Source organism: Pinus tabuliformis, chromosome 6 (genome assembly GCF_031772625.1).
Source record: "Pinus tabuliformis cultivar Carrire ecotype Pingquan chromosome 6, CPIR1, whole genome shotgun sequence".
In the NCBI taxonomy this organism is placed as follows: domain Eukaryota; kingdom Viridiplantae; phylum Streptophyta; class Pinopsida; order Pinales; family Pinaceae; genus Pinus; species Pinus tabuliformis.
Genome location: NC_142292.1, coordinates 1504353890 through 1504498068, shown reverse-complemented (window position 1 = coordinate 1504498068; position 144179 = coordinate 1504353890). Strand labels below are relative to the sequence as shown.

Below are 144179 nucleotides of genomic sequence, written 5' to 3'. Positions count from 1 at the left end.
TATCAATCCTTTTTGAAATCCGCGCTTTTAGCTTTATCGCAATCGGCCATCGGGGGAAAGCTTAACTTGTTATATTGGTTCCTTTCAGAATCCCCGATTGCCAATAGCGATATCGCCAATTCGCATCGAGAGTATTAATTGAGGGCTTTGAAAAGCATGCATGGTACATCTCCGATCGCCGATAGCGATATCGCATCGCATCGGAGCAAAAGGGGCTTTTGTTATGATAACTCGTCATTGCCGATATCCGATAGCCTTTTGTGCATTGTCGCGTCGGAGAAAATCAATGGGTCTTTTAAGTCATGCCTCCCTTGTCATTGCGATATGCGATCTTGCGATCGCTTTATCGCAATGATAAAATATTACTCATTTATATGTTATAAGACCGATTAATTGGTTTATCAAAAAGTTTTTATAATGTTTTTATTTTGCTTCGTACCTTTTTGAATAATAATAAGTTGATACCAATTTAAATAAAAAGGGACCCATTTCATATTATAGTTTTGAGAATAAAATTTGTATGAAATGGGGGGGTTGTTGTAGAGCACAACAATTGGCGATTCGCTGGAAGAAACAGTTATCTCTGAAAAGTACTGAAATACTTAAACTTTCTCTAAATAGGAATCTCATCAAAGAGGAAAATTCTAATATAACTAGGTATATATGCATTCCAAATAAAATAAAACTATATTTGCTAATTTCCTCTCTTGTTTAAAATTAGATACATTCTAAGTTTTAAATTGGCCTCTATTGGTTGATAATGATAAAACAGAAAACCTTTCCAAATCAGCTTTTAGAATTGACTCGTCTGTCATAGGTAGACCCTCTGCTGCCAGCAAACGTTCACAGTTTCGATAGGGATACCTTTTAACCATATTACTGGCCATTATCCCATCCACTTCAGAGTATAATTAACATAATGAATTCAAAACATGCTTTCATATTTTGTATTTCTTTTACTTTTCCGTTATTTTGTAAGATAAAAAGTCATTGTCCTGGTTTGGTGGCTAGCTGAGTGACAATGCCATTCACTAGTAGTAATCTAACCGAACAAGCTGGCTCGTGATGAGACCCCTTGTCTTATAATAAGCCATTACCCTGTTTTGGTATGCAGTGTTGGTAATGTCGGTTAAACTATTTCCCGATGATCATGGTAAGCAGGCTTGTAATAAGACCTCTTATCTTTTATATCAAATATTTTAGAATTACACTCTAAGTAATTACAAACTTCGATGAATGGGATGGACAATTTTCTCCTTAAGAGAGAATGGATGACAAGGTAAGAGTTGAAGATGCTGAAATTGGATTAGTTTCTGTTTTGATATTGATAACCTTTTTTGTGACCAATTTGAAAACATAAAATGATTTACAATACTTCTAAATTTTGAGAAGAGTTCACAAAAATTGAAATGCGGTTTCAGAATGCAATTATACCTAGTTTCCTAGAAATTATCCCTTTTGTCTAAGGCTTCTATTATTTTAAAAGCAAATATCAACACTACTTCTTTGAGAAACTTTTTCATACAGCAAAGGTCAATGGAAGATACCTTACAACTTTATTTCCTAATGATCCTACAAACTACAAATCAAACTAAAAAGGAGAAGGGGTTACCTCCTCAATTGAAGAATTTCTTTAAGATAAGGCCATTAACAGGGAGAGAATCTCTCAAACCTGATAAATCTTGTAATATGAAGGTCGAATGGCCTATCTTCTCGCAGATCTGAAATGGCCCAAGCCACATTTTCTGGAACTTGGTGTGTTTTCCTTTATCCTCATGGGCTTTGTCCCATTTCAGAACTAAATCACCGACTTGAAACTGTTTTGAATCGGATGAAGTTAAATCAAAGGATGACTTGATAATTTGTTGATGTTTTGCATGAATAATCTTGGCTTTTTCTCTTTCCTCTTCTAATTTTAGGATTTGATCATGTCTAAGTTGAATAGAAGAAGAAGGGCTTTCCTCAATAAACTGAACTAGGGCTAGAGAAGGAAGGACAATATTTGTTGGTAGTACTGCTTCTTTTCCATACACAAGATTGAATGGGGAAGAACCTATGGAAGCTTTCTGTGTTATCCTATCAGCCCATAGTGCAAATATTAAAGATCTATGCCAGTTTTTATGATTCTGTTTGATAGTTCACTTAATAATCTTAATTAGATTTTAATTGGTAGATTCTGCTAAATCGTTATCTTGGGGATAGTAATTAGCAGAATATTTCAATTTAAATCCTCTTTTAATAGCGAAATCAAACATAGCATTGCCTGAGAAATAATATGCATTATCAAAAACAAGAGCATTTGGGACACCAAACCTGGTAATGATGAATTGATCTATGAATTCTATAATTACCTCAGAACTTGTTGTCTTTAACAGAATTGCTTCAACCCACTTAGAAAAATAATCCGTGGCAGTAAGGATATACTTATGCTGTTTGGAAGAATGTGGAGTGATTTCTCCAATGATGTCCAATCCCCATTGCTCAAATGGTTGTTCAATGTTGACTGGTAGCAAAGGGAAAGCTGGCTTTCTTTGTCTTCCACTAGAAGTTTGACAACTTCGGCATTTCATTACATATTCATGAGCATCTCTAAACAGGGTGGGCCAATAATATCCAGCATGAATGATTTTGTGGGCTGTTGTGTCAGCTCCAAAATGTCCTCCTGCTGGTCCATCATGTAATTCCTGCAAAACCTTTTGTGCTTCAGGTTTTTCTAGGCATCTTAATAAGATTGAATCATAATTTTTCCTAAAAAGTACATCATCAACAATTGTGAAATTTCTTGCTTTCAATCTAATGGCCCTCTTGCTTTTATAAGACAGGTTAGGGGGTGCATATCCATTTTTCAAATAAAAGATCAAGTCTGCATATTGTGATTCAGAATCAATAATACTTATCTGATTGATTTCTTCGAAATGTTTTGTATCACCTGGTTGTTGAATGTTGGATGCTCCTGCCAATAACCTGCAAAAACCTTGGCCTCTAACAATCTTTGCTGGCTTGATTTCCAAGTCATATTCTTGAAGTGTTGTAACCCAGTTTGCCCTTTTTTCACCTAATTCCCTTTGGATTAATAGTTGCCTTACTGCAGAGAAAGGAACTATGACTTTTGTATGGGCTTTTAAAAGGAAGGGTCTGTAATGTTTGACAGCTTTATATACAGCAAAGGCTTGTTTTTCTACTTCGGAGTAATTCAGTTCGGCACCCTGCAAGTTTGAACTATAGAATGAAATGGGTGCTTCCAAGTTGTGATCATTAATCTGAGTGAGTACTGCTGCATAAGACAAATCGGATGCGATAGTATACAATGTGAAATGATTAGAAAAATTAGGAGTATTTAAAGCGGGGGCATTAATTATTGATTGTTTGATTAAATCAAACGCTTCCTTTTCTGCTGATCCCCATCTAAAAACTGAATTTTTCTTAATCATAGTTTGTAGTGGCAAAATGATGTGAGAAAAGTCTGGAACAAATCTTTTAACAAAATTGATTTGGCCTAAAAATGACTGCATGGATTTTTTATTATGAGGAAAAGGGATTTCAGAGATCTCTTTGATCCTACTCGGATCAATATAAATGCCATCTTTGGAGACAATAAAGCCCAAAAGCTTTCCTTGGTCAAGAGCAAAGAAGGATTTTTTAGGATTGAGTGAAATACCGTACCTTCTGCAGCGTTGAAAGATTTGGTTCAAATCATGCAAATGATTGGTTCTCTTTTTAGAAAATACAGTAATATCGTCTAAGTAGACAACTATTGTTTTATTGATCAATCCTTTGAAAGCTCTATCCATCGCTCTTTGGAACGTGGCTCCTGCATTGATCAGTCCAAAAGGCATCTTCTGATAAGCATAAGTTCCCCACTTTGTCCTGAATGTAGTTTTAAGTCTGTCATCAGGATGAACCAAAACTTGGTTGTATCCTGAAAAACCATCTAAAAAGGACATCAATTCAGAGCTTGCTATTGAATGGAGTATATGCTCCATAGTAGGTAATTGGAAATTGTCTTTTAGGCTTGCCTTATTCAGATTTCTGAAATATATACAAATCCTGATATCGCCATTTTTCTTCCTAACAGGCACCATATTGGAGACCCAGTTCGAGTGTCGAACGGGAAAAATAATCTTGGCCTTTAAGAGTTTATTAAGTTCAGTTTTAATTTGACTCTCTAGGTTCGGATGTATTTTCCTGAGCTTTTGTTGAACTGGTTTTTGTTCTGCGAGCATTGGAATAGTATGCTGGATGATAGATGTATCATACGTCTTTAAATCATCATACTTCCAAGCGAAGACATGTTTATTCTTTCTTAATAGTCTAATGAATGCCTTTTTTTCTTCCAGAGAAAGTCCTAATCCTAGATTAATGTTTTGAGGATTTTGTTCAGTGCCAAGATTAATCAACTCAAACCTCAAGGTGGAACTGTGGAGCTTTGTATTGATCACAGGTTTAAATCTGTCTTTAATGTCATAAAGATCCTCCAGTTTCACCACAGGCTTCGGTATTGAGTTTTCTTCATGCTTTTCTCTCATCTGAAGATCATGATCGCTCTCCTCTATAACCTGATCATCATAGGATTTTTCAGAAGTCAGGAATTGTAAAATGTCTTCATCGTGATTGAAAACTCTTCAATTAGTGACATTATCAGGAATTGACAGCCTAAAAAGCAATTCTACTGAAAATCTATCTGGGCTATAATCTTTGGAAGGTAGGAGTTTGGAAGCAACATTGGCTAGCAAGTCGGCTGCCGAATTTTGAGACCTGGGAATGGAAGAGATATTGAATGCTAAAAAGTGCGAGGTGAGTTCTTGCACCAGCGATTGATAATGCTTGAGGTGATTTGAAAGACAATGAATCGTATTTCTCACCTGTTTGACAATAATTTCAGAATCGCCGAATACTTTCAAATATTGCACTTTAAGGCCAATTGCTTTGTACAGTCCTTGGACTAAGGCTTCATACTCGGCTGTGTTGTTTGTGCATTCAAATTCTAACCTACAGGACAGCATTGTTTTTTCTCCTTGCGGACTAACCAAGATACATCCTGCTCCCGAGCCTTCATTAGATTTAGAGCCATCAAAATATAAAGACCAAAATAAAGAATTCTCTACAATTGTATTTACAGTTTTCTCAGTATCACCAAAACATCTTGACCTATCTGTTTATGAATTATTTTCGATCTGAGATGAAAAATTGTTTACTGAGAAAGGAGATGGTTGGGCTGTGAAGTTGCCAAAGAATTATTCCAACGAATAATTCCCTAAGATATGGTTGGGCTGTGAAGTTGCCAAAGAATTATTAAATGCTATGGGTTGATTTTCCTGTTCGAACTCTGTGACAGTGTGGGTCATGTGTTTTTCCCGATTGATTTTTATTTGATTTGGCTTTCCATTGTAGGGTAGCCACATATGGGACCAATTGGTAGAAATATACCCATGGAGCTTTTCGAACCAATCCCTACTTAAGATTAAACCATAAAATTCAGGTATATCGGCGATTAGGATATCAATTCTTTGAACTACTCGTGGATCGGCCGATAACCTGATTGTTACAGAGTTGATTTCTCCTACAACCTGTACCTTAGTTCTATCTAGCTGTACAATGTGAATTGCAGATTTCTGGGGTTCAATGTTCAGTTTGGAACAAACCGAAGCTGGCATTATATTTGAGGATGCCCCTGAATCAATCAAACAATTGTGCAGATTACGATTATAAATCTCATAGGTTAATAGGAAAGGAGGAGTATGGGAATTGGATCTGTCTCCAATCAGAATCGTATCAGTAGCTTCGATCCTGCTAGAAGGTGGTTGTCCTGAATCATTTGCAGCTTTAGCACTGGGAAGAGGTGAGGAAGGAACAACATTCAATTCTTTGAGAAGCAATTTCTGCTGATGTTTTAGTTTACTAAGTTCAAACATAGTAATGTTTGCCTTAGTTTTCTTCATATCATCAACGATATTGTAATCCATTGAATCGGATACTACTAATGTTTTAGATGTTGAGGGCATATTTGAGGTTGAAGGTTGGTTTTGGGAAACCGTTGCAGCTGGATTCCTTGTGGATACCTTTTCCTTTGTTTTTGTGGCACCTGCACTTCTTTTCTTTGAAGTTGCCTGGATGGGTTCAGGGGCACCTTTACTCCTAGTAGTGACAGGAAAAGCTTCTTCTTCATTTTCTGTATCGGAGTTAGGTAGTATGAAATCCCACGTTCCATGGCATTCAACAACTTCCTCTTCATCGTCAATTGGTGAGATTGTTTCCTCTTCTTCTTCTTCAGGGTCTGAATCTGCATTAGATATAACATTCGGTGGTTTTGATTCAGTTTTCTTGAAAGTTCTAAAAGGCCTTTTAGTTGAGGCTTCTGCTACTTGCTTTTTGATTTCAACCATTTCATTTGACAAAGTCTTAAGGACCTTTTGCGGACCTTCCATATCGTAGGGATCTTTTGGGGTTCTCTTCTTTGAATCATCTTTAAAAGAAACTTTTTTGGCTTTTCTATCTTCTAGAGTAGCTTTCTTCTCTAGATCATTAATATGTTTTTCCACAGCAAGTGCTTCTTTCATGTTTTCAGCTAAAGTTGGTTTTACAGCCCTGTCTACAAAAATAGTTATATTGGCAGGTAGGGCAGTTATATACCATTCGCTTCTGATTTGTTCACTTGGTTTGGAGGCCGTTGGGATTTTATTCAAGAGTTTATTGAATCACGCATTGAATTCTTTAATTGGTTCCCTATGCTCTATCCTAAGATTGGAGAGATCATTTATTAATGTGGCTAAAGATCTGTCATCTCCATACTTAGTGAGAAACTGTTCTTGGCAAGTGGTCCAACTGGTAATGGAACCAGATGGCAAGGAAAAATACCAGGATCTTGCTGATCCTTGCAAAGTATAAGGGAAGAGCCTAAATACAACATCTTCCTCAGATACTCCTTTGAGATTAACTGATAACATGAAGTTATTAATATGTTCCTCAGCTTGTGTTCCATAATCTGGGTTAAACTTGGTAGCCATTTTTCAGGAGCATCAGGTAATGCATGTAATGGTGCAGGCATATTGACCGCACTAGGCCTGGTCCATGGATCTGCCATTGTAACACCAGTAGTGGATGATACTACTGTTGAAATTCCAGATGTTTGGGAAGGAATTGATATTGAGGATTGCGCAGGTTGAGATGTTGAAGTTCCTAATCCCTGATGAACAACAATGTGTAATGAAGGGGTGGATGGTTGACTTCGCACAGGGGAAGATGAGATGGAGGATGTGGATGAAAGTGTTTCACTGTCAGATCCTTCAGTATTCTTCTTGGCCCTTTTCCTTTTAGGTAAAGGGAACTCAGTGGGTTCAATACCAAGCTTTCCGCTCTGAAGTCTAGTGAGGGGATGAGGTAAATTGAAATGCGAAGTCTCACTGTTTTGAGATACTTCAGATTTCTGTGGTGTTATCGAGAAACCTTGAAGTTTCTGGATGAGTAACTGAACTTCAGGGGACTCGGGACTTAATCGTTCTGGAGTATTGTGGGTGAGGGCAGTGGTAGTTGATTCCTCTTCTTCTTGCTTGGATATTGGAGAACCAGCATGCAATTGGGAAGTACGAGGTGATGTGGAGGGAGAGTTACTCTGAGAATGGTCTATAGATTTGGATTTGCTCGCCATTCATAGTTTAGGCCCTCCTTCTAGCGCCAAAAATGATGATGCCCCGAAAATCATTGTATCAACATTGGGGGATAACCACCCGGTCCAGACCTTAATACAACTCCTTTTCCGTTTGGAATGGTGGCTCCGACTGGATATAATGGGACCAGTTTCCCAATAATGAATAAAAGGGGATGGATGAGTGATTGATTTCTAATAAATGATAATGAATGGATGACCTAATCTATCAGCGAAAATATAAATAACTATTCTCTCCCGGGAGACTTCTATTCTTTGAAGTGCAACGTTTGATAATCTCTGTTCATTGATAGGCATGTAGATGACTCTAAGCAATAAACATAGATATTCCTTTACTTAATGATTACTTTGTTAAAATAGTTGAACAAATTGATTAACACATTGTTACACCTATCTTTTTATATTACCGATACATGTATGATTAAAAGGAAAGCATGTTGTAAACATCCAGTAGTGGAAAGTATAAATAATGATGTTAAAACACATGCATATATCTGATAATAGCAAGAGCGATCAAACAACAATTCACATAAAAGGAATGAACTCAGACATAGATAATAGTACCATATGAGTTGCAAATCACTCCCAATATCAATCGCTATTTGGATTCCTTCTTTCGACGCAGAAACACTTTTAAACAAAGGCAGTGGTGCACATTCACATAAAAGCTTCGTTATCAAAATCAGAATAATTGGCCCAGTCTTTATAAAAGAATATGCCTGAAGTACAGTAGTGCAACTTCAGGTTTAAGTCATATACAAAAACTTACGACCCTTTCTAAATACATGAAAGGGTCTATAAATACTTAATTAAAACTAACTAACTATGAAACTAAAATCCTATTTAATTGGTACAACTTGATTCTGAATATCTTCCTCACGGCAATCTGGCAGTCAGTAGCATGATTCATCACTTAGGATGTTTTCCTTTAGACCTTAGCTGGCATATTGCAAGCATTGGTTCCACTTCTGGTGGTCGGTTGAGATGAGAATTGAGTTGGGCAGCATAGGTGGCATCTTGTATATCGGGAATGATACACCCGATTGCATCTGTGAGGCACTTGAGGGCGGCTCTCTGGCTGTATGGTTTGACTAAGAACAACCAATAGGTGTCCCATGTCAAACTGTTAATTCCTGCGATTAATCTCCCATTTTTCTCCAGCTCTGGATAACATGACTGCTCCAATGTTTTAGCCGATGTCAATTTACCTGGGGTACATTGAGAAATCATGTTAGATAAGTAGAGAGTATCATTAATCAATTCAACCAAATTACTTGTGGTTAATTTGCATCTTGAAACTGCTCTCTCTTCTTTCATTAACTGGGACTGCCATTCCGTAAATAATATCTCTTTATGCGATTCTAGGATTTTTGGCAAATTAGCTGCCTGTCCCTCAACAATGTCTTGCCACTCAAGAAAATTAGTCAAGGTCTCATCGGCCTGCTCCAAGTCTGTTTTAGCATCAGCCGATTTATCACCTATTGATGCTGTTAAGTCACATAAAGGTTCTGCTTGGGTGATTTGTTGACATAACAGCTTTATCTGTGTCACTAATGTCTTATTTATCTGTAATGCCTCTGCTCTGAATTCAGCTGGCTGTGGAAGATTCTTGGTTTTCTCTATTTGGGCTGATAGTTGAGCAATTTGCTCATCTTTCGACTTCAGCATTTGTTCATTCATTTCTTTTAGTTGTGCCAATGCTTCGGACAGCTCTTTCTGCTTTTGAACTGCACTGGAATCAATTCTCTGTTTCTCTTCCTGCAATTGTTTATTCAATTGATTATTTATTTGTTGCTGTGTAAACAATTGTCATTCTGCTTGTTCTGCCTTCTGCTGTGCCTCAGATAGTTGTGCTTGTAGCAAAAAGATTTCCTGGTCTTTTCCTTTTAATAGATTACTCACCTCTGATGCCTGGGTTTCCTCTTGCTCTTTTGCATGCACTTCCTCCTACTCTTTTGATGTAGCAGGAGGTTCCTTAGTGAGTCGCTGCTCAGGTTCGCTTGATTCTGTCATTGGGGTCGTTGCTAACAGATTTAGAGGCAAAGTTCACAACCTCTATTCTCTAAGTCTGTTAAATTCAACTAACTCGTCATCCTTATATTCCATTCTGGCCAGCGATTCAACTTGGGATATTGACTCGGCTGAGGAGAACAGGTCATCGAACATATCTTCTTTATGATCAAATTTAGTTAATTTTGCCTGTTCAAGTGCATTATAGGCGACTTTTTTTTTATCAAATCGCCTATTAGGAAGAGTTGCTAGACTTAGTGCCTTAATTTTATCAGCTTCTTTCTCTGCATGTTTAAAGTCATGCAAAGCGTAGACACCTCATCTTAGAGGAAAAGGAGGCCAAACCTGCTTCTTTTTACTCCTCAGAGTCTCTGTAACTCCTTCGGATGTAATCTGATAGGCTACCTCCTTGGCTAACAGTTTATCAGGTATGTACAAAGGGAGGACATGAGGTTTGGCTTGGCTGCTGAAAACTCTTACATAGGTGAATTTTTCTTCTCCGAACCATCTTCCTATGGATGTCAAGTCAACCCCTGATTGGTAAGAAATCTTAGGAGCAGGTTTATCAAAAATAGAATAGTGAATGGGTAAAATCAAACTGTTGCAAACTTGATATAAATGGTGCTTATAGTGTGCTTTCCATAACTTTTGATGGTATATATGAATGGGCATGGGGTCTTGTGGAGTCCATCTCCATCCAAGCACAGGAAATTCAGAATTAAAACACAGGGTGTCCAAGATATAGGCACTATAGTAGAATGGGGGAATAAACCTTTCAGTAATGCGGGATTTGCTTCTAAACTCAAGGACTGCGGTTGCTAGCTTATCAGACAGTATAGTTGCCCAATCCATTATTTCACTATTACATGCTGCCTCCATCAAAGGAACCATTTCTATAGTGAAGTTTGTGGAATCATGCAACCCCCACAATCTACACATCATTATCCCGGCATAACAATAAGGAGAACACAAAGAATCAACAGAGTACTTACCCGAAGACTCATGCTTGTGTTTTGTTGGGTTTTGCCTCCAATCTCGAATGGGTTCAGATTCAATTTCGTTCTCATTTCTGAATTTCTCCAAGAACGCCTTGTTGTACTTCTTCTCCGGTACAGGCAAATGGTACATTTTCCTCAAATCATTAGGTTGAAATGAACCGAAGATTCTCCCATCCATGGTGCAAAATGTTTTGTTCGTGATTGGGATTTCTTCAATTGCCCACCTCATTACATCTGTATAATGGAGAATTTGTTCCCGTGCTGCTATCCGATGAAGGAAAGAGTCGGCTAAATCCTTTAGAGTAGCGTCAGATTTCCAAGTCATATCTGTTGTGGCTTGCACTGCTGTTACCTCGGGTCCTTCGGCCTCAATTAAATTATAGGTGCTTTGCCAAGTAGTTTTTCCGAGTCCTAGGCATGTAGTGTCGGATATCAGTCCTTTTCTTTTTGTTCCTAGATCGGTGGTGGATTGTCCTGTGGCTGGCGAAGCGGAAGCTGTTGCGGTCTTCTTAGACTTCTTCCCCATTCTGCTTCAATTTACTGCTTCTGAAGAGCTCTGCACAGGAGTGAAAATGAACGTAATGCGGAGAATTGGTGGGTCAAACCAAATATGAACGAGATATATTAATCAATGCATGATGGAGGATTAACTTAAGGTGGCCGCGGATACAATCTGTGAAGAGATTTTAGACTGACTATCTCATTAAATGGCCATTTAAACCTTTTAATCCTTTAAATGCTCATCATATTGTTTATTGGCCGAATTATTCATTCAAGCATGGCTTTGATGTTTTGGCGGTTGAGCATAAGTGAATCGCTATCGGGAAGATAAGGCCTTTAATACTAATTAACCGTAATATCCCGGCTTTATCAATCCTTTTTGAAATCCGCGCTTTTAGCTTTATTGCAATCGGCCATCGGGGGAAAGCTTAAGTTGTTATATTGGTTCCTTTCGAAATCCCCGATTGCCGATAGCGATATCGCCAATTCGCATCGGGAGTATTAACTGAGGGCTTTGAAAAGCATGCATGGTACATCTCTGATCGCCGATAGCGATATCGCATCGCATCGGAGAAAAAGGGGCTTTTGTTATGATAGCTTGTCATTACCGATATCCGATAACCTTTTGTGCATTGTCGCGTCGGAGAAAATCAATGGGTCTTTTAAGTCATGCCTCCCTTGTCATTGCGATATGCGATCTTGCGATCGCTTTATCGCAATGATAAAAGATTACTCATTTATATGTTATAAGACCGATTAATTGGTTTATCAAAAAGGTTTTATAATGTTTTCATTTTGCTTCGGACCTTTTTGAATAATAATAAGTTGATACCAATTTAAATAAAAAGGGACCCATTTCATATTATAGTTTTGTGAATAAAATTTGTATGAAATGGGGGGGTCGTTGTAGAGCACAACAGTAAGGTGCAGTAAATGGTCGAAAGGCAGCACTACCATAGGTAAAGCCATCACCTTTGAGAATCAATTGAAGCAAAATGTCTTCAACTGATCTCATCGTTATAGGAGATTATCTATGCTCAAATCTAGATAAGTCAAAGTGTTGACTTCTGTTGTAAATGTACTATCTCTCTCTCTCTTTCTCTGCTGAACTTTGAAGAACATAAAAGAAGAATTGATCAAGGGTTTCCCCACACATTGTGGGGTTTGTCCCTAGCTAGCACCACATATTTTGTCCTCTTGTCTTGGCTTGTCTTCTGCGATTTATGTTTATGTTCTATCTGTAGTTTACTTTAATGCTAATGTGATTGCTAATCTGGAAAAGGTATTGAGCTAAATAGGAAAATTGAAATAAATTGCTCTAAGCATAGAACATACCTAAAATTTAACAGAAATTCATCAAATACATGTCAATTTTCAACACTCAGCGAGGGAGGAATTTCTTTTTGATACAAGGATCTTTCTAATCTCTGCTTTGGACTAATGAAAAATAATCATCATAGGGGAGATACATCCATCACCTTATACACACTTGAGGGGATCCACTTTTCAACACATGACAAGGATCTCGCACATCCAAGGCTCATCATTGTTGGGGGGGATCCACTTGTCAACACATTACAAGGATCTCACTCATCTAAGGCTCATCATTGCTTGGGGGGCTCCACTTGTCAACACATGACAAGGATCTCGCACATCCAACGTTTATCATCCATGACCCCCCTCTCTAGAAAGGGTCACAGCTGTCATTCCAAGTTTCCCTAAAAAAACCAAGAACTTTCTTTTCGCAAAGGCTTGGTAAGAATATCAATGATCTGGTCATCAGTCACTATAGGATGAATTATCACTGCTCCTCTTTGTACCATACCCTGAATATAGTGATATTTGGTCTCAATGTGTTTGCACTTGTCATAGAACACAAGATTTTCAGCAAGTCGAATCCCACTCTTATTGTCACAGTAAATTATTGTAGTATCCAATCCCTTAGCCATACTGCCTCGCAACTAGCCATGCTAGCAGTAATATATTATGCTTCAGTCGTGCTAAGGGCAATGGAATTTTTCTTTCTGCTCATCCAAGATATCATGGCAGATCCTAAGTTGAATTAGTACCCTAATGTGCTCTTTCTTTCAGTAGATGTACCAGCCCAATCAACATCAGACTATTCATGTAGCCTTACATCTTCGGCGATATATCTAAATCCAAGATTAATGGTCCTGTTGTCCTTTGAGATAACTCTAGGTCAATTAGTTATGCAAAAGCATCTATAATGTTTTGTTGTTTTAAATGATTGGATGACCAATGAACAACTTTATAAACATGTGTTTCAAACTTAGATAGAATTCCAAGTAAAATAAAAGGTTGTTCTTTAACTACACGTAGTTAATTTGATTTTAATGGGTGGAAAAGTAGAGCATGAAGAAGTATAATTGTTTTAATATTCAAACTGATTGCTTAACCATTTATAAGAAGAAATTAAGAAAACAATGTTTACTTAATCAACAAAATATAATTAAATTGTTACAGAGATTTGATGTAATTTATATTTAAAGATGAACATACAATAACAAATAGTTTTGTAAATTATTCTCTTATTTAAAATCACAACTTCATAGAGGATTCAAAATGAGACTGAAACTTAGTTAAATTTTGAATCGGATAACTGCAAAAGAATTAATTTATATGAAGAAAACATAATGAATAAACAAGATGAAATACAACTCACTGAGAAACAGACCATATGAGGTAAATCTAGAATCTTTTATTATTCCAAAAAAAATGCTCCAACTTAGTACAAATCTGCTTGATAGCTTGTTCAAGGGTTCAACCCATAATAACTCAAAGGAGGAGTTATTTATACAAAATTTTGCAAAAGATCTACAATCTGTTTGGAATAGCATACCAAAATAGTACAAAATTACAAAAATAGATCAATATAATAGGAACCGAGAAATTGTTGAAGAGGTGGCTCTATCCTTTGGGAATTTGTTGATGATCTGGCCTGAAAATACTGATGAGTTGTCATGCTGTTAGAATCAGAAATTACTAAATTGTTTCACACAATTGATCCCATCTTTCTTCACTTGGGATTTCCACATTCACCATCTTTCTAAATGTTTCATCCACTTCTGTATATCTCTTGAAATTTGACTTTGTGAGAAACAAATGTTTAATTTCATGCATGATGGTTAAATCAAACTCCAAGGCTTCTAGAAAGGCCTTCCCTGTTATCTTCCCTTTGACTCCTGCAAATTTAGTTTTGTCCATTGTAATAGCATACAATTCCTTGCGATAATCCTCTAATTTGATCAATTTATCATTCAGACCTACCAATCCTGGTGGCCCTTTCTCATTCAAGATATTAAACTTTGAATGAAATCTTTTGACAATAATATGCAAAGTTTGACATTTAGTTTTTAATTGGTTGATCAAATTCTTCTTTTGTAATACCTTCTTAATCTCTAAGATGGTAGATGTTTTGTCAGAGATGTTTATTTCTTCTAATTCTTCTCTGCTTTTTGAATTTAAAACTTTGATCATATTTGTGGCTTCTGCTGGCTTGGTCTTCAAGGCTGCTTTTTGTTCTTTTATCACTGCTCTGCATCTGATGATGAGTTCTTGCTGCTCAAAAATAATTTATATGGATGGTCATACATCTGTCATGGATTGGCTGATTTTTGTCCATATATTTTCCTTGGCATAGGCCAAAGTATCTGCCATTAGGGATTCACTCTCCAACTTCTGGATCTTGAGTTCCAATCTGTGGGACTTCTACATTTCCTGCATATACAAAGTATCATTTTTTACTTTCTGCATTTTAACTTTTGGAATTTTGTAGTAACTTCTTCTTTTCCTGTTTTTGTATGGCCAATTCTTGTGATAATCATGTTGGATCAGCTATTGTTGATGATGAACTAGGCTTTGTACCTACAACTACTATTAGGACAGTTGTGATTGGAACCATAGCAAGTTGTGTTGCTTCCTTCTCCTTTAGTAATTCTTCAATCTTCTCTTCCATTTTCTTCAGCTGCATATTTTGCTCAATGATAAACTTGAGCATGTCCTCCTTTTGTTGTTCATTCTATGCTATATCCTTTTTTAGAGGATCCTCTGTCGAAGGTAGCTTCAATTGTTTATTCAATGCAGCAATGTCTGCATCTTTCTTTTTGAGGAGTAGCTCTGCATCTTTCACATCTTTGGGATCATTTCCCACTTTAATTAAAAAATCCTCCAATGCTTTTATTTTGTTATCTTTATCTAAAGAAGAAACCTTTTCTAACTTAAGCTGAGACTGAACATTGGATAGGGCAGTCCTAAGTTTAGAAAGAGACATAGCTGTAGTAGTCATAGTGGAAAATAACATCTCACCAGTCTGTCTGTGCATATCCATTTGGTCAATTGGATGAATTTGACTGGTATCAAATGAAAAGACAGTCTTTTTATAATCTGATGGAGACTTAGGAAATGGAATTTGGGCTTGTAAGAAATCCATTTGCATTCTGCCTTTCTCACTGTCAAAAGCAGAAAGAAGCCTATGCTGGGAGGTTGAAGTTTGTTTCCAGAACTGGTTGTACACATTGGACTTCAAAGTCTCATTCTTCTGTTTAATCTCAAGGAACCTTGAAAATATATTCTGATCATCTAAAGAACTGGTTCCTGTGGACTGAATGATTTCTAGAGGCTCTCTAGAAGGTGAAGTTGTAGGAGGAGTGTTTGGAACACTGGTTGTGGGAGGAGTGGTTGAAACACTAACTCCTGTTGATGTAGAAATTTCTGAATCTCCTAGATCAATTATAACTAGTTGAGTTTCTTTTGTTGAAGTAACCAAGCCAACCTTTGGCTTCTTCTGTTGAAAAATAAATCCTTTCATAATCTCCTCAGTAGATGAAGACTCTTCTCTCACCCTTTTCTGTTGCTTGCTCTAAGCAACTGGAGTTTGTTCAATGGGGGTGGATACAGCCTGTTCATCTACTTCTTGAAGTGTCCCATCAACCCATTGCTCTTGATTCATGATTTTTTCTATTTCTGGTCTTGGATTATGATTATAAGGAGTCATTTTTATATCAACTCTCAAAGAATAAATAATACCAAAAGTATCATAAGACCAGGTGAAGTTGGGCTGGAAATTCACCTTCTTTAACAATATATCTGCCTCAACACTAGTTGATCTGTTGTTGCAAATGAATAATCCAATCTGTGCTTTAATCTTGAATTGAGATTTCCTTTTGCCTGACACAAAGTGTAAGTCATCCATGTTGATCATCTGCCTAATATATTCCAGAGAAAATATTCTCATAGGAACATATTTGGGCAACTTATATGGTGCAAGCTCACAACCATATACCCTTATCTCTGTGTAATTCTGGTATAAATACTAATCACCAGTTTTAGTCTGCTCACTTAAGTGTAAAATCCTTTTAATTTCATCTCCAATCCTTGGCTCTGTCTGACTATTGAGGAGTTGTGCCACTAGATGTATGAATGTATCTACAAATTCTGAAAATGAGGAGGTGGTAGAAGTTGTCCTAACTATTTATGTCCAGTGAATCACTGATTGATTCACTCCTTGTTGATCCTGCTTGTTGAGCTTGATAGGCAAAAGATCACCCTGCTGAAAAAGAAACATGTGGACAATTACAGAGTTGTAACTGAACACTCCTTGTACAGTAAAATTCATGAATTGTTCATGTATATTATCAGCCAAGAATTGGTTGTAATTATACATGAATGCTGGTTGCTGATCTTTGTTAAAGATGGAAAGGAAACCAAGGATAGTCTCATCAACAGACTGGTCATTTGGATATCCTAATAAGTAGGAAAGTAGAGAAATAAAATGTCTAGAGGCTTCAGAAACATGGAAGACGAGTAGGGAGGATTTATTTTCGGTAATTTTGCATCCTCGGGTAAAACGATTTCAAAAATTTGGGCTCTTTGTGGAAAGGTTAACTTATGGTATAGATCCATAAGTGTTGCTAGTGAAAAATGGTTGAGAGAGTCTAATTGAGGGATTAGGAGAATCTGGTTTATGGTTTCAGCAGAGATGGTGATTAGAATGTCTCCATTCTGAGCCACCACTGCTCTTTTTACAGGGTCATATTTGGCTTGACACCAGGTAATGAGGTCAGGGAACTCATGTGTTTTTGGGAAACTAAAGAAAGGTAATAGAGATTCCCAAAATCTGATTGGGTCTTGCTTATCTAGGTAATTCTGTTTGAGCCATAAGTGCAATTCATAGAAATCGAACTCACACTTGGCTTCTGCAATTTTGAACAGTGAGTCTACAAGAGGAACATGGTCAAGGTCAAGTTGGGTTGGAGTAGCAGTGCTTTCCTATGCACTCTGGTTTTTAGCTTTTCCTTTTGGGGCCATGCTAGCAGACAGGAGGAAGAACAGTTCTGGTAACAGATCGATGGAATAGAAAAAGGGTCCTGCAGAAATTGTTTACCTGCAAATAATAGAAAAGAGTCAGAGAAAGTGACAAAGAGGCGGGTATGGGTTTATTTATAACATGTCGGGAAGGGCTAATGGTTTTATTCATGACTGTAGCGGTTTTAATGCACAGGAGCGGAGCTACAACGAGTGAATATAAACGGGTATGACAGCAAGGCAGCGAGCTCGTGAGATGGAAACAGATAGGATGAGTGGGCAACAAGTATGTGAGGTGGCGGCATGGGATAGGTTAGGGGATAATGGTCGAGGCGCGGGATGAAATATCGTTGGCGGAAGGAAACCACGAGCGGTTTGTGGGGGGGAGAACGGGGGGTATGAGTGGTTTACGGTTTTGATCGGGGGGGTACGGAGTAATACGGTGGTGACACGTAGGGTTGGGGTGTCCGCCATTGAAATCACTTTGCGGACCGCCCCCCCCCCCCCACCCCTCCCCGGTCGCATTAACGAGAAACAGTCGAGGGGGCTGCGAAGTCTCTCCTCGTCGTTGATCCGGGCGAGACCTTTTGTTCGTTAGCAACTTTGGCCCAAACAATATATATGCGCTATATAACATAAATTTTAATGTCAAAGGTTTATAACCAAAAATTAATCCCGATTAAGGAAATTAATCATTAATTAACAAAATTTAACATTTTTCTAATGTGGCACATTTAAATGAGAAACCCTTGCATTTATTTTCTATTTGAAATTGAAGCCTTTATTTATTTTTTCTTTCCTAACATTTTTATTTTTCATTCTTTTCCATCCATATCCTAACTTAACATTTTGAATTTATTTTTGACTAATATACTAACTTATCAAAACCAAATAATGTTACAACAGGTCCCATGGAGGTACCTCAAAGCATACTTTGCAGAAACCCAGTGTGCATGAGCAGGGTTAATCATGTATTAACTTAGAGTATTGACTGCAAAGCATATATCTGGTCTAGTGTTCACTAAGAACATCAGTGCCCCAATCAATTCATGGTACTCAGAAGGATTAGCGAAATCAGGTCCTGCAGTTTTACCAAAAAGCTTCTTGAAATTCATTTCCATTGGAGTATTCATGGACTCACTCAGTGATGCCAAACCTTTCTAGTAGTTTGACAACATATTTTCCTTGAGAAAGGAAAATCTCACCAGATTTCTGCCATACTTCTAGGCCCAAAAAGTAGTGCATCAAACCAAGATCTTTCATTTCAAATTCAGAAGTTAACTCCCTCTTACACTGGAGAATAAGAGGTTCACTACCAATCAAAAATAAATCATCAACATACAATACCAAAATCAAAGGCATACCTTGGATTGTCTTAAAGTAAAGATTTGGATCTGCATTGCTTCTGGTAAAACCAAGCTTCATCAAGAAGCTATCTATGTGAGCATACCAATCTCTTGGAGCTTGCTTCAAACCATAGAGGGATTTCTTCAGCCTACACACATGATTTGTTGGATCATGTACTTCAAAGCCTTGTGGTTGCTCCACAAATACTTCTTATTTAAGGAAGCCAGGTAGAAAAGCAGTCTTCACATCCATTTGGTGAAGGAACCACCCTTGGCTAGTAGCTAGAGCTACAATAGATCAGATTATGGTGTAATGGGAAACATGTGCAAAAATATTGTCAGAGTTTATTCCCTCTTTTTGAGAGAAACCTCTAGCCACAAATCTAGCTTTATATTTTTCAATATTGCCATCAACACCATGTTTAATTTTATAAAACCATTTAGAAGATACAACATACTTACCTTGGGGCCTTGGAACCACTTCCCATACATCATTATGAATGATAGATTCATATTCTTCAGTCATTGTATCTTTCCACACTTGGGCCTTTATAGCTTCCTCAAAAGTGCACAGTTCATTTTGAATAATGTTGCTCATGGCTTCGACATATCCTTGGAATCGGCACAGTTTCTTGTTTTCTCTGAGAGTTCCTTTGGGGGCAGCGTGTTTATCAACATCTTGAAGAGTGTCATGAAGCCATAAAGGTCTCCTTTTAGAGGGAGGATCACATGGTGGAAGACCAAAAGGATCCATGGGCTTCATGGGTTCATCAACAAGATCAGTTTTAGCTTCAAGATCTTCTTGTACTTCAAATACATCATCTTGACTATCAACATCAGAAGGAGGAGGAGTGTATCTTACTTTTCCAAGCGTTGCATCTTCATCAAATGTTACATCTCTCCTAAATTCTATATTTCTTTGACTGGGTACATATATTATGTAAGCTTTAGAATTTTCACAATAAACAACAAATGTACCTTTTTTACATGAAGCTTCCAACTTGTTCCTTTTTTCTTTTGGAACATGGAAGTAGACAGGACAACCAATGATCCTCAAGTACCCAACTTCGGGCTTCTCGCCAATGAAGACTTCTTCATGAGTCTTTTTGTTTCGGGAAAAGTAAGGAGATATATTTTGGGCATTGACAGTTGTGTTCCCAGCTTCTCCCCATAGAAACTTTGGCAAATTCTGATCATGCAACATAGCTTTGACCGCTTCCAAGATAGTTATATTCTTTCTCTTGGCCACACCATTTTGTTCTAGGTTATATGGTACATTGGTCTCTTTTATGATTCTAACTTCTTTGCAGAAGTCAATGGAAACAATGGAAGTGAACTCTCGGCATTGTCAGATCTGAAAATTTTGATCTGCTTTCCAGTTTGTTTTTCTACTAAAGCTTTATAATCTTTGAACATGTTAAAAGTTTGACTTTTATTTTTCAGAAAATAAATCCATGTTTTGCAATAAAAATCATCCACAAAGATAATATAATACAAGTAACCACCAAGAGAAGTTATAAGCATTATTCCACATAAATCAGAATGTACAAGATGGAATATCTTACTGGTTCTAATTTTGCTTGACAGAAATGGTCCCATTCACTTGATTTCTGCCCTTGTTTCCTTGGAAAATGCCATCATGATCATATTTGATCTCTGACATTTGGGAAACCATCTTTCTCACATGTGGTAATGCTTTGTAGTGCAAGTGTGTGAACCTTCGATGCCAATGTTCACTTTGATTATTGATGTCATGGATTAATGCATGAATAGGTCTTCCATTGATTTTGTATAGACCTTTACATCTAGATCTCAAAGTGAGGGCATTTCTTATGATGGATCTCGATGAAAAAGTGAGAACTTTACCATTTATGAAAGCAAATTTCATTTCTTTATCTTCTAAAGCTGATATGGACACAAGATTATTCTTTAAACCAAGTACACATAAAACATATTCAAAATTCAAAATTCTACCTTTGATCCAAATAGAAAGAAATAGAACCAGAGCCCCTTATGGGATATTTAGAGTTATCTCCAAGAATGATCTTCAAATGTGTCTCCCTCTCAACCAGATTAGAGAGTACTTGTTTGTAACCAGTAAAGTTCCTTGAAGCGCCACTATCAACTAACCATCTATCACAAGAATTTGCAGGAGATGAACTAGAAATAACAGAAACAAGAAAGTACTACGATTGAGTCTCAGCTTCGTTATTATCATATCTTTGGTTCCTTGAGGAACGATAGTTTCTTCAACCAACAGAAGGAGCTTCTCTTCTTCTTCTGTAATCAATTTTTTTGGAGTGATTGTTAAAGTTGGATTTTGATGCTCTTTTGTTTTCTGAATAGTCATGAGCATAGTGGTCATGCTTGCGACGGTTGTAGCACTGGACTTTTGATAAGTCTCTAGTCCATTGAGAGGAGTTGTTGGGAGTAGACTTTTGTGAATAATGCATTCCTCTTCTTCCTTTCTTTTTCTTGCCTTGTACAACAAAGACAGTATTTTCTCCATCCTCATGCTTGGGAATTCTCCCTCTTGAAATCATTTGGGCTTCTTCTTCTTCACCGCACTTTCCCAGGAGCTCATCAAATGTAGAAAACTTGTCATTATTATTGTTGGTAGTAATAAAAGTTTCCCAAGAAGGAAGGCCTCCAAGCATAATCAAAGCAAGTTCTTTATTGGAAACAACTTCACCAGAAGTTGACAGTTGATCTTTGATTTTCAATATCCTCATGAAGTACGCTTGAATGGTTTCTCCTCTATTCATCTTAACATCCTTGAGTTGATTCTTCAGAGCAAGAATTTGAATCAAGTTGTTCACTTGATGCATTCCAATCAGCATGGCATACAATTCTTTGGATTTCTTCAAATTGGAAACATAAGTGATGAAGTGGTCTCCAAGAGAGTCAAGGATAATCTTTTTAGCCTTGACTTTTCCTTTCTTGTATCTGGCCTTGATAGCAGCATTGGAGTTTTCAGCTGGTTTTGCTACCTCTCCTTCAACATACTCTAGAACATCATGTTCCTCAAGAGTAATATCCAATCTGGCCTTCCAAGGTAAGAAGTTTGAAGCATCAGCCAATTTCACTTCATTCTTAAAGTAGGAGGAAGACATCTTTATCTGCTCAAAATTTCAGCAACAAATAGAAAGGGATAGCAAGACATATTTCAGTTGTAAATGAGATATTTCAGTAGTAAAATGGAAGAAACTTTCAGCAAAAAATGATTAGTAAGTAGAAGGAACAACAAGAGATTTTTCAGCAAAAAGAGAGTTGCAAATGGAGCTGACAACAAGTTATATTTCAGCAGAAAGAGAGTTGCAAATGGAGCAGACAACAAGCTATATTTCAACAGAAAGAGAGCTGCAAATTGAGTAGACAACAAGCTATATTTCAGCAGAAAAGAAGTTGCAAATGGCTTAGCGGAAAGCAAATTATATTTCAGCATAATAGAAGCTATAGATAGAGTGGACAACAAGCTATATTTCAGCAAAAAAAAATAGAGTAAACAACAAGCTATATTTCAACAAAAACTGAGCTATAAATGGAGTGGAAAGCAAGAGATATTCCAGCAAAAAGAGAATTGGAAATGAAGGTGACAACAAGAGATATTTCAGCAGAAAAAGAGTTGTAAATGGAGTTTATTGTCTTGAGCTTGTCTTCACCAAAGCTCTGATACCATGTTGAAATTTTGATATTCTATGTTGTTACAATCACTTAAATCCATAACTTCTTTATGTTGCAAAATATGTTAAGTAATTATAGATTGAACATAAACCATATGCACAATGGAAGACAGTCAAAAACTCAATGAGACACAAATAAGTTAGGTCAATGACCAGGGAAAAACCCACAAAGGGAAAACCCAACCAGATTCTTCTTTTATTAGAAATCAATTGGTCAACAGACATACAAAGTACAATAAGAGAATGAAGAAGTTCACTCAAATCTAAAGAATATCTCTGATAGCAGTAGCTGATGCAAACATTGAATCACTTTGGCTCTCCACGATTTGCTCTTGCTCTTCAAGACTCTCTCTCTCTCTCTCTCTCTCTCTCTCTCTTTAGACTCTCAAACTCCCTCTTCCTCAAGTTGAAATTCTCCTTTAACAAGCACAAGTAAGTGTGTCAAGTGGGGATGCGAGACACAAATATATAAGAAGAGCAAGGAGGTTGAATTCGTGAGGGAGTAACTCCTATGCCTTGAGGAGGAGTTACATATGCCAAAATAAGAGGGTAACTTATGCCATAAAGGAGAGGAATGTAACTTATGCATTTAGGAGAAAAGTGTAACTTATTCATTAAAAAGGTGTAAGAGGAATCTTTTTATGATGAGTCAGTAAAGTGTGTGAGAGAGTGTAAGAGGTGAGTAAGAACATTAAACAGAGAGAGGAATGAATCCACTAAGAGAGAGAGAGAGAGAGAGAAAGTAACATATGCATTAATTGAGGGGAGTTACATATGAATGATTGAGAGACTTGAATTTATTTTAATAATAATATAATAATATCATAAAGAGGATAATAGTAATAATAATAATATTGAGGATTAAGTTTAAAATTAAACAATTGAGATTGATTAAGGACAAGTTACGTGATTTTCCATCATATATAGGACAATTTACGCGATTTTCCATCGTATATATATGATTACGAATTTATGGAAAGTGATTTACTATTTTTGGAATGTCATGGTTGCAAAGATAAATATGACTTTCTATTTTCAGAAAGTCACTTTAGGAAGGTCGGAAATGAAATTCCATTCAAGTAAATTCATCCCATAGCTATCAATTTTCAACAATTACAAAATCATGATTATGAAGACCAAACCTAGCTACAATTTGAATAGTGCAAAAATAAAAAATAGCAATGAAGAAACTGAACACATAAGGAGTAAAGAAGAAAAACATAACTTCGATTAGGCCCAAGATTGTCACTCCAAAGGCTTGGGATTTTTTTGATGGAGTCAAAAGTCATGTCATGGATTTTTGTTGAGCAAGAGTAGCATTCACCTAAATAACCATCATTCCTTCCTTGTTAGCTTGGGGCTAGGGCCTCAATCTAATAATAAAGTAGAATTAATTAGGCTTTGGCTCATCAATGATTTTGCCATATCTAGGCATGTTAAGTGCCTTCAAATCTTTTGGTGATTTTCGGGTGTTTATTGATTGGTTCTTAGGGAATGACACGTTACATAGTTTGGCCCTAAATCCTTGGCAACAAAGAATTCACCAAATACAAGATTTTTTGAGGAGTTGGGGGTATCACATATCCATAGGGAACACAACATTGATGCGGATAAAGTATCTAAGTAAGCACTACTCCAGTGTATTAAACTTTTAGTGATAACAAAAAAGGTTGTTGATGCCCTTGGGGTGAATGCCCACAACATTTTCCTGAATTGATGCCTTTGTAATCATTAAGATCTTTAATGTTTTTATGTTTGATTGCTTTTGTTCTATTTGGAAAGAAAATTTTGGGAGGATATAATTAAACAGTAATATGTACACTTTGATTTCATTGAAATAACAAGTATGATATTTTTTTCCATGGGAAAAAACATTTGCCCACTAGAAATTAGGTCTGTCAGTCCAACCTCATAATTATCAGATTCTTGCGCATGTCTTGGACCCAACTCCTCTACGTGGGCTATTCTTGGCCCAACAACTTGATGTCCCATGTTTTCTCTCCAATGGTTGCTCAACCTTACACTAGCTTTGTGACTATTCTCGGTGATATCCTCTACCACTTCCCTCACCTCTATTCATAAATTAGATGTGTCGATTAACAAGTTGGATCCCTCGCATTGATTAGCAACTCTCTTCTCAAGTGAAATTGCGGCCTGTTCAAACTATTTATGGTGTTACTCTCCTCACATCTTGGCCCCTACGTCAACCAGTATTGGTTGTTGTCGACCCTTTTGGTTGGTCGTTGGCCCATTTACCTCAACCTATGTGCATACAGATGGTCGTTGGCCCATTTACCTCAACCTATGTGCATACAGCCTTCAAGGCTCAAACGGTCATTCCTTTGTTGCTACTCTGCTCATTGGTTGTCTTGAATGTGCCCCGCAATTATCCTGGATTCCCTATTTCTCCTCCGCATTGTTTGGCGCCTGACCCGCAACAACCCCGCCACAATCCTCAGCACACACAGCATTTGCAGGCAGTGCCTAGACTTCTAGTTGTTGGCTACCTGGCTGGTAGCAAGGCCTGACACCCTATCAACCCTATTTGTTGCCCCCTTTTATTTAATTTTTTTTACTTTCATCCACTATGCAGGCCTGTTCTAGCCACTTCTTTTTTAGCTTTTGCGCAAAAAGAATTGTCCTTCATGTGCTCGTTGGCCATACCTAGCCTCTCGATGCTTGTATGAACCTAGTACTTGATGATTCTAAGATTGGCTTTCTCAGAGTTTACACCCTAGTATCATGTTAATTTTTAAGCCCAATAGCCTAACAATTTAATTCCTAGAAAATTATCTTAGATCTATTGAACAAAAGCACAATTAGAATCTTAACATAAATAAAAATATATAGTGGAAGCATAACCCATCTCAATCACACATTACACAAAAAATTTATGCCCAATCAAACAATTATTCATAAAAAATAACTTTAGAACCTATTAGGGCTTCTTTACTAAAAAAATGGTCCATTGAGGGAAGTACATACAACAAGAACCTGGATCTAATTCAATTGATCTAACCATAGTTGGCTAATTTCAATCTCCCTTGTTTCCCCTAGCCTTTGTTTTATAAGCTTGAGTTATGCCCGAATCGCTAACCTTAATCTCCAAAGTGATCGATGGTTGAGATTAGATCTCAACATCACTTGAGATCGATAGTTGAAATTACATCTAATTCACTAATGCAAAAACCTTTGCATTTCATTAGATTAACTCACTTTATCTTATAAAAACAAACTACTTTAACAACAAAAAGTAATTTGCTAAGGTTAAGGGTCTTTTAGACTACTTTTGCATGCCTAAACACTTAGGACTGTGCAAAAGTACCTACCCAAGCTATAAACATCAACATTATAGTCAACCTATGAAATATTTGAGCTTTGATAAGGAAGGTGAACATGTGAGTCATGCATTTGATAAATACTTGTATTAAAAACTACATCTCAGTTATTAACCATGCCATGTGTACCTCAAAATAATGGTCTTCCTTAAAAGGAAGAATAGGACATTGGTTGAGATGGTTTCATGAATGCCTTGGGACATGCATTGTTAGAAAACTTTTGTGCATAAAACTTATTGAAATTACATTCTAAATAAGATTCCCACCAAGGGCATGTGGAACATGACACCACTTGAGAGATGGAGAGGGAGAAAACCCAAAATTTGGAAATTTCAATGCCTTTAGATGCATAGTTTGGGCTCATATCCTAGAGGAAAAGTGAAAGGCATTGCGCCCCAAGAGTCATCCATGCATCATGATGGGTTACATCTAAAGGGTCCAAGGCTTATTGATATTATTCAAAAATATATTATTTATGAGAAGCTTTCAAGTTCTACTCTTATTTCATCTCCTTCTTGTGTTATTCCCTTGATACCATCAAGTTCAAGTATAGATTTAGAGGAGATATTAGAGACCCATTATGTTCAATTTTGGATGATGAATTTGAGCATGTCCATGGTGATAGTGCAACAAAGACTTCTTCCATGGGGGAGGCTCTCCCTCTAAGTGAGCTACAAAAATTGTTGAGGTTGTTAATGTAGATGTGGGTGGCATCAATAAATCCAATGGCACCCATAGTGAAAAACAACATGCAAATTTTGCACTAATGATTAAGGTGATGGATGCATTAGATCCTCAAGCATATGAGGATGCTCATGGTAAGGTAGAATGGGAGAACATTGTGGTTGAATAAATACAACGCTTTGATGAACATTACTTATGAGTTGCTCCATTGTCTAAAATGGAAGTATGGGTAAAATGCAAACAGGTCTACACCACCAAGTTCATTTCAAAGGGGGTGTTATAAGAGATACAAGGCTTGCTTGATAATAATGGCATTCGCATAATAGGAAGATATCAACTACATTGAAACATTTTCTGTGGAGACCAAAATGAATTCTAATTGGATAGTTCTCTCCTGCTCTCAATTTTGGTTTGGAAGTTCAACAAATGACTGTAAATGTGAGTCTATCCGTTGAGTAGTCATATTACAAGTAGTCATTTTGAAATTTATTCTATATTACTAACTCTTTCATGTCTAGGATTTTGAATCTTACAAATTCTTGTTAGGGTGATTAATCATTAGATTGAATCTACCTTCATTATATTATCATTGTCATCTTTCTTATGAAACCCTAACCTTTAGAGTTCATTGTAAAACCCTAGTCTCTTGATGCCAAGGGTATGACATAAAACCTTAGGGTTTGTACAATAAAATTCTCCCTACTTAGAGTATGTTAAAAATCATGTTAAAATCCTAGTCCTCTTAGGGTTGTCAATAAAGATCCAATGATCTATTCTTGTAATATTTAGGGTTTTGGAATTATTATGGCAAAATCCTAGTCTTTTAGGGTTTGTTATTATTTTAGATAGAGGAAGAATGCCCTGTTATAGAGTTTTATGAACCCAACATTTCGGACTACCAAGTGAGTCCATCATCAGGGGATACTTCAATAGATATTCTGAAGATATTAATGATGTATCCATGAGTTGTACTTAAAGAGTATATATTGGTTGTGAAAGAAATAATAGAAGAAATTTAGTCAGCCATTATTTGATCAGTTTGTTAATTATTTATATTTGTTTGTTTATTTATTTGTTTATTTTTTTAATTATTTACTATTTAATTAATTAATTTAATTTTGTTTAATTAATTAATTATTTATTTATTATTTATTTTATTTTTCAATGGCTTCTTTGATTTTCCTTTTAAGATAGTGGTCTTCTTTACTAACTAGTTTGACTTCTTCCATGCAGATGTAATGAAAGGAAGAGTGAACATGTTCTGCTAAGGCTGATTTTGAGGTCCTCTTTCTTCTTAAGTCGGCAGTGTGTTCTTTAATTCTGATGTTGAGAGACCTACCCGTTTCACCTATGTATTCCTTTCCGCATGAGCAAGGAATAACATAAACCCCTTTTTGAAGGTTAGGGTTTATGGGATCTTTCACTGAGTTGAATAATTGTCTGATGTTGTTGGTAGGGGTGAAGGCTACATTAATGTTGTGTTTATTAAGAATTTTAGTAATTTTATCAGTGATGCCTTTTATGTACGGAAGGGAGACCTTAGGAGATGATAAATTTTGCCCCTTGATATCATTTTTATTCTTGTTTATAGATAGGTGCATGGCTTTCTTAATGGTATTCCTATTATAACCATTTAATTCAAACACTTTGTGAAGATGGTTAAGTTCATCCTTTAAATGGTTAGGATCAGATATTTTGGCCGCCCTAGTGGTTAAGGTCCTTATGATGCCAATCTTCTGTTTCGGGTGGTGATGAAAATTTGCATGTAGATATCGTTCTATATGGGTTTTCTTTCTATAGACTTGGAAACCAAGTGACCCTTCTTTTTTAGTTAAAAGGATATCCAGAAAGGGAAGTTGGTTGTTATTTTCAATTTCAATGGTGAATTTTATATGGTCAGAGAGGCTATTTAAGTGATTGAGGAATAGGTCAAGTTTTTCTTTACCATGACTCCACTTGGAAAATATGTCATCGACATACCTTTTCCATTCTTCCGGCGTGTATGGGAATGACTTAAGAGCTTTCTATTCAAAGTCCTCCATAAAGATGTTAGCAACTATGGGGGATAGAGGAGAGCCCATAGCCACACCATGGGTTTGCTCATAAATTTTACCTTTGAAATTGAAGTAAGAGGATTTTAAGCAAAGCTCCAGAAGATCCATAGTTTCTTTATTAGTAATGTTACTCATGATATTAATAGCTTCATCAACAGGAATCATAATATAAAAAGATACAATATCAAAGCTAACCATGAGATCCTTCTCCTTCATTTCTATGTTATTAATCCACTGAACAAAAGAAGAGGAGTCTTTAATATAAGAAGGGGTTTTACCCTACAGGGGTCTAAGTTTGTTGTTATTGTCCTAATAATAAATTGAAACCTTAGATCTTTTTGATAAGTCAGGGTTTGTTGCTAATGAGTCAAAACCCTAGATTTTTAGGGTTTGGTGAATTAGGGATTATCAACAAAACTCTTGTATTAACTAATATGAGGTCCTAATAATGAATCCCTAGGTGTGTATTCTTCTGCATAATCGAAACCCTAGCTTTATTAAAAGTATTGTATATCTAACCTTGATTATTGATGTTTTGAGTTAGGTCTAGGGTATAGAACAAAACCCTAGTAGAAATTGATACTCTAGAGCATGATGATATTGTTTTGTTGATAAAATCTAGGGTTTGCACCAAACCCTAGTAAAGTCTAACATGAAAAAGTATATTGTTGAAACCCTAGGTGTATAGTACTATGATTGATTGACTTGATATGGTTACTGATAGTTAAGAAGATGAAGTCTAGGGCTTATGAAAAAACCCTAGCAAGAAGTGGAAGTCTAATATGAAAAAGATGTCTTGTCGATTATGAACCTCACTAGGTTTAGGTATTTAATAGTTTTGATGCTTCCATTGTAATGATATGATATAGTTAACTTCATGCTTTTGTATATTTGTTTTTGGTTGTACTTGCTATTAAAGTCTTGCAGGTACATAATCTTCAAAGATGTTGAAGATGTTTGTAACTAAAGATGACTTGATAAATTATATTGGTAAGCATGATGTAGGAAGTTATGATGATCAAGATGAACTTGATTTCATAAGGAGGAATGAAGCCATGAAAGATTCTCCGATGTTATAAAAAGAGTAAGTGGTTGATCTCCCTAAGTTGAGAGGGACCCTGGATAAAAGAGAGAGTATATCTCCCCAGTTGAGAGGGAGGGCATACTATGATAGTCATGATAAACACCTTAAAGAAAGAATGAAATTAGAAAATGAATAAAAGTACTACAAATAGATTTGCAATGTATTATGGATGTCTTGGTGTTGCTGAAGAAATAAAAGAGAAAAGCTTATGAATAGTTGAATATGAAAAATATAAGTGGCATCAGGGTGATTGACCTCGAAGGTTTGCGTTTACGTGTATATATTTGAAAGTTTATTACTGATTGGGGTTGTGTTTATACAAGTAAATCTCTCCACGAAAAGGATGAACACCTTGGAAGCACGCTTGGACAAATGGAAATATATATGTGGTTTAGTTTATAGGGAGAGATGAAACATCTAATGGCAAGATGCTTGGGAGGACATTTGGTCGACATACATGTTGATGTCTAGATCTCGAAGAGGGAGGGTGGCATTTATCATGGTGATCTGACCTTGGATACGCACCTAGATCCCTAGGTTGATGGTTAGCAAGTAAGCTTAATGGTACCTAAAGTGGTTGAAAGCTTGAGTCCATCTTTAGTCCCACCCAGATAGAATACCCTGGTCAGGTATCTAGTCTGTAGCACTTAGTGTGCTAGAACTCTTCGTAGTTCATATCATTTTGAGATCTTCCATGTATCTCTATGTAATTATGAATACCTCCCTAGTCAAGAGGGAGCGTTGAATAATGTAACTAGTGTCGGTATTCATAATTGTACTTAAATCACGATGTAATATATTTGTCAAAAGAATTTTTTATTATTATTAAATTGACTTATTAAAGCAGATTTCATGCTTAGGTTAACGCTCATAGGTCAAGCCTCCATTACAAGCTTCTAGGATTTTTGTTTAAGTCAAAGTCAAATTTACTATGTAAGAATCTCTTCTTGGGTTCATGGTGTCAAAGATAAAAATCTATTTTGTCATGTCAAACCTCCTCCATCAAGTCACCTTGCAAGTCAGCCTCCAAATTGATCCTCTACAAGTAAGCTTCCATAAATTATTCATGTCGACTCATTTATAGTCATAAACAACTATAAATACCCAGATGAACTCAACCCCAACTGAAGCAAAAAAGTTCAGATATATTTCAGAGCAATGAAGTAAAGAAGTTCAGATTATAGGACAGCGAAGTAAGGATGATTCACAAGATCGAAGTAATGGGTGATTGCAGGGCCAGAAGTTATTGCAGACCGAGATATGACTACAGGACTATTATGATCACAGAACTGAAATAAGGTATGACTACAAAGTGTTATGACCGAGAAGAGAATGAGGTATGACTACAGGACTGAAGTATGATATGACTGCAGAACTAAAGCATGATGTGTCACTTATAAACAAGGTTGACTTGATGGATGGAAGGTTTCCTTGGTCTAGGTAATAAGGGTCTTGGTCATCTCAACTTGATTTGAATCTACTAAAGGAAGAGTTCTTGATTAGATTTTCCCCTACCTAAGGGTTTTGCCCTAGCAGTGTGCCTACATCTTGTGTCCTCTTTTGTTTATTGATTGGCATTAGTCTTGATGATAAGAACAAGATAATTGGAAGAACTAATAATTAAATATCACAAGATAATGTCATAATAAGATAAATCAATTAAAGTAGAACACTAAGTTGCCTCTCTAACGGATTTCAAAACACTATCCACCACTAAGGGTGAGTATAAAAGAGCAATGAATACAGTGACAAAAGTAGTTTGAATCCACAGCTTGATGGATGAGCCACCTAGATCATACTCTAACATGGCAGCACCAAAGGATATTTAAGATCATGTATACTACCTTAGGTTGTTAGTATAGTAAGGTGTATATCCCTCAAATATACAAGGATAAATGATCAAGGTGTTGATACCTTCATTAAACTACTAAAATGGGCCTAGCTTGTCCAACTCCTAGATAATACTCTAACATGGCAGCACCAAAGGATATTTAAGATCATGTATACTACCTTAGGTTGTTAGTATAGTAAGTTGTGTATCCCTCAAATATACAAGGATACATGATCAAGGTGCTTACCTTCACAAAACTACTAAAATGGGCCTAGCTTGTCAAACTCTAGTGTATGCTGCGACTACAAGGAGTTGTCATTAAGAGGCCGTCTAGTGGTAATGCCACCTCCCCAATATCTATAAATCATGTGTAAAATCATGTATAAGTGAGAATGTTAGAGTATGTGCAAATATTAGGTTATGTATAAATCCGACTTATATAATGAATAGTTTCCCAAATAAAAAATCATTAGGAAAAGTCTGCCCTTTATAAAAGGTCATGTCTAAATGATGAATATGTGTGTAAACTGAGGGAAAAACATTTAGAATTAACACCGCTCACCAATTATTGAATATGTTGTGTGTCTTTCTCTCGTTTACTTGTGTTCTATGATTGATCATGGAACCTATGATTAAATTCCATTGATTGCGTTTCAAGATAAATATTTTGAAATTAGAGAAGCGCAGAACACCAAGGAGTACATGAATACATATTAGAACATAATTTATACGTGCACGTAACAGAATAGCTGACTCGAACATGTGTTTGGTATACTAACTCATCACAAGTTCAGCAGCTGCACTCATGGCTCTACAACCTCCCCTCTCAAGTAGAGCGAGAGCAAGTTCAGGCTCATGCCACCATCTCAAACCTATCGCCAGTTTTCTCAGAGTCTCTAAATTAACATCAGAAATCCAGTTGGGGGCACAAGTAATCATCATTGAGAGAAAGCCTATTACATATGCTTTCCATGTCGCATGTTCACATCCAAGAGAAAACTTTTGCTGTAATGCACTTGCCAGAAACCCCATATGATAATTAATCATTTGTGCTCGTTTCTTAGAAAGAGACGAGGCATTCATGCCCCAAGCACAAGCTCCACAAAGAATGGAAAAATGTGCTATTGCATAGCCTTCAAGAATAGAAACAGTCCTCTCACTTTTGGGCTTGGTTCCACTTCCAGATAGAAACCAAGTTGGTAAAGTTTCTTGATATAGGATTTGAACCAACCCTGATCCACCTGTGACACACAGTAAGGATGCTCCCAAAGTAGATGCCTGTTTAACTTTAGCCATGACAACTGCCAGTGACAATTGACGAGATTTCAAACGATGTGCAGATTTCCCTGTTTGACCACAATGTTCATCTGTTTCCATGGTAGACAAGTCTCTTGCCACTCCAACCACAAGAGATAGAATTTCTTCAGGTAAAAACATTATGTCATAGATTGCTCTGTAAGTGCGCAGGTAAAGGAAGCCTGGCGCCACAGGCGACATACCACCAGGAGCCAAATGTGAACGGAAACCATGACCAAGTAGTGCTCCCACCCCACCATGAACTGTCAGCTTTGACATCAAAGAGTTTGAAGAACCAAGAGCAGCGGCAAAACAACTCTTCAGAAGCTGAACAACAGCATGTCTATCTTGCTTGAACACAGTGCGTGAGCTAAAAAAGACAATATAATCATGCCACCTGCGTACTTTTTGAGCCCAAAGTGCTGCAACAATGGGTGTACTGGGCCATGGACTTCCACCTGCAGTACTTTCCAATGCTGGTCCAGCAACGCCATGAAGATACTCTGCTGATTTGTCCAGCTTGAATGTTATTGTGAGGCTCACTAGTGCTGCTAAAGGTAAAGGAAGAGTTGCTGGTGCATTTCCACCTACTGAAAAATGCCATTCAGGAAAATTCAAAACACAATTTATAACAGACTAAACCAGGCTATAGTTTATAACTTCATACAACCAAAACACAGTTAAAGGTAATGATCTCACAAAGTCAAAAATGGAAATGGCATACCTGTGAGACTTGGTATATGAACACCAGTAGCAGCCAGGACCTCTTTTATCTGATTTTCAATATTGTGAAGATTTGCTGCAGGACTTGGCCAGTCCGTTCCATTCATTGATGCAGGTTTCCAAACACCACGAGTGACTTCTGCAGTGAAGTAGCTGACAATGATTGCAAGGGAAGCGGGAAGAAAATCCACAAGGTCTCTGAGTCCTGCACAATCAAATGTATCAACAATGTCTTTTAGTGCTTTGCAAAAGGCCTATTCCCTTCATAATTTTTTGTCGTGCAACATCATCTTTCATCTTACATTCATTTTTATATGCAGTGAAAATGCAAAAGAAAATGAGTTCACATTTATTGTTGATTACCATTGACAAACCTATGAACACAAGTTGGATGACAATGTTATCATAACATGTAAAAGATTTGATGTCTCCTTTCATACATAGAGGTTCCTTGATGGAAAAGCAGAATACTACAGTCAATGAAGGGCATGTCGCATTCCAGTTTAGCATTCACAAGGCATATGCCAAAGTCCAAAAGGTGTGTTTGATCCCAACAGAAAAACTAGAAACACATATCAATGCACAAAGCAGAAACATGTTCCAACATAACTGAAGGATGGGTATGGAACTCGAGTCCAGATGATGACATCTTAAATGCAAAAGTGCTCTACAGTCTCAGTCATCACATTCAACAACTTCGGAGCTTCGGCATAACAGCAATTTAACCCATGGAACGAGAATAATCAACGAAGCAGAGGCTTTTTAGGCCATCTAGGAAGAAAACTTATAGCACAATAATCCAAATACCTACACCATAGGCCTGGAATTAAGAGAAAATCTTGATTGGGAAATTCAACAAGTTCAGTGAACACTTTTTCATCAATTTTAACTAATGCCAACTAATCCTTACAGTAGCACTCTACCTTATGTCTTGGCCAATAAATAAAATAAAGGACCACCTCTCTTCTTACTAAGTGCCTAAGCCAACTGATCAAGATTGAAAATCCAAAATCCAAAATCTAATCTCAAAATGCTGAAACATATTGAAGTTAAATTGTAATTTAAGGTGCACCAGAAGGATAGCTCCGCTGTGGAATCCCTACCACAAGTAGCATTGAATGTCCTTCCTTGTATTACATGAGATACAACAGAGATGAAAGAAATTATTTTTATTTACCTAATCTTAGCAATGTGGACTTTCAAGGCATGTACAAGTACATGCTTAAGTTCTCGAGGACATTTCTTGTTTTCTCCTGCCTAGCTTGAGGCTTAAAACTATATTCCCTAGAGAAGTGGTGGGTAACAGCATCCTCAGGAAGATGCTTCCAAAAATTTAAAAAGGCCAAAACCAAACATCAACAGAAGCAAGTTGACCGTTAAAAAAGTGGCAAAAAAATAGAACTCCAATCTCTAGCTCGACAAAGATATAAAATTACATGTCTATTTGCTTGAAAGTGGAAGACACTTCCTAATTAGTAATAAATCAGTGTAGATCCATCTTAAACCTATATGTATCAAGCACTGAGAGCGATCAAATTTCTTGAAGTGTAATTTTTTTAATCATCTCATTCCATGTTATTAGTTCCTTCATATTTAATGAGAAAGAAGTTATAACTTGAGAAATTTGATCCCTCTTGGTGCTTGATAGATCTGGATTTAAGATGGACCTATGCTAGTTTACTTCTTTTAGATGTTGTCATATACATATGTCATTATTTATTTTTTTGTTCTTATTCATTTTTTTTTATCATGTAATATTACGCGACAACATCTCCCCCATACTGGGATGTAGAAAAAAGAGTAATAACAGGAACCAAAATCTAATAATTAATCATTTTGACTCCCCAATATTCAGAAAATAGGGGTAGAAAGATTTATGTGAAGCATTTTTAAATCATAAATGAATTGCTCATTACCAACCTGTTGTAAGGTCTCGAGGTGAAAGTCGTCCATGTGCACAAGCAGTCAATACAGCATCCACCACAAATGGGATAGCTCCCAAAAGATCCCATGCAGGTAGCATAGGTCTTAGAGATGCCTCCTCTCCTACACTTCCTGAAGAGTTGCTTAAAGTGCTGCTGGCAGATGTCCCAGTTGTCGAAGACACAGTGCCCCCCTTACTAAATTTCCGATACATCATATTTAGAAGTCTATCTGCAATTTGATGCAGAGGATTACAACGAACAATGCCCGAAAGAGTTGATGCTATGCAAGCTTTGTGTTGGCGGTACCAAGCATTAAATTTTGGAAATGAGTCAATAAACACTGGTTGGGCAATTGATGAAAGTGCTCCAGGACTTTGGCCTTTCACTGGAATCAATGGTTGAGTTAAACTGGAGCCTAAAACAGATGACCTTTCACCCAGATACTGTTCATTTTCCTTGGCACTATTTTCGGCAGGTGTATTAAAAGATGAAGCCAGACGATTATTACGCAACAGAAGAAGGTATTCAAGAGTAAGTTCTGAACCAACAGGAGCTCCCTTTCCTAACATGCAATGCTCATGAGGAGGTCGATAAAATTTCCACAATTTTAACAGCAGAAGAAAAGCACATGAAAATACCATGTAAACTGAAATATCCTCTCCTGTATTTGATGTCTGTGGAACTGTTGGAGAGATGGATCCAAAAACCTCACAGATAGGCATCAATGCAACTGCAACTTCAGGAAACTGCCAAGTAGATTTGATGGGAAACTATAAAATTAGGCTGAAGAAGCAGATGAAACAAGGACTGTCCAACTTTAAATCGGCAAATTAGATTAAACATGCATAACAGAAATATGATAAGCCAAAGATAATTGGAATGAATTCAAGTGAAATAAACATACCATACCATACAAAGAAAAAACATGAACAATATCAGCAGAGGTGACCGCTAGGAGAACAGCATATAATAATGGTGCATTAGCTACCAAATGACTCACAGACCCACGACAGTCTGGAGGAGCAGGAGGTGAAAGCAATTTTAATACCAAGCGTACTGCATGTTCCTGTGAGGAATGCTGAATGATGAGAAATTTAACAAGAACATTTTTAAACATAGAGAGACTTTTTCTCAGAACTTTTTCAAATTCAAACACTAAAGATCATTTTCAGGAGATTGGCAATCTGACATAGATTTCTCAATCTTGTACACAGACACATATCTTTGAATTATTTATATTATGTCATCTATGCTATAGTGAATGGCCAGGGAATCAAGGTTCCAATGTCTTAATATTGAAATAATGACTATATTAGTCTATTATTTCAAGTTTTCGTAATTCTTTGTTCACCTGAACATTCCATCCACAGGTAAGAGATGCACCACACAAAATCCTGGCAGCAGCAGTTCTTTCCTCCTCTGGTCCATTGATCACAATTTGATAAACTTTCTCAAGCTCTGCTAAACTTCCATCAAAGCAGTGAAGAGTTCAGTGACATTCTCTGAAAAAACTGAAGATTCCAAGCAAAAACCTTAACGTACAAACATGAAACCAGATTATCTGCATCATTTAGCACTACTAAGTTATTGTATTGGAATTCAGATTTTAGACTCCCGAAGTTTATATGCCTGCCAAAAATAAAGTTTGCACCAAAAGACTTGAAAATACCTTGAAGCAGGTGTTGCAATAAGAGCATTTCTAAGTGAAACAGAGAGTGCGGCTCCTTCCATAAATGCAGCCCAAGGAGATACCTGGACTGGTGTTGACTGTGGTAATGGATTTACTAGTTCTCCTGCATAGCCTGGCCAAAAATATGCTGATGAATCAATCAATCTTCTAGCAATGCATGCCTCAACAATCAGGTGCCACATGTTTCCACCTGAAATTAAGATGAAAGTTATCAATCATTTTCAAAATTTGTTACCTGGGTGTCTATAAATTGAGCACATCAGATATGGTAAGATATAGTGAGCAAAACACTTAATAACCTATAAAACCAAACAGAAGTCTATATTGTAAATTCAACAATAACACTAAAGCAAAAATATGAATTGTACATAACCGAACACATCACTAGTTTAAAAAAACATGGAAGAAATAAGAATATCCAAGTAAGATCACCTGTTCTGCTCGAACTATCATTGCTGCTCATACCATCATATCTTACAATCCCACCATTGAGGCTAGAAACAAAGTTTGCTGCTTTGGCAGCAGCCTGATTAGCTGCAGAAACTGCAGATTGAGGGGGTGTCAACAGACTCTCAAACTGTCCCAAAATTTTAAGGCTTGATACTAAGGCTGCTCGCCTAGTACATAATCCTTTCCTCTCTCTATCACGCTCATTTGTGCTCACAAAATCGCCTGCTGCATTACTCCCCGCAGTTTGAAGAGATCTCTCTTCTTCCTCAATAATCTTCATAACCACTAATGGTGTAATAGAAAGCAATATGGACAGCCGTGCATCAAGGTGGGGTACAGGACCCTCAAGGGGATCCCGTTCCTGCTTATAGAATATGACCAAAATTACATATGGTTTTACAGAATGCAATTTCAAAGCAATAAATTATTACACTTACATCTCCCTTTCAATTACAATGGACTAACTATTTCAGGTATTCCAATAAACTAATATTTGTTACAAAAAATATGGCTGATAGCTGTGGAGTATATATCTCTACCCTTTGAACAAGCCGAAGGGATGCAATCCAGAGACCTAAGAAAGTTTCCTGCCAACTGGCACCATTTACAGCCTGCAGAGATTTCACCAATTCTGTGCACCAGTTGCCCAAGTCAGCACAACATATCAAAAGACATTAGAGACCACATTCCTGGCTTAATTTAGAGCATCAAAAAATTTGTGTTGCTCTGATTTTATATAAACCTCAGAAAGTCAACTGAAATAAATCAAAGTAACAAGTTTCAGACATGCCCGATAAACATTTAAGGATCATCCTGTTTAAACTTGCACATACCAGCCAGCGTCTCAATAGCAGATGTGGTCAGGAGTTGTTTTCCTTCCATTGCATCTTCCATAAACAAATCAAAGGGAAGCCATGAGGCAGCACGCCCTACTCCATGATTATGTTCAAATAAAGAGATACTAGATCCTGCATCCATAAGTGCTTTGATTGCACGGTGTTGATTGGGCCGAAATTCTTGACTTAGACCCCGTTGGATACATCCAGTCAATTGTGCAAACATTTCTGTAGCCATCTTTGAATTTGACAATGATGAGTGACTTTCATATAATTGCAGACGTTGAAATAAGCCAGTCCATTGTTCAGGCCTATGGGGTTTGAAGAAGAATATCAGTATTATGTTCCATATCAAAAATCATTGCCTCAAATTCTAGTGACAAGTTAAACATATATAAATTCTTCAATGAATTCCTACAAACTCAAGCAGATAGCGGTATGACTGAAGCAAACCTACATCAAGTCCCACAATAGGGAAAGTTTTTATCACCCATCTCCAAAGATTCAAACTTGATTATTATTTCATCACAATTGCCACAAACTCGTTTGAGGGGTGCTCTTGTCAACAGCAGATTTTCCTACACAAACTTTGGTGTTGTGTTCCAGCATATATTTGTGGATATTATATGGGGTGAGCTCAATATTACAGAGTTCACCATTCAGCACCAACCATTCATGAGCACCGTAGCCATATGGGTAGATTGTTGCAGAGCTCTATCCTATCCCAAGCATGTTATAGAGTTGCAATGTATGAGTGTTTGGAGATTATCCAGAGAACACTGTTCCATGAGGGCATCACATGTGCAATATATTTTTAGTAACTTTACAGTTCAAGCTTCCAGAGATATATTTTTAACAGTTTCTATTTTAGCAACTTGATCATTTTCAGCAGCAAATGACTGTTTTGGAGACCCAGTCAAATTTGCCGAAGCATTTTCCAAAAGTCCTTGGGAACAGTGTTAAATTTCTAATACTGGCCAGATTTATTTTCTCACAGCAACTTATTTTATCCCCAGCAATTTATTTATTTACCCAAATAAATACTAAATCACCAAAAAATAAAATCACTGGTATTTTTAACTTCTAGAATTAAATATATGCAGCGGAAATAAACCAGAGAGATTAATCACATATTGCAAAATAAAATCACCCACAACAATTCTGCATCATTTATTTATCTGGAAAATATGGGTTTTTTTTTCTGACCCACAGAGATACAAGGAAGAATATCAAACCAGAACCTGTAACAATTCCCTCAAAATAAATTCAGCCCAAGGAATTCAGCCTCTAGGAAATCAGCCTCCATATAAAATCAGCCTGGAGTACTCGACCCAAATACTCAGCCAGAAACTTGACAGCCACCCTCCTTGTGTGTCACTGATGCACACTCAGGAAAACTAGGCCCTCTAGCAACTGAGCCTCCAAAAAAAACCAATCTCCCTTCAGCAACTTCGCCCTGCAATCTCCTCCTCGGCCTCCTAGATTCACCCCAATCCACTCGCACTCTAAGTTACAGGAAACATCCCTCCCAACCCCAAAAAACGCCATTCAGCATTTTGGAAACTGAAACTTGCACGATTCGCTGGTGAAATGCCACTAAAACGTTTCCAAGCCATTTCACTTTTTGAGAAACGGAGGATCCCAGTCCAAAACGTTTTGGACATTTTTTATTTTTTTTGGATTCATTTCCGAAAATCCGGAAAGGTATCACTGAAAATCGTGATCATTTTCTGGATTTACAGAAACAGATCCACCCATAAAACATCAAAACTGGGAACTGATCTGAGATTTTGGTCGTTTTTGTGTGGAGAAAAGTCACCGAGTTGAGGGGCCTGCCGCCTACCCCCCTCTTAACCTAAATCACCCCATAAACCCTATTTTCATGCCATTTCGTTGTTGGAGGAGGCCGTCATAATTCATTTCCCAGCTTGAAGTTAGAGGAGGTCATTGCTGCTTGGAGTTGGAAGAGGCTGTCTCAAGATTCAGCTTGGATTGGACTCGATGTTATAGTCAGGGAAGAGGTAAGAGGTGCCTCGATGCTGGTGTCTCCTAAGTGCTATTGAGGCATGATGTTAATCATCGCTTACCTGATATAATTGTAACTGTGGAATGCTCCAAGTATGTCGATCCAATCACTATTCGCATGATCTAATGTCACACTCTAAACGCATTACTGTTCTCAGAATCTCATGGTTAAGACAATATACTAAGGATCATTGTTGAATGACATAACTCTTCTCACATTGAATGGTATAATTCTGTTGTCCTGTGTCACAATTCTGCCATCCTCATGGTTCTCTATCAACAATGGTTCATTTGAATAATTATAGGCTAAAACCATTTACATATATTTCAAAATCTGAGCCCCTGCAGCATGATGTCATTTATCATTAGCTATTGGAGGCCAGATATAGCTTCATATCATCTACTTTTCTATCCTTACAAAAGGGGGTCCTAACTAGAGGCTTACATATTAGCTGAGCTTATAAAATTTGGTTGTGTTTGCCCGGGCTGGAGGGAGGACAAAAGCTTAAATGCTAGATTGACACGAGTGTGTAGATAAACTACTTGGGATAGTATAACCCAGATGTGATTTGAGACCCTTGGACAGTCTGCAACCTCTAGATTTGCAAGAAAAGACACAGGACTTTTAAATCTGGTATTTTATTGCTTCATCCTACTTTTCTGCATAGCATCCTTTTCTTGATTCTGGGAACTCTTGCATTATCCTTTGGATCAGGTTTCCTTCATGGATGAAACCCTTTTCATACAGCCAATTTCCATTAGCCAAGGTCATTCCCTAGGAGATATCATTTGGATATGGGTTGGGGCTTTGCTCTCAGCTCATTACTTTATCTTGTACTTGAGCATTTAGGCTGCTTCTTGTATTTTCCCAGTTCCTTTCTTGTTGCTTTTGTTCTATGAGATTCTTTTGCATTCCCACATTGTACTTTTGTTGAATGCTGACCTACTTTTGTGGTCATTCATTGGACATTAATACAATTATCTGATCTTATCTTCTCTGATATTATTTGGTTATGCCTGACTTCCTTTAGTGAATGCTTAATGTTGCTGCTAGACTTGGGAATGAAGTGGGGATTGAATATGACCTATAATTTATTCATTGAACATCAATGGATGTTAAATTTCCATCTCTTTATATTGTTGGAGGTGTTCTTGCCATGATACATTCCATCCGCTGCCAAGTTACTGGAAACATCCCATTCATGGCATCTTCAAGTTCATCCATTCGCAATGAGGAACAAGAAATTGAATCAGCCCCTAAAGTTGATCCAAAATCACCACTTTGAAAATATGTAACAGTTGTAGGGAAGATCCAAGGAGGGAGGTCATTGGTATGGGTTTGCAGCTATGTTGCACAAAACTTCTAGGAACCTGGTGTTTCGAGCCATCCCCGTACCCAAAACTCTAAAACTTGGACGAAACTCGACCATCATGTAATCATCTATGAGATTTAATATAGTCTTGTTTTTCCTTTTAAATTGTCATCCGAGTCTTATTCCATTTTTTCTTGCAAAGATAATGTGTTATTCACTTATATATATATATATATATATATATATATATATATATGACGTTTCGACTGACGTTTCCATTTTTTGTAGGTGACGTTTCTAAACGTACCCGTTTCGGAAACTCCGAAACGTTTCAGTGTTTCGTGCAACAAAGGTTTGCAGTTATTCTTAAAAGGAGTTTAAGGGATCATACACCTTGGTTAAAGGACATTTACTTGCATTAAGAAACAATGAGATTTAAATATGCATTGGCCCACCTAAAGCAGAGGAAAAGGTTTAAGCAAGGAAAAAATGCAAAATATCAGAAAAAACAAGATGAGGCAAATTTTCAATTCAAACAAACAACAAGGTTGGGAGCATTTTCATCAAAGCCTCCACTTCCCTCTTGTGGAATTCGCATCGCTGGTTCAAAGTGATCTAATTTGGGAACCCGCTTGAAAAAAGTTTTAATAATGATGCTCGAGAGAAGGTAGATGCAGCCATAGGTCAATGCATTTATGTGAATGGCCTTCCCTTTAACCTTGTGTGATCTCCTTACAGGGCAAAGATGACCAAAGCAATGAATGAAGCCCCAAAAGGGTACAAGACCACTAGATATGATAAGGTTCACACTACATTGTTGACTGCTAAGAAGTTAGATTTGGAGGCAAAATTAAACCCCTTCTGTAATTCATGGCACATTTCAGGGGTGTCCATTTCTGATGGATGGAAAAATCAAAGGAATAGGCCTTTGATCAATGTGATTGGTCAAAGCCCAAAGGGGGCAATGTTTTGAAGGCAATGGATTGTGAGAGGCAATTGAAAGATTCTCAATTCATTGCTAACATCTTTTTTGAATCAATTGAATTGGTGGGGCCAAAAAATGTTGTCCAGGTAATTGGACCCCTTGTTGATTTTTGAAGATTCTTCTATACTGATAATTTATTTGGATGATTTAATCCATTTATACATTCTTATCCATGATTTCATCAAGAAAATTACATAGAAGACATCAACAATTAAGACAGTAGGATCATAAAGAGACAACCACACAAAGAACACAATATTTTACCTTGGGAAAACCCATTGAGGGGTAAAACCATAAAACCCATCCAACTTTTTCCTTAGAGAATCAATGCAACAAGAAATACATCAAAGTCAACTAACCAGCAACATGACTGATCACCAAGGACCAAGCCAACCCTCCACAAATCTTGTCAAAGTAGCTCTGTAACAAGGTCACGAAACGTCCTCCAAGCCTGCCTCAGAACTTGCACCATGCCACTAAGCTTAGACTTTGAATGCACACTATATCCAAGAGATATATCACAGAGATAGGGTCTTCAAGAGGGACGAAAAGAGTCCTCCAATTCTGCCTCAGCATACGCACTTATGCACAGAGATATACCTTAGAGATGAGGTCTCCAAAGGTGCCGAAATACCACAGAATATATGCCTAAGATCTATGCACTTAAACCAAGGATCCTTCGCACTATATCACGACATGATGCCACAAATGTTGTGTCTCAAAATTGCACAATATGCCATAGAACTTTCGCACTGTTCAACAAAGATATACCTCAAGAAATTGTCTAAAACTTGACCTTGCTTAGTCACTAGAGTGAGGGCAATAGAATGATCTTTCTCCCTCTGTTTTTATCCTTCAAATACTCCTTGCTACTTCACTTGAACAGAGATAGAAGTGTCATCCGAAGTGTGTCGTGGAGGAGAGCGAATAGGCTCTATTTACAATGATTCGTCCATGCGAAGGGGTGTATCTCTCAGGCAGGTCGACTTGGTCACTTGTGGAGGTAAAATACAAATTCAAATTTTCGTTTTCTCACTCTTAATGAACCTTGTAATATTTTTTCTTTTGAATACAAAATAAACATTTTCCCTTTTCTCGCAAGCATGAAGAACATGCCTCAAATAAATTTTCTTTTTACAAATATAATTCATAATTACAAATACAAATGAGATATTATGAACAGTGTGGAAAAAGTCTGGAAAAAATCCCGATTTAATCCTAAAAACGCGATTTTTTTATCTAAACGATTTAATCCCCCGACTTTTTGGCGACTTTTTCACAAAGGAAAAAATCCCGATTTTTTCCTTATACTCCTGATTTAATCGGGAGTTGACCCAAAAAGTCTGCCTCCCTTCCCAGGCCGTGGATAAAGAGGCCACAAAGGTGAAAAAACTGTAAATTGAAGCTTCCATCCATGCATTTTCAAGTTATTGCATTGTATTGTTTGTCATACTTCTTGCGAGCATAGCAGTCTCATTTGTAATCTGTTAGTTTTGAGGTTAAGATATGTTTTTGTTTTCCAAGGAAAAACAAATCTTTATACTTCATATTTCTAGTTAGAAAGCAAAGTATACATTGGCTAAGCCTCCAGGCTTTTAGTGATCCACACTCTAACAGCGACTGCCCCTTCAAAAGATTACAAAAGTACCAAAAGGACAAGCATACAATAGTCTTCTGTAGAAAGAACCCGACACCATCAAAAACATTGTTATAGTTGTTGAATGCTTCTAGAAGAAACAACAAAGAGGAGGTCATGAAGATCAAATAGCAACAACCTGTCCAAAAAAAACAAAACCAGTGCCTCAAAAAAGAACCCATTTTTCAGACAGGAACAAAGTACCTGTGAAATCTTGTGACAACAAAGATCCTTCCTACAATGAGAGCACGTTTTGAAAGGGAATCTTCTTTAGTGGTGAACTCCCTGTAAATGTGGGCAAAGGTTATGTATCAGAAGTGGATTTTACCTCCAAGCCATGTTACTTGGGAGCGGGAGCGGGAGCGGGAGCGAGCGACCATTTTCAGAAGCTCCCGGTTTGGGAGCGAATCCCGGAGCGATTTTTTAAAAATATATATATATTTTATATTTTTTTATTTTTGATACATACATGTCAACAAAAACATGTAGAATGATGAATTAGATATAAAAAACATAAAAAAGCATAGATTGACCCATATAACAACAATCATCTAGAAGTTATAATCTTCATCAACCACATCCGCAAGTTAGTAACATAGTAACATACAACATATTGAGTCTCATGATTCATCAATCTTAAAGTTTCAAGCTTTCAAAATTCAATATATAACATTTATCATCATTGATCACCAAAGTTGTACTTGTAAGCCAAGTGTAACCATTACAACAAATAATATCTAACATGAAATGAAATGTTATAAAATGAAATGAAATGAAATGAAACAACTTTCAACTTTCATGAAGCATCATATTCATAATTCATTACTAATGAGTTATAATTGCCAACTTCAAACTTAAATTGTCATGTATTGTTTAAAAAAATATCATAATAAATATGAAAGAGTCAATAGTTATAAAAGCTACTAGAAACTAGAAAAGAGAAGTAAATCTATTATCTATTTCTTATGCTTGGGACTCTTGCCACCACAAGAAATGTCTATTTTTTTAGTCTTGTTGCAAAATCAGGATCTTTGTCATTAATATCACCCTCCAAGCATTAATATCCAGAGGTATCTTGGTCATTACCTTTGTATTTGTATAAGGATATTTGTCATTAATATCACCCTCTAAGCATTAACATAAGATAGAAAAAGCATAGCATGTCAAGTCAAGATTTTGTTTGAGTGATGCGTACATTTTTAGAAGGGTCATGATAGAGGAGTTCGACAACCAATGTCACTAACATCAAGGTACATAGAGGGATTGGTACTCTTGATTAAATACGAGTTCCATACCCTAATACATGATAAAATTCAATGGAAACATTGCAATCCCCCAATCCTGAAATCCTGAAAAATTGATAAGTCTGCTGGATTTTGAATGAAATCTAAAATTCTACTTTCTCCATATGAAATCCAATGAGGACGAAACCACTCTCAAACATCCTGAGTCATTTCATGGTAATGTTAAAAATTTAAGTAAAAGGATGAAAATGAAAATTAAAGAAAATGTCACTTTTACTTTAAGAATTTAACATTACCATGAATAACATATCAATACTAGGGCGTAGACTTGATCATTAAGCTGCCCCACTCAAAAACTATTTGTTTCTTTCAAAAAAAATTGCATTTCGAACATTACTACAAAAAAAAATGCAAAAAAGGCAAAACGCTCCCGAAAAGGCAGGGAGCGAAATTTTTTTTAGGGAGCGCGCTCCCGAGTCGCTCCCGCCCGGAGCGCGGATTGGGAGCGGGAGCGGGGGGGGGGGCGCTCCCCCGCAACTATGCCTCCAAGAGTTTTTGAATAATAGATGCCAAGGCTAGGTTAGTAATCTGACATCTACTGTTTTCTCAGAAAATAAGCAGCTTGGAGTCACCAAGCGTTAATTTTCACATCTATTGTGATACTCACTGTTAATTTTCAGTGGACCTACCACCTGACACCTTATTACCCAAGCAGATTACAATCTACTGAATAAATGCATGACTTATTTCTTAATACCATTAGCGGAAACAAAAATTAAAAGGGGAAGAGGATCTCAGTGACTGATTACTTGATGACTTTTAGATGACTCATGATATACATTTATTATATTTTTTGTTGATATTTTGACTCTTGAGAGTTGAGACTCAGACAGGACCCAAAATTCAGGAGTTGATTCACTATTTTGATATGTGATGTAGCATTAGACTTCATATACATATTATATATTAGCTTTCTTTACATGTTTATGTGGAAATGCATTTATTTGATGTTGTGGATACTCTAGATGTTAAAAAAAATAAAATAAAAATGAATAATTTTGTGTTTTTTTTAATTTTGCCGACTTTTTGGCGACTTTTTCAAAAAACTCCCGACTTTGACGAGTTTTTCAACTTTTGGACCCTTGCCGAATTAATCCCGACTTCGACTTTTTCCACATTGATTATGAAGATTGACCATAGCTACAAAATTCAGCACTCCCTCTTAGTTAGGGAGGTATTCATAATGACTATCCAAATGTTCTTTGTATGCATGATCTCTTTAAGGAAACGTTCAACTTATTGATAGCATCATCATCTAGGTCAAACACCCTTGACCTACATCTACATCATCATCAATATGTACCACAACCCAAGTTAGCTCTCCTAACCAATGATACTCATTGGTCACCATGATCCAGTGGGCGCCTCACCTCATGGTACTCCAACTAGTTTAGGGTTGCCATCTCCCATGGTCAAACCCTAGGGAAACTCGTGTCCCAAATCCAAAGGCCTCACTCTAGGCCATGATGCTGACGAGGTTCCCACTCCTTGAGTGTCTAGGCCTCAAGGACCATTCTCTCTAGAATGTCCATCCCTCATGCTATCACATCAATGCTCCCTCTCACTGATAGAGGGATTAAGGAAAGATCAAGATTAAGATAAGCACCATCATCAATATCCAAATCACCAGCGTCAACATAATCATGGTTCACCATCAAACAATTATAGATATAGTTTGAGGTGAAACACCAGAGGCCTCATCAATGACAAATAAGATCACTCTAGAAAGAGATTTAAGCATGATGTTGGGAGGCTCTTGCTCACTCTAGAAAGAGTTTCGAGCACCCTCTAGGACTATTCTCTAATCAAGGTCTAACTAACACAGGGAGAACATCCCCAGCAGAACCATTCTTCAAACCAAGGTCAAAGTGACACAGGGCAAATTCATTCTCTAACCAAGGTCAAAGTGACATAGGAAGAATGTTAGTCTGTCGGACCATTCTTCAACCAAGGTATATGTACTTGACACAAGTAAACCTCCCTAATCAAGTCAAAGTACATAACATAGGAAGAATGTTAGTCCATGATGTTATCTAATCTGTCAAACCATTCTCTAACCAAGGTCATAATGACACAAGGAGAGCTTCTCCAACCAAGGTCATGATGACATAGGGAGAATATCGAACCATTCTCCAACCAAGGTCATGATGACACAGGGAGAATATCGAACCATTCTCCAACCAAGGTCATGAAGACATAGGGAGAATGTCCAAGAAGTCTCATCGGCTCTCCCTCTCAATGAGAGAGGCAATCTCCACAGGCCCAAGTTTGTCTCAGAAGTACATAAACTTCCCTCTAGAAAGAGGCATCGTAAGAATATCAGTTATTTGTTTATCAATGGAGATGTACTGGAGCTTCACAACTCCCTTCAGCACCATGTCTTGAATGAAGTGATACATGCTTCGACCTGTCATCATGGTCACCACCAACACCTGATCAAAAATAATCTAACAGGTAGCCTCAAAATTCATACAACTTCTCAACTTGCCAATCCAGCCACAATATACTTAACTTCTACCATACGTAGTGCAACAAATCACTGCTTCATGCTTATCCAAGAAAATTATAACAAAGCCCAAACTAAAGCAACAAATTATTTTTGTCTTCAGCACTCTCTGCCCAAACTAGGTATGTAGTTGTACTTCTCATCCATGACCAATTGTACCATGTTGTCACACATGTTGGGCAACACATCTTGGGTCAACCATAAAATATTTTGTTCTAGATCACAAATGCTTTCTAGATACCCAAACTGAGTGCTTCCTCTCAGACTGAGACATATCCTTTTGTGGTAGTTTAGGTTGCCCCCTCTACCACTGTAGTCTTTCAGTATATCATCTATCAATCACAATCCATCATCTCGTACTCAGAGATCATCTCTTGCTGAAGTCTTCAATGGGCTCTTATGTACACTTCTTCCTCAACTATTGAGGAAAGTAGTCTAACATCAACCTAGTGCAATTTTCAAAGACAATGATAATAGAAGTGCACCTCACAGTAGGCACAAATTTCTTGTCATGATCCTCTCCCTCTTACTGGGAGAACCTTCTATTGCTAGACCTTATAGACATCATGATCAAATCGCTCCTTCTGAGTTCAGATCTCATCTGGTACAATATCTCTCATCATCAAAAGTCTCTTTGTCACAAAATTTCTTTGTTCGTCCATCTACTGCCAAAGCCTTGGTAGCCTTTATTATGTACCTGCAGTCCTCACTAGGAGGACAATGAAGAAAAATGACAACCAAGCAAAGAATTCAAGGGCAAGAGACTACTACTAATAAAATCAACAATAGTAGTAATAATGAAGTAAGAGAGATATGAAATACTTATATTTTGAGAGGATATCAACTCCCTCTTGATCTTTATTCCTCTTGCATCCATCAGCAACTTTATCAGGTTCACCATCATCATGATGTCATTCCTTTCTTGTAAGGACCAAGGTTTCAATTTCCAACGGAAATGTCCAACTCTTGGGTTTTGTTCATAAACCTTGGAGTTTTTCTTATTCAAGTCCTTTTAGCCTGTTAGAGTTTACAAACCCCAGTTATCCAAAAACCCTAAACTCGATCAAACAACAATCATACTTGAATTCACTATAAACTCAAACCCTTTTTGCTTGCTAGGGTTTGCAAATGTCTAGCTTCAAACCCTAGACTTCTACAACTCCATTTTATGTCCACAAATTTTGCAATATGAAATCTACCTGCATTGAGAACTCAACGTCTTCCTTATTGGGAGTTGTACTTCTTTTATCAAGGTAAGTCTTTCTTATTATCAATATATATGATGCATCTTGCAAGATGTCAATATCTTGCTTCTTGCAGAACTTTGAAATATATGTATGTCACTTCATCTTTTCTCGCAATGGATCGTCTCGGATCCAATCTTGAACCTGCTGTGCTCATGCCCCTACGGGGACTCGGTCGGTTCGGTAACTAAAGTGTGGAACAGCTCTCACATAGTTATCAAGTTATAGATGCAAGACATGTCACTGTAGCATATTACCTTTTATACTCACACAGGTTCTTCATATGCTACATATCAAGAAATTGTCCTTAAGAGATTCCTTAAGGATCTCTTTGTTAATTTTATTGAACTTCATGAGGTTTGCAATCCCATGACTCATACTTCGAGTGTCAAGCTTCATCATTGCACTCCTTATATTCATCATTGAAGTGTGATTATACTTCAACTCTGCAACTCATATTTTCACATATGACATTAGATCAAACTCTACGTTGAGTACATTGCCTTTCCTAAATATTAAAGATATAGATCTCATGCAATAAGGTCTCCAAGAGAACAGGAAAACATCCAGCAAATCTATCTCAAAATTCACACTGTGCCACAGAGATATGCCATGATTGGGGCTTCCCGGCTTCAAGTCAAATGATGTAGCAAAAGAAAATAAAGATTGGTTTGTTCAATCTCCTAAGATTACTCAAACCTCGTAACATGCCCTAAGATTTGGATAGAGGTTGATCTAAGGTTACTCAATCTTTCAAGTACAGATTCACAGTGGAACTCAAAATAGGGAACCTTCAGATTTTCGACCTACTGTAATAGTAGACGATTTTATCCTTCATTTGGAAAGTGTTCTTGAACTAAGACAAATGAATTTGACTTCAAGGCTACTCATTCACCATAATCTAGCTCTGATACCATGTTGATTTTTGAAGAGTCTTCTATACTAATAATTTCTTTTGATGATTTAATTTATTTACACATTCTTATCCATGGTTTCATCATTAAGCAAATTACATAAAACACATCAACAATTAAGACAGTAGGATCATAAAGAGACGGCCACACAAAGAACACAATATTGTACCCTGGGAAAATCCACTAAGGGAGAAAACCCAACCAACCTTTTTCTTAGAGAATCAATGCAACAAGAGAAACATCAAAGTCAACTAACCAACAAGATGACCACCACCAAGGACCAAGTCAACCCTCCACAAATATGATCAAAGTAGCTCTGTAACAAGGTCGTAAAACATCCTCCAAGCCTACGTCAAAACTTGCACTATGCAACTGAGATAAACCTTTGAATGCACACTATATCCAAGAGATATATCACAAAGATAGGGTCTTCAAGAGGGACGAAATGAGTCCTACAATTTTACCTCAGCATACACACTTATCCATAGAGATATACTTTAGAGACGAGTTCTCCAAAGGGGCTGAAATACCAACGAATATATACCTCAGATCTGCGCAATTAAACCAAGGATCCTTCGCATTATATCACAGAATGATGCCACAAATGTTGTGCCTCATTCTTGCGCAATATGCCACAAAACGTTCGCATTGTTCAACATAGACATACCTCAAGAAATCGTCCAGAACTCGACCTCCCTTAGTTAGTAGAGTGAGGGCTAGAGAATCATCTTTCTCCTTCTATTTTCATCCTTCAAATACTCCTTGCTACTTCACTTGAATAGAGATGGAAGTGTGATATGAAGTGTGTCTTGGAGGAGAGCAAATAGGCTCTATTTATAGTGATTCGTCCCTGTGAAGGGATGTGTCTCTTGTGCAAGCCAAATTTATCTTGGAGGGGCCAACTTGGTCACTTGTGGAGGTAAAATACAAATTCAAAATTTCATTTTTCCTACTCTTGATGAGCCTTATAATATTTTTTCTTTTGAATACAAAATAAATATTTTCCTTTTTCTTGCAAACATGAAGAACATGCTTCAAATAAATTTTCCTTTTACAAATATAATTCATAATTACAAATATAGATGAGATATTATGAAGATTGGCCATAGCTACAAAATTCAACACCCCTTGTGTTTTACATTAATTGGTCCTCGTGTTGAGCAAGGTGGGGAAGAAAATTGAGTGGATTCGACTTAATTGTTAAGAGGCAAAAGAAATTCAAGCCTTCAACATAAACAACCACATGTCCCAAGGCATCTACAGGGAATTTGCGAAGTTGGAGCTCCTTAAAGTACCTAAACTTTAAAGTTTATTTCATAAATTCTAATTTCTATAACTCTAAATTCAAATATGTACATCGGATTCTCAAATAAGTCATGATTCGTGAATTATAATAGGTATTCAACCAATTATGATTTTTAGTTTATTGAAACATTAGCACTTTCAAGTTGTTGAGACTCGTTTTGTTTCTCACATCATAGTCTTAACAAGGGTTATGTAGGTGAAAGAAGTATTGCAATCAATGATATGGAGTTCCCTTCGAAATCAATGGAGGCAATCCCATACTGAAAAAGCACAAGTAGTGAAAAGGTTGGTTGTTGATGATGAATGGTGGGATAGGGTGGAGTGGCTCTTGGCATTTACTAAGCCAATTGTGGATTTGCTATGCATATTTGACATAGATATGTCTAATTTGGGAGAGGTGTATGAAGGCATTGACTCCATGATAGAGAAGATAAGGGTGGTTATAAATGCCAAGGAGAAGCACCCAGATGAAGTCATTTACAAAAAAAGTAAAATCTACTTTTAAAGTAACTTCCAGCACCTAAAAATAAATTCCCAGCGATATCCTTATATGAAAGTATACAAAATTCTGAACATAATAAGGGCTGAAAAATTTATGCACTTTTTATATCCCAAATATGGAAATTTTCTAAGTTAGTTATGGTAGAAAACACTTGAAAAAATTAAGAATTTTAGATGTCACAATCATGAACAAAGTACTGAGATAAATCTGGAGTATATGATGGTAAATAAAGCAAAAAAATGTCTGCATTTGGCACTAATTCATACTCGACACCTGACTAAAAGATTTGAATGGTCATGACACAATAACTACTTTACTTGCTACCCCAAATCTGCATTATCAGTGCATGCATATGGCTGGAATTGATCATGAAAATTTTCTGAATTATGGCTTCTCAAACCTTGGTCTTCAAGAGGAGTTGTTTTGTTTCCCTCACACCATTGGAATCTTCTTCAAGAATGTGACTTCCTTCATCTTCATGCTCTTGGTCTTCAATGGCGCCACAAGGTGTCTCTTCAATGCTTTCAATTATCTCATCCTTTTCATCTTTCTTATAGGTAGGATCCCAATGCCTGAGGAATGTTTGAATAAAACCTACAAAAGCCGATATCTCCCTTTTGTCCAAAAGATTTGAACCAATCCTTTGCATCTCAATTCAAGGACCTTCAAACATTCTCATTCGAACATCTTCATGCACAATATTCAAACTTGAAATATAGTCTTCAAGCAATGAAAGATGTTGTGCTGCTAAATCACTGCCATAAATAGGATCTCTATAAACTTGTGGAGTATACTTGGTTCACTCTGGAGGGCACTGATTTGGATGCCAAGGAACATTCAAAATATCTAAAGGGGTATACAATACATGAAAATTCCATGATGCCATATTTTTTCATACAATTTGATATGCAATCTGAAAATACAAAATAATACCTTATACCAAGAAGATGGAGTCACAAAGGTGTCTTTTGTGATGCCTGCTATCACGAAATCTAGCACCTTAGTGAAAAATTCTCTACAAGAAACCAAAACTAGTGTCACATGGAGTGTTACCACTACCACCTAGGCAACAACTTCTTTCTCTTTGGTGAAGGATGGATCATACACAAGGGAGGCTTCCCTAATAGCTTCTAAGGCAAGATGGGATCAAGTCTAAGGTTACCTATCTATCTATTCAAAATACCACCAATAAGATATAATATTCAAGGTAAAGACAAGGTTGTTAACTACAGCAATTTTCAGATTTGAATGGATGAGGAATTAGGCTAATTTAGAAGGTTTAACAAGTCAATATTAATCAAAGGAAGATATCTAAACACTATGACAGAAAAAAAATGCTTGGCTGTTATAAAACTTGCATAAAAGATGATGTATTATAGTAATAGTGACAGTAGCAATAAAATCATCCCTTTAACAAATGATTAGCAAATGAAATTAGGGATGAAATAATGAATTAAACAAGAGTTTAGTTAACTAACTAAGTCTGAAGATTAAAATGCATGTAACAGCCCCAGGAAACAAGATGTCTAGCCCTAGAAGGGTCGTAAAATAAATCAACAAGGTAAAATTAAAATATGATAACAAGATCAACTTTTAGTCAAGTGCACAACGATTCAAAAATTCTACCTTATCTCTGGCTGAAAAATTATATAAAGCTGTTATAAACCCTAATTTAACCCTAGAACAATAAAGCAAAAGTTAAATTGTGGATTTTATGATTGCCTATTGAGATAAGATTAGTGCCTATTTATTTTTTGGGGCATATGGGGTCAACTAAGGACTCCCTTGGGAGAAAGTAAGTGAATCTAGGGCTTTCCACCACTAACACTAGAAGATCCACTTAGTCTCTAAAAAAATAGAGGAAATTCAAGGGAAGACACTCCACTAGAAATCATCATAAGGTTTTTAAGAAGGGATTTATCCAAATAGAAACTAAGAGAATGCACCCTCTCCACTACAAAAGCACAATTACACTCAATAATCATTCATAAACATGTCCAACAAAATTTATAGAGACCACTTATTCAAGAAATTATTTGCATCCTAAGTTGCCAAGAAATGCGAGTTCGGGTACGGGGATAGGTACGTCACTTTTTGAAACAGGGTATGTGGGTTTGTCGAGGGTATCTATATATATATATATATATATATATATATATATATATATTTGAATTATGAAATTCAAATTATGAATTTTCAATTTTAAAATCTTCTAATTTACAAGAAAAATAGAACATTGAACATTCTCATTGAAATTTCAAATTTAATATCAAGCACGAGATATATGAATCATGATAATAGATATATATTATATGTCTAGGACTCAATTGTCATACTACATCCAAAATTTTCGTTAAGGCATTTCCACACATGAAATAGAAAATTCCAAGAAAAAAAGTGAAACTGAACAATGAACAAGTCTCAAGATAACTGATTTGGCTTCCTCAAGCCATGTCATCACTCATCAGCATCCATGTCATCATGATCAACATCACTAAGTTCATCAGTCAACAAGCTCTCTAGGGAAGGATCACTCTCATTTGGAGGCTCCTGCTCATCCATAGCAACTGGAGGTAGCTCAATAAGACCATCTGGTTGTATCTCCTCATCCACACATGCAACATCATCTGTGTATTGGTCCCATCTCTTGAAAGGACCCTCCTTATAACCTAGGTCTTTCCAAGATATGAGACAAAGTGTGCTATGAATGTAGACTAAATTATCATCCTTCTTCTATCCCAACCTATTTCTCTTGATTGAATGGATGAAAGCATATGTGTTCCAATTCCTCTCACAAGCTGAGGAACTAGCTACCTACCCAAGTAAATATATGGAAAACCATTAAGTAGGCATACCATCTGCATACCCGTTTTTGGGGAACCACAAACCCTTTTACGGGGTACCGAGTACCCGTCACAAAGAAAGAAACCATTTTTAATTTTCAGAGTTATCGGGTTCTCCATACCTGAATTGGGTTCGAAAGGGTGTGTTTGAGAAGAACACAAACTAGTTTCCAGTGCTTAGGTGCGTGAATCGGGTGGGTACGAGAACCCTACTCATGGGTTCAGGTACCCCTGCTTCACAGTTTGCATCCATAAACCTTGGCCATGAAAATCCATGAAAGTTGCAAGATCATCCATAATATTATCTCCACAAGAAGTCACTCTAGTCATCCTTTAGTAGCTTTTTAGATGAAAGGGAAGAAAATTGGACAAATAGTAATATGTATCCACAAGTAGCAATGATTACAAGTGAGGAGTGTGTTCCTCATTTATATGAGAGATCTAGCACCTCCTCATAAAAGCCCTAAGAACATAAAACAATACCTTTATCTCCTACAAACCCTAGAGATAAGGCAAGAACACAAAATATCCATGATACAAGAGTGAATAGGTCACAAGACCCCCAATGATGTAATATCTCGGATGCAAATTTCATGGAATATTGCTTCAGAAATTTATGTCATCAATTTTAATAAAAAATTTGCACAAATTGAACCATAAAAATGACAAAAAAACCGGAAATATATTTTGCAACTGAAGAATAAACACGATAAACAAGCAAAAGAACTCAGCCTTATTTTATTAATATGAATAGTATATGCAAATACTGGAAATGGCTGAGAGGACGACCTTCCACAAATATCTACTACAAGCTATACCCGACCTCCAAAATAACTGAACTGATGAGTACAGTGTATGAATTAAGGATGAATTCACTAAGGGAAGAGATGGGTTCTAACCCACTCTCACTAAATCATCTGAGTGTTTTCGTCTTGGGGCTACTAAGGCAAAGAACTGAATTCTCCAATCCACACTAAAGACAATTACTCAAAACCAAGATATCCCCAAATGATCTCCTCCTCCTTTTATGTTGAGAAAACTAGGGCAGCTAGATTAGGTGATTTCTCTTACTTTGGTAACTATTTGTGATGTCGCTTTACTTATCTTGATTAGATTATTCTTCAACTTGATTATTATTGTGTTATTATCACCAAACAGCTACCAAACCATAAAGAACAATGAGACAAGAGGACACAAGATATAAGCAATCAGCCAGGGCCAAAACCTCTCCAATTGAGAGGAAAACCCACCAGAATTCTTCTCTTCTGATAAAACTTCAATTGATGAATTCCAAAACCTATGACCCTTGACAAAGACCCTCCAAGACCAAGTCAAATCTTTTCTTCTTGATGAGCTTTCCTTCCAGCAATTTCTGCAATTTCGACCTCCAGCAAATTCTTTTGCAATTTCACCCCCCCAACAGATTCTTCTACAACTTCGACCCTCCAGCAGATTCTTCTGCAATTTCGACCCCCCCAACAGATTCTTTTGCAACTTCGACCCTCCAGCAAATTCTTTTGCAACTTCGATCCTCCAGCAAATTCTTCTACATAAACCCTAGCCTTTACACATGTGGAAGATTATGGTATATTCTTCCTTTCCTCTTCGCTTGAGTTGATTCTCTCTCCTACAGAACTCAGCTTGCAAAGTGTCCTTCTTGATGCCCTAACTTGACTTCTGCAACTCAACATTTTTCTACTGCAATAGATGCCCTAACTCCTTCGTACGTGTGGAGAATAATAGCCCAAAAACAGTCCAAAAATCTCGCTTTTCTTTCCTTATCTTCGTCCTCCTTTTTTTCGCACCTTTTCCTCTTTCTTGATCGAACTTGTGTGAGCGAAGTGAGTGCCTTAAGTGAGGTCGAAGTCTCCTTTATATATAGGTCTTCCATTAGGTCCAATTGCTCCTTTTAGGCTGACTTGATCTTTGCACCATGACGAGGTCTTGGAGGGTCTTTTGACTCTATTTTGACTCAAAAAATTTCTTTTACAATATGTAACATGCCCAAATGGGTCTTCAATACATGGCAATGACTCAATTGACTTGTAGACTAAATAACAAGCCCTAGAAGCACTTAATGGGTGCTTGACCTAAAAATAAATTTCCCTTGGGCATGAAACCCATGCCTCGAGAATGACAATAATAAATTTATTTTTCTCTTTACATCAAATATATAAAATCATGATTACATATGTCATTATGAAGATCGAACCTAGTTACATATTTCAACATTTTAAAGGCCCAATAGATAGATCTGCAATCTTCTATAAGTATTTTATTTTATTATTATTCTAGAAACTCCTTAACTTCATTGTAAGTGACTTTTTAATTTATGTAAGTCACTTTTGGCCTTTTCCCCTTAATTAATTTTTCCCTTTTTAATTAAGTGACTAATTAAAGTAAAATTCAAACTAGGAAAATGGTAAATCACCCACCATATTTTCTCTAGCCACTGGAAGTCACTTCTCAACATCTCATCTTGTAGATCTTCTTGTTTCGGTTACAACTGTTGAAGAATGTAACTAGGTTCTGTCTTCATAAATGTATTTGAGTCATTATGTAATGCACTTGTCAAAGGAATGAAAAAGAAAAATTTTATTATTATTACAATGACTTGTTAAAGCATGGTTTTCATGCTTGTGTCATCTTTTAATAGTCAAAGTCCCCATTATGGACTCCTAGGATTTATATTGAGTCATTAGAGTCATTGTACATTTTATGAAACCCTTCTTGGGCTTTTGAATCATGTAAAAAGATTTATTATTGAATCAAATTAGGTATTTGACACCTCCACACCAAGTCGGCCTCAAAGAGATCAAGTCGGCCTCAAACAGGGCAATTCAACCTCACTTAAAGCCCATATATACAAGCAATTCGAATTCATTTGGAACATCTCTCTCACAAGTTCGATATCCAAGAGAAGGAGGCGGAAAAGTGCAAAATTCCAAAAAGAGAAGAAGAAGCGTTGGAAGGATCAAGGTCGAAGTTTTCGGGTACCTCTCTCTCTCTTATGTGAAGTTATTGGGCAAATTGTTGGATTGAAGTTTTACTGCTGAAAGGGTCGAAATTCTGAAAGTGCTAGGTCAAAGATTCTACTACTGGAAGGCCAAAATTCTGGATTTGTTGGGTCAAAGTGTTTGTTGCTTCAAGGTCGAAGTTCTAGGTCGAAGTTGCTAGAAGAAGAGGTTGACTTGGTGGTCGAAGAAGGTCTTTGTCTAGGTTGAAGAGTCACAAGAAAACTATTGAAGGAAGAAATTTTGACTGGGTTTTCCCCTAGATAGGGGTTTTGCCCTGGCAAAGTACCTACATCTTGTGTCTTTCTGATTGAGGAAATCGATTTTCTGAGGTGAGAAGTTCTCAGGAGGAAAATCGACTGGGGAGATCTTGTAGCATAGGGGCAATGAGAATCCGAGTGAAAGACTTTTCGGAGAATACTAACAAAGAGGCGAAGAAAGCTTGCAGAGAGGCAATGCAGCAGCCGGGAGAGCTGACGTTGGGCCAGTCTGGGCCCACGCAGTCTTGACGCAGAGCCAGAAAGGACTGCGCAAAGGGGAAAACTACCTGTCACACAGAAGTCGGAACTGCCTGGAACTGCTGAAACAGCCGGGATAGCTAACGCAGAGCGCAGAGGAGCTGACGCAAAGCCTGAAAGGCTGATGCAAGGCCTACGCAGGGCCAGCGCAGAAGTAGTCGGGGTTAGCTAGTCTTGTGCCGGATCAGCTAGAATTCTGTCGAGTGAAGTGAGGTAAAACTCACTCAGATTTTCCGCCAGTATTTTCTCTGTAAAGGATTGCTAGATGAGCATCCTAGATTTGTATTCAAATATTTCTCCTGCATAATAATAAACCCTTAGAACTGTTGCACCGGTTTTCCCGCATTGGGTTTTTCTGGGGACTATTGTGTCCAAAAATAAGTGTGTCCTATGTATCTTGTTCTTTGCTCTATTTTCTGTTTCATGAGATCAAATATTAAATTAGTGTAGGCTACAAAAGTAATTTGCTTTAGTATTCAAAATAATAACTTGATGAATGTAATTTAAAATCAAGTAGGTGAAGTAGATTCAGATTTGTTGCAGTAGGGGTTCCTTCAGTGTAGGAATTTTCACATGGTATCAAAGAATTGATTTTGAAACAGGAAAAGAGCAGATCCAGTGCTGAGCAGTGAGTCCGAAGGCTGCGCTTGATAGCAATTCAAATCCCCTAGAAGGGATTGCGTAGTCCTTGTCGGGAAGTAGATCCAAGGAAATCTCTCTCTGAGTGAGACGACAGAAAGGTACGATTTCCAGTTCGTGAGTTTGTAAAGGCAGAGGGAGTGACGCAGATCCTCAGCGCAATGCTTGAAAGGTGCAGTTTCTGCCGAGGCAGAAATCTGCTGGAAAAGAACGAAGACACGTAGAAGGGAAATTTTCTCCTTAGAGAAATTTATGCCAGAAAGTTCGAATTTCTCACTTGCTGAGTAGCTGAGCAGTTGGGTGAGATGGCATCACATGGGCTCAGAGATCATGACAGGTTGGACGAAGCCTCCAACTATGTCATATGGAAGACCAAAATCTTAGTTGTTCTAGAGGAATATGATCTCGAGGCCTATGTCAAAAGTGTTGTAGTTGTTCCTGCTAACGTGTTAAAATTGGCAACTAGAGCCAAACTCCACATGGGTCATATTATTTATGACAGCTGATATTTTTCTTGGATTCCTCTCTCCGAGAGGTGTAGGATTGATCTAAAGATCATTCAACCTTGACATGTACAAATGAAGTTATGAATTTATTTTGATTATGGTCAAATTGTCAAGGTCGGCCAACAAGCTTATGTAGGCTCAGAAGCCCACCAGTCACGTCTATTCATCCTCAACGTTGCATATAAATAGAAGGTGACTTAGCCTCATTTGGACACACTCATCTTCACACTTCTCTCTCTCTCCTCATTGATTGGGTACAGATTTTTCGGCGCCTCTCTCTCCACACGTCCGAAATTTCAGGAGAGAAATTTCAGGAGGCTGAAATTTCAGGAGAGCGAAATTTCAGGAGGCCAAAATTTCAGGAGACTGGATTTCTGGATAGTTTGACCATGCATTGACCTCCTTTCACTATGTTTTTGTGAGGGCTATCTCTGTTTGGGTAGGCCGCATTTTTGGGCACAGAAATCGAGGCAAACGTTGATTGTTGACCAGCGTTGGTTGTAGCTAGGATTGACCGCAAGTGGGTTGTTTGACCAGACTTTGACTGGGCTGAATTTGACTATTTTGTTAGGGCTCTTTTGCTGTTGTTATAAGTTATCAGATTTGTAAATTGTACTATCGCTCTATGCTAAACTATTGAATACTAAAAGAAGATTTGATCAAGGGTTTCCCCACATTGGGATTTGTCCTTCGCTGGTGCCACACTTGTGTCCTCTTGTCTTGGCTTGTCTTCTACTGTTTATGTTTATGTTCTATCTGCATTTTACTATCATGTTGATGTGATTGCTAATCTGAATATTGATGCTAGGCTAATAAAGAAATTGAAGCAAAATTGCTCTAAAGCATAGAACATACCATTGTTGCCTAAGATTAACATGGTATCAGAGCTGAGGTGAAGACAAAGCCCAAGCAAGAGTGAAAGAGAAATCACCAAAGATAGTTGGACAAGGACAAAAGGTTCAACGGGCTCCTCATCCTACTTCCCGGCTGAAGACAAGCTCCATGATAAATCTGACTATCATGGATGGAAGATGTCTCTTGATTTGACCTTGGAAGAAAAAGAAGTGATGGACTATGTGCAGGGTAAAATCCCTGAACCTCCTTCAAATGCACCGGTTGCTGCGAAGACCAAGTACAATAGGGTTGAAGTCAAAGCAAAGAAGATCATTAGGGATCCATTGACAAACATCTGGTGGCCCACATATCCGAATTGAAGACCTCCAAGGATATCTACGACAGGTTGGTCGGCATGTTCAGGGTTAGTAATGCTAATCAAATTCTATTTCTAAAGAATAAGTTGAAGGATATTAAGAAGGGCAAGGACGAGGATATTCAATCCTATTTCTTGAGGATTATTGAGATCAAGAATGATCTACTCTCGATTGGAGAAGTCATTCCTAACAGGGAACTTACTCTCACCACCCTTGGAGGACTCCCACCTGAGTGGTATGTATTTAGAATGACCGTCCTCAACAATGATCGAATTCCAAGGTTTGAAGAATTGATGTCGAGATGCATTCAAGAAGAAACAAGAATGGTGGAGCAAGAAATGCCTTCTAATAGAAGCAACCCCACTGCATTCTCCGCTCATGCCAAAAGGAGAAATAATGCAGGGTCTAAAGGTCATTTCCATGGAAAGCTTGGATCGAAGGGAGGAAGGAAGGGTAAGCAATTTGTTTGCAATAAGTTTGGCCACTATGCAAGGGAGTGTCCAAATAGAAGGGACATATCGCATGATGATGATCACAATCATTCCATGGGCAACTTCAACAACAACGATCAAAGGAATGGCAGGTCCAATGGCAAAGCAAAAAGGAATGTGGGGCATCAAGGAAATGGACGACCCTCCAAGAAATCAAGGAACTCCAGGTATGAAGAATCAAATGTTGTTAACAATTAGCAAAAAGGGTACTATCTTATATCGGCCCTCTCCACTGCGTCTCCTCCAGACACTCTGGGAAATTGGCTAATTGATAGTGGTGCCTCAAGGCACTTCACCAGATACAAGGAAGCCCTCTCTAATCTGATAGAAAATGATACAAACTTGGAGATCATCCTTGGAGACAATGCCACCTATCTCGTGAAGGGAGTAGGGAATGTTACCCTTCAATTGAATCCAGGTAACACTACTCATTTGCAAGAAGTACTATATGTACCTGATCTCAAGAAGAACTTGGTGTCCATTTCAGCCATGGAGGACAAAGGATTCAAGGTGGCATTCATCGATGGAAAGGAACGTGTTTGGAAAAGAAATGTTAAAGATGCTTTTACTCTTGGGTTCAGGGTTGACATTTTGGATCAAGTTGGAGGAAGTCCATTGGGACCCATGTCTTGCAACACATCTCTACAATCTAAACTATGACACCAGAGGTTTGCCCATCTTCATTATAAGGCCCTACCCGATGTGAGACAGATGGTGACAGGCATGCCCGAGTTCAAAGCAGAGCATGAAGGTGTATGTTCAGGATGTGCTGAAGGAAAACTTACAAGGGGACCATTCCCCTCAAGTAATAGCAAGGCCACAGATATATTGCAATTGATCCACTCCGACATATCTGGTATGATGCCTGTAAACTCTTTGGGAGGATTCTTATATAATCTCACCTTATTATTCTTGCAAGACCTGGATCTACTTCTTGAATAAGAAGGATGAAGTGTTCACTTGGTTCCGACATTTCAAAGCCTTGATCGAAAACCAATCCGGGAAGAAAATCAAGATATTGAGGATTGATAATGGGACCGAGTACAAATCCAAAGAATTCCAAGATTATTGTAGAGAAGCTGACATTAAGAGGAAGACCACAATGCCATACACTCTTGAGCAGATTGGTGTGGCTGAAAGGAAGAATTGCTCTATTGTAGAAGCAGTTTGTGCCATGCTTCATGATCAAGGCCTTCCGAAGTTCCTATGGGCTGAAGCTGCAAATACCGTTGTATATGTTCAAAACCGATGCCCTCATCAAGCATTGGACTCCAAGGCTCCTGAAGAAATGTTCACTGGTTAGAAACCCGATGTCTCTCATTTTAGAATTTTTGGAAGTCTCGTATATTTTCATGTGCCAAAAGAGAAAAGAAGCAAACTTGGTGCATCTAGGAAGAAAGGAATCTTTGTGGGCTATAGTGAAAATTCCAAGGATATAGAATTTATGTGGCTGGTCAAAAAGAAGTCGAGATAAGTCATGATGTCACCTTTGACGAAGATATGGCCCTCAAGAAGATCAACAACCTTCTTATTCTAAGGAAGGACAAAGAAGCTGACACCGGAAATCAGGGTGCAAAAGAAGACGAAACGATGCCTGATGTTCATGAACCTATGGATCCTATTGATCCTCCTCCTCATGAGCCGTCCTCCTCCAAAAGGAGACCCTCATGGCTTAGGGAGACTCTCGAAGATGCCGAGAGACACATTGCACTAAGGGGGACTTTCTGTGAAAGCAAGAAGCCGAATAGGTATCAAGGATATTTGACCGCCATGAGCACTATCATTCAAAATGAGCCTTCATCATTTGAAGAATCCGTGAAGCATCAAGTATGGAAGGATGCTATGAATGAAGAATACGAGTCAATTATGAAGAATGATGTCTGAGATGTGGTTCCTAGACCCAAGGACAAATCGGTTGTCAGCTCTAAGTGGCTCTACAAAATCAAGCATGGAGCTGATGGAAGTGCAGACCCTCTCATTCACAAATGTAAGAGGGAGTTAGCTTTTGAATTTGAGATGAAGGACCTAGGACCGATGCACTATTTCCTAGGGTTGGAGGTCTGGCAAACACCAGGTGAAATTTTCCTCTCTCAAGGAAAATATGTTGTGAAGATATTGGAAAGATTTGGGATGGTGAACTGCAAGCCTGTGACTACTCCGATGGAACTTAACTTTAAGAAGTTATGTGGTAGTGTTGCTGAACCTGAATTGGGAAATGATTTTGAGTATCATCAACTCATAGGAGCATCGATGTTCTTCGTGAACTCCCGTCCGGACATATGTTTTGCAGTTAACACATTGAGCCAATATATGGTTGAACCTCATCATATACATTGGATTGGTGCCAAGAATCTTCTGAGATATCTTCGGGCACAATCACTCATGGACTGAGATACACTGCTGGAGATGTGAGGCTACATGGTTATTCTGATGCTGATTGGACTGGCAGTGTGGTGGATCGCAAGAGCACTTTTGGATGTTGTTTTTCTTTGGGTTCTGCTTCGATATCCTAGATGAGCAAGAAGCAGAAATCAGTTGCCTTGAGTACCGCGAAGGCCGAATACATAGCTGCTAGTATGGCCTCCTGTGAAGCTGTATGGTTGAGGAAGCTCTTCAGTGAGTTGTTTGGACATGTATTGGATACCACCGTGATCCTCTACGACAACTAGAGTGGGATCCGATTATTAGAGAATCTCGTGTTTCATGATCGCTCCAAGCATATAGATGTCAGGTACCACTTTATCCGGGATATGGTACAACAAGGAGAAATAAGGCTCCATCACATTGGGACTGATGAGCAGGTCGCCGATATTCTGACAAAGCCCCTGGGGAAGGTCAAGTCCTTGGCCTTCCGAGAATGACTTGGAGTCATGGAGAGACCCTCTTATGAGGGTCCTGTATGAGATAGACATTCAGCTCTAGGAGCTTCGAGGGGCCTGGGGTACTTCTTGGAGCGATGAGCAACCATAGGGTGAGTGGTTCAGCCTTCCCCTAGTGGTTTGTTGTGTACGGGGTGAGTGGTTCAACCTTCCCCTACGATACCCCTTGGCAACATGTAGGCAGGATTAGTGGTTCATCCTTTTCCTACTAAGACATCCTACCCATGCAGTTTGGGACTCATGGGAAGTACCTCTCATCTAGCCAATGAGTAGGGAAATGAGGATAGGGACCATAGTACTACCGATGGACGCATCGTGTACTACCGTACTCCCTATGCTAGGATGACTGATATTGACCTGGGATCAATTGGAACTGACTTCGGGTCAGTAAGAGTGGTCTGAGACACTCTCTTTTGATTGGAACTGACTTCGGGTCCGTAAGAGTGGTATGACACACTCTCCTTTGATTGGGATTGACTTCGGGTCAATAGAGAATGGTATGATACATTCTCGATCACATCTTCTTCTTCATAGTTCAACAGAGTAGAACAGAGCAATGCATTGATGGCAGAGATAGTACAGATCGGCATATGGAGTTCTCCCTAGTTGAGAGGGAGTGTTAAAATTCACAACTATGGCCAAACTCCACATGGGTCATCTTATTTATGACAGCTGATATTTTTCTTGGATTCCTCTCTCCGAGAGGTGTAGGATTGATCTAAAGATCATCCGATTCTGACATGTACAAATGAAGTTATGAATTTATTTTGATTATGGTCAAATTGTTAAGGTCGGCCAGCAAATTTATGTGGGCTCAGAAGCCCAACAGTCACGTTTATTCATCCTCAACGTTGCATATAAATAGAAGGTGACTTAGCCTCATTTGGACACACTCATCTTCAAAGTTCACACTTCTCTCTCTCTCTCTCCACATTGATTGGGTACAGATTTCTGGGCTTCTCTCTCTCTCCACACGGCCGAAATTTCAGGAGGCCGAAATTTCAAAAGATCGAATTTCTGGACAGTTTGACCAAGTGTTGACCAGCATGTGTTGACCTCCTTTGATTGCATTTTTGTGAGGGTTATCTCTGTTTGGGCAGGCCACATTTATGGGCACAGAAATCGAGGCTAAACGTTGATTGTTGACCAGCGTTGACTGCAGCTAGGGCTGACCACAGGTGGGTTGTTTGACTAGACTTTGACTGGGCTGAATTTGACTGTTTTGTTAGGGCTTTTTTGTTGTTGTTATAAATTATCATATTTTGTAAATTGTACTATCTCTCTCTGCTGAACTATTGAAGACTAAAAGAAGATTTGATCAAGGATTTCCCCACATTGGGGTTTGTCCCTGGCTGGTGCCACATCTTGTGTCCTCTTGTCTTGGCTTGTCTTCTACTATTTATTTTTATGTTCTATTTGCATTTTACTATCATGTTGATGTGATTGCTAATCTGAATATTGATATTGGGCTAATAAAGAAATTGAAGTAAAAGTGCTCTAAAGCATAGAACATACCAGTGTTGTCTAAAATTAACACAACAATCAAAAGAAGTACAAGGCCGAGTGGGGGAAGGCAAAGAGGCTCATTCTCGATGGAGTTCGAGATCATGTGGTCTCACATTTGCAAGGCAAGGATACAGCCCGAGAGATGTGGGAAGCCTTGTCGTAAGGCTCTTCGAAAGAGCGGAAGATGTACTTAGAGCATAAGTTGCAGCGGACCTTGATGCATAAAGGAGAAGGGTGAACCTCTATCTTCAACGTCTTTAGGACACTAGAGACCAGCTTGCTGCAGTGGGGTCCACTCCTTAGCCAACCTCGATGGTGAGGATAGCACTGAATGGAGTCTCAGATGAATGGCAAGTTTTCGGCGAAAGCATATTGGGAAAGGAAAAACTACCTTCATGGGAGGATATGTGGGCAGCTCTTCAAATAAGAGGAGTTAAGGAGGGACCTAGTGAAGGTCAACCTCAATGACAACAGTGGGAGTGGCACAAAGACGAAGGAGTTGGAGGAAAACGCAGCTCTAGCATCGAAGGGACAACAGAAGTCGAAGCAGAAGAAGGACATTTTGAAGGTGAAATGTTTCAGATGTGGCGAGATGGGTCACTTTGCATCTTAGTATCCTTTGAAGAAAAAGGATACAGACGAGAAGCATGATCCAAAGGTTGCAGCTGCAAGGACAAACGAGGAAGAGTATGCCATGAGTGCCCACTCATCTCCAGGAGGGAGACAAGGCGATAGTGAGTTGTAGTAGGGAGGACTACATGTGGGCAGATCCTTGAGGAGTCCACCTCTTGGATCAATTCCTTGCTACGGGAGCCTAAGATTCAACAGTAGCAAGATGGACTTAGTGTTAGATGATGCAGTGGATTGTTTGGAGGACATATGCAGTAGCTTGGGACCAGAGACTGATCAGCGCAGAGCAAGGTTGGCAGTAGTGCAGTTGGCATAGTGCAAAAGTCAGCAGTAGCGCAGAAGATTCAGAGGGTTAGAGACTAGTAGCAGTCAGATTCCAGCATTCATTGTATTATGTTGAACACGGTTAAGTTAAGTTAATTTTGGATGTTTTTCAGTTGCTTCTCTCAGCAACTGAGTTGCAGTACAGATGCAGTGTTAGCAGTGGCAGTGTTAGCAGCATAGCAGATGTAGCGTTTGAGAGGGAGTTGTAGTACAGATGCAACAGTGGCAATGGCAGTGTCATGGGTAGCAATAGCACAGTGTTGGTGGCAGCAGTAGTGTAGAAAGGAGGTGCTTCAGAAATAGAGCAGCATGCGGGTGGAATTTGTTGTTAGAGCACTTTCCTCGCTAAGAGGGAGTGTTAGTTTTTGGTAGCATCGGAAGTGCTCTAGTCTTGAAAATTGGTGGAGAGGCTAAGGCACATGAGTTCTAAAGAACCCAGAAACTTTTTGGTGAAATTCCACCTGGATTGTATCTTATTAAAATAAATAATATTTTTAATGGAGTTCCTAAGTCTAAACTTAGGGAAATTAAAATATTAATGGGTATTAATCAAAATATGGGTGAGAATGATCTAGAAGGCGGATCAAGTCATGTTTTAATCTTAGTTGTTGATTAGAGACTTAAATTCAGCCGTTGAAGACTCGACAGGAAAAGTATAAAATGGAGGCTCGGGGTTCATTTGGAAATACACACAGAGAGATTGAGGAACTTGATTTCCTGAGGTGAGAAGTTCTAAGGAGGAAAATCGATTGGGGAGATCTTGCAGCAGAGGGGCAATGAGAATCCGGGAGAAGGACTTTCCAGAGAATACTGACAGAGAGGTGGAGAAAGCTTATAGAGAGGCAGGGCAGTAGCCAAGACCGTTGACATTGGGCCAGTCTGGGCCCACGCAGTCTTGACGCAGAGCCAGAAAGGATTGCGCAAAGGGGAAAACTATCTGTCACGTAGAAGCCGGAACTGTCAGGAACTGTCGGAACAACAGAGATAGCTAACGCAGAGGGCAAAGGAGCTGACGCAGGGCTGACACAAACCCTGAAAGGCTGACACAAGGCCTACGCAGGGCTAGTGCAGAAGTAGCCGGGGTTAGCCAGTCTTGTGCCTGATCAGCTAGAATTCTGCCAGGTGAAGTGAGGTGCAACTCACTCAGATTTTCCACCAATATTTTCTCTGTAAAGGATTGCTAGATGAGCATCCTAGATTTGTATTCAGATATTTCTCCTACATAATAATAAACCCTTAGAACTGTTGCACTGGTTTTCTTGCATTGGGTTTTTTCGGGGACTATCGTGCCCAAAAATAAGTGTCCTATGTATCTTGTTCTTTGCTCTGTTTTCAATTTCATGAGATCAAATATTAAATTAGTGTAGGTTGCAAAAGTAATTTGCTTCAATATTCAAAAGAATAACTTGATGAATGTAATTTAAAATCAAGTAGGTGAAGTAGATTCAGATTTGTTGCAGTAGGGGTTCCTTCAGTGTAAGAATTTTCACAGCTAAGAGGGAGTGTTGAGAAATGTAACTAGTATCGGTCTCCATAAGTGTATTTGAGTCATGATATAATGTATTTGTCAAAAAGAAAGAAAAAGAAAATTATTTGTAAAAAAGAAATTATTTATTAGCATGGGTTTCATGCTTATTTATTTTATTTATAGGTCAAAGCACCCATTGAGTGCTTCTAGGGTTTATGTCATGAGTTATAGTCCTTGTCATCATGATCTAAACCCTTCTTGGGCTTATTGTATCAAAGAAGAAAATAAAAAACTATGTCTAGTCCCTCCTCCACCAAGTCAACATGCCCTTCTACTTATGTCGGCCTCATAAAGGAGCTTCAAACTACTATATATACCTATGCATTCGACCTATTGAGAAGAAGATCCATCTATCCTATTGCAAGAAGTAAAGAAAGCCAAGCGAAGAAGACTAGAAGCCTGGCGAAGGTCTAAAGTTCATTATCTTCTGCCACATGAGCGAGTTTACTTAAATATTATAGGGCCAAAAGGTGAAAGTCTGAGTTAGAAGACCGAAAATTGTAGTAGGAAGAGAGGGTTGAGACCCTAGTTGACATGATGCTTTCCTTGACTTGATTTTTGGAAGGTTAACTTGTTCATGGGAGGATGACTTTGTGGATAGGAGGAGGTTTTGGTCTTGGTCAAAAGGTCTTGGTTGTCTCATTTGATTTGGTTCTTGAAGAAGAGAAGAGATTTTTGGGTTTTCCCCTCAAAGAGGGGTTTTTCCCTGGCTGAGAGCCTACATCTTGTGTCCTTGATCTTCATGTTTATGTTTTGGTAGTTACTTGATGATAAGAAGATAAAAGAAGACTTAAAGAAATTGAAGAAGAGCTAAAAGAAGATAAATAAATATCACAAGTAATTATCAAGATAAGAAAATATTTCTACCTTTTGATTTTCTAACAAAAGGTTGGTTGGGTTTCTCACCCTTAGTGGGCTTTCCTAGGGTAAAAATCTTCTTGTCTCCTTATGCATTGTGATCTCTATTGCTCTAATGTCTCTATGATTGAATTTTTGAATGTGTAATTACTTAATGGTACAATGGAAAAGCTAAATAATTATATACATCATTGGAAGTAATTATCAAGTTTCGTAAATAAGTACTTGTATCTATTGTACTGGAAAAATCAACACAAGGACCATGATTCGCAGAGGTAGTGATTGACTCTAGAATAGCAAGCAGACACAGAATTGAATTGTCTGGATCAAATAGAACAAGCCACACCTAAGTATCCCTCACGCCACGAAGAATTAAATGAGAAAAACAGCTTTGGTAATAATGGAGATCAGACCACTACTCAGTGAACTATGTTGAAGGACATCTTGGGCTCTGTGAGTCTTAAAGAGCAATAATGGAGAGCCATGTTGATTAAACAGGCATAATTTAATGGAGGAACTCCTTGAGTGTGTAGGTTGAATGAGATTCAATTCTCAGCATGGAAAATACACCAAATCCCATTCTGAGATTAAATTTACCTACAATGGCTTAGAAACATGACAAATCAAACAAAATGGTGAGACATTCTAGAGTACACTCGGGTAGTGTGATGCGCAGAATTTCCAGCATTGATCCCTGTGTATCAGAAGAACAAGATACAAGATTGTTGTAGCACAATGTGGGGGTTATGCAATAGTCTGTTGAGCGAGGACCATTGTGAGAGAGAGCTACAAAGAGAGGTCGAGAGTTCCTGTGGAATATCAAGGGCCAAGAGCAATGATGCTAACAGTATGAGGGCAAAGTGTTGTAATGGGTCGTTGAAGTGTCGAAGACCAAGAGCTAGATTGTGAGATAATTGATGCCCTAGGTGACCTAGAGAACTAGAACTAGAGAAGAGGAAAGGGGCAAAGGAAAATAAGTTTAAGGTGATCACTTTTGGGTGGACCAGTGCCTAATCCTTTGGGGAGATTGGAGTCGGATAGAATTATGACTATGGACCTTTGAATCTTCTAGGTCAAGGAGGCCTCAAAGAAAACTTTGCTTGGCACTAGGGCAACAGCAAAAGTAGCTTCAAAGACATTATACTTCGTTTTGGAAGATAAATGGCTTGTCAAGATGAATTTCAGCAATGAAACATCCCTAGGAACATTCATTCATTATACATAGCCCATACATGAAGCATTCACTATCTAAAAACAAAATTTCCACAACTTCACATAAGAGATGCAGCAAATAAGCCCTAGTATAGCGAAATCCCAGCAACAATGTATGTGACAAAATTAGAAAGAAAGAATAGCATTAAAATGTACTTACATGTCTAAGAATATATCAAACCATCCAAAAACTTGCCATCAAGAAGCTCCAAGACATTTGAAAATTATCCAAACATCAAAATTCATTCCATGCACTAAAAATTTGTTCTCCAAGAAGGATAGCGAAAATCTCTAAAGAGATAATACTTCCAAATCCAAGTGATGATGCTAATATTAATCCTCATCACTTCTATTTATACACTTCTAATGAGTTTGATTTAGCTACTTGGGCCTACATTAGCCCCTAAAATAAAATAATGTGCAAAACAACTAACTTTTGGTGACAAGCCCACCAAACTAGCTCATAAACAAAAGAATAAGCCTCTCAAAAGGTCAAATGACCAATAATACATGTTGTTGGGCCTTCTAAGAAGCCTGATGAATTCCATAAGAGCCACAATGATGAATAGGACTCCCAAAAGTAATGGACAAGGGGTTGGCCCCTTGTTCTCTAAATAATAAACTTGTGGTGCTCCCAATGGGTGTGAGGGCACACAAGTAACCTCATGGGTCTCCAAGTAGGTCGAAGATGCCTGTAAACCATCTGTAAGGGCTCAGATGATGGTGTAAGTGATGCCACATCAGCATACAAGTCCTGGGTCATCTGCCAAGTGCATGGTACAATTGTGGGACCGGCTGGGCATGGTGAACCAAGTGCATGGTACAACTGTGGGACCGACTGGGCATGGTGAACCAAGTGCATCTTCCTTGTCTAATAGGTGAATCTCGGGCAATCTCTGAACATCTCTAGGGATCCATGGAGTGTTTTTTATTGTTGAGGAGGCCCATGGCTCGCAACACACACCCTACATGTGCCAAAGTAGCCCTTTGGAGGGTTAGGACCCCGTATAGGGAGACCAAACCCAAAATAAGACCATTTGCAATCCTACATAAGATCCAATGTGTCCCCTAGTCTTCCAGTACAACAAGTCATCAACAGAAACCGAGTAAAAGAGCTTACAAACCATGGACAACAAGTGGGCACTTCATAATGGTATGCACTTCCATAATGGGCTTTGGCATGTGTTAATGTCTCTAAGCTCCAAATGGGGTTAACCAAGTATCATATTAGGTGGTTTCTACTTTTAAAGGGGTTGGTATGTCCAAGGTACATCCTTTAAAGGGTGGTGGCATGTGATAAAGAGATGAATGGAGTAGGGAATGAAAGGGGCGGCCCTAGGCCACATACAGGGGTACAAGGGTAGCCAATAAAAGGGAAGCCCACACTTAGGTATATAATGTATAGGAGGGAGCAATCGTAGTGCATGAGGTGCCCCAGCCTTGATTTTTCCACCCTTCTTTATATGCCATTTGCCTTTTATGAGTTTTCTTTAATTAACTATTTGGGGCTCAAGGGATAAGATCATGATGTGTAAGATATAGCAGTGGACAGCCCCTTTAAGGTAAGGCGGTTCATTGCCTACCAGGGGTTGGGACAATCATGGATTCCTGAATGATAAAGGAGGTTCATCTAGGGCCTAACCAGGGTGATGGCCATGATGATGGGAGAGAGCTCATGTATTCGCTTTTTCCCACGTGCTAAATATGTTTGTCCCGGCCATCTTTTGCATTTTATGGTACATCCTCTTGTTGAATGTGGCCAATTATGCTTTTGCTTTTCTTTTCAACTGCATCAACCTCTGGGGCATCATTCTAGGCCCACCCAAGGTGTGGGAAAGGGGAGGGGGAAGGCTAACCTTATGTGGATCCAGTGGAGGAATGTGGACCCAGGTGGGAGAAATGATGAATGGGGTTATAATGAGTGGAAGGGGAGTGATATATGTGGATGAGGGAGCAGGACCACGCAACCAAAATCAAGGTTTCCCATGTAGTACCATCCCTAAAGCCCAAAGGTCAGTAAAAGAGATCCCACAGGACTAGGGTCCAAGGTTAACATCCAAAAGAGGTCTAGGGGACAAGAGCACAGGCCTAGCCCACTCTTTCTGTCGAATCCCCCATTAATCCATGCCCAGAAGTATCCATGATAAGCAAACTACAACACTCAATTACCAAATGACAAGGCATACCTTTAGGTTCCGGAGGCCCACCTTCAAACATACGATCATGACAGATGCGTGAAGGACCACATGGCTAGCTCAGGGGGCAGACAAATGGCACAACGTGTTAGTTGGTGGTTGCAAGGGGTTGTTGGCTACCAGCTAAGACCATCTTGGAGAAAAAATTTCTCCTAGGGATATCACCCACAAAATGGTGGCTGCAAGGGGATGTTGGCTGCCAGCTAAGGACCATCTTGGAGAAAAAATTTCTCCTAGGGATGTCACCCACAACGAGCTAGTTGGTTGCTCCAACTGGGACGTGATCTCTCGGAAAAGTGGACGAAGCTACTCGAACGAGAGGTCATGAGAACTCCAACAATCTCTTGGTTACCGTAGACCTGTTACCTGCACATATAATAGATGAAAAACATGGGGCAACATGCTTTCGCGACGTCTCATGATCGCACATGCTTGGATTAGACCCATAAAATCGACTCATAGAAGTAAACTTTCAAATGTAGTTTTAAATTTAAATGTAGCTAATCTATCATGAGAAATATCATATGACATTAGTTCTAATGTGAAAATTAGTATGTAATGCATCCTACCCTAACGTGCATATGGTACAAAACTAATACTAAGGGTAATCATAAAGCCAATGCAACCAACATATCATCAAATCAATATAAATATGTTAGCCTATATGATTATTCATGAAGAAAAATGCCAAAGCGAATGTGGACATAATCATATGGATGATAAGGTCGATGGGAGGTAGGAAAATATAATTCCCACTCGTGGATGATCATGTGAGATGAGGTAAGAAAAGGATGTAATCTAGTCCATGAGATTATCTCTTCTAACCAAAATATAGAGATGTCAATGATTAGGCCCATAAACTTTTGATGGATGGCAACCTCGAACATATGATGGTCCTTATCATTTATGTCATATTTTATGGCTTCTACAGGGTTATGATTAGTAGGAACGGGAGACTGATGAGATGGAGAAACACAAGTAGGTTGTCCATGATGATCACACTTTAAAGGGGAGGTTATAGATTGATCATGATCCTGAGGAGGCGCCCATGGAGATAAAGAATATTCAATGAGGGGTTCTTCCTTGACACTATACTCAGAAAGGGGAAAGGGATCAAGGTCACTTGAGATCATATGAGAACAAGCGCAAGAATCACTCTCAAAATGATGAACAAGAGAAGAAGTGTAAGGGGAGGGTGGACTATTATATTTGTTGATTTTTGGCAGCATCGGTTGTGCTCTAGCCATGAAAATTGGTGGAGAGGCTAAGGCACATGAAATCTCCAAGGCCCAGAAATGGTTTGTGGAAATTCCACCCAGTTGGAGAGATATTAAAATAAATAATATTTTTAATGGGGTTCCTAAGTCTAAACTTAGGAAAATTAAAATATTAATGGGTATTAATATAAAACTAGGTGAGAATGTTCTAAATGACATGGATCAAGCCAACTCTAATCGTAGTCGTTGATTAGGGACTTAATCTCGGTCGTTGAAGACTCAACAGGAAAAGTATAAGAGGAGGCTTGAGGGTCAGTTGGAGATACACCAAAAATTGATCAATCAGCTCGATTTTCTGGAGCGGGGTTTTGCTGAGAGAATCGAGCTAGTGATCTATTGCGGCGAGGGGCAGTTCAGCACAAGGCCGAGAATACATAGCAAAGAGGCAAAGATAGTGCCAAAGATACAGCGCAGATCCTGGAGAGGCTGATGCAGAGGCAGCTGGGAGCTACGCAGAGGCTGAAGAGCCCAGCGTGGGTGACGCAGAGGGTCTGAGAGCTGACACAGAGGCTTCAGTAGCTGCGCAGAGGCTAGCAGAGGTAACGCGAGGCCAAGAGGCAGTGCCAGAAAAAATTTCATGGGGCAGACTGAGTGCTGGTAAGCTGGGAAGGGTGACGCAGTCCCTACAAAGTGACACAGAGCAGTGAAAGCTGCAATTGTTGCTGTGGGATCGTTCATCCGGTGATTGATCAGCCAGAATATCTATCTCCGAGGAGAGGTACTACTGTCGAGGGCATTCTCTGTTAGGTGAGCCATTTCTGGCACCCTAGATGTATTTAGAAATTGCATAATAATAAAACCCTCATATCTGTTGCACCGGTTTTCCCTCATTGGGTTTTTCCGAGGACGATTGTCCAAAAATAAAGGTGTCCCTTGTGTGTTTGTCTAAGTTATTTCAGTTGTTGATCTATATATGAGTTAAGGCTGCATTTGTGTTTATTTTAGTATTTATATTTATAAATAACTTGTTAATTGAATAAACAAGTAGGAGAATTAACCAGATAATGCAGTAGGGATTTCTAACGAGTCAGACTTAGAAATTTCAACAATATCCAATAGGTTTATCTTCCCCAAAATCATAATCTAAAGGCTAAGGTAATTTGAATATAGAATCATAAGGAGTAGTCTTATCGATTTCCTTATTATCATAGATTGGGCCTCTCCTAACAGGAAAATTGATCACTTCCAATTGCCCCTCCTTATGCAAGGAAAATAAAATTCCTCCTTCCCAAGGACATCAATGGATATGTCATCATAAATAATACTTGAGAGAAAGGGAGGACCAATTTCAACCTCATCCTCCTTGTCGATGTCATAAATGGGAGCACCATCAAATTGAGGACCAACAATTCCCCATTTCTCCTTTTCAATATGGAAGTAATCTTCAATATCATCTTCTAAGGGGCAAATGGGATCACCTTCCTCAAGGTTCTCAAAAGGAGAGTCATCAGAAGTAATATCCTCAAGAAAGGTAAGGTTAGTCTCAACTTCATCCTTCCCAAAACATGTGCTCTCAAAATAATCCTTTTCATCATGTGGACCCATGGAGGACTCATCTTCTTGCTTATTACTTAGATTCTCGATGTCGTGATGATGGTCAATGAAGGCTTCCTCCTGGATGCTTAATGTGGGGCAAACTCAAAAATGTCTAAGAAAGCCATCAATGAACTCCTCAGTAGATAAGATGCTCTTAAGTTCATGATCATGCAGCGATGAGTTATGACCATCGAGAGATTCCATGAACAACAACATAAGGACATCTTGGTGAACAACCTCCTCTCTTGAAGCATGTGCATTAAATCTTTCTACGTGGTCAATTGCGGAGAGTAGATCACCATCAAACACGAGCACCCCATGTACCATCCTTCCCATGACATGATTAGGATGCCCAAGGATGCTAGCAATGTTCAAAGCGGGAAATTTATTAAATAAAGACAACCTATTTGAGATATACATGAAAAATATGTAGGAGTCGCCAGATTCAATTTAAAGATGCCTAGAAAAATGCTTGCTTCCCCCTACAAGCATCGACCTTAAAGTTCAATGAAGAACTAGGGCTTCGTTCTTCCAATAGAGTCGCCAATAATGTTATGTCAATATGTTGTATGGGTAACAAAACACACATTTCGTTTCCCCGGCAATTGTGCCAAAATGTTACTGCTCAAACTAGCAGGGGTCCTAAAAGGGGATCTTTGAAGGGTTACTACTAGGCTAAGGGCATCAATGGAGCGATAGCCCACTGTCATCTCGGTTAAGGCTCCCTACTCTTTATGGACTTTCACCGATGGGAGGAGACCTGTTATGATAAGGATCATGAAATGGATGGACCAATGATAGGGCGAGGGGTGATCCAATAATGTTATGTCAATATGCTGTATAGGTAACAAAACACACATTTCGTTTCCCCGGCAATAGTGCCAAAATGTTACTGCTCAAACTAGCAGGGGTCCTAAAAGGGGATCCTTGAAGGGTTACTACTAGGCTAAGGGCATCAATGGAGCGATAGCCCACTGTCATCTCGGTTAAGGCTCCCTACTCTTTACGGACTTTCACCGATGGGAGGAGACCCATTATGATAAGGATCACGAAATGGATGGACTAATGATAGGGCGAGGGGTGATCTTGCAAGCCTATTCACAAGACAAGCTCAAATATGTGGCTTGCATTTCTTGGAAGATAAGATGGAAGGCTCTCTAAGAAGGGCTTGGGGAGAATTTATAGGGACAGGTTTTAAGTATGTGTCTTATAAAGGAGATCCCTAAAGCCCTAGAATTATTGTGGAGACTTGGGTTCCAAGTGATCTTTGAAGAATTAACCTTGATAGTGCATGGGACCACACGGGACCAAGTGGACCCGAGGATCGATCAAGGGGATAGGATTTAGCAACCAATGATATGCTTGACCTAATTAGGGAGGGGAACAGGATCAAGGAATGAATTTTCAATGAAAGGCAATGCCAGGATCCCACTGAGGTTTCTAGCCAAAGGGAAACCAAGGGCAAGAATTTGTCTTCGAGCTAGGGCTTGTGATATCTCAAGATCACTGTCAGAATCTCGTGAAATTTGGAGGGCTTCTTGAGGACACGCCAACGCAGTTGTGGACCAAAAATCCAAGTATTTGGATGGCTAAATTGTGAGATAATTGATGCCCTAGGTGACCTAGAGGACTAGAACTAAAGAGGAGGAAAGGGGGGAAGGAAAATAGGTTTAAGGTGATCACCCTTGGGTGGACCAGTGCCTAATCCTTTCGGGAGAATGGACTCAGGTAGAATTATGACTAAGGAACTTTGAATTTTCTAGGTCAAGGAGGCCTCAAAGATGAATAGAACTCACAAAAGTAGTGGACAAGGGGTTGGCACCTTGTTCTCCAAATAATGTACCTATGGCGCTCCGAATGGGTGTGAGGGCACACAAGTAATTTCATGGGTCTCCAAGTAGGTCGAAGATGCCTATAGACCATCTGTAAGGGCTCAGATGATGGTGTAAGTGATGCCACATCAGCATACAAGTCTTGGGTCATCTGCCAAGTGCATGGTACAACTGTGGAACCGGGCGGGCATGGTGAACCAGGTGCATCTGCCTTGTCAAATAGGTGAATCTTGAGCAATCTCTGAACATCTTTGAGGATCCATAGAGTGTTGTCTATTGTTGTGGAGGCCCATGGCTCTCAACACACACCCTACATGTGCCAATGCATCCCTCTGGAGGGTTAGGAGCCCGTATAGGGAGACCAAACCCAAAATGGAGACCATCTGCAATCCTGCATAAAATCCAATGCGTCCCCTAGCTTTCCAGTACAACGAGTCATCAAAGGAAATCGAGTAAAAGAGTTTACAAACCATCGATGACAGGTGGGCACTTCATAATGGCATGCCCTTCCATAGTGGGATTTGGCATGTGCTAATGTCTCTAGTTGCAAATAGGGTTAACCAAGTATCCTATTAGGTTGTTTCTACTTTCAAAGGGGATGGTATGTCCAAGGTACATCCTTTAAAGGGTGGTGGCATGTGATAAAGAGATGAATGGAGTAGGAAATGAAAGGGGCGGCCCTAGGCCACATGCTAGGGTACGAGGATAGCCAATAAAAGGGAAGCCCACACTTGGGTATATAATGCATAAGAGGGAGCAATCGTGGTGCATGAGTTGCCCCAGCCTTGATTTTTCCACCCTTCTTTATATGCCTTTTGCCTTTTATGATTTTTCTTTGATTAACTGTTTGGGGCTTAATGGATAGGAGCATGATGTGTAAGATATAGCAATGGATACCACCTTAAGGTAAGACAGTTCATTGCCTACCAGGGGTTGGGACAATCATTGGTTCCTGAATGATAAAGGAGGCTCATCTAGGGCCTATAGGAACCAGGGTGATAGCCATGATGAAGGGGTAGAGCTCATGTATTGCCTTTTCCCCGCGTGCTAAATATGTTTGTCCCGGCCATCTTTTGCATTTTGTGGTACATTCTCCTGTTGAATGTGGCCAATTATGTTTTTACTTATCTTTTTAGTTGCATCAACCTTTGGGGCATCATTCCAGGCCTGACCCAAGGTGTGGGAAAGGGGAAGCGGAAGGCTAACCCTATGTGGACCCTGTGGAGGAATGTGTACCCAGGTGCGAGAAATGATAAATGGGGTTATAATGAGGAAGAGGAGTGATATATGTGGATGAGGGAGCGGGACCACGCAACCAAAATCAGGGTTTCCCATGTAGTACCATCCTTAAAGCCCAAAGGTTAGTAAAAGAGATCACACAAGACTAGGTTCCAAGGTTAACATCCAAAAGAGGTATAGGGGTCAAGAGCACATACCTGGCCCACTCTTTCCGTTGAATCTCCCCATTAATCCATGCCTAGAAGTATCCATGATAAGCAAACTACAACACTCAATTACCAAATGACAAGGCATACCTTTAGGTTCAGGAGGCCCACCGTCAAACATACGATCATAACAGATGGGTGCGGGACCACATGGCTAGCCCGGCTGGCGGAGAAATGGCACAACGAGCTAGTTAGTGGCTACTGGCTGCCCGCTGAGGACCATCTTGGAGAAAAAATTTCTCCTAGGGATATCACCCACAAAATGGTGGGTAACAAGGCCTACAAAACACGGAGTTGAGGCTTCTATCTATGTGGATGTCTGAAGAAGAGCTTGGGAGTTGGTGCCTCCTGCAAGTGGGTGCTTGCATAAATCCATGAAGTTGGTGTTTCCTGTAAGCTAATTAGGTGTCTGCAAAAGAGGGAGTTAGAGCTTCCTACTAGTGAGTGCTAACAAACAATCTGAAAGAGTTGGTGCTTCCTATGAGTGGGTGCTCGTGAAAACCATATGATGTAAATAGAGTAGGAGCTCTTATTTTGCATAATAATAACCAATGATTGGTGGCTTTTCCCTCTTGGGTTTCCAGGTTAAATTTTTGTGTTCATACGAGTATGTTGCTCATGGTGTTGTTGTGTATTCTTACGTGTTGATTTCATTTGCTGCTTTACATGATATGCTAGTGGTTGCTCACATGAATGATTGTCAAGATTAAATGAAAATATAAATTGACATAAAAGTTAAAATTAGCCTTAATACTGATTCACCCCCCCTCTCCGTATTAATTATTGTTTCCAACATCCCCTTGTGCCAAAGGAGAGCCAACCTTAAAAGAGAAAAGGAGTTATTTAGGTGACAGTGATAACTCTCTCAAGGTATCATTAAGCTCTCACCACTTTAAGACTTCGTAGCTTAAGTGCAAGAATAATTCATGACACTCCTGCCCAAAAATCTTGTCATTGTTGACGAAACTAGCAAATTTAGGCACAAATAGTCTAGTGTCGAGCTTGAACCTCTATTGAACAATAGGCACCTGTTGTTGATGGTTAACAAGTTGTTGCATCATACTCAAGATAGCATACATTATTTTAGCCTAGAGCTCCTATTGTTGTCAGGCCTGCTATTGTTGTTGAGAAAGGAGGGTTTCCACCAATATGCGTTGTTGTTCCTACATTTGTTTCACCAAGAATTGGGTGAGTCAGTAATCTTAGCGGTCTCCTGATTCACTAGATATTTTATGGTGAGCCGTGAAACTTACGAGATGCAAGAACAAATGGGGTTTTGCACTAGCAATAACGATTGTGAGTTACAGTAAAAAAATGAAGGAATTCAAATAAAATGGGTGAAAATTGGTTGAAAAATGAAGTTTATCATTCACCAAAATTTGAGGATCTCTTTGGCCCCTAGCTCCCAAGAAGGTAGTAATTTTTTCTTACAGTGGTACTCCCACAGCCTAGAATGATTTTGGGTAGGAAGAAAATCCATAAGGAGATCAAAATGGCAAAGCTCTTGAGAAACCTTAATATTAAAGCTTTAATACCAATTGATATGAGCATTGTTGAGAAATGTAGGGGGCAACAAGAGTAGGTGATTTCTCTTACTTTGATAACTGCGTGTGATGTATTTTTACTTTACTTGATTAACTTCTTTCCTTTATTATTATTATTAGTGTTCTCTATCATCAAACAACTACCAAATCATAAAGAATAATGAGACAATAGGACACAAGATATAGGCGATCAACCAGGGCCAAAACCTCTCCAACTGAGAGGAAAACCCACCAGAATCCTTCTCTTCTTACAGAACAATTGACGAATTCGAAGAACTATGACCCTTGACCAAGACCCTCCAAGACCAAGCCATCCTTCCTTTTTGATGAGCTTTCTTTCCAGCAACAAACTTCGACCTTCCAATAACTTCGACCCAGCAACAAGTTCTGCAACTTCGACCTAGCAACTTCAACAACTTCAACCTAGCAGCTTCACAACTTCGACCTTGATGCAGTTTCAGCAGCTTCACAGCTTCGATCTAGAGGCAGCTTCGACCTTGCAGCTCCATAGTTTCAACCTTGTAGCTTCACAGCTACGATGTAGCTTCAGAATTTCGTCTAGCTTGGAAACTATAGAAACCCTAACGAAAGAGAGAGAGAGAGAGAGAGAGGCCCAAAAACTTTGATCTTGATCTTCTTCTTCTTTTTCGTCCTTTTCCAGCTTCTATCTTGACGAGATCAAACTTTCTTGAGTGACTGTGCAAATGAGGTCTAATTCCTTCTTATTTATAGGCTTGTGGGGGGTACGAATTGCTATCTTGAGGTCGACTTGTCCCTTCATGTAGGTCGACTTGATCTTTGTGCCATGACAAGGTCTTGGAGGGTCTTTTGACTCTATTTTGACTCAATAAATATTCCTTTACAATATGTGACATGCCCAAATGGGTCTTCAATACATGACAATGACTCGATTGACTTTATGGCAAACCTAGAAGCACTCAATGGGTGTTTGACCTAAAAATAAATTTCCCTTGAGCATGGAACCCATGCCTCAAGAACACAAATAATAAATTTATTTTTCTCTTTTCATTAAATACATAAAATCACAATTACATATGCCATTATGAAGACCGAACCTAGTTACATATTTCAACATGCACAACACTAGCAAATAGAAGAAAGATACTCACACAATATAGAGCAAGTGTGCAAGTTTGAGGAGATTTTCAAAACTGTACACATGGTGTACACTCATTTGTTTTACTACATTTAGGTATAAATTTGTGAACATAATGATCAAAGTTGACCATGTCTCCAATAAAATACAAGAAAAGGGATGAACAATCAATTTAAATCAAATCATGCCAAAGAGACAAGCATAAGTACAAAAATAGAAAAGTTTAAATATAATACATTTTCTCTAAATTAAGTCTCATCACAAATAGACAAATAGATGATAATCCCACCAGTTTTATAAAACAAGTACTATAAATAGTGACTGTTTCATGCCATCTGTATTACGGTATTGTTATAATGAGTGTACTACATGTTTTGTAGAATAGATACAGATTAGGGCTTGCTCAAAGTGTCATCAATGAAAGCCAACTTGAATGTTCAAAAGAGAGCTTTGAATTGGTTTGAATTATCATGGGTTCATTTTTGGAAAAGCAAGGAACCTGGGAGAAGTAATGATGAGACACATCTGCCCTATTGTGGTCTAGTGGTTGAGACAAGGCATCCCACAATAATGACTCGGGTTCAAACATCAAAAGGAATAGAGCCCTAATCATGTGTAGAGTTGGCCGGGTTTCTGACAGCCTGGACATTAAAGTGGGCTAATCATGATAATGCAGAGTTGGGGTTCATAGCTCCCCACTGATCTAAAGAAGGCCAAAGCCTTTACCCTTGCCAAAAAGAAAAAGTACTAATGAGACACCCTAGCTTGCAGAAACATGGGAGATGCAGTTCTGTAACAAAAGTGACTCTAAAAGAAAACAGTCACTGGTTAGGATCCACTGACTAACAAGTACAGCAATTCTGCTTCATCCTTGTGTTAAGAAAATGTTACTGTAAAACTTTGCATACCCTTTTACCATCAAAAATTTTTTTAATTTTTTTTTTCCTTTTTTAGGATGCATCTTCGATCCTTTTTTCGCTGAACTTTGATCTTCGATCCTTCAATAGTTGATGGTAATAAGAAAAGTGTTAACCTATCTACAAAAAAGTGGTCAACCTATCTACACTTTTTTCAATGTTATGAAGGAAACTTGACAGTAAAAAATGGAGCCTTGTTGCTCCACTGCTCCTTCAAACTGCGGTTATAAGGGGGTTTTCTGCCCCTTCTGGGGCTTGTTTCAGGCATTTTGGTTTTGCCTTTTGGGGGTATGTAATTTAAACTACAGAACATTTACCACGTCATGAATGGATAACAGAAAGAAAAGTGTATATGATGAATCTCTCAACAAGAAGAAGCCTACGGTCAGTCAGTAATAATATATGCACTGATTATGAATCGCAATTGGTCATGTGGAAACCAAATATAAACATTCCTCATACCTCAAATATGTCTTGGTATTCTAAATGTCTACTGGCAGCAAAAATAAGTAAAACTCATGTATATGAGAATGCAGTTATAACTACATTTTCCTCATCATGTTTTTAAACATTCATATATTACTTGCACAAGAAAGAAAATTCAACTCAAAAGATGAGATTCAAAGAGACAAAATTTACTTCAACAGGAAAGAAAATTCAACTCAAAAGATGAGATTCGAAGAGACAAAATTTACATATTCCGACGCACTAGACGTAGAAGGGATGCTGTTCTTTTCTGTTCCATAAGTTTTCCAATCACCTCCATAGCCATTGAGGAATTTGTTCTCCGTAAGTTCTCTCGATGCCTTTGTCTTTTTTCATTTATGGTATTATCAATGTCTATTTCCATATCATGTTGCCCTGTATTCCCAGTCAATATCCACGGTTTTTCTGACCAACCCACTTGCAAGCCCCAATCTTCTGCCGTTGCATCAAGCAGATTAGAAATGACTGTAAATAAAAACAGCACTACAGTTTGACCAAGTTCAGTCAACGGCGTGCCAAATACTTGGGAGAGTTGAAGAGCCTCATCCACAGCTTTGACAGTCCTGCCAACAACCATCAGATTAGTGTCTCTTGCAATATGAACATTTAAGAAATGATAAAATGAAGAAATATATCCTTGTTCATTGAGAATTACAGGAATGGTGCATCCCTACAATTATAGGCTAAATCAGATATGATGATAGAAGAATGAAGGGGCCAAAAGAGCATAACTAACATAAGCATATTTACAATGCTTAAGGAATAATACCCAGGGAGTTAAAAAATTCTCGTTCATTAGGATTACAGGAATGATGCATGCCTACAATTATAGGCTCAATCGGATATGATGATAGATGAATTAAGGGGTCAAAAGAACATAACTAACATAAGCATGTTTACAATGCTCAAGGAAAAATACCCAGGGAGTTAAATTTAAATGGCAGTCACCTCAGGTTTAGAAACACTCACCCGTACAATGATATTGCTCAAAAAAGCATATATTGCAGTATCAGCACAATAAACAGATACATTATTTTGGTACAGATTAACTAACACTTGCCATTAAGTAGGAACTGTTTCAAAAAGGAAAACAACAATTGCAGGGAACAGGACTTGTGTGAGCAAGACACTGTGATGTAGCTTGAAAATCTTGCAGACCCATTGCTCTATTTTAATCTTGATGTATTATGTATATTTCCAAGTTCTTAAACTGCAACAATCAATTCAGATAGCTATGCTTATCACATGAACAATCATCAACAAAACTACAAGAATCGTAGTTGCAGATATGAATTGGCAAAAGATTAGGGTGGTTATGCAGTAGACATCCCAAAAACTGGCACGCAAACCATTTTATGTTATAAATATAACTTCAAATTTAAATTTTGTATTGAAAAAACAAATTTTGGAAAAAATTAGGTATACAATATACATCAATGATCATTAAAAAATCGTTTGAATCTTCACTCTTCAGATTTCCTATTCATCTTCAGGATCAAGATTCATCATTCAATGCTTATACTTGAAGCAAAAGAAAAATTTTAAAATTCCGAGTTTCAAATTCTAGTTTCAATTCTGTTCAGTGTCCACTATTACAAAAACAGCAAACAGTCAAATAGTAAACTTTGATTTTCTGGTTTGAAATCAAATTTATATTTCAGAGTTATCATTCCCAGTTCCCCCCCTTGCCCTTAGCCATCAGACCCAGGAGACCTTTGGCATCATTGGCTTCACTGTCAGATATGTCCCTCTCAATCTCTCTCTCAACAGGCTCTTAAGTTATCCACTTTTCCAGTCTTGAACAAACTCACTTAGTATTTTGTATCACCGTACCTTTGTCACATTATATACATGTGTTTTGAGGCGTACTACTGCAGTTTCTGTTTTGTTTTTGATAATATTTTTGGCATTCTCTAGGAGCTGTGCTTGCACTCCCATATTGTATTCACACTGCTTGTATTCTTCAATTCCACTGAACTACTTTTGTTGTCATTCAACAGACATTAATATAAATCTAATTTGAAATCAGATTCTAAATTTTCATTTGAGGGAATTTACTCTTTCTACAAATTGAAAAAAATCTGATATCACTCAAAATCAGAAATTACATACTATATTCAGGACAGATTTGTCAATATAGGCCCATATATTAATATTAATTATCATTTATTTCAAAATTTCAATGATGTTGTGATCCAAAATGGATTCAGCATAGCCTCCAGATCAAAAGTCTTTAAATACAAGTGAAATGGAAAAATGTTGAAGGGCTCGTGAATATGAAGCCAATGGTGCAAACCGCATGCAGATCCGAGTTTGGACAAGGAAATTAGAGCTAATCAAAGATTCAGGTCAAAGAGTCAAAGCCTACGTCAGCAAGACATGTGGCAACCCGGGAAAGAGTCGCAGGTACCTGATGATGTCAGCGCAGAAGATGATGTGGCAATCGGAGATTGGTTCAGACCTCAAGCGATGAGGAACAACGGTCAAGAGCGGAGATCGTCCGATCAAAGGAGATCGATGCATATCGCATCGAAACATGCAGGCAAGTTATCTGGGAAAACGGACACAATAAAACTATGAAAAAGGAGCTAAACTCTTTGAGTTCCGACAGGAGGGCAGTAAATGGTTTATCGCGTGCCCTCAAGGCAGGAAGTGGTTTTAGACCGGGAGCACGCGATTCCACTCAGCACTCGACATGTAGCCTCCCGAAAACCACTTTATCGCGTGCCTTCGAAGAAATAGCGAACATGCTAGTTGGAGTGCGAAACCGCGCAACAGCCATCAGATGGCAAAGGACAGATCAACGGTGCAGGTTGTCCAGATCAGTTGAAGAGTGGGATGCGACAGCCGTCAGATGGTTTGTTCTCGAGATCAGTGTCGGGGAAAGGCCAGACGGTCGGGGTCCACCCGCGCCTGCCAGTCCTTTCGTTTATAGCTTGTTTCTATTATAAATGTATAGTTCCACGTTTAGTGCATAATTTGTAACTGTACGTTTTATATAAACACCATAACACATAAAAGTTGACAGAAAGCGTTTATAGGAGTGTATTGTGAACTATTCCAGGGGGTCTGGAGGTCAGGGTGACCAGTATGGTCGTGTGTATGCTCATTTCGACTTGAATTTTCGAGCGGAACATAGTGGTGAGTTCCATTTCTATGTTGAAACTCTGTTTTTGAGCTCACACCTGTAACAACCATTTGAAGACATGATAAAGAGGTCAACGCTGGAAGCTAGGACCAGGAGACGTAGCCAGGAAGTTTGGTGAACTCCTTTATCAATTTTGCTTGTGTTGATATGTCTGATTGTGTTTTTATAATTGTTTAAGTGTTTGTGTTATTCGCAATCTTATCGACCCATTGCACTAAATAACATAGGCAACTCCACACATAAGTCTGTAATACCTTTAACAATTTCAGATCAAGTGGTATCAGAGCTTAAGGTTTTTAAGGTTTGACAAGTTTGTGTGGAGATTTGAATGTTGACTAGGTTAAGGCTTGGACGAGGTGAAGGAGAACTTGTTGAGGTGAATCCAGAGATTGGAAGGGTCTTTTCACGAAGAAGGATGGCAGATGAAGCTCCACTTGGGTCAGAATCCCAGTTCTTGGATAGCTTCATGACGATACGTGCCATGGTGGAAGAAATGTATCATGAGTTTAAAAAGGGTAGAGGTGAAAGCACTTCATCACCTAGACCAGACAAAGGAGCAGAGGAACCTTTTCTCTTTGTCCCTCCAGAGAAAGAAGAGAAGGAAGATAAAGGAAAAGGAGGAATGCAGCCTCCACCATCTCCTCCATCATCACCATCATCGTCATCATCATCGTCTTCCTCTCATAAAACTAGTTCTTCTAAGAAGAAGAAAAAGAAAGCCTCTTTGATCAAATTAGATGTAAAATTTGATTTGCCAATTTATGATGGAGAACTTAATGCAGAAAAGCTAGATAATTGGATAAGGCAAATTGATGTATATTGCAGGGTGCAGAAAGTTGATTCAGAAAGGAAGAAGATTCAGCTGGCTAGCCTTCGACTTGGAGGAACCGCACTGGTGTGGTGGGAAGGCAAGACACAAGTAGATCTTCAAAAACATGGTAAAATCATTTCAACTTGGAATGAATTTGTTTCTGCCATTAAAAAGCAATTTTATCCTTTGGCTTATATGCAGCAAGCAATGATGAGTTGGTAGACATTACGTCAATTGAAGGGTCAAATTGTACAGAGTTATACTCACGAATTTCGTAAAAGAGCTTTAACATTAGGAATATCATTGGACTCACCAGAGACATTGTTAAAATATATAGGTGGTCTTCATAGTTATTTGAAGCATACTATACTTATGTTTAATCCCACTAGCTTAGATGATGTGTCAGTTCAAGCAACTCATCTAGAGGCTAGAGGTAAAAATGTAAACCCAGATGTTGGGAAATCATCCAAATCTATTGAGAACAAGAATAAAGGAAAGAAGAAACTGAAATGGAAGGAGAGGAAAACAAACACTGTAAAGAAGGATAAACCTTCATGCACTCATTGTAAGAAAGAAGGACACGATGAGGCACACTGCTGGTCTTTGCATCCAGAACTGAAGCCTAAGAAGTTCGAGGGTAAAGAGCGAAAGAATGTTGCTGCTATTCAAAAGGACTTGGGATCAGACTCAGGTGACGAAACAACAGTTACAGCCACAGGTATAAAAGGTAAAGATTCTGAAGCATCTACAAGTAATTCTTCACATTCTGTTGATAATGAAAGTAATGAGAAAAAAGAAATGAGCTATTTCATATTAGAGTCATTTCCAAGCACACTAAAATTCATACTTTATTTGATAGGGGGTCACAAGTAAATTTGATTTTTGAAACAATTGTAAAGAAGTTGGGTCTAGAAACAAAACCTCATAAGAAGCCATATCCATTAGGTTGGGTGTGTGATAAAACAAAGCTACAAGTTACGAGACAATGTAAACTTCGGTTTGCTATTGGGTCAACATTTGTAGATGAGGTTGAGTTAGATATAGTCCCATTGGACATATGTGGAATTGTTTTAGGGAGTCCATACTTGTACGATAAAAAGGCTATCTTCTATCGAGCTGAAAATAAGTATCAACTCACTAAGGATGGAATTGAATATATTGTAAGGGCTCATAAACTCAAAGATAACTTCTCTCTCATAAATTCATGACAGATGAAAAGAATTGTAAATTCAAGTAAACAATTTTTACTAATGATTGTAAAAGCAAAGGGTCTTGATAAATCCGATGCATTCCAAGGATGTAATCCTAAACAGAAAGCAGATCTAGTTAAAGTTGTTTCCGATTATGATATTCTGTTTAAAGAGCCTAAGGGGCTTCCACCCTAGCGAGAAATAGCACATGATATTTATTTGCAGCAAGATGCTCCACTACCTAACATTGGAATGTACAAGTTATCAGCTTTAGAGAATGCATAGATAAAGAAGCAGGTATAGGAGTTGCTCGATAAAGGGTTTATACGACCAAGCACATCACCATGCGGATCACCAATTGTGTTGGTGCGAAAGAAAGACGGTTCGTGGAGAATGTGCATTGATTTTAGAGCACTAAATAAAATTACGATCAAGAATCGTTATCCTCTTCCTCGTATTGATGATTTATTAGATCAATTAAAAGATGCAGTTTACTTTTCTAAATTAGACTTGCGAAGCGGCTACCATCAAATCAGAGTTGCAGAATAGGATGTATGGAAAACTGCTTTCAAAACGAAGCAAGGACTCTATGAATGGTTGGTTATGCCTTTTGGCTTAACTAATGCTCCTGCTACATTTATGCGAGTCATGAATGATGTATTTAGACCATTTATTGATGATTTTGTAATAGTCTATTTAGATGATATTCTTGTTTTTAGTAAGACATGGGATGAACATGTAAAGCATGTAAAGCAAGTTTTAGATGTTTTAAAAAGAGAAAATCTCTATGTGAAGTTGTCAAAATGTGAATTTGGCAGGACATCTTTGAATTATTTGGGTTATATTGTAGGGGGTGGTGAATTGAAGATAGATCCCTCTAAAGTTGAAATCATTGTGAACTAGCATAAACCCAAATTTGCTACAAAAGTTAGAAGTTTCTTAGGGGCAACACAATATTGGAGAAAGTTTATTGCTAACTTTTCGTTGATTGCAGCTCCTTTACATGCTTTGACAAGTGTGAAACATGTGTTTTAGTGGGGAGGCAAACAGCAGAAAGCCTTCGACACCTTGAAAGAAAGGATCAGTACAGCGCCAGTACTAGCACTGCCAGATCTTCAGCATCCATTTGAGATCGAGACAGATGCAAGTGACTATGCCATGGGGGCAGTGTTGATGCAGCACAGGAAGCCTATATGCTTTCATTCTGAGACATTTACATCAACAGTAGTTAACTATCCTACATATGATAAAGAATTGTATGCATTAGTACAGAGTGTTAAAAAGTGGAAACATTATATAATGGGTAAAGAAACAATCATTCACACAGATCATCAACCACTTCAATATCTACACTCACAAACTAAATTGCAACAATCAAGACATTATAGGTGGATGGGTTTCCTACAACAATTTCATCTTGTTATCAATATAAGAAGGGCATACATAATAAGGTTGCAGACATGTTATCGAGACCAATTATAAATGCATCCACTATACTTAAGCATAATTCAGTAATTCATGAAAGTTACATGGAACAATATGCTCAAGATACAGATTTTAAATGTATATGCAACTTTAAGTCATGGAAAGCATGTAGAAGAATTGGATTACTACATTAAGGACAACCTCTTATATCATTTGGGAAAGTTATGCATTCCACAAACTGAAAGAGTTAACATAATTCGAAAAGCACATACTTCTCTCATATCAGGTCATTTTGGTGTAAGTAAAACAGTTGCACAATTGCAAAGGTTCTGTTATTGGCCATGAATGCATGAAACAGTTTCTAGATCTGTCAAAGGATGTACTATGTGTGCTACAAACAAGCCAAGTGATAGAAAATTAGGCTTGTATACTCCACTTCCAATTCCTTCTCGTTCTTAGGAAAGTGTTTCTATGGATTTTGTTGGGGGATTGCCAAAGTCTAGAAAAGGTCATGATTATTTGTATGTAGTTGTGGATAGGTTCAGTAAGATGCGTATTTTGATACCTTGTAATAAACAGGTCACAGCTGAACAAACTACAAAGTTGTTCTTTCAAAATGTATGGGTTCATTTTGGGTTACCCACTTCTATTGTATCTAATCAAGATTCTCGATTTGTTGGGAAATTTTGGTCAAGTCTATGGGAGTTAATGGACAAAAGGTTAAAAAAAAGCACAGTGTTTCATCCACAAACAGATGGTCAAACAGAAGTGGTCAACAGAACAGTGATACAGTTGCTTCGAGGATATTGCAGCAAGCATCCCAAACTTTGGGATGAGCATTTGTGTTATGTGCAGCATGCTTACAACCGTGCCAAACATTCTTCTACTCAGAGATCTCCTTTTGAGACTTGTTTTGGTTTTATACCAAAGTCTCCCTTGGATTTTGTCTTTGGTAAAGACATAGCAGTTGATGGACATAGTGATGTGGACAAAGCAACCAAGTTCATTGAACAAATCCAGAAAATTCACCAGGCAATACAAGAACAGCTGGAAAGAAGTCAAGCCAAGTATAAGGCGCGACATGACAAGCATCGAGTTGAGCATAGTTTTCAAGTTGGTGATCAAGTCTGGTTGTACATCAGCAAAGAAAGACTGCAAGGGGAAGGTAAAAAGTTAAAACCAATTAGATATGGTCCTTTCAAAATACTTGATAAAATTGGTGAAAATGCTTTCCGCCTTGATCTACCAGCTTATATGCAAATCTATTCAGTCGTTAATGTTGAAAACTTGAGGTTGTATGAACCTTCAATGATTGAAGATCCCGAAGAGCAAGGTCAGTTACCTTCCATTGAGGATCTGTTGCCTGAGTATCTCAATGAGTTACAGGAGGACACAGTTCTTGACAGGAGGATAAGAACTTCGCGACGAGGGGATGTTGAGTACCTAAGAGTTGGACTCAAAGGTACAAATCCAAGTAAAGCACGATGGATAGAAATTGGACAAGTGAAGGAACTTTATCCTCACTTACTCGATAGCTAAAACCAACTTTTGGTGGACCAAAAGCTTCCAGTGGGGAGGAGTGATCCAAAATGGATTCAGCATAGCCTCCAGATCAAAAGTCTTCAAATACAAGTGAAATGGAAAAATGTTGAAGGGCTCGTGAATACGAAGCCAATGGTGCAAACCGCATGCAAATCCGAGTTCGGACAAGGAAATTAGAGCTAATCAAAGATTCAGGTCAAAGAGTCAAAGCCTACGTCAGCAAGACATGTGGCAACCCGGGAAAGAGTCGCAGGTACCTGATGATGTCAGCGCAGAAGATGATGTGGAAATCGGAGATTGGTTCAGACCTCAAGTGATGAGGAACAGCGGTCAAGAGCGGAGATCATCCGATCAAAGGAGATCGACGCATATCGCGTCGAAACATGCAAGCAAGTTATCTGGGAAAACGGACGCGATAAAACTATGAAAAAGGAGCTAAACTCTTTGAGTTCCGATAGGAGGGCGGTAAATGGTTTATCACGTGCCCTCAAGGCAGGAAGCGGTTTTAGACTGGGAGCACGTGATTCCACTCAGTGCTCGACACGTAGCCTCCCAAAAACCACTTTATCACGTGCCTTCGGAGAAATAGCGAACGTGCTAGTTGGAGCGTGAAACTGTGCGACAGCCGTCAGATGGCAGAGGACAAATCAACGGTGCAGGTTGTCCAGATCAGTTGAAGAGAGGGACGCAACAACGGTTAGATGGTTTGTTCTCAAGATCAGTGCCGAGAAAAGGCCGGATGGTCGGAGTCCACCTGCGCCCGCTGGTCCTTTCGTTTATAGCCTATTTCTATTATAAACGTATAGTTCCACGTTTAGTGCATAATTTGTAACTATACGTGTTATATAAACACCATAATACAGAAAAGTTGACAGAAAGTGTTCAGAGGAGTGTATTTTGAACCATTCTAGGGGGTCTGGAGGTCAGGGTGACCAGTACAATCGTGTGTATGCTCATTTCGACTTGAAGTTTCGAGCGGAACATAGTGGTGAGTTCCATTTCTGTGTTGAGACTCTGTTTTTGAGCTCACACCTGTAACAACCATTTGAAGACATAATAAAGAGGTCAACGCTGGAAGCTAGGACCAGGAGACGTAGCTAGGAAGTTTGGTGAACTCCTTTATCAATTTTGCTTGTGTTGATGTGTCTGATTGTCTTTTTATAATTGTTTAAGTGTCTGTGTTATTCGCAATCTTATCGATCCATTGCACTAAGTAACATAGGCAACTCTACACATAAGTCTGTAATACCTTTTATCAATTTCAGATCATGTTGAAAATCAGATGTTCTATGTTGTAACAATTACTTATGACAAAACTTCTTTACATTGCAATATTAGTTAAGCAATTGTAGATAGAACATAAACCAAATGCACAATTGAAGACAGCTAAGAACAAGATAAGACAGAATTTAGGTCCAATGACCACGGCAAAACCCACAAGGGGAAAACTCAACAAGATTCTTTTTCTATTAGATATCAAATGTTCAACAGAAATATAAAGGAAAATGAGAGATCAAGACAATGAGTAAGTTCACCCAAATCTGAACAAATTGTAGCATGAAAACCACTGGTAGCAGCAGCTGATGCAAACACTAAATCAACCTTCAAGCTCTGCTCTTACTCTCCAAGTCTCTCTCTCTCTTGCAATCTTCTTCAAGTCTCTCCAACTCTCTCTCTCAAGTTCGAATCCTTCTTTCACAATACACAAGTAGTGAGAATGAGATGATATGAGATACATATATATAGGAGAAGAAACAAATTTATGCCATAAAGGAGGAGCATGCCTTAGAGTAACTTGTATGCCAAAAAGGGAAGAGTAGCTTAAGCCATTATGGAGAGAAGCAACGCCCGCCTTCAATGGAGGAATCTTGCATGCCTTGAGGAGTGTAACTCATGCCCTTTTAGGAAGAGTAACTCATGCCATTAAAGGAGAGAATATAACATATGCATTAAAGAGTGTGTAAGAGGAATATTTTATGACATGCTTTAATGAGTGTGCAAGAGGAATATGTCATGCTTTTAATGAGTGTGTAAGAGAGAGTGTAACGTATCCATTAAGTGAGAGAGAGAGAAAGTAACATATGCATTAATTGAGGGGAGTTAGATATGACATGATTGAGTGACTTGAATTTCTTTTTAATAATAATATAATGATATCATAAAGAGGATAATAGTAATAATAATAATATTGATGATTAAGTTGAGATGGAACAATTAGAATTTAGGATTGATTAATGATAAGTTAAGTGATTTTCCATCAACTATACCTGATTACCAATTGATGCAAGATGATTTACTATTTTTGGAAAGTCATGCTTGAAATGATAGACATGACTTTCTATTTTTGGAAAGTCACTCTAGAATTGTTAGAAATAAGATTTTATGCAAGGAAATTCATCCTTTAGCTACCAATTTACAACACTACCTCTCAATCAAGGGGAAATTTCTTTCTAAAACAAGGATCTGTACTTTGAAACAATGATGTTACAATCTAATACAGAATCATCATAGGCGAGATTCATCTATCACCCTATATTCATTTCGGGGGATTACCACTTGCCAACATAAGACAAGAATCTCGCACAACCAAGTCTGATCTCTGCTTGGGGGGATTACCACTTGTCAAAATCATGCACAACCATGTCTCTGCTTGGGGGGATTAACACTTGACAAGGATCACGCACAACCAAGTCTCATCTCTGCTTGGGGGGATTACCACTCTTCAAGAATCACGCACAACCAAGTCTCTGCTTAGGGGGATTACCACTTGACAAGGATCACGCACAACCAAGTCTCATCTTTGCTTGGGAGGATTACCACTTGTCAAGGATCACGCACAACCAAGTCTCTACTTGGGGTGATTACCAATTTACCACTTGACAAGGATCATGCACAACCAAGTCTCATCTCTGTTATCCATTATTGCCCCCTTTAGGAAGGGTCACATTTGTTAGTCCAAGCTTCTCTCTGAAAACCAAGAACTTCCCTTTCGGCAAAGGCTTGGTAAGAATGTCAGCGATTTGATCATCAGTGATAATATGATGGAGCCTCACTGCTCCTCTCTGCACCATATCCCGAATATAGTGATATTTGATCTCAATGTGCTTGGACTGTCATAGAACACTGGATTTTCAACAAGTTGAATCCCACTCTTATTGTCACAGCGAATTACTGTCGTATCCAATACATGCTCAAACAACTCTCCAAAGAGCTTTCTTAGCCATACTACCTCACAGCTAGCCATGCTAGCAGCAATGTACCCGACTTCAGTTGTGTTAAGGGCTACACACTTTTGCTTTCTTCTCATCCAAGATATCATGGAAAATCCCCCAGAGGTTTACTAGTAATTACGTGTCGGGCGGGATGTTGGGTTCTTCTGGGTTACAAAAAAAAAAAATACTTACTTATGAACTTTATTATTCTTCTTATGTTTCTTTATTAAATCTTCTTCATCAAACAAATATCAAGAGCAAAAATAACAAAGACAGTGGACACAGAAGTTAGGCTCCAAGTCAGGGAAAACCCCTCTAAGGGGAAAACCCAGAAAACTCTTCTCTTCTTATAGAATTTGCTTCAAATGAGAAAGCAAAGACCCAAACCCTAGACTGTGTCCTCCTCCAAGTACCAAGTCAGCCCTTCCAAGAAAATCATATTACCATAGCTCAATCTTGCATCATCCAACTTCTAGCTGCAACTTCGACCCTGCAACTTCGGCCCTGTAACTGCTACAGAAACCCTAATCCAACTTCTTCAAGAGATCCTTCCTTGAGCAAGACAGATCCTCCCAAGGTCAACGAGGTCAAGACAGAGTATTCCTTCTCCCAACAACTTGATACTGCAACTCGAACTTGCAATTTCGACCTCCTTTATAGCTGCAGAAACCCTAGAACTTTGCTCGTGTGAGAGAGATAGAGCCCAAAAACATGTTTCTTTGACTTCCTTAGCCTTCTAGACCTTCGCTCCACATTTCTTGTCTCTTCTAGCCTTAGATCAAACTTCTTCTCTTGAGATCGAGATTGTGAGTGAGTGCATGACAAATGAGGTCGAAACTACTTCTATATATAGCCTTTCCAGGGGGTCGAATTCCCTCCTTTAGGCCGACTTGTACTTTGGAGGTTTCTAGGACTTTCTGGACTTAAAATAAATTATTTTACAAGATATATTTTGCCCGGAAGGGTCTTATAAGCATGATGTTGACTCTCTTGACTCATGACAATAAATCCTATGACCTAACAAACCCTACAAGCATGAAGAACATGCTTTTACACAGATGATCATCAATAAAGAGTATGAAACCCATGCTTTAAAATAATAACCTTTTCTTTTCTTCTTTTGTTTGTTACATAAGATACATATTGAACAAGTACAACAACAATTATGAAGACCGAAACTAGTTACATTTCCAATAGCCTTGGGAGACAAGACTCCTAAAGAAGCTTTCTTGGGAGTGAAGCTTGAGATTGGCCACATTCGCATTTTCAGTTGTACAATGTATGTCCTATACTGTTAAGTTTAGGTATGTTCTATGCTTAGAGCAATTTATTTCGATTTTCATAGTTAGCTCGATATCTTTTCCAGATTAGCAATCACATCAACATTAAAGTAAACTGCAGATAGAGCATAAACATAAATCGCAAAAGACAAGCCAAGACAAGAGGACACAAGGTGTGGCGCTAGCCAGAGACAAACCCCAATGTGGGGAAACCCTTCATCAATTCTTCTTATATGTTCTTCAATAGTTCACCAGAGAGAGAGAGAGAGATAGTACATTTACAACAGAAGTCAACGCTTTGACTTATCTAGATAAGAGCATAGATCATCTCTAAGAAGATGATACATTAGATCAGTTGAAGACAAGTTGCTTCAACTGATTCTCCATCGTGCTACATCTTGTCATCATGCTGCACCCATTCACTGAGCTGCTCTTGTCACGGAAATGCAACCATTCATGGTTGTACCCATCACGGTGCACTATGCTGCACCACTCACAGTTGTACCCATACATGCTGCTGTACATACTGCCTCCATCAATCATTACAGTTGTACCTATACATGTTGTTGTACATACTGCCTCCACTATGCAACAGTTGTACCTATACATGTTGCTATACATACTGCTTCCACTGCAACAGTTGTACCTATACATGTTGTTGTACATACTGCTTATGTCCCATAATATGTCCAGCATATCATACCCAAACATGGCCCCGCTGTCACCTATAGCAACAACAACGACGTAACCTTTCAGGACAGCAACCAACTGTAGTATTGATCCTAAACTAGGATCCAACACCCTTGCAAAACACTGTTGAACTGATATTTGTCTACGTTTGTGACAGCCCTGGTTAGGGCACGTGCTGCAGCCCTAAACCCTTGTGATAGTCCACAAACCAACCCTCAAAGGTTTCCAGCATTCCTAGTGAAGCCTCCTCTTTGTCCACGTTGCCTTCTCAAGGGCTAGTCCACCTTAACAGCCCTCTACGCAGCTCTTTCTGTGTGCTAAGGCCTGCGGCCTAGCACTGTCATCAGACGGTCCCTACGCATGCCCAAACACACCTTCATCTTCAGCGTTTTGTCCCTCCAGCTCTTCGGCCTTCACTACCCAGCAACTCGGCCCTTGAACAACAACTCGGACTTGTCTTGATAGCCCTCAAACAGTCCTAGGACAGTCCGCAAATCAACCCAGCAAATTGTCCTCTTCTTGATCCTCTCTTGCTGCGGCTAGGGCATCTTCATACCACCCTTAGGTAGGGCAGCGTAGGGCTTCCTCTAGCTGCGGATTAGGGCTCTTCTAGCTGCGGATTAGGGCCTCTTAGATCTGCGGCCAGATCTCCTACAAGTCTGCAGCTAGGGCTCTCCTAGATGACCCTTCTTTGGGTTGCGTAGAAGGCATCTCCTCTAGACCTCCTCTTCCACCAAAAACCCAAAACAAGTGGAGAGTGAGATCACAAGAGATGAGTCTAAATGACTTGAAGTCCTCCTTTATTTATACTAAAACGTTGAGCACAAGTGGGGTTTATTTGGTTGCTGACCGACCTTGACGAATTGTCCCATAACATATCTCCACGAATACTTATCGGAATCGGATGATCTTTAGATCAATCCTACACCTCTCGATGAGAGGGATCCAAGAAAAATATCAGCTGCCATAAATAAGATGACCCACATGGAGTTTGGCCCTAGTTGCCAATTTTAACACTCCCTCTCAACTAGGGAGAACTCCATCCGCTGATCCATATGTCCGACTGTACTATCTCTGCCATCAGTGCCCTGCACTGCTCTGCTCTGCTCAGTTCTGCTCTGCTCTACTGAACCATGAAGAAGAATAATTGATCGAGAATGTCTCATACCATTCTCTACTGACCCGAAGTCAGTTTCATCTTACTAACCCGAAGTTAGTTTTATTGATCCCAGATCAATATCACAAGAGAGTGTCTCAAACCACTCATACTGATCCCAGATCAATTTTGTTGATCCCAAATCAATGGAGGTCATCCTAGCATAGGGAGTACGGTAGATACAACGATGCGTCCATCAATAGTACTACTGTGGTCCCTAACCCCATTTCCCTGCTCATTGATCAGATGAGAGGTACTTCCCATGAGTCCCAGACTGCATGGGTAGGATGCCTCAATAGGAGAACTAACCACCCTGTCCATAGTCGCCATGGGAGAACTAATCATCCCGGTCCACAGGAGAACTGATCATCCTATTCCATAGTTGCCACGTGAGAACTAATCATCCCGACCCACAGGAGAACTAATCATCATGTTCCATAGTTGCCACGGGAGAACTAATCATCCCAGCCCACAGGAGAACTAATCATCCTTTTCCATAGTCGCCACGAGGTATCACAGGGAAAGGTTGAACCTGTCACCCTGTACATAATGCACCACCAAGGGAGGGTGAGTTGCCTTGTGGTCGTATGTCGCTCCAGTAAGTACCCCAAGCCCCCCAGAGCTCCCAGAGCTCAGTGCATGCAACATGTAGGACCCTTATACGAAGGTCTCTCAACGACTCCAAGTCGTTCGGGAAAATCACAGATTTGACCTTTCCCCGGGGCTTTGACAAAGTGTCTGCGACCTGTACATCAGTCTCAATGCGATGGAGCCTCCTCACTCATCGACTTACCATATCCCATATAAGGTAGTATATGATGTCAATCTACTAGAGCAATCATCGAATACAGGATTCCTCAATAATCGAATCCCCCCTGGCTGTCACAAAGAATCACAGTGTTATTCATCGTGTGTACAAACAGCTCACTGATGAGCTTCCACAACCAAGCAGCTTTACACGAGATCATACTCGTAACTATGTATTTCGTCTCGGCGATGCTTATAGTAACTGACTTCTGCTTCTTTCTCATCCATGATATCGAAGCAGAATCCAGAGAGAACCAACACTAAAAAGTGCTCTAACGATCCTCCACATTGTCTACCCAGTCAGCATTTGAATAATCATGCAGCTTCATATTTTCGGCAGTGTATTTCAATCCATGAGAGATTGTGACCTGAAGATATCTCATAAGATTCTTGGCACCAATCTAGTGAGGCTCAACCAAATATGAGCTCACCATGCTAACTGCAAAGCATATATACGGATGGAAGTTCACCAAGAACATCAATGCAGATGAGTTTATGAAACTCAGAGGCATTTCCCAAATCTGGTCCGGCATCACCACCATATAACTTTTGAAAGTTAAGATCCTCGAGGTAGTCACGGGCTTGCAGTTTACCATTCCATATCTGGAATCCAACTCCCTCTTACTTCTGCAAGTGAGAGGGTCTGCACCTGTCAGAAATAGGTCGTTTCTCAGAAGGTGCCGGTATGAGAGGTCTATCATCCACAACCTTCAAACAATGGTTTGGATCAGCTTCACTTTTATTGAATCTCAGCGTCATCAAACAGCTATCAATCCTCTCATATTAGGCCCGGGGTGTTTTACTTCAAGCCATAGAGGGCTTTCTTCCACCTGTATACATGAGATTCCCAATCATGAATCTCAAACCCCTCAGGTTGTTCCAAACCTATGGACCTGCTACATGAGGGGAATAGTCCCCTTGTAAGATTTTCCTTCGGTACATCTTTGACATGTATCTTCATGCTCTTCTTGAATTCAGGTATCTGAGTCACCATCTGACTCACATTGGTTAGGGCCTCATAAAGTAGATCTCAGGTGTTATAGATCAGATATGTCATGATCCCCAATGGACCATCCTACAACTTGACACAAATTGCCAACCCTGAACCCATGAGTAAAAGCATCTTTGAAAATTTCATTTTCAAACACGTACCTTTCCATCGATGAATGCCACCCTGTAACCTTTGACTTCCATTACCGAAATGGACACCAGGTTCTTCTTGTCATCAAGTACATAAAAGAGATTCTGTAAATGAATCTAGTTACCCTCATTCAATTGAAGGGTAACATTCCCTACACCCTTTCTGGGATAGGTGGCATTGGCTCCAAGTATAATCCCACGATTGTTTCCATCTCTACCAAATTAGAGAGAGCACCCTTCTATCTGATGAAGTGCCTTGAAGCACTATAATCGATAAGCCAGATTCCCAAAGAATCTGAAGGAGAGGGCCAATACAAGATAGTGCTTCTTTATCTTATCAGAAACAACATTTGATTCTTCATACCTAGGGTTCCTTGCTTTCTCTGAAGAGTCGGTCGTTTCCTTGATGACCTGCATTACCTGTCATTCCTCTGACCATTGAAGATGTCCCTGGAATGATTGTTATCATCATCAAGTGATGTGTCCCTGCCATTCGGACACTCCTTCGCATAATGGCCGAACTAGTTATCTGCCTTTCCTTCCACCCTGAGATCCGGTCTTCCAATGAAGTGATCTTTAGGTAGGCCATATTCCGTTGCGCCATTCTAATAATATTCTCTGCTTCGATTTCACCCTCGGTGAATTTGAAGAGGGATGAGGAACCCATTGATCCTTTTGTCCTTTCCTAACTGTCTTCGATGATTGCTCTTTCACTCTTGCTTGGGCATTGTCTTCACCTCAGCTCTGATACCATGTTAAGTTTAGGTATGTTCTATGCTTAGAGCAATTTATTTCAATTTTCATAGTTAGCTCAATATCTTTTCCAGATTAGCAATCACATCAGCATTAAAGTAAACTACAGATAGAACATAAACATAAATCGCAGAAGACAAGCCAAGACAAGAGGACACAAGGTGTGGCGCTAGCCAAGGACAAACCCCAATGTGGGGAACCCTTCATCAATTCTTCTTATATGTTCTTCATAAGTTCAGCAGAGAGAGAGAGAGAGATAGTACATTTACAACAGAAGTCAACACTTTGACTTATCTAGATAAGAGCATAGATCATCTCTAAGAAGATGATACATGAGATCAGTTGAAGACAAGTTGCTTCAACTGATTCTCCATCGTGTTGCATCTCGTCATCATGCTGCACCCATTCATTGAGCTGCTCTTGTCACGGAAATGCAACCAGTCATGGTTGTACCCATCACGGTGCACTATGCTGCACCACTCACAGTTGTACCCATACATGTTGCTGTACATATTGCCTCCACTATGCTGCAATCATTACAGTTGTACCTATACATGTTGTTGTACATACTGCCTCCACTATGCAACAGTTGTACCTATACATGTTGCTGTACATACTGCTTCCACTACAACAGTTGTACCTATACATGCTTTTGTACATACTGCTTCTGTCCCATAATATGTCCAACATATCATAACCAAACATTGCCCTATTGTCACCTATAGCAACAGCAGCTAGGTGACCTTTCAGGACAGCAACCAACTGTAGTATTGATCCTAAACTAGGATCCAACACCCTTGCAAAACACTGTTGAACTGATATTTGTCGACGTTTGTGACAGCCCTGGTTAGGGTACGTGTTGCAGCCCTAAACCCTTATGACAGTCCACAAACCAACCCTCAAAGGTTTGCAGCATTCCTAGTGAAGCTTCCTCTTTGTCCACACTGCCTTCTGAGGGGCTAGTCCACCTTAACAGCCCTCTACGCAGCTCTTTCTGTGTGCTAAGGCGTATGGCCTAGCACTGTCATCAGAAAGTCCCTACGCATGCCGAAACACACCTTCTTCTTCAGCGTTTTGTCCCTCTAGCTCTTCAGCCTTCACTACCCAGCAACTCGGCCCTTGAACAACAACTCAGCCTTGTCTTGATAGCCCTCAAACAGTCCTAGGACAGTCCGCAAATCAACCCAGCAAACTGTCCTCTTCTTGATCCTCTCTTGTTGTGGCTAGGGCATCTTCATACCACCTTTAGGTAGGGCATCGTAGGGCTTCATCTAGCGGTGGATTAGGGCCTTCCCTTTGCTGCGGATTAGGGCTCCCTTTAGCTGTGGATTAGGGCTCTTCTAGCTACGGATTAGGACCTCTTAGATCTACGGCCAGATCTCCTACAAGTCTGCGGCTAGGGCTCTCCTAAATGACCCTTCTTTGGGTTGCGTAGAAGACATCTCCTCTAGACCTCCTCTTCCACCAAAAACCCAAAACAAGTGGAGAGTGAGATCACAAGAGATGAGTCTAAATGACTTGAAGTCCTCCTTTATTTATATTAAAACGTTGAGCACAAGTGGGGTTTATTTGGTTGCTGGTCGACCTTAACGAATTGTCCCATAACACTAATAAATTCATATCTCCATGAATACTTATCGGAATCGGATGATCTTTAGATCAATCCTACACCTCTCAATAAGAGGGATCCAACAAAAATATCAGCTGCCATAAATAAGATGACCCACATCGAGTTTGGCCCTAGTTGCCAATTTTAACATATACCAATAGAGAAGAGGACAAAGTTGAAGCAATCAAGGGAGAAGGGCATATTTGTGGGCTATAGTGAGACCTCAAAGGCATATAGGGCCTTCATTATAGCACAAAGGAAGATCGTGGTGAGTCGGGATGTCAAGTTTGAGGAGGGCCTATTCAAGAAGTCACATGAGCCCCTTCCAGAGACGGAAGACAAGGAGCAAGTGGATCTGAAAATTGAGGAAAGTTCATCACCAACCACTCAGGGACTCGGTCTTTAGGTCAGGTGGAGGAATTGGAGGCTCCTTTCAGTTTTGTCAAGAAGAGGCCTCGATAGCTAGAACAGACATTGAGGGACGCTCAAGAGCAAGTGGAGGCTCTTAGGAGTACATTAAGGAAGAGTAAGCCATCGAGGAAGTTTTCCAACTATATGGCTCTAATGAGTAGCACCACCGATTCCAAGCCTACCAATTTTGAGGAAGCAACAAAACCAGCAAGTTTGGAGGGATGCCATGATGGGGGTATCACTCCATTATGAATAAGGATGAGTGGGATATAATTGCGACACTAGAGGGAATGCCAGCGGTGAGCTCCAAGTGGATATTCAAGAACAAGCATATTGCAAATGGCAACATCAAGAAAAACAAAGTGAGGTTTGTAGCGAGAGGGTTCTCTTAAAAGGAGGGAGTAGACTATGAGGAGACTTTTGCTCCAATTGCCAGGAATATTACAATTTGGACTATCATATCTATTGTCATGGTCATGGGGTAGAGGACACATCAACTGGATTCCTCAATGGAGTTATTGAGGAGGAGGTGTACATTGAGCAGCATCGGGGTTTTGAGATACATGAGAGGGATTCTCGTGTATGCAGGCTTAAGAAGGCCTTGTATCGACTCAAGCAGGCATCAAGGGTGTGGTACTCTAGGATTGATGGGTACTTATTGAGCATGTGCTTCACCAAGAGCAAAGTGGATCCCAACTTATATTTCATACTTGTTGAGGATGATCTATTTATTTTGGCATTGTATGTTGATGACCTATTCCTCAGGTGCAAAGAAGCTCATTGATGTGTGCAAAGAGGATTTGGCTTTGGAGTTTGAGATGAAAGGCATCAACTTCATGCATTACTTCTTACGGTTGGAGGTGTCGCACTGTAGCAGTAACAAAGCGAGATCTACCTTGGACAATGGAAGTATGCAATTGATATTTTGAGGAGTTTACGCATGGTGGACTGTAAGCCTATTACTACACCTACAATCGCCAATCTAGAGGAATTAAGTGCTTCATACAGAGAATTTGTGGATCCCACATTGTATAGGCAATTAATTAGTTCCTTGATGTATCTGGTCAACACTAGGCCAAATATTTTCTTTGTTGTAAACACCCTGAACAAGTTCATGGTGGAACCAAAGCAGGTTCATTGAATTGTAGTGAAGCATATACTCAGGTACTTTTATGGTACAGTAGAGTATGGGATGAGATATGTTGAGAGTGATGCAGTGAAGCTGCAAGGGTATACAAACTCAGATTGGGTTGGGAGTGCAATGGATAGGAAAAGCACCTCAAGGTGTTGCTTGAATTTGGGATCAGCAACAATTTCATTGTTCAACACAAAACAGGATTAAGTGGCACTTAGTTCAACAAAGGCAAAGTATATGGCTGCAAGTTTAGCAAGTTATAAGACTGTTTGGCTTCGCAAGTTACTTGCTACTGCTAGGCTATTTTGTCAGCAGTTGGAAAACTACATTGATTTACTATGATAATCAAAGTTGTATAAAACATTTTGAGAATCCAGTATTTCATGACTGGTCCAAGCATATTGAGATTAGGTATCACTTCATCAGAGACAAGATCTAGAGAGGAGCAGTATAATGGTGCATAATACCTTCCACACTAAGAGGAAGTGTTGAAGTTTAACAGAGAACAGGTGCTTCTGCAAAGGCGGTATCAAGCACGCAGGAGTTGTCCCAAGGCTCACTTAGGAAACTTGCTTAATTAACCCCAATTAATTGAGTAAGAGGTTTTTTATAATTTTCCAAAGTCTAACATAGGGAAAGCTTGTTACTTAAATTCAATTAATTGATGTTGGCTATTGAGCTAGGAAATTCTAAGGAAATGTAAGTTAATTAAATTTGTGACTTACTTAATCTTAACCATTGATCTCAAGTGAGGTGAGATCTAATCTCAGTCATCGGCCACTTTAAAGATTAGGGTTAGGAGTTTAGTTCAATAAAGAATTATAAAAGGCAACCAAAGGAGAGAAGAAGGCACATATTTGAGAAAAGCATTTTATCAACGAGTGAGAGAGCACACTGAGTGAAAAAGGAGTTTTGCCTGAGTATTCAGAATCAGGCCAAGGGAAGACAATACCACAGTATTTCAGCAGAGAGGAATCTTGTACGGGAGGAAATCAAAAGAAGGTTCAGTGGAGGAGTTGCCAGTCAGCAAGAAGGATGAGTTAGCTGCAGCCATATGGCTCAGCCAGCCAAGCCCACTTGCGGCCGTACAGTAGGATTTCTCAGCAGACATACAGGGAATTTCCAGGTTTTATCTTGTGTAAAATTCTGCTGTCAGTTGTAAATTTCTTCAGGGCCATTTTCTCAGTTATGGAGCCATCACTGTTCTGATTAATAAAGTGAAGTTCAATTTGAGGGTAAATTTCTGTGTGAGAGAATTATTTCCCGTGTTTGCTTCCACTAAAAATTTCCAAGTTAAAATTCCAGTGTATTTCTTATTCAATAGATTCAGATTTAATTTTCTGGGTTTTAATAATCTACTAGAATACTAAATCAGATATGGTATTAAAATTTTAACACTAAGAAGATTAACAACAATAATGGCAAACTAAATGGTTCTTTTAAGAGTCACAAAATTACCATCTGATCCTAGAGGTGGAGAGAATGTGGAAGATAGTTCCAAATAAAGGAAAATATTTTCAACTCTTACATTAAGTCCTAGGACAAAAACTAATTTTCTGCTATGAGCATTCTAAAGACATTTGCCAGACATGCTTTAGCTGCCCATATAGTCTTTCTTTAAAACTATATCCCCTATCCTTGGCATCGAAAGTTTTTTTCTCTGGTTGATGACTTGCTATTATTAAAGCAAGTGGTCATACCTACTAAGTTAAAGCAATGGATCATACCTGCTAGTAGCTATTACAGGAAAACTCTGGGAAGTATAGTATCAAAACAGAAAAGATCACAATATAGTTTATACGTAACTCAATTTCGAATCTTCTATTTCTAGGAAACATTCTAATGTTAAAATACATATCTTATTGTCATCACAAGGAGCAAAAATTATAAAAAGCACTCACTTCTCTCGTCATGATACCACATCTAGTAAAGCAGGTGAAAATGCATATTTGTTAAGTTCAAGATATATAATAGCAAAACAGAGAAGCTCATATTATGGTTTATATGTAGCTTAATTTTGAATCTTCTATTTCTAGGAAACATTCAAATGTTAAAATAGATATCTTATTGTCATCGAAAGGAGAAAAAATTATAAAAAGCACACTCACTTCTCTTGGCATGATGTCCCATCTAGTAAAGCAGGCGAAAATGCATATCTGTTAAGAAGTTCAAGATATAATCTGTAAGCTTCTGGCTGAAGTTGACGATAGGGAATTACCCTGCAAAAAATCAGATCAACATCATTTTCAAAAAAGCAAAATCAACAATAAGATTATCAATAAACACATTATAAAAGTTTATATCCTTATCAACAAACTTATGGAAGGAAATGACTAGTAGTATACAGATTTATCCAGAAAAAGGATAAAGAAAGTAAATTAGTGAACCTGATATATATGAACCCAACAGTTTTATAAAAATAATAGACTTCAGAAATCAAGAAAGCAACAAAAGAGTCACCAGCCATCTATGAAAATACATACTAGAATTTTCTTGCAGGTCCAACCAATGAACCTGAAAGAATTTATTTACAAACGTCATAAACCAATAGATTACCCTGCCACAACAAATTAAAGTTATAAAATTTCCAAGGCTATCCTACAAAAAAGTAACACTGGTGTCAGTTATTATGAACCAGGCAGGTTCATAACAACGATTTGAGATGGCTAGTCTATATTGATATCTCATTCCAAGAAAGAGGATTATAAGTATAGTATATGAATGGCATTTGATTATGTTACAAATTACAATGCTGATGTTATTATTTATGTATTATTCCACACCCTTCCTTCTCTCATTAACCTTAATCTCTTAATTATTCTTAATTATTATAATTGTGGCATATCACATGCCATTACATTTTGAAATGTTCTATTATCGAAGTACAAGTGGAATCCACAATTCCTATAGCATTTAGCATAATAAAATATATTAGTAGCAGTAGTGTGTTGAATTAATCATGCAAATTTCAAAAGCATTAAAATCTTCCTCTTGAAATTGTTGTTGGACTTCTCTCATAATCTGTTACATTCACTACTCTTCATATATTACGACTCAAGTTGTTCTCTACAGCACAGTTAATTCTGGGTAAGAAGTTTTTGAGGAAACTTCTAGATAAAATGGAATTAACTACTCTTGATTCCCTTCACCTGAATGGGGTTTCAGATATTTGACAGCCCTCCCGGTCTCAGAGATCTGACAGCCATCCCTAACTACACCCACCATCCATCCCATCAATCAGCTTGGAGGAGACCCAAGGGAGAATAATCTAGTTAAGAGGGGAGGCTATAAGGCCACCCCCCTCATTAAGCTCTCACATGCCAAGGGAGCCATGAGGAAGTTATGTTTCATCCTCCAGCAGCACACGACATGATGTGAGAAGCACTGATAGCACTCTACATAATCATTGAGGGGATGGTGCAAGGATCGGAGAATCCAGTTCTTGCCATGATTAGCAAAATGGAGTTTAAAACAGAGGCCCCAGTAGCCACCCACCTTTGTAGCAAACAGTAACCTTCATATAGAAAAAAATAGAGTATGCAAATGGAAAAGCCAATGGAAGTGAGTGGCAAAGATCTGGTTCATGAGACTCCATCGAACATAGAAAAGTAGGAGCAGAAAAACCCTCTGCTCTTAGAGGCTGACTTCAGAACACAAAGGCAACCATGAAGCCAACCAAATCATCTCAGTGCAGGCCAAAACAAACAAATACTCGGTGGATACCTCAGGGGTTGAGGATTGAGCAGTTAGAGGAACTGGTATGTCAGACAAAAAGGATAACCAGTAGTTCAAAAATTGATGCAGAACTGCCTGAATTGTGCTAGACACTGGTCAGTGGTTTCTCCAAAAAAAATCACAATTTTTTCCATAGTCTTCAACCTGTATTAGCAAACAAAGGAATTCGTAGCATGTCACTAGGAGAAACTCGAGGAGAGAAGCACTGAAGTTCTCAAAGACTATTGTGTGGAGTTAAGGAAGCTCAATGAGAAATACCAATTCCTCCTCTAGGCTATCCAAGGCTATGAGAGGAACGCAACAGATGACACCTCTTCAAGAGGATAAGGAGCAGAAGATTGGAACCAACCCCCAACACCCAATCAACCTATATGAAGAAGAGGTCTAAGATGCTTGATTTCCAAGTTCGCCCTCTACGTAGTTACATTTTGGTAGTGCCTTTTAGCAAGTTTTTCCACTAATGCTAAGATAGAAATGGAGGCAGATTCCCTCTCTATTTTGTGCTCAACTTCCATTGACTACAGAATATTATCAACCTTTAGCCGTAATAATTTAACCCACATATCCAGTTGGTTCTTCCAACTCGATATGGGAGCAATGCAACACGACTCTTATAAGACCCGTGAGTAGCCGCGGGTCTTGACGGGTTCTATAGCGAGACGGGTAACTCGCATAGAACCCGCGGTTTCTACCCATACCCAGCAAAACCCTCATAAAACTCGGATACCCGCATTGAACCCGTGAAGAACTGCACATGACCCTCATAAGACCTGTGGAGACCCTCAAAATTCGATTTTTTTTTTTTGGAGATCATGTGGAGGGAAAGGGAAAATGGAGGGAAAATGGAGTAGAGTCTTATACGGGTCGCTGAGTCAATAGCTAGATGAATCTTGTACGAGTACGAGTCATGCAACATTGTATGGGAGAAAGCATGTATTATTTAAACTATTTATGGAAAAAAGATTAAACACTTTGCTTGTTTACAAAAAAAACTACTAATTCCCTGAGCATTTTGTTACCCCTCAATCTAGCAGGTGTCCTAGGAGGGGCTCCAAAGGGGCAACTACTAGACCAAGTGGCAACAATGGGACAAAAACCCATTGTCACCTCAATCAATGTCCCCTACTCTTTATGGACTTTCACCAATGGGAGGAATCTCGATATAAGGGAAATCACTATGAATGGTATATCAATGATGGAAAGATAGTGATTTCAAGAGCCTGTTCATAGGGGGAACTCAAATGATAGAGCTTACTTTCTCAAGAAGCAAGGTGTAGGGCTCTCCAAGAAAGGCTTAAAAGGAAGCCTAGACCTAGGGTTTAGGGATATCACTTGATAAGAGATGCCCTAGACCTAAGATCCTTAAAGGAGAAGGGTTTCTAAAGTGGTCTTGTGAAATAAGAATGATGAGGTGTGGGGCCACAAAGAAGCCCAAGTGGACCCAAGCAAGGTCTAGGGTTTCGAGTGAAACTTCAGACAAAAGATCTAGACCAAGTAAGGGAGGAGAAAAGGATCAATGAAATTAGATTGGTTTGATTTGTGATGTAATGACCCTTAATGAAGCCACTAACCAAAGAAAACTAGGGTTAAGAACAAAGTTGGAGCTAGGGCTCAGGATAATTCCAAATCTAGCCATGGAAAGTCCTTCAAAATTTGTGAGGGCCTAGAGGACACCCCAACGCAATTGTAAGCCAAATTGCTCTTGAAATAGATGGCTATAATGGATTTCACTTGATGCCTTAGGAGACCTTTAGGGTTAGGGCTTAAGAAGGAGAAAAGGAGGTGAAAAAGATATTTGTTAAGGTGATCACCAAGGATAGGATTAGTGCCTAGCCTATTGGGAGAATGGAATCAATGTGCTTTCGAGTTTTGGAGTGCTTTTACCCAATCAAGGAGTCCTATGGCAACTTCGCATAGCCCTAGAAGCAGCTACTAGGTCACCAAAGGAATTTATACTTCTTGTTGCAACAATTTTATAACTTCTCAAGGCAGTTATGGAGATAATGTACCCCTAGGAACATTCATTCGCTATACCCAAGCCTGTAACATATGCAATACCCTCACAAGATCAAAAATTGACTAATTCACATTAAACTAGGACATAATTTCAGATTTCATGAGCAAAAATTCCATACATTATACATGTATTCAAGAGAGAAAAGCATAGCGAGTATATCCAATCATCAAAGAGAGACAAAATCGAAGCTCCAAGACCACGAAAGAGATTCAAACATCAAAATGCATCAATAATCATCCAATTCATCCATCAATAGCTATGGCAAAATTCTCAAGAAGAGAGAGATACAAATCCAAGTGATGATGAGAATCAAATGATCCTCTCATCAATATATATCATCCTCTAAGGGTTCGATGTGCCTAATTAGGCCTAATGATACCCCTACTAATAAAATAATGTACAAAATAACATTACTTGGTGACAAGCCCACCAAGATAGCTCCATAACATGAAAAATAAGCCTCTCAAGAGGGCCAAAATTATAGACAAGTAGCTAGGAGGGTCGTTGAAAGGCCTAATGGAGACCACCATGTGCCAAAATGAGTGGAAGGGCTCCAAAGGGCTCCAAATATAGTGATAAAGCGGGTGGCCCCTTGATCTCCAAGCAAATGACCTGTGGTGCTCCCAAGTGGTTGTGGGGGCACAAAATCATCCCCATGGGCCTCTGAATGGATTGAACACGCCTGTATCCCATTTGTAAGAGTCGAAATAATGATGCAAGCCCTCCCTTTGTCTCCCATAGTGAGAAACAACCTCATATGGGCCCTAGATCAACTGCCAAGTGTGGTGCAAGAGTGTAGTCGATTGGGCAATGTGGTCCAGGTGCTACATCATCATCAAATAGGTGGAACACAAACAAGCAATGGATGGTACTAAAAGATCCCATGCAATGGCTATCTGCTCTTTGCTACAACGGAGGACAATGGCTCTCAACGCACACCCTACAAGTGTCAATACAACCCTTTGGAGGGCTTGCAACCCTTATAGGGAGACCAAGCCCCAAGATGAAGACCACCTGTAATCCTATATAAGATCCAATGCGTCCCCTCACCTTACAGTACAACAACTCATCAGTGTAATTTAGTAAATGAGCTTACAAATGATGGAACCAAATGGACACTCCATAGTGACATGCCTTTTCATAATGGGCTTTAGAAGTTTAGAGTGTGTTGTCGCACAAAGTGTCTAAGCACCACGACAATGCTCAGAATAAGGGTTGTCACTCTAATCCTTACTCAATTCGTTTAGACTCTCTCCTAGACAAGCCAAGGGGGGTAGTCCCTAAGGTGAATGAATGAGAATAGCCTATGAAACACAAGCTCTAGGACAACTTGATGAATTTAGAACAAATCTTGGTCAAGTAAGATGGATAGATTAAACAATTAATACAAATAAGACACAATCACAAGAAAGAAATTATTTTAGACCAGTGCCTTAATATTCAATTAACCATAAACTAAATGAGAACAAGTTACCCAGAGCAATTTATAAATGAAGCAAAGCGACGATCATGAATAATTAAATGTCAACGCCCAAAATTTTATCAGGCAAGAGTTTTTAGCAATTAAACACTATGAAGAATTATGAAATTTAAATGCTAAGCAATGATTCCAGATTTAAAATGATTTTCATTAATATCCTAAATCTAGAATAATTTATCATTCTCCAATAGTCAATGACTTTAAAATATTAATCGCACCTAACAACAGAGAAATCACTACCACGAAAAGACACCAAGAAACTTTAGATTAACAATTTAATTATTCCTTGGGCAATTAATTTAATGTGGTAAATGAAGAAATTAAATTTTTAATGTGACTAAAAATCAAATCAAAAGACCTTAGTCAAATTTAAATTTTTATGGGCCGTAGGCCACATAAAAAATAAAAAATTCTTAAATGTAAAAGCTCAAATTCTTTTGATATAATTCATTCACAATTTCAAAGTCACCAAATTTTAATTTTTAATTTTTTTTAATTTTTTAGATTTTTTTAATTTTTTAAAACAAAATCAAAATAATCAAAAATCAAAAAACATAACCAAAATCATAAAAAGAATCAAAACAAAAATAGTAAAAAAAGACAAAAAGAAATGGAGAACGACCAAAACAAAAAATCAAATTTAAAAAAAAAACGAATCTAGAAGTTATAATAAAAAAAAAAAATCAAATTAAAACAAAATCAAAAAAGAAACTAACTAAACCCTAACCGCATAATACAAATGAAAAAAAAAAGTTGAATGCTTTGTTTTGTTGTGCAGGTCGAGACGGCGACGGAGAGGAGCTCAGAGGCAGGTCGAGGGAGACAGCAATGGAAGGCCGTGGGAGGCGCTGCAAGGGTTTGCAGTGATGGAGCCGTAAGGAGAACGGGGGAATAGAGGGGGGTTGAGAGTAGGGATGGCAGCAATGGAGCTATGATGGGTTTTGCAAGCAGCACTTTGGAGGTCGATTTGCAGGTGCAGCAGATGGAGAATGGCAGAGGATGGGGTAATAGAGGGTTCTCTTTAAAAATTTTGAATTTTTTTGCAGCCAAAAAAAAAAAACTAGGCAACAGTTCGGAAAACTGAGTCAACAGATAAATGTTAGCCAGAAAACCCTTTAAAACATTTCTAGAAATTCTGATTAAAACGTCGAATCCTTTTGTTTCAGATTTATCCCTAAAACCCTTATGAAAATTTCCAGATCCAAGAAATTTTAAACCCTTGAACTGCAAAAAAATGAATAATATCCCTAGAAAATTATGTTGATAAACCCCAGAGATCTAGATCTTACCCTCCAAGGCCTAAATCTGGACTCTACACAAATTTCTTCCTCAAATCTATAGTTACACGACAATAAGGAAACACCCAAACAATCTATACAATGATAAAAACTAAAACTCAGAAAAAAAACCATGTTAGAAAAATAATTACAAAATTTACCAACTGCAGGCTCTAATCAGCCAGCTCTATCATTTTGTTGCACATAAATTAAATATTTTTAAATTTTAAAGGTGCTAACTCGAAACCCTCATGCATCAATAAAAAAAAATCTTATGATAAGCCCGGGATTAATTTCGCTGGGCTCTTCAGAAAACATGGATGAGGAGTTGGTTGGTCCAACTAAAAACTTCCTTTAAAGCCCGAGGATCTAAAATCAAGATTTCCCTGCAAAACTCGATCCAACCATTAAAAATAGAGTGAGAAAATAATAATAAAACTCAGACAAATAGAGATCCCTGCTATTACGTTCAAAATTTAGATTATTATTCAAACCCCTGCGACTGAGCAAGATACCTGTACTCAAAATCACTTTTTAGAAACTATCATCAATGGCTTTAAAAAAAAATTATGCATGAAAACAACACATCTTACAGTATTCCAATGAAGAGTAACACCAGCAGAACTTAACCCCAAAGTCTTTCTTTATTATCCAGAAAAATACTACACAAGAGCTTCTTCCTAAGCACGCGACTCAAAGGTCAGATAGATCAACTGACAAATGACTTCTTATTTAAAGATAAATCATCCAACGGCTAGTTCAAGTGATTATTGTCAAAGCAATCTCGACCGTTGATGAAGATTAAAATTTCTTTTAATCTCATCCGTCGAAATATTTAATTCTTGAGGAAATTCGAATTTTTCAATTAAATGCATTTTAATTAACTCAAAAATAAAAATTTTGAGTTAATTTCCCAAAAAAATTGACTTTGACTTAACCCCAAGGATCAAAGGTTTAAAATTTAGCAAAATAATTAATTTACCTTGGTCCCGGGACATTTTAAAAATTAATTTTCTAGGACCGACAAATTTTGCCTCTGGAGAATTTAAATTTACCTAAGACCTAGAATTAATTAAATTTTTGGCTTAGGATTTTAATTAATTTTTTGCCAGAAAATTTAATTAATTAATCTATGAGGTAATAAATTATTTTTTCAACCCTCAAGACACTTTACATCATGATTTTCACTTTTTTACATCATAAGAGGGAAACCCATTTGTAATAGACCCTCACAGATTACCCACTTCTTCAACACAAATATAATCCAGCAGACCAAGTAATCTGTAATAAAATAATTTAACTAAATAGTTAGGATTATTCCCAAACTACTTTTACATAGACTCGATCTAGAACACTAGGACTCGTCTAAGATTCTAGTGACAAAATCCATTCCATCTTTTGGGTAAGACTGGAGGGAAAACTCTGTCGACCATCCGGGAATGAATTGGTGAGACGAAAAACCTCCTATAATGGAGATCGTCACTAGAAAGGTAGGTTTACCTAGGTCGTTACATACATGACATGGTTTTGCTGAGATTATTTACATCATATACATGCAAAATGGGTTTACATTAAAACATGATGATTAGATTGATGATGATAGTTGGACAGCACGGACACATCGATCAGGCGTTATCCCTTTTGCGAAAAAAGGGGGTGTACTGCTATGGGTCATTGACACGTAATGATCAACATCTGGCTCTACTTGGGGACACATTGTTGCACTGGAAGAATGTGAGAATCCAGAATCTGCATCCACGCAACACACAATATAACATAAGTAGCGTCCATCCAAAAATCATCATATAACATTACACACAAGAAAGATATAAGCTCTTCATTTATTAACTATCCTAATAACATGAAAAACACAAATCTAACTACAAAATGAAACACTGAAATAAAAGGGTGTAAGGTTAGGAATACAATACAAAGGATGCCCCATGGCATCAGATACGTTCAAATGTAGTGCATGTTGAGCATTTGGCTGCTTTCTGGCAAATTTGTGGGTTGTTTCGAAGACGTGCCATGTCCAATCTTGCATACGGTAGGACTTTTTCCTATCCAAAAGTCAAGCTGTTCGCGGCCATCAGATGGATCAAACCGCTTTCTCATTCTCTTTCTCTTGCGTTTTTCCTTTGTGGCAGGCTTTGATGTTGATTATGATGTGTTCGGCACATAACTTCCTTCTTGATCTGAAAAAACGCTCATATGAAAAATTTGGAATGTTCAAGACTTCTGTGACATGCGCTCCTTTATGAACCTCTGATCTGTTATGACTGGTGGATCAACCATGTATGCATCAACCTGATTCTTATCAATTTCTATTTTATCTGGGTCACCTTCAATTAGCCACTTTTCAATGGAATAAATAACCTCCTCATAATAATATGGAGCTTGCTGCAATAGACAGGGAGGCTTATGATCTACATTTCCTTGTTTCTTTCATCCTCTAACCGACGCTGAAATTTTTGTACTTGATCTTTTCCATTACTTGCAACTTATTCTGAAGAGTGATATTTTCAATTGTTATGGCATCCATCTGGTTAGAGTGTTCAATCTTCATAGCATTAACTTCCTTGGCATGGTTTTCCTCCACAGTCAATAACTTATTCTAAAGACATATCTGACCAACCTCCATATCTTTTATTACTTTGTCATTATCTACTTTTATGGTCATCAAGTAATTTTGCATAGAGCTTATATCTTTCTTATGATTTGCTTGCATGGTAGCTAAGTGATTATTATAATTGAATCTCATGATGGTCATTTCTTCATCCATAGTTGACAATTTATTCTAAATCAAACTTATTTCTTCTTGATAACTTGCTTTCATGGCAGTCACTTGATTTGAATGATTGAATTCCATGATCGTCGTCTTTTCCTCTAGGGCTAATAACTTGCTTTGCATAAAATTAATTTCCCTGGCATGATCAGTTGTTAATATTGCTTGATTAAGTTCCATATCTTTAATAAGTTGAGCTTGATTAACTTCTGCATTCTTGATTACTTGAGCATGATTTAACTGTATGTCTTTAACCATTTGAATTAACTCCTTGAAATTATTTTCAAATGTCTTTAACCATTTGAATTAACTCCTTCAAATTATTTTCAACTTTTATAGTTTCCTTACTTCAGCTTTAGCTTTGACCTTTTCTTTATCTCCATATCTATCTTCAAAGGCATCAATGATTGATTGTAGATAATCAAAAGTGTTATCAGGGAACTTAATAAACCAATCTAAAGCATCTCCAAATAAGGTGAGAACGAAAATCTTCATCTTCACATCTTCATATTTAGAATATAGGCGACACTTGCTTATACAGAGGCTGACATTCTGAAGGTGAGTTTCGGAAGTAAAAGCATTGTTACCTTGAAAAGGAGGAAATTCATCGATGGCTTCACCCAAAACATAAGAATAACTATGCAGAGCTCCTTGAATATTAGTAAAATACTAAAATCACAAGGAGCAAACGAGTCAAAATCCATGATGACTTGTTTAATGGAAAAAAGATGGGCCAAATGGATATCAGAGAGAGAGATCCCTGCTCAAGAAAATCAAAACATCTACAATAAGCGAGCTTCTAGCAAAAATTCTTGTAAGAAATGGAAGAAGTGGAGTTTCCACTTGAGCATGAATCTTTCACAAAGTTTCCAAAGGCGAAACCAAAAAGTTAGTGGATGGAGGCAGATGATATTCAGGGAGGGCTCATTGTCTGGGATTAAATGAATGAATAAGTGGAATCGTCACCCAAACAGGAAACCAACTGGAATGTCCAGGTGCAGAAAATGAAGATGAAATGAAGAGACGAAAAGACGCCAGAAAAATAAGATGAAATGTCGTAAAGCCAAAGTCCAATAAATTGGTCCTTGGTGGAAATGCCAAGAAGTGTTGGCTTTGCCAACTCGAAAGGGAGATGAGAAATGAGAAGAATGATGAGGAAATGGCTTTGAAATGCCGAGAATAAAATATGCCCGGCAGCGACGCCAAAAAATGTTGTCGCACAAAGTGTCTAGGCACCGCAACAATGCTCAGAGTAAGGGTTGTCACTCTAATCCTTACTCACTCTATTTAGACTCTCTCCTAGACAAGTCAAGGGGGGTAGTCCCTAAGGTGAATGAATGAGAATAGCCTGTGAAACACAAGCTCTAGGAGACTTAAAGATGGACAACTTGATGAATTTAAAACAAATCCTGGTCAACTAAGATGGATAGATTAAACAAATAATACAAATAAGACACAATCACAAAGAAAGAAATGATTTTAGACCAGTGCCTTAATATTCAATTAACCATAAACTAAATGAGAACAAGTTACCCAAAGCAATTTATAAATGTAGCAAAGTGATGATCATGAATAATTAAATGTCAACGCCCAAAATTTTATCATGCAAGAGTTTCTAGCAATTAAATCCTGTGAAGAATTATGAAATTTAAATGCTAAGCAATGATTCCAGATTTAAAATGATTTTCATTAATATCCCAGATCTAGAATAATTGATCATTCTCCAATAGTCAATGATTTTAAAACATTAATCGCACCTAACAATAGAGAAATCACTACCACGAAAAAACACCAAGGAACTTTAGATTAACAATTTAATTATTCCTCAAACAATTAATTTAATGTGGTAAATGAAGAAATTAAATTTTTAATGTGACTGAAAATCAAATCAAAAGACCTTAGTCAAATTTAAATTTTTATGGGTCGTAGGCCACATATAACTAAAACCAAAATATATATATATATATATATATATATATATATATATATATATCTTGTATGTAAAAGCTCAAATTCTTTTGATACAATTCATTCGCAATTTCAAAGTCACCAAATTTTAATTTTTAATTTTTTTTTAAATTTTTTAGATTTTTTTAATTTTTTAAAACAAAATCAAAATAATCAAAAAACGTAAAAACCAAAGTCATAAAAAAATCAAAAAGAAAAAAAATAATGTAGAACGACCAAAACAAAAAATCAAATTTAAAATAAAAACGAATCTAGAAGTTTAGAAAAAAAAAAAATCAAATTAAACAAAATAAAAAAAGAAACTAACTAAACCCTAACCGCATAATACAAATGAAAAAAAAAATCGAATGCTTTGCTTTGTTGTGCAGGCCGAGACGACGGCAGAGAGGAGCTCGAAGGCAGGTCGAGGAAGACAGCAATGGAAGGCCGCGGGAGGGGCTGCGAGGGTTTGCAGTGATGGAGTCGCAAAGAGAATGGGGAATAGAGGGGGGCCGAGAGCAAGGATGGCAGCAATGGAGCTGTGATGGGTTTTGCAAGCAGCGCTTTGGAGGTCGATTTGCAGGTGCAGCAGATGGAGAATGGTAGAGGATGGGGGAATAGAGGGTTCTCTTTAAAAAATTCAAAATTTTTTGCAGCAAAAAAAAAAAAAAAAAAAAAAACATGCAGCAGTTCGGAAAACTTAGTCAACAGATAAATGGTAGCCAGAAAACCCTTTAAAACATTTCCAGAGATTCTGATTAAAACATTGAATCCTTTTGTTTCAGATTTATCCCTGAAACCCTTATGAAAATTTCTAGATCTAAGAAATTTTAAAACCTTGGACTGCAAAAAAATTGAATAATATCCCTGGAAAATTATGTTGATAAACCCTAGAGATCCAGATCTTACCCTCCAGGGCCTAGATCTATACTCTACACAAATTTCTTCCTCAGATCTATCGCTGCACGACAATAAGAAAACACCCAAACGATATATATAATGATAAAAACTAAAACCAAAACCCAGAAAAAAACCATGTTAAATAAATAATTACAAAATTTACAAACTGCAGGCTCTAATCAACCAGATCTATCATTCTGCTACAGATAAATTAAAAGATTTTTAAATTTTAAAGGTGCTAACTTGAAACCTCATGCATCAATAAAAAAAAATCTTATGATATGCCCGAGATTAATTTTGTTGGGCTCTTCAGAGAACATGGATCAGGAGTTCGTTGGTCCAACTAAAAACTTCCCCTAACGCCCGAGAATCTAAAATCAAGATTTCCCTGCAAACTCGATCCAACCATTAAAAATAGAGCGAGAAAATAATAATAAAACTCAGACAAATAGAGATACCTGCTATTACGTTCAAAATTTAGATTATTATTCAAACCCCAGCGACTAAGTAAGATACCTGTACTCAAATCACTCTTTAGAAGCTATCATCAATGGCTTTAAAAAAAATTATGCATGAAAACAACACATCTTATAGTATTCCCATGAAGAGTAACACCCATAGAACTTAACCCCAGGGCCCAAAGTCTTTCTTTATTATCCAAAAAAAGATTACACGAGCTTCTTGCTAAGCACACGATTCAAAGGTCGTATAGATCAACTGACAAATGACTTCCTATTTAAAGATAAATCCTCCAACGGTGAGTTCGAGTGATCCTTGCCAAAACAATCTCGACTGTTGATGAAGATTAAAATTTCTTTTAATTTCATCTGTCGAAATATTTGATTCTTAAGGAAATTCGAATTTTTCAATTATAATTAACTCAAAAATAAAAATTTTGAGTTAATTTCCCCAAAAATTTGACTTTGACTTAACCCCAGGGATCAAAGGTTTAAAATTTAGCAAAATAATTAATTTACCTTAGTCCCGGGACCTTTTAAAATTTAATTTTCTAGGACCGACGAATTTTGCCTTTAAATTTAAATTTACCTAGGACCTAGAATTAATTAAATTTCTGGCTTAGGATTTTAATTAATTTTTGGCCAGAAAATTTAATTAATTAACTTATGAGGTAATAAATTATTTTTCCAACCCTCGAGATATTTTACATCACGATTCTCATTTTTTTACATCATAAAGGGGAAACCCATTTGTAATAGACCCTCACAGATTACCCACTTCTGCAACACAAATATAATCCAGCAGACCAAGTAATCTCTAATAAAATAATCTAACAAAATAGTTAGGATTATTCCCAAATTACTTTTACATAGACTCGATCTAGAACACTAGGACTCGCCTAAGATTTTAGTGACAAAATCCATTCTAGCTTTGGGGTAAGACTGGAGGGGAAAACTCTGCTGACCATCCAAGAACGAATCGGTGAGACGAAAAACCTGCTAGAATGGAGATCGTCACTAAAAAGGTAGGTTTACCTAGGTCGTTACATACATGACATGGTTCTGTTGAGATTATTTACATCATATACATGTAGAATGGGTTTACATTATAACATGATGATCAGGTTGATGATGATAGTTGGACAACACGGACACATCGATCAGGCATTATCCTTTTGCGAAAAAAGGGGGTGTACTGTTATGGGTCGTTGACACGTAGTGGTCAACATAGTGTACAGGGGTCTCCAAGTTCAATAAGGAGGTTAACCAAGGACCCTATTAGGTCGTTTCAACCTCTAAGGAAGTGACAAGTCCATGGTACATCCACCAAGAGGTAGGTGTCATGTGATTTAATGATGGAACGGAGTGGAGTATCACAGGAAGGCTCCATGAAGGCTCCATGCCACATGCCACAGTACAAGGGTAGCTATGATAATGGAAGCCCACCCTTGGGTGTATAGATGTAGGAGGGATCAATTGTGGTACATGAGTTACCCAGGCCTTTGTTTTTCCACCCTTCTTCATATGCCTTTTGCCTTTTATTGATTTTTCTTTTTATAACTGCTTGGGGCTCCAGGGAATGAGAGCATGATGTGAATGATATAGCAGTGAATACCCCCTTAAGGTTGGTCAGTTCATTGCCCACCAGGAGTTGGGACAATTATAGGCTCCTTAATGATGCACGGAGCCAATATAAAGGGCCTTATGAACCAAGGTGATGTCCATAATATGGGGGTAGAGCTCATGTTTGGTTTTTGTCCACGTGCTAAATTTGTATGTCCCATTCATCTTTTGCATTTTATGGTACAATTCCTGTTGAGAGTGGCTAAATTATGCTTTTTCTTTTTATTTTAGTTGCATCAACCTCCTAGGGCATCATTCCAGGACCAACCCAAAGTGTGGACAAGGGGAGGGGGAAGTTAACTCCTTGTGGACCTAGATGGGAAATATGTGGAAAGGGGTTATAATGAAAGGAGAGGAGTGATGTATGTGTTGTTGGGAAGTAGGACCACACAACAAAAATCGGGATTTCCCATGCAGTGCTTATAAAGCCAGTAACCAATAAAGGAGATCCCACGGTACTAGGATATAAGGCTAACCACCAAGTTGAACAGAGGGGACAAGAATACGAACCAAGCCCATTCTTTCCACCGGATACCCCCACTAATCCATGCCCAAAAGTGTTCATGATAACTAAACAGAAATATCTAACTACATAATGAAAGTCATACCTTCGGGACTGGAAGGCCCACCTTCAAACATACGATCATAACAGATGGGCGAAGGAGCATAATGGCTAGCTCAAGTGGCAGAGATGATGGCACATCGAGCTATCTGGTGGCTGCAAGGGGCTACTGGCTGTCGACTGAGGACCATCTAGGAGAAAGATTTCTCCCATGGGTGTCACCTACAGGTGGTGGGTAATACATTCAATGCAATGAAAGATCACTCCAATCCATGATTCTCAGAGGCAGTGGAGAAATAGTAACTAATTTCAATTGGTGCATTCAAATTATGCTTCTGACATTTAGTTTTGCGATACAAAAGAGTTGTCTATTGTGGGGATTTTACAGTAGACAGAAGTAGGTAAACGAGGCCATCAACAAAGAAGTTGTGAGTTCTCTTACTAATACACTCATGACCATGATCTACTGCATTTCCTTTTCTATGATCCATCAAGGACAGGGAAAGCTACAACAACTCTTGTAATCGCACACCATCTTTTTGGGCTTTAGGAATGATCTCATCGGATGACATCCACCCATTCTTCGCCTAAGTCTCAAAATGTTTTCTACCTAAGCGTTAGAATGTTATCCACCTGAGTATCAACCCATTCGAATTGCATTAAAGGTTGGCCCCTACTCAATCTGTGTGCTCCATGTTCGAGATTGCACCAGCCCCCCTCCTATTCCACAATAGACCATTTGACCCTCTCCATCAATATTTGAAGAGAAAGTGCATGGTTGAGAGCATTTTGAACTCCTACAACACTAGAATTTTTGTTGATGGCCCTCATATCTCATTGACTCTACAAAATGCGAGCCCAAGTTATGCATTCATCTCTGATTGAACTCTCTAGCCTATACATTATTCCTTCTCTCTCTACAACAAATGGTTGCAACTCACACTCTAGGGCCTGTAACACTTGTACATGTGCCTTCATGTGCTCTGTCTGTGACTCACTACCTCTTGCCAATCCAGTGGCCAACCTCCATCAAGAACCCCTTATAAATACTACTTTAGTGTCCCTTCATGCACAGGGCAACTTTTTCATTTTGGAGGCCATATCAACTCTCGAGCCTATTTGTTGTGTTCAAACTTCATATACACACTTGCAGCAGTACAAGTCACTCTTTCTAGCATAAGACATATTATCACCATGTCAGTGGATAAGTTCAATTCACCCCACATAGATGATTATAACATTCATACACCACCAATAACCCAAGTAATGTGAAACCTAATAAAGGAGGTACCCCTTTAGGTTACACAAATAAAAGACCTTATAATGGTGCAATTTGAAGAGCTTTAAAATGGCAAAAAATCCAAGGCACAATCTGAAGAGCCCTAGACTTACCTTATTTAGCTCATCATTCAACAATTCTTTTCATGAATATTTCAACTTCACTTTGCCATCTTTTTGTGTTAATTTGCCTTCTAATACATAGTGCTTAGTTTAGAATCATGAATCAGTTCCTCTTGTTTTCACACATTTATGGATGTTTTTGGTTGGATTTGAGTGGTTTACATAAGCCCAACAATTTGCGGGATGCTAATGCTTTCAATGCAAATCAATTCCTAGTCCTTATCTATTCCCACTGCAGAGATTTTAACTTCCCAAAAGTTCTCCAATTCAAAATGGTCAGTTTCAGTGTTTTGTTGAATTCTCCTACCTAGTGCAATGTTGAATTCTCTTGGTGTGTTGCCAAATTCTCCCATGTGTTATGGAAGTCAAATCCTGAAGAGAGAGGGCATTCTGGCGTGCAACAGAAAGAAGGGATCTGCTATTTTCTCCAACAGATGGGTCAAAAGCAATTCAACTCACTTCAAGGTTCATCATCCTCTCATAGCATATGGTTTGATTACAGCGTGATTTTGGTTGTGGAACCATGAGGGCAAGCATAGACCTCCTATGTTCCACCATAAGCACAAGATACAAATATTTGTAAAAACTTGGACAATTAGGGTACAAGAATAGTTTCTTTTATTAGTCAATTTAGCTAGTTCCTAAATTTTGGGGAGATTTCAAATAAGTCAACTGTTTGTAAAAACGATAGACATCTTTAATTAGTCAATTAAGCTGACTCCTTGATTTTGGGGAGATTTCAGTTAAGTTCCTAGATTTTGTGGAGCTTGCCCAAGAACAAGAAAATATTATTATATAATATAAATGTATATGGGAAAAGCCTCAGAATATTGGTTCAGATTTTGGAAGAAAGAAGATAAAACAGATTTCTGAATTTACAAGATTTTTTCTGTGTTTGTGTAGCAGGTAAATTAGCAATGTTGCAGAGCAAGGGCCCGCTCCTGAAATATTATTTCTTTCTTGTAGATGCTATTTCCACTATTTTATTACTTGAAATGATTTTTCACACAATTACTCTACATGGAGTTTGTTCCATACTGCTTTCGATCAAATCGCTCCAGCAGTTGTTCTAATTTCCTATAGGTTTACTTTCATCTTGCAATTGCCTATGGGATTTATTTTAATTCCTTTGGTTTTCTTATAATTTGAACTCACAAATTAGTTTTCCTCGTTATTTCTTCTGCATTTTTAACTTAGTGATGCCTAATTAAGATAGGGTTGATTTGTGTGTCATGCTTCCTATGCTGCTTCTCTTGTAAAGTGCTACCAAAATGTCGGTTATATCATATTTGGATTTCAGTTATGTGCACTTAAAATATTTTCCTTCTAGCAATTGTTTACTTCAGCAGTAATTTTGGGTTAGTATTCATTTTCAGAAATGTGTTTCTTCCAGCAACTTGTGGCATTCAAAAAGTTAAAACAACTTTAGTCTTTGCAAAAACAAGAATGAGATAACTGATTTAGGTTTTATACTTTTTTGTAACAAATACAAGAGGTTTACTTAAAATAAATTATTAACCAATTTCCCCCAATCCATTCAGTACTCCCACATGACAGAATTCATGTAATTGCATATACATTGCAGGTGTTTTTAAAGCATTACAATCTCATTGAAAATATAAAAGTAGGCCTTCAACAATCTTGTCTTAATAATCCCAAGTATTGTTAAAACCTGTCAATCTTTGGCACCCTCCCTGCGGAAATGGCAACACTACAGGAGATTTTTGCCATTTGGTGAAGGAAATCCATTGCAAGAAATGAACAGGGTTGGAACTCAATTTTCAACTATGTTTTCTTACTGCTTGGTGTTGAAAATTGGGGCAGCTATGGGACGAATTTCCCCATAGGAACCCAACTACCCCAAGGAAAATCCATCTTGCCTCAAAAGATAATTTAATTTGGATAAAAGAAAATTATTATTTAGCACTGTTCTCCATTATTTAATGTGGCACAAATTTATTTGGGCAAGCAACATCATGGCATTTGTCAAATATATTTAAAGCAAATTTAAATTTGTGTTTTCCCTCCAGGTTACAAGTCAGCCTCATCATGTCGGCCTGACCCAATGGTTGTGACTTTTCGCTCAAGAAACAACTATAAATTGGGCACCTAATGCCTCCCATTTTGGCATATCAAATTCAGTCATTTTGAGGCTTCTTCTCTGAGGCATGCGAGCAAGTCTGAGCCTATCCTTTCTAGATTGTGTGAGTCTTCCCTGTGGTGGATTCTGTGGCCTAGTCTGGCATTTATCTGCGGCCTAGAATGGTATTTATCTGCGGCTACTGAGGCATCTCTGTGACTCTTTCCTCGCCACCTATGCGGCCTATTCTAGTCTCCATCTACGGCCTAGTCTAGTTAACTATGCAGTCATCTTCTGCGGCTTTGTTTATGTGTTTTACATGGGTTATCTGAGGCATCTATTGTGACTATCTATGGCAACTTAAGAGGCCTATCTGAGGCATCATGTGCGGCTTTCTTCCTTGGTTCCTTTGGAGACTTCTACGTCCTTTCTCAGTGGAATTGTGCGACCTATCTCTGATTAAATGTGGCCCATCTCAGTGAGACAAAAGCACCCCCCTTCTCTGTTGACGTATTCGCTCTATCTCAGTAAGTATGAGCAACCTTTTCTCTATGATCATTCCTTATTATATGTGGTCTATCATTGTAAAGAAGGGGACTTTATGGAAGGTTTCTCTGGCATATCTTGAGGCGGTTCTAACCCTCTACAGTTAGGAAATTTTAAGTGACCTGTCTAACTTATCCAAATGGATTCTTAGTACAGTTGAATTTTGTGGTGGTGATCAATTTGAAATGTTGAGTGTTGCCTATGGTCCAAGTTATTGTTAATTCCAAGACCATGGATTTTGGTCCATTTTTAGCAGATATATTTTTTTTAGGGATGTTAGACTTTTGGATACTTGGTTTGACATGAAATGGCAGTGTAAAATTGAAAGCCACTGTAAAAAATTGGAGATTTCAAGGATTGGTTGCATTTTGATGTTGACGTTTGTAACTTAAGCAGGTATTTCTGCACAGACCTAAGTGCCTAGGCATGTAGAAGTCACCTAATAGACTCTTAACCTTAGCAATTACTTTAAGTATTGAAGTAATTCCTTTTTATAAGATAAAGTGAGTTAATCGAATGAAATGCAAAGGTTATTTGCATTAGTGAATTAGATTAATCTCAACCGTTGATCTCATGTGAGGTGAGATCTAATCTCAACTGTTGATCTCAAGTGAGATGAGATCTAATCTCAACCGTAAATCACGTTGGAGATTAGGGTTGTGGATTCAATCATGACTCATAACTCACACTTATAAAAGGAAGGCTAGGCTAAGGGAGAAAGCACAAGACATTGAGAGAACAACATCTCAATGATTAGGTGGAGAAGCACTTCCACTCAAGTGTGTTGGGTTAAAGGAAGGTGAAGGGGACAAGAAGGGATATCTAGATCAGCCAAGCAGATCGAGAGATGGGATTTGATCCGGTAGATCAAATCCAAGTTCTTGTTGTATCTATTTTCCTTAGTGGGCCATTATCCCAAGACAGCAGCCCTCGTAACTAAAATTATCTGAATAAAGAGCCGATTTGAAGGGAAAAATATGTGTGCATGTAATTGTGCGATTAGTCTATTTATTTTGCTTTAGTTGTTATATTTGTTAAAATTCTAGCCATGTCATATTCAGGAGGATGTGATCTGCTAGGACGTAATTAACCAGATGGTAGGATTAGAAATTAACATGGTATCAAAGCATAACCTCTAAAACTGATCTCCAAAGTATTGCACACAAGCTCGATTTGTACAAGACTCGTAGGGGCCAAGTTCGACCAGTGACTGTACGAGGCAAAAACCAAAACTCGCCCAATGTCTAAAGAAATCGAGGTTGTATGTCATACTACCAGCATAGTCGTGGCAAAGTAAAAGTTAAACAAAAAGAAAGAAGCAAAAGAAAAAGGGGTGGGTCCATGAGTGGTCGACAAGGCTATCCACTGCCAACCAGTCGTGAAGTGCCACAGCCAACAGCCCACCACATAAGGACACAAAAAAGGGGGCTACCACAGGTAATGCCACACGTCAGCCACTATAGCCACCAACAGTCTTAGAGGTCGTAGGGTGTCATCAAGATGTGTCAGCGCGCAAGGCGTGAACAGGGCAGCCGTAGAGAAAAGATCGAGTTGATAGCACAATCAGCAACCACACAACAACCATCACAGAAGCGCAAGTATTTCAGACATGGGTCTAGTTGTCAACAAGAAAACCGGCACAAAGGTATAGGAACTAGTGTTGGTGTTGTTGTGGGCTCGCATAATGTAGCCATTGCAAAAGTGTGCCGCAAAGATTGGAAAAAGGTCGGCCGATAGCCAAGAAAATCCAGCCGCCAGCAGTGTCAAAACCTTAGCAGTTATAAGGTACACTCTACCCAACCGCAACAACCTAGAGCAAGTAGCTGCAACACAATTCACGGCAGTCGCTAAGGAGTCAGATTGTACGCGGTCATATGGACAATAGAGTAAAAGCTACATACAAGAGTTAGGTCGTACAACTCATGGTGCATATGACTACAAGAGATGTCATAGCGACTTGCAAGTAAGGTACAAAGTATTGTACCAGATTTGCTAGAATGATTGGAAAAGTCAGCCTTCAGAGTGAGAGAGGGAGATTATACCAATCAAAGGCATGGCAAAAAATTAGTTTTGTGGGTGTTTTCACAAGACTAAAACACGGATCCATGTGGAGATCCTAGTGGATCTATGAACCAGCAGTAGCTTAATATTCTCACGGGAGCTAGAAGGACTTAGCACAAGGCTAATTATTAGATCTAGAAATGGCCGCAGCCAGTCTCAAGTTTGAGGATAGGTTCGATGGAGTGTCTAACTTTCTGCCCTAGAAGGAAAGGGTCACCTCGTTGTTGAAGGAACATGACCTTTGCGAGTTTGCTAAAAAGGTTTTTCCAAAACCAACAAATCTAGCAAATAAGGAGGCTCATATGAAGAGGGACATTAGAGCCTAGAGAATCATGGATGCCATGAAGGATCATTTGATCCCACACTTGGCAAAAAAGAAGTTGGCCTGAGAGATGTTCAAAGCTCTCGTGGACTTGTTCCTGAGTAACAACATGAACAGGGAGATGATCTTTAGAAAAAAGCTTAGAACCATCCAGATGTCAAAGTTTGATAACATTACTCTTTAATTCATAAGGATCACCCAAACATAGGAGCAACTTGCGTTGCAGCCATTAGGGAGAAATTGGAGGACGTGGAGCTTGTAAAAATGGCATAGAATGGTTTTCCCAAGTCATTGGAACCATTTCTCGAGGGGATCTCTGCCTGGTAGAACCTTTCAAATTGGGAGAGGCTTTGTGATGATTGCATCCAAGAATGGACTCGAGAAGAGTCTAAGGCCAGCAAGCAAGGAGATGGAGAGGAAGGGCAAAGGGAAGGGTTCCAAAGGTAACAGTGATGGGGAAAGCTCTCAACCACGGAAGAAGAAGGACTTGAGCAAGCTCAAGTGCTTCACCTTCCACAAGAATTGGCATTATGCATCACAGTTGCCATACAAGAAGGAGAAGGGGAAGTCGCAACAGATAGCAACATCGACAAAGGTTCAACTCAATGACTTTGCAACGAAGTTCAAGAAGAACTTCTCATTAGTATCCCAATATTTGCCAACACCATCACAAGGAGTGCTTGGTACATGGATAGCGCTCATCATGTCACATGGGAAAGGCGCGAGAGCTATTTAGCAGAGTAATAGAAAGAGACTTAGATTTACATGTGGAGCTTAGTAATGATGCCAACTATGTAGTGAAGAGGGTTGGAACCATTAAGTTCCAACTAGATTCAGGATGGACTTTGGAAGCCAAGGACATGTTATTTGTACTAGGACTGAAGAAAAATTTGCTCTCAATCTTAGTTATCGAGGGCAGAGGCTATGAAGTCATGTTCAGGAATGGGAAGGTGTTCATTCATCCAAAGGAGTCTAGCCCAAACAAAGCAGTGGCCATCCAGGTTAGAGACGGGAACTTGTACAAGTTGACACATAAACCTATTTAGGCATTGGTACATGACAGTCACAACCTGTTTGAGCTATGGCACAAAAGGTTGGGACACCTACACTACAAGGCATTGCCAATCCTAAGGGAGATTGTCACTGTTCTTCCAGAGTTCAACATTGAGCAGAGTGCATTGTCAATCCTAGGGAGATTGTCACTGTTCTTCCAAAGTTCAACATTAAGCATCAGGGAATGTGCAGAGGGTGTGCACTTGGCAAGAATGCCAAGGTTGCTTTCTCGAGCAATGAGAGTAGGTCAAAGGGGATCTTGGATCTCATTCACTAAGATTTATTTGGTCTATGTCAGTGACATCAGTACTAGGAGCACAGTGTTATGCACATTTATCGATGACTATTCCAGGAAACCTAGATCGTCTTCATGAAGACCAAGGATGAGGTCTTCAGTCGATTTTAGGAGTCAAGGCTTAGGTTGATAACTAGATAGGCAAGAAGATCAAGGTCTTGAGGTCAAATAATGCGAGAGAGTACACCTCCAATGACTTCAAGGATTCCTGCAAGGAGGCAGGGATCAAGAAGGAGATGATAATCTCGTACAACCCTCAACAGAGAGAAAGAATCGGTCCATCATCAGTTTTGTCAAGGCAACGATACATGACTAAGAGTTGCCTATGTTCCTTCGAGCAAAGGCCAGTAACACTGTAGTATATGTGCAAAATAGGAGTCCTCAAAAGATATTGGGGGACAAGACTCCTAAAAAGGCATTCACAGAGGTAAAGTCAGAGATAGGGCACTTGCGCATCTTTGGTTGTCTAGTATACATCCATGTTCTTGCGAAGAAGAGGATGAATCTAGAGACCCGAGATAGAAGGACATATTTGTTGGGTACAATGAGACCTCAAAGGCTTGTAGGATCTTCATACCAATGCAAAGGAAGACAATTGTGAGCAGGGATGTTAGGTTCAAGGAGAGTTTGGCATCCAAGAAGTCTCATGAGTTGCCACCAACAATGACAAAGGACAACAAGCAAGAGGCTTCGAAGGTAGAGAAGCATGCAAAGACTTCTAGTTTAGGGAGTTAGCGTTCAAGTGGGGAGGAGTTCGTAGCTCCTTCCAATTCTATCAAGAGACCCAAGTGGTTTGAGCAAACATTGAGGGATGCTCAAGAGCATGTGGAGCCTCCTAGGAGCACATTCAAGGAGAGCAAGCATCTGAAGAAGTTTCCAAACTACATGGCAATGACACGCAAAGTCCTTGAAGAGGAAATAGACCTGGAGGTTTGGGGAAAGCCATGGTAAAGAATGATGCATGGGAAATTGTTCCACGACCAGAGGGACAACCGGTTCCAAGTGGTTCTTTAGGAAGTACCACTCTCACTAAGAGGGAGTGTTGATGTTTGTAGCTTGGGCAGGTACTTATGCACAAACCTAAGTGTCTAGGCGTGCAGAATTCACGTAATAGACTCTTAAGCTTAGCAATTACTTTAAGTATTAAAGAAATTCCTTTTTATTAGATAAAGTGAGTTAATCTATTGAAATGCAAAGGTTATTTGCATTAGTGAATTAGATGAATCTCAACCATCAATCTCAAGTGAGGTGAGATCTAATATGAACCATCAATCACTTTAGAGATTAGGGTTGTGGATTCGATCATAACTCGAACTTATAAAAGGAAGGCTAGGCTAAGGGAGAAAGAACAATACATCTTTGAGCACAAGTCATTGAGAGGACATCTAAGTGATTAGGTGGAGAAGGACTTCCACTCAAGTGTGGCAGATTCAAGGAAGGTGTGAGGGGCAGCAAGGGAGATCCAAATCAACCAAGCAGATCGAGGGACAAATCTAGGGTTTGATCAACTAGATCAGATCCAAGTTCTTACTAAATGTATTTTCTAGAGTGGGCCATTATACCAGAACAACAACCCTTGTAAGTTCTTAAGTTGTTTGAATGAAGAATTGATTTGAAGGGCAGAAATCTATGTGCATGTGATTGTGAGATTGGTGTATTTAATCTGTTTTCGTTGTTACATTTGTTAAAATTCAGTAGATTTGATCTACTATGTTATTATTCAGTAGATTTGATCTACTAGGAAGTAATTAACCATGTGCTTGGGCTAGAAATTAACATTTGGCATGGTCAATAGGATACTTGGTGGACCCACATGTGATTTACTTGTTATTTTTCAAAAATATTGGCCTTAGAAAGTCTTCATGTGATTTGACCTAGTGCGCCCTCCTTGACGAACTTCCATGCCCTTTCATTGAGCCCTTCCAATTACTATTGTCCTAAATCCTCCTCGACGCCTTTAAGCCACTTACTATTTTTCAATTTGCTTTATTTAGCATCAAAAGGTGGTACCTATTTTGGTGTTGACTTTAGGGTGGTGTTCTTGAAAAGGGAAGTGCATGGAGTAAAGGGAATCTTTCATACACTTGATGAAGCCTAAACCTATTATTTTGTCCTAGGAAGCAATGCACCTTTCTTGAAAGGGGTGATCACTAATTTTAACACCTTTTTCCTCCTAAAATTAGCCTAGCCGACCATACTAATCTTGAAACTTAGGAATTCGTTCTAAATTCTCACCTTTTTGGCTCATTTCTAGGAGGTTGCCTCTCCTAGAGCCATGCGCTCTAGTCCTTTGAAATTTTGAGCATGCATAAGATATTATTAATTTGTGAGAGCTCAATTTGGAACTTTCTATTCTACAAGATGGTCACTAATAGCCAAGAGAGTGTACTCTAGAAGAAGAGTTTTTGTGGTAGTTTTGTGATTCACGAGGATAAGGCTACTATCTTAGAAGAAGGGCGCTTGATTGGACACAAATTTGGCATACATCCTTTCCATTTTGATCATGAAGGGGGAGTATTTCACTAAGGGAGACTTTGGGACAATTATGGGCAAAGTTCTCTACTCTTATCTACTCTCTCTTACCTCATTCTCTCATTCTTCTATATATTGTACAAGCAATGTGAGGGCAAGGGATTTTGGATTGAGTTGCTTACGAGCAAGAGTTTGTTGATTATTTCTTGAATCTTTATAGGTTTAATTACTTATATCATTCTTTTCTTGGGAGACTAAAGTTCAGCGATAGCATCAAGTACTTGTGATAGTTGGATTCTACCTTGCAGCATTGTGATTGTACCTATCCCATCTTGTAGATAAGGAATCATAAATGTTGGCTTCCCCAGGATCCTGGAGAACTATTAGGACCTGTCAAGGACTTTGATCATCCTACAATATCCCATCTTGTAGATAAGGAATCATAAATCTTGGCTTCCCCAGGATCCTGGAGAATTATTAGGACCTGTCAAGGACTTTGATCATCCTACAATCCTTGGTAATAAAGACATTCTAAAGCAATTTCTTAGCGACTATCCCTTATGTTTCATACGTGTAGGAATTTCTATCTTCCTTAGCCTCTTGCTAGCTTTTGATTACGTTTTTCATGGAACTTAAGCAATAGGATTTGAATACTATCATTCATCCTAGGAGTTTTTCCTTAATTCACATTTCAACTCAATTAAGGCACTTGTTAATTCACTTAAGCAATTAAATTGCTCATTCAAAAAAATACAACTTAGTTATCTCGCTTTTAGCACATTCTAGGCATATAAATCGGGCATACTTAGTTAACTTTTGGATCACTTTCTATCAAATTACAGCAAGACTAGCACGTTGTTTTTTTCATTTTTTGTGCAGAAATAGATAAAATATATATATATATATATATATATATATAGACTTTTTTCTCAATTTGTGTGAATTAGATAGCCATAAAATATTAAAAATACAAAAACAGTGTTTTAAATGCATTTACAGCCATCAGAACCAGGGAATATTTTAGGGGTGAAATTTCGCCAATTGCTTTTTCTGGAAAAAAATATTTGCCTATTTGGTTGTTCACTAGATATGATTAAATTGATAATATTTGCCAAAAATTTACTAGTTTTAATAGTAAATTACATATTTATCATTGAATATTTGTCTACATTCTATATGTATGATTTTTCAAACCAGAATAATTACCTAAAAGACTATATATAAGCATAATATTTGAATCCTTAAAAATTACAGTGATTTTTACATCCTAACTGTCTTTACATCCTGCTGTATGGGTACCTGCTGATTTTCTACATGATAATTGAATGTTTACAATTTATATATGCATTGGTTTGCACGCCCAACATTATACTAAAATTTTGCATCATTTTCCATGTATTTGTTTTTAAGTATTTCCAAACAATTTCCAACATGGTGTTTTTTTTTTAATTTTATTACAGATTTAGGGCAAAACAACATTCCTTTTGTCAAATTTGAAGTACTTATTATCGTTATTTGACTTTCAGTTAAGACCTTGGATCGGTTAGGAATAACCTCTGAAGTTAACAAGAACTAACTTCAAAGTGAGATAGGTTAAGCGAAGTGATAGTGGCTTGATTTCTAATGTTATCCAGTCTCCTTCAGATTTTGAGGAAATAGGAATTTCCAGATGATAACTCTAGTTGACCACGTGGGTTCCAAAGATAGGTGAGTGTGGCAGTGGTGATAAATCTCAAATGCCAAAGGCGGATGTTAGCACTTGATCAAGTGGATTCTAAAGACACATAAATGGGGGGTGGTGATGAACTGCTACTGGGCAATTTCGATGTTTCTCTGCACAGCGTTACCCATAATTCCAGAAGGATCAATGTACCCAAAAATTGGATAACTACCAAAACAACACGGTTCTCTTCAAGCCCTGCACTTCTTGCAGAGCACATTCTTTACCTTATTTGTCAGATATTTAAAAGAGCAAATGAGAAAGCCCATTTTCAAAATTCACAATATCCACAGGATTGTAATAATAGGAAAAACAATGTGCAGAAGCGAATAAGTACCTGAATGTCAGCAAAGCCAAAATATGCAATGAATTCAGGAGTCGGGTTCCCATGGCCTGCTCTAGATATTTCCATAACATAGGTCCGTTGTTGCTCCAACACAAATGGGATATCAATAATTGCCCCAGTTCCACACTGGGCGCCTGCAAGCCTGCTCCCAAAAGGCACTTGCCAACTTCAACTGCCCACAGAAAGGGAGGATCCCCTTGTTCTTGCAACAATTTGGTCAACTCTAACACCTTTTCTTGCCACTGCTGTTGAGAAGAAGAAGAAGCCACAGCCATCTCTTCTTCTTCTTCTGGTCCCATCCTTGCAGCTCCCCAAAGAGACTGACAATAGGAGGCAACAATATTCACTCGTGTAAGAACTCCAACTCCAAAAAATAGAATATATGGTAACCAAAAAGCCTAAAGGCCAGAGAGGTTTGTTTCAGGCGTAAGAAAACGGAAGAAATCCTTGGAACCTGAAACATTGATTTGGAGTCATAGAAGCCAGGTTCTGGTTTGCGGAGTGGAGATTGATTGACTGCTCCCCTTGGAGCAATCAAAAATAAATTATATAGAGGCATGGTCAGACAAAGTATGCTTTCATAAATGACAGATATGCTTGCTTTTCCGGTAAATGACAGATATGCCTGCTTTTCCAGTGAGAGGCTGTGTGAATACTTATGGCCTGTGGCAAGGACAACAGAACTTGTTTAAGAAATTGTCTCCGTTGAAAAGATAACTCATGAATAAATAAATGTTGGGCTGCTTATTTTTCCCTAATAAACAATAACTTATTAATGGTTAGTTAACGGTTTATTGAAACATGTTTATGGTCAAAATCTAGAAACATTTCGAAAAATTATTTATTTTAAATTTTTTTTTTATTAAGTTTTACTAATATTTATCGAAAAATTATTTATTTTAAATTATTTTTATTAAATTTTACTAATATTTATTTAGATGAATGTGTCTTATTAATGGTAAGTTCACACTATTGAAACATGTTTATGGTCAAAATCAATAAACATTGTCAAAATTTATTTATTTTAAATTATTTTTAGTAAGTTTTATTAGTATTTATTTATTTATTTTGATGAGTGTTTATTTTGAAATTTTTTATTTAATTAAAAAAAAAAAATTAATGGTTTATTTTTAAATTTTTTATTTAATTAAAAAAGAATTAAGTAGATAGTTAATTTTGACGGTGTGAAAGTTTATTTTTTGGAAAATTGTTTCTGATAAGTTTGATAAGTTTTATTAGTATTTATGTTTATATGTGTGTTTATTTTGGAATTAAGTTTTTTAAAATATAAATTAATTATTAAAATTATTAAGTTAATTTGTATTAATATTTTGGAATATATTTAATAATATTCGCAAATTAAAGATTGAATTTGATTTTTAAATTAGTAATACTTCTTTTATTTTTTTAATTAAATTGATTGATTAAAATTAAGTTTTTTAAAATATAAATTAATTATTAAAATTATTAAGTTAATTTGTACTAAATATTTTGGAATATATTTAATAATATTCGCAAATTAAAGATTGAATTTGATTTTTAAATTAGTAATACTTCTTTATTTTTTTAATTAAATTGATTGATTAAAATTAAGTTTTTTAAAATATAAATTAATTATTAAAATTATTAAGTTAATTTGTACTAAATATTTTGGAATATATTTAATAATATTCGCAAATTAAAGATTGAATTTGATTTTTAAATTAGTAATACTTCTTTTATTTTTTTAATTAAATTGATTGATTAAAGGAAATTTTATGGGAATAAATGTCATGTGAAATAGCTTGAGATAGCTCAATTGATCGAGTTCCTATTGCTAAGTACTTGGCTTATGGGGAGGTCAAGGAGTCAAATATTCTCCAACAAGTTTCGTAAACCACCCTTAAAAAAAGATGTATATATTTAACTATACATTAATTATTTTTATTGTTAAGAATAATAATAATTTAAATTAAATTTATAATTTAATTAATTTCTTTTATTTTAGTGACATGAGATGAATCATGAAATTATTTTATATGGTTGGGCTAATTATATTAATAATTGATATTGTTTAGTTTTTTATATTTTAATTATTTTTAATTGAAATTTAATAATATAATTTTGATATTTTAAAGAAAGTTGTGATTTTTCATTATTTAAATAAATTTTTAAATATAAAAATAAATTTAAAACTCTTAAACTTAAATTATGATTTTAATAATTTATTTTAAAATCTAATAGAAGTAACCAAAAAAAATATGCATGAAAAAACCAAAACATTTAAAATTAAACTATGATTCCATGAGATTAATTTTGTTATTTCTTTGCTTTTTATTCTCCTTTTATATATATATATATATATATATATAATTTTATTTTTTAATTATGAGAAAATGAAATCATACTTATCTATAAAATTTAAAATGTTTTTATTCTCCTTTTATATATATATATCATCATCATCCTAATATTATATATAATTAATTAATTTTATTTTTTATTATTAAAAAATGAAATTATACTTATTTATAAAAAAAAAAAAATATTTAAAAACTGATTTTTAATAATATTTAATTTATCATTTAGATTTTTTATAAATTTTAAAATTTTAATTTACCATATTATACATATAATTAAAATTTCATTAAAATATAATATTTATATTCCATTAAGTCTAATTAATAAATTATTAAAATTTTAAAATAAAAATATCAATTAAATATAATTAATAATAAATTAATATAAAATGAAATTTCCATCACTATATTATTATAAAATTTACCATTATTTTTATAATATAAACATTTTTTACACAAACTAAATACAAAACAATATAATATTCGCCCTAAAGGTCGGTGAGAAGAAATCCATGAAAATGAAATCTCTAAACAATAGCTCTTTGACTTCTGTGGCATTTGACTAATATGGCCACAAAGGACAGAGGCATAATCATTTTTTTCGGGAACAATAATGATGAGTGTAGGTACAGTCCCCCTTTTTATATGTGTTATTCGCTGTATGGCAATCTCGAGGTTTCCAACCTGAATTATGTTTATTTCACACAAGTGTTGAGTGGTGTTTATTTTATATCATGTGAGTAAGTGGATAGAATATATAAAGCAGCTTCTAGAATGCTTTAGGCACCATACATTAGTTTGGTCAAAATTTAGTGGTGGTCCTTTTATGAGTAAGTTTTGTTTTCAATTGGTGAGGTAACTTTGTAAGTGGTAAGTGACATTCATTTTACAGAAGGTAGAATATTATATAAATTAATATTTGTGTGTAAGTACCTTATGGGGTTGTCTTAAATGTTGATGATAGGGTTTTATACATAAGGTTTTATATATAATGATGTTTATGGTTTTTGAGTAAGTTCAACATTTATTGATATCTAATGCAATGTTCTTATATGCTAAGATGTTATTTTAAAATAGTTTAGATATTTATAATAATAATAAAAAAAAATTATATATATAAAAGGTTGGTATTAAGATTTTTAGATATTATAAAAAGTATAGTTTAATTTATAGATGAAATTGTTTTTTGGATTTAGGTATATTATTTTAATTCTTTGAAATTTTTAGATTTGACTTTTTCGGTGAACATTTTATGTATCATCAAGTGTTTAACCATCATCAAAGAAAAAGCAAACAAATGATAACCATGAAAGCACATTGGACCTATAAGTAATAAAAGAACATAAGTTAAAAGAAAATGATTAAAATAAATAGTTAAAATAAAAGAAAATGATTAAAATAAATGGTCAAAATAAGATTTGATAAGGTTAAAATGCAAAACCAAAAAAAAATTATATATATATATATATATATTATTTTTTTAATTATAGAATTAATATTTATATTATTAAATAGTTAATTTTTTATTTTTTAAATCAAAACTTAACCATAATATATTAAATTGTTAAATTATATTTAATTAATTAAAATTAGTATATTGTTAAGTTATATTTAATTGGTTAGAATGGTATAGAATTAATGTTAATATTATATAATAATAATAATTAGGGATGATATTGTGCTCAGAAAGCTAAAGGAAGCAGTCTACAATCTGAACTAGGGTTTTGCGTTAGGGTTTTGTTGCTGGTCACCATGGCGGGATGCGGAGGAGGGAGTTCTGCTCCCTCCTACAGTCAAGTAGCTACGGATAGAAGCAAGGGAGTTGGATCACATCACTTCAAGAAACCAATGGAGGTGGCAACAGAGGCTATTAACACAGAAAATCGGAAAATATCAGACCTCATGGATAGGAAGGGAATCATGAGGAAGCTAGTAGGGAGAGGAGGACAGGGGGTAGCAGTCAAAAAGTTGCTCCTATGAGTACAACAAGGGTCTGTAAACCCAAGTCGACCATTATTCCTCGGGTCGTTTTAAGTGACCCAGCGCTACAGGTGCATAGAGATCACATGGCGGAATACACGGTTATATGCAAATTTATGGGGATTTGGCCGACGGAGAAGGCTTTGCAAGCATGGATAAGGAACCACTAGAAACCAAAGGGGGGAATAAACCTTCACCTTGGGTCCAAGGGCTTCTTTACAGTGGTGTTCACAAGCTTAGAGGATAAAGACAGAGTGTTCAAGGGAGGACCCTATTTTTACGTTGCTACAGGCCTTTACATGCAACCATGGATGATGAACTTTTTCCCTGAACGAGAAACTTTCACATCAGTACCGGAAATGGATAAGACTTTACTCCCTTCCTTTAGATTATTGGTTGTCGGAGTATCTAAAGGTTATCGGAAACAAGCCAGGGCAGTTTATAAAGATCTCAGATGCGACTCTAAAAGGAAAATACACTTCCTTTGCCCGGATATGTGTGGAAATGGACTTATCTGGGGCACTTCCGGATGCGATCATTTTAGAAGTGTATGACGAAGAATGGGTGCAGGTGGTGGACTATGAACATGTCCCATTTAGGTGACGCAAGTGCCATGAACACGGGCACCTATACAGAGACTGCCCATTAAACAAAATGGAGAACAACACAAAAAACACCACAGACAAAGATCCCGAGGGTTTTACTAAGGTTGGGGGCAAAGTGAAAGGAGGAAAGCAATACCAAAAGAAGATTAATGAGGATGGACAATCGAGCCACAACAGTTTCAAGATCTTAGAAGAAGAAGTTGGAAACAACGGGACAAACTAGGAATCGGAGAATAATCCCACTAAGAAGGAAAGGGATTCTACCATGGAGGATATACCATAGAACATCCAACAAAAGGATGATCTGCCAAGCATTATGGAGCTTAGTAGGGACCATGAGATGACCCCAAGTGAGGCTAGAACGGAGGACCATGAACTACAGGAGATTCTAGAAAGGGAGAATTTAGATCTAGAAAAGTTTCTAGAGCAAGGAATCGCCAAAGGGGTAGACTCCCTGCCAAAAGAGAAGTTTAACAGGGTTCAACAACTCTTCCTCTGGAGATCACAATAGAAGGGCTCTGGAGTCAAAAGAAACCATGATAGCCAGGAGAATAAAGGGGTGAAAACGATGGAGGATACACCGATGCACTCTTCCAAGAACTCGGGTAGGAAAAGAGGAAGAAAAAGACAAAATGAATTGTTGACCGAATGTGGGAAACTCATGATCAACTCAGGTAAGATGAGAGATATTACCAGTTACCTTTACAAACCTTTCTTAATGAAGCTTACAACCTGGAATATTAGGTGTCTAGGAAGTAAAAGGAAACAAAGAAATCTTAGCATTAGAATAAAAAAAGAAAAACCAAATATGGTTTTTATTCAGAAAACAAAGTGTTCGATGCACAAGATCAGAGAGATACATAGCAAGTGGTTAATCAAGTATGAGTATCTAGAGGTTAAAGCAGACAACTCAGCGGGGGGGTATTCTTACGCTTTGGGATGCCCATAAACTTGGAATCCTAGATGTTGAAGCGTCCAGGAACTATCTATCATTGGTGATTCAACCTTTGGGTGATAAGGAGATATACATGATCACAAACGTCTACGGTCCTAAAAAACAAGAAGACAAACTCAAGCTTCTCACCTCCCTTGAGGAGCTAAGAGAGAGATATCCTGATGTGCCCTGATTTTGGCAAGGGATTTCAATATGATCAGATCTCTTACAGAGAAAAAGTGTAGTACCAAAAAACTAGGCAGAGACTCCATTGCGTTCCAGAACTTCATAAATAACATGGGGTTAATGGACATTGAAACAATAAATGGCACTTTTACTTGGAACAATAAGACAAGAGGGGCTACTCAAGTTGCCTCTAAACTAGATAGATTCATAATCTTAGAGGACCTCCTTCTCACAGGCCTTGACATGTTAGCTTTAATCCTTCCCTTTAGAGGCTCGGACCACTGGCATGTCCAACTTGAAGCTACTTTTATGGGCACACTGAGGAACAGACCTTTTAGGTTTGAAAATGTCTGGCTCTCTCACCTTGACTTCACTAGCAATATTGACAAATGGTGGATGGAAGATATGCCCATTCAAGACACTAAAATGTTCATGCTACAACAGAGACTTAAACACATCAAATCTAGGCTTAAAGATTGGAACAAAAAAGGAGTTTGGTAATATCTTTAAAGCCAAAAGAGAAGTTGAGTAGAAACTCTAGGGGATTAATCAGATCATCATCACAGATAGTTTTACTGAGGAACGGAAAAATCAAGCTGATGCTCTTTAGAATGAATGGGAAGATCGGTGCATGCAAGAGGAGATTTTATGGAGACAAAAATTGAGGGTGTAGTGGATTAGAGAAGGAGAAAGAAACACAAGTTTTTTCATAAATCAACCCTAGATCACAGGTCACATAACAGAATTACAAAACTCAAATATTCTCAAGGGAAATAGCTTGTCTCTCATAAAGAAATGGAATCTGTTCTAGTTCAACACTTCCTTAGCATAGCAGAGGAGCCTCTCGTCGACAGATCTCGGTTCATTAAAAATTTCACAAAGCACATTCCGAAGCTTGTAGCCAGGGAAGACAACCACAATCTTAACAGGCCAGTGTCTAAAGAGGAGGTCAGTCAAGTTATCAATGAGATGCAAAATGGGAAAGCTTCGGGCCCAAATGAGTTCAATGTGGACTTCTTCAAAGCTTGCTGGAAAATAGGCAAACAAGATATCCTTGAGGTTGTGGAAGACTCAAGAAGGTCCAAAACGGTTTTGAAGGCTCTTAATGCCTCTTTCATAGCTTTGATTCCAAAGCTGGAAAAATCTATGACACCGAACCGATTCAGACCCATAGCTTTATATAATGTGGTGTACAAAATTATATCCAAAGTGATCGCTAACAAACTCAAGTCCGTGCTTCCAGCTCTTGTCTCAGAGGAGCAAACTGGTTATGTGGAAGGAAGACAGATTCTTAATAACATCATTCAAGCTCACGAGGTGGTACACTCTCTTAAGAGCAATAAGAAAGTTGGTATGATCATACAACTTGACCTAGCGAAAGCTTATGATAAGCTAAGCTGGTCTTACATCAGGGCAGTGCTAAGAGCTAATGGCTTCAACCACAACTCGATAAGATGGGTTATGGCCCTTGTATCCACGACTAGTTTTTCCATCTTGCTTAACGGCTGTCCCTCTAGAACCTTTATGCCTTCTAGGGGTCTCAGACAAGGGGATCCGCTCTCCCCCTTCCTCTTTGTTCTCATGATGGAAGGGCTAGGCAGAGCGATCAAAATGGCAAATGCTGAAGGAAGAATCCAGGGTCTGAAACTTACCCTGGATGGTGTTGCTTTTACTCATCAACAATTTGTGGATGACATAATGCTGCAGGGTATTCCCACGGTCAGGGAAGCCAGAGCTTTCAAACAAATCCTGAACGACTTCGCTATGGCCGCTGGTATAGAGGTAAGCCTTGACAAATCAAAAGTTTTCTTTTTTAACATTGACATTGCTATTTAGAGGAACCTCACCAGAATTCTCAGGTTTCAAAGGGATCAATTACCTTCCAAGTACCTTGGAATGCCTCTTACAGACAAACCTCTAAGCAAGGGAGTGTGGGAGCCAGTAACGAATAAACTTCAGGACAAGGTCAGGAAATGGACATGTAGGTCTTTAAATTTGGTGGGGCATCTTGTGCTTACGAAGGTTTTCCTACAGGCTATTCCCATTTTCATATTTTCAGCTCTTCCTGCTCCTAAAGGAGTTATGCAACAGATCAGGAGTATTCAACGAGATTTTCTTTGGGGCAGAGGGGAAGAGAAAAAGAAGTGGGCTTTGGTAGCTTGGGACAAGCTCTGGAAACCTAAGGCCCATGGTGGTTTGGGGTTTCATGATCCTTAAACCCTCAGCAGAGTTTCGGGAGCAAAACTTTGGGGGAGGTGGCCTAAGGAATCGGAAACCCCTTGGGCCAAGCTTTGGAAACAAAAATATGCAAATAATTGGCAAGAGAGGGATCATATTCGAATGTCAGGGCTCATCAAGGGCTCCCACATTTGGAACCTTGTTTGGGAGAATAGAGCCATTGTCCAGCAACATAGTTTCTAGGAGATCAGAGCTGGGAACCTGGCACGGTTTTGGGAGGATAAATGGTAGCACGAACCAAATTTGTTCAAGGGAGAATTAACCGCTCTCAAGAATGACACTGACAACAAAGGTTTACTTATGGTAAGTGAATTTTGGGATCAGGTAAGGAACAATGGTAAATGGAGAATATGGAAGGATTTGGGTTATAGTGAAGAGAGCCCTTTGAAAGCTCGGGCGGTTTCTCTTGCTCTAGACTTGGAACAAAGGAAGATTTTGGTGTCATCCTTGTCTGACCAACTGAGATGGGGAAGAAACACCGAAGGAAACTTTAACCTCAAAGAAGCTAAACAAATGGCCCTAGGGTTTGATTATCAAAACCCTGATCAGGTATGGAAGAACCTTTGGTAGAACCTGCATTAGATGAAAATAAAGTTGTTTATGTGGTTGGTTCAACAAAAGAAAATTCTAACTTAGGAGAATCTTCTGAAAAGGGGTTTTCTTGGCTCATCCAAATGCCATCTATGTGGTTTGCAAGAGGAGACGATGGAACACTTACTCAACCTCTTCCCATTCACCTCTACCTTGTGGGATTAGGTAGTCTTAGTCTTCAGGTAAACTGATAGGGACAGACTCAACATCACCAACACTTTGAAGAATTGGAGGAAAGACTTCTTAGGCAAAGAAATCATCAATAAATCTTGGACTCTGGTTCCAGGCTTTATTATCTGGGATGTATGGAACGAACGTAATGGCAGGATTTTCAAGAAAAAAACTGGCTCGACCCAGTACATCATTAGACAAATATTACGACAGCTCAAAGACACAGTTGGAGCCCTTTTGTGGAAACTTCATGAGAACCCTCCTTTGCCCCAGGATGCTTGCATACTATTGCAGTTGGGTCTCCATTTGCTAGTTCCCCAGGGCATAAACAAGGGTGTGAGCCAAACAATTACTAGTAAAGACATCTAGCAACCTCCTCCTCATGGTTTTTTTAAAATCAATATAGACGGAGCCTCTAAGGGAAACCTTGGAATGGATGGATTTGGGGGGATTATAAGAGATGAGCAGGGGCACATAAAGGACGTCTTTCATAGTCATTTGGGGACTACCACTAATAACATGGCAGAGCTCATGGTCTTAGAGCACTGCCTGGAAATCCTATTCGAGTCAAATTTATACAACGCCATCATTGAAGCAAACTCTTCATTGGTCATCAATGTGGCCAAGAAGATATGTAATGGAACGACACCAGGAAAAGTTTCGAAACATTGTAGGCTATCGCAGGTCTTTCAGCATATTTATTCCCACTTGCGAACCTTGAGAACTGTCAGCTTTTTTCATGTGCGAAGAAAATCCAATATGCTAGCTGATCGTCTAGCGAATGAAGGAGTGCTTCGCAAGGAAAGTTACAGCAGGTACACTTGGGATTCAACACCCTCGGGGAAATTGCATGATGATTGTCAAAGTCAGACAGCCAAAGACATGGATCACTTCTAGACCATGAGAAATGAGTATAAGGAAGACCAGTGGAAGCAAGAGAGAGCGGAAGTAGGAGTCAATCCTAATCGTTGATCCCATAAAAAATGCTTAAGACAGAGCAAGCTACAGGGGAGGAGTACATGGTAAATAGCGGGCTAGTAGAAAGGCCGCCGACCATAGATTTTGATGGCCTTCGTCATTGAATGGCTATCGGGTTGAAAAATGACCAAAGGTTAAGTCTATGAGTGGACCCGAAGATCTATAGATTAGCGATTTATAATCTTTATCGGCTCCATAAAGCGGGTAAAGGTCGCGCTAGTTTCCGATCTGATATCTCTGATGACTGTCTGATCAACAGAGGCTTGATTGTATGGTTATCGGGTTTTAAAAGTGCTGAAAGTTAAGACTTAGACCGGACCCGAATTTTTAGCGGGAGAGGAAGGAACGACATAAACCCGAAGTGAAGAGAATGATGCACATGAATCATTTGATCATGGCAGATCGACGGACGTATTTGGTGGAAAAAGTTTACCGGGAGTAGGAGAGGACGAAAGTTCTTGAGCCGGGTTGAAGCACGTCAGTAAATCCTTTTTCCACGTGTTGACGTCAAATTCCATTACTGGGGTTCAGCCACTGGTTACCCGCGTGATAGTTTGAATAGCCGCAGATCGTTGGATCTAAGTTCCTTGTCATTGAATGGATATCAAGTTTTAAGATGGGGGGCAGTTAAGCCGAAGAGCGGATCCGATTTTTTATAGATCATAGGTTCCTTTTCTTTATCGGGTTCAGAAAGTGGTTAATGGTTGTGCAAGTTCCTGAAGCAATGATGTGTCAACCATCGGATCAAGAACCGGATCAACGGTGGAGATTCAATCGTATTTTGTCTTTCGGTAAAAGCGTATGGCCAACGATAAACTTAGGTTTGCGATATTGCGATGTGCCGACGTTTGCGGGGATGCGATGGAATTTGTATCGTCAGATCAATAGTTCGAATGGCAGAGGTTCACTCCCGCATTTCATAGTTTCAAAGGTTGGCGACGTGTAGTCACTGCGATGTGTGATAAGTTGAAATGTGCGATAAGCCGAGATGTGCGATAAGATGAGATGTGCGATAAGCCGAGATGTGCGATAAGTCGAGATGTGCCGAGGTTTGCGAGGTTGTGATGGACTCTCGCATTTCGCAGTTTCAGGTGTTAGCAGCTTGCTGTCAATGCGAAGTGCAATAAGCCAAGATTAGGAGGAAGAGTATTCTTTTCTTTGTTTTTGTGTGTGATGTTTGGGGTATTGTTGACCCTATTGCTTGTTTTTATCAATGGGTCTGTCTTTTGCTGGTCTTTACACTTGTAAATACATTGTACCATATGTAATATTGTTTTTGAGGTTAATTGAAGGCACCACTCTTACTTGACCAAAAAAATAAATAATAAATAACAATTAATATTAATATTATAAAATTATTAGAGTTTTTTATATTATATAAATACAAGTTGGGTTATTATTATTAAATGGTTAAGAGTTTTTTTATTATTATTATTAGCTTTAAAAATAATATATTTAATTACTATTAATTGGTTATATATATATATATATATATATATATATATATATAGGGTAGGGAAGGTTTTTTTTAAATAAAAAATATTATTTGTTTGTTTGTTTATGAGAATAGAAAATTATTTAATTAAATTTTATTGTTATGATATTTGAACATATGCTTAATATTTTGCAAAATAGATACAAATGGATTACTGTCATGTAGTAATATCTCTGAAAGAGTATCTAAAAGCATATTTTCAATATATTTACACCATGCAGAGGTAAAAAACCAGGGCATATATGTTTTGAACAAATCCCATTTTGAAAAAATACTATCTATTTGAGAGATCCTATAAATATTCAAATATATATATGGAAAATTGAGGGGTTAGATTAAGAAGAAAGGAGATGGATTATAAGCTTTTAAGAGTGGCTAAGCTTATAGCCCTTTTTTTATTGAAATTATTTGGGTGTTTTTCAAGATTGTAACTTTTTTGTTATTTAAAATATATTTTTGAATGCATAAATAGATTTAGTTGCAAAATCACTAGGGCACTCAAATTCTACATATTAAAATACTTAAACTCAAGTTTTTAAAAATCTCTACAACATTTTATTAAAATTAACAAGCAAAAAATACCTTAAGAAATATT

The 144179-nt window shown here is 38.2% G+C and overlaps 1 protein-coding gene across 2 annotated transcripts; it reads right to left on the bottom strand.

The window, feature by feature from the left end:
• Positions 1 to 32202: 32202 nt before the first annotated feature.
• LOC149264367 (mediator of RNA polymerase II transcription subunit 33A-like) lies at positions 32203 to 132692 on the bottom strand. Of its 2 annotated transcripts, none has more exons than XM_089428014.1 (12): positions 132059 to 132692; positions 105096 to 105206; positions 82888 to 83241; positions 38434 to 38747; positions 38140 to 38231; positions 37583 to 37961; positions 37130 to 37340; positions 36812 to 36926; positions 36365 to 36526; positions 35456 to 36206; positions 33537 to 33740; positions 32203 to 33399 (listed from the first exon to the last, which is right to left on the bottom strand). In XM_089428014.1, exons 1-12 carry the CDS (start codon positions 132364 to 132366, stop codon positions 32291 to 32293), a joined length of 4110 nt encoding a protein of 1369 aa, XP_089284140.1. In that variant the 5' UTR covers positions 132367 to 132692; the 3' UTR covers positions 32203 to 32290. The 2 variants fall into 2 exon arrangements, with proteins under 2 accessions (XP_089284140.1, XP_089284136.1); XM_089428010.1 differs by having other exon boundaries at positions 32203 to 33402; positions 132059 to 132691.
• Positions 132693 to 144179: the final 11487 nt, after the last annotated feature.

Coding starts and splice junctions, on each gene's coding strand:
- LOC149264367 (XM_089428010.1), bottom strand. CDS start 132,366: ATGGGACCAGAAGAAGAAGAAGAGATGGCTGTGGCTTCTTCTTCTTCT. Junction 36,527..36,811: donor CCTGTGGATGGAATGTTCAG/GTGAACAAAGAA, acceptor CATTCCTCACAG/GAACATGCAGTACGCTTGGT. Junction 36,207..36,364: donor TTTTTTCTTTGTATGGTATG/GTATGTTTATTT, acceptor TCTACTTGGCAG/TTTCCTGAAGTTGCAGTTGC.